Below are 141,678 nucleotides of genomic sequence, written 5' to 3'. Positions count from 1 at the left end.
GCTGTGTCCAACGCGTGCGCCCTGGGTAAACTACAGGCTTGTGGTTGCGACGCCTCCAGGCGTGGGGACGAAGAAGCCTTCCGTCGGAAGCTGCACCGCCTGCAGCTGGACGCGCTGCAGCGCGGTAAGGGCCTGAGCCACGGGGTCCCAGAACACCCTGCTCTGCCTCCTGCCAGCCCTGGCCTGCAGGACTCCTGGGAGTGGGGTGGCTGCAGTCCGGATGTGGGCTTCGGAGAACGCTTTTCCAAGGACTTTCTGGACTCCCGGGAGCCTCACAGAGATATCCATGCACGCATGAGACTCCACAACAACCGTGTCGGCAGGCAGGTGAGATTCACAGTCATGTTCCCACTGCTAAGCAGGCTCCGCCTACGCTGGGGTAGTTCCCCCTTCCAGGAATCACACTACTTCCCCAGTTCAGTAACCACACAGCCCTCTCTTAATTCAGCCAGCAAAATGCCATGGGGACCCCTTCTACTGTGCGCTGGAGCATCGCAGGGGGCCTAGCGGTGCAGAACAACTTGCTCCTCCCATTTTCTCTGCTGACCAACAGAGGCGGGAGTAGGCAGGCATTCAGGACCGGGACTGCCACAGCCTCCTCCCCTGTAGAAGCAAAACGTTGAAGATCACCAATCATGTACCCCAGCTCTAAATGTCTCACAGCTCTTGAGCTGTGTCTTGAGCTTTCTGTTCAGTCTGCCAGCAGGGGACTCTTGCCGACTGAGGACTTCTATGACGGGCTTCCACCTTCTTTCTCCTTTTTCTGGAGTGCTCACACTACCTTACAGTTCCTTCGTGTAAAAGTGACACCACCGATAATAACACACACACAGAAGGGAGGAAAAGCATAATAGATTGAATTGATCAAACCTTATTTATGCGTTAGGAATTTGTCCTGAGCTATCAGCCTGCCTACTACTTATCCATGAAGTCAACATTCTTAATGACTGTGTGCTCAGGTATGGAAACCGAGGCACAGAATGACTGAGAGACTTGCCTGAGGTGGGACGTGGTAGTGTTGTGGGCTCCATCCCCAGTCAATCTCCTATCTCCATAGTACTTTTCCCTTCCTGGCAGTTCCATCCCCTTCCTCCTCTCTACCCTTCTGCTCAGCCCTGGCTTCCTCTCCCTATACTCTTTTTCCCTTGGCCTCTGAGCCCCTTCCAGTTCCTTTCACTCCCTCCAGTTGATTCAGCCATTTCCATCTTGGCTTCGGGTGAAGGTGAACTGAGACATGCTTACCCTCAGGTCCCGTGCAGCTCCCACCCAGCCTTACCCTGTGCGTGGGGCCCCTTTCCCAAGCTCCTGACACCACCCCAGCCCAGACCAACAGAGCCTCCTCCTTGTCCTTGTTAAAGTGGTTAATTAATGGCTGCAGCCTGTGGGAAGCAGATGTTCTGGAGCTGTTGGCCTAGGGAAGCTTGGGGGTGGGGTGGGGTGTGTGTGTGTGGGGGGGGGTTCCCACGTGGTGCTGACACCACAGGCTACACTTGTGGGCTATGCAGCCTTCAATACCCAAAGCAATAGGCTCCCTCACTTATGGCCTTCATGAGCAGTTGTGAAGACCTCAGATCCTTCATTGCATTGTTTAAAAGTCCTTGCAATGGGGGTTGTGGGGAATATGGGCAACTTCCAGTGGGGGGTGTCTATAAGGGTTACACTAAGGGGTACTTTGGGAGGAGATGGTAGAACAAGTTGAACCCTGAGTGAGTGGCAAGTGGGCTTCCCTTCGAGACCTGGGAATTAGTCTGCTCCCACAGGGCTGACAACTTGACAATTGCCAGTTGTCTGGGATCTGTTCTGCGGTCAGGGAATGCTTTGGCACCTGCTGTCTCTCAGTGTGAAGAGAGTTGGAAGTTGGAATAATGGCAGGAGAATGTCTCCTTAGCTGCCTCTCCTCCCCTCACCTGGTTCTCTGCAAAGAGCTGCGGGGTACAGCTGGGGGCTGGGTGGCAGTGGGAGGGGGCCTTTCCTGGAGCGAGGCCAAAGGCTTTGGGGTTGGGAGGTAGGTGAGCAGGGAAAGGAGAGGGGATTTCCCTGAAGATTTAGGATCCCCAGGGCTCAGGAAGCAAGAACCCCCAGGCCCAAAGGCCCCCTTTCAGTTGCTAGAAAGGCTGGCGAGGAAGGAAGGAGCTCGAAGAAGGGAATTCCCCCAGAGCCTAGCCAGATGGGAGGTGGGTGGGAGGGGTGCAGGAGAGCCTGAGGAAGTTCTGAGCTCCAGATTCAGACCTCAGTATTTGCTTCTGTAAAATGGGAGCCGGTTTCCAGCCCCTGTGGCCGGGGGAGGGTTGGGACACTGGAAGCCAGCTAGTCTTTTTTTTTTTTTTTTTTGGTTTTTCGAGACAGGGTTTCTCTGTGGTTTTGGAGCCTGTCCTGGAACTAGCTCTTGTAGACCAGGCTGGTCTCGAACTCACAGAGATCTGCCTGCCTCTGCCTCCCAAGTGCTGGGATTAAAGGCCACCACCGCCCGGCAAGCCAGCTAGTCTTATCCCTCTCGGTGCCTCTCTCTGTAGGCGGTGATGGAGAATATGCGGCGAAAGTGCAAGTGCCATGGCACCTCAGGCAGCTGCCAGCTAAAGACGTGCTGGCAGGTGACGCCTGAGTTTCGAGCAGTGGGGGCGCTGCTGCGCAATCGCTTCCACCGCGCCACGCTCATCCGGCCGCACAACCGCAACGGTGGCCAGCTGGAGGCCGGCCCCGCGGGGGCACCCTCGCCAGCTCCCGGCACTTCAGGGCTGCGCCGAAGAGCCAGCCATTCCGACCTGGTCTACTTTGAGAAATCGCCCGACTTCTGCGAGCGCGAGCCGCGTCTGGACTCGGCGGGCACTGTGGGCCGCCTGTGCAATAAGAGCAGTTCGGGGCCGGACGGCTGCGGCAGCATGTGCTGTGGCCGCGGCCACAACATCCTGCGCCAGACGCGCAGTGAGCGCTGCCACTGCCGTTTCCACTGGTGCTGTTTCGTGGTCTGCGAAGAATGCCGAATCACCGAATGGGTCAGCGTCTGCAAGTGAGCCGACGCAGGCTCCTCTGGGTCTCAGGAAAAGTTCTCCACCTGGTGCCTGGATTCTGTTGCTAGCGATCTGGGCCAGGCAGCAGCATCCTTGGCTCCTGAGAGAGGTGGTTGGCTCTTTCTGCTCTCAGGATCTGCAATCACCAAACGGTCCGGACCTGACTGACACCCACTCTGTGGGTTCCCCTCTTTTGGCTCCTAGCTCTGACAGCTGGGGGTGATGTTGGAGACTGCTCCACACCCTAGGATTTGTCACCAAAGCAGCCCAGCCTGACAGACCCATCTCCTGTCATCTTTTCTCCCCTTCTCCACTGAAGCTGATGCGCACCGGGCAGGGGGAGAAAACTAAAATGAAGAAACACGCAAAATCAGGCTGAAGTGATTCTATAAAGGCCCCAGACACCCTCCTGTGAAGGCTTCTGCCCCTATCATTCATTTAACAGATATTTATTTTGCACTCTTTGTGGCACTCTCTGGGGAAAGAGAAGCCTTCTGGAGTTTACAGGCTTACTAAGGGAGGTGGACAATAAACCAGTAAACACACAAACAAGGTTATTTCAAGCAGTGTTATGGGCTATGGGGGAAATTAAGCATGGCACTGGGTATACGCTGATTTGTGGGGAATGGGGCCCTTTCCGCCAAAACTAGGGAGATTTCTGAGTTGTGATATATACAAGCTGAGACCTGCAAGGTGAGAAAGAGTCAGTCGTACAGAGACTGGGAAGGGTTTTGCAGATGGGGACAGGGACCCAAAGCTCTGAGGGGAGAGAGACCTCCACCTGTTGGAGGAGCGGTGGAGCAGCCTCTGTTTGGAGAATAGAAATCAGGAGTAATGGGAGAGACTGGAGATTGGGGCAGCTGGGCAGGAACTGGGCTTTATTTAAGAAGAATCTGCAGAGAAGAAGCAAGAAGTCTTAAGCAGTTGTACTTTGATTCTCTTATGAGGATCTGGCTGAAATGGAGACAATCTGATAGCCAGAAAGCTGGTTATGGGTTACGGGGGACTAATACCTAGCTGGAGCCTGGACTGGATGACAGCAGTCAGGGTGTAGAAGGAATGGGATCCAGGAATCCAGAGCCCTCCGTGCCAGAACTCTAACCGCCCACTTTGTACCCAAGCCCTTTGCCACAAGCCAGGACGAGTGGCTGTGCCCAGCAGCACCCGGCAGCAGAGACAGGCGGCACTCTGGGAAGAGTAATCCTGGGCAAGACCCAGCTCAGCCCAGCCTAGTGCCCCAGGGTGCAGGTGGGGCCAGGAGGTGCGGCTGGGAATAGGGTGGTGGGGGAGGGTGACAAACTCGTCGTCTAGGACCGGGCTCTGTAGTCCAGGCAGGAAAGCTGGGGGAGGGTAGGCAGCCTTCCTGAGCCCCCCATAGTGCCACAGCTCAAGGGGTCATGTAACGGAGGTTAAAACTCCTCCTTGATTTTATGCTTCCGCCAAGACACTCCTGAGCTGGAATTTGGGTTCATGCTTGTATTCACTTAGGCTCAAGTCTGAAGACTTTCTGGAACAGACCCTAAGGAAAAGGCAGAGCACAGTTTATCTACCGTATCTAGGCCCACTATTAAATTAGTGACCTTGCTGGGTACCCCCATTTATCATCCAATGGCGTCCATATTGACAAACCAAGCGGGGGGAGGGGGGAAAGTCCTGTTCAAAAGGCCAGTTTACACAGACCCCCCCCCCAATTTTCCTTGTCCTTATCCCTTGAGGGGGGTGACTCTGGAACATTCTTCTTTTGGCCCTCCAGTTGGGAGACTGGACCCACTAGGTAGCCCCTGGCTCCCTGACCTCTAACTGCAGCATTTCAGCAGTTCCTAGGCATGCCTACGGACATCAGGACCTCCCAAGTGCCCAGTTCTGCTGCCTCGGTGAAGAAGGGGGGGATTATCAACCCATCCCCCCAAAAAACAGCCCCACAGGCTGGTGGGTGAGAGTGTCTCTGGGGGAGGAGGGGTAGGCAGGAGCAGGCAGACAGACACACCTGCCTCATTCCTTTCCTCTTGTTCATCCTGGAGAACTGTAGGGGCTGGGTTCCCCCTTCTTCCCTCCCAGCCTGAAGAAGAGACGTGTGCAGGGGAAATTGGAGGATGGAGGGATAGTCTCAGGTCCAGTAGCATCCACTACAGCATTAGTCTTGACCTCTGCCTTTCAGAGGTTGCGGAAGGAGACTGGGAGTGATCGTTACAGGATGGAGTTTGGGAATAAGGTGGAACAGCAGCATGCTGCCCGGACTAAGAGGAGGGCTGAACGGGGCAGGGGCGGGACACTGAGTTATGAGGGAGCTCCAGTGGCAGAGTCTGATGTATGCTAGTGTGACCTGTGAAGTTGGGAAGGGGACAAGGCTATTTTCTGCTAAGTTACCACTCAGTCTCACTGGTCTGGATCAGAAGCTGAGTCCTGGAACCAAGGCTGGGTCCCATAACAGCAGAGTGCCCCAAGGGACTCCATAAGGGCCCTATAGAGGTGTGTGTGTGTGTGGGTAAAGGTGATGGAGGTGGGAAGATGGGTGCTGGGCTTACATACACTGGCTGAAGGTGCTGTGGGAATGATAGCTGGTGGAAAATAAGTGGAAATGGGCTGAAATGAAGGTAAGTTTAGGCAGAAGGTGGGCTGGAGAACTTGGGACTCACCGGAGGTGACCAGGGATCATTCCAAGGAAGAAAAAACCTCCCTTGTGCCCCTACACCTTTGACCTTTGATCTGAGGAAACAATAGATCATTTCAAGGGCAGTACTAGTGGGGTCTATCATCCCCCAAAGAGGGAGGTAGGGACCTAACAGCAAATGAGTCTGGTGGACTGAAGGGGACAGTGCTGGGGTTAACGGTCAGGAAGAAACAGCTCGCTGGAGTGTGATGAGAACCCAAGCGTCTGGCTTTTCAGTTGCCCTAGGGGACCTAAAGGGGTAGGGCATTCAAAGACCAGCTTGCCAGCTGCAGAGTACCTGGGTGAGAAGCGAGGTCAAGGCCATTGTCATTCTGGAGCTCCTCCCTCTCCATTTTTTGAATTAACGCGGCCCCAGCTAGCCTCTGGCAGGGGGCCTTCCACTCTGGAGAGTGGCCAGGCCCCAGCCTCAGCACCCCCTCCTCCCTCCCCACCCCCCTCTCATGTGGTTGCCGGCAGCTGCTTGCGGTCGCCCCATCCCTTGCGCTCAAGGCACGGGGACTTTCCAACAAGGGAAAAAATGAGTTAATGAGAGTGGGAGCCGGGGGCGGGAGGGACAGGTCCCTGTAATCACAGCTCTACTGTGGGGCCTGCGTACCTCCCGGTCCTTCCCCAGCTTCCGGCTGCCAGCACCCGCCTTGGCTTTCTGTTGGGGGAGGGGGACAGGTTGGCGACACGGAGATCCCTTTTCAGGTGCCAAGCTCTCTAGGACCCTTGGGTCGCCTTTTTTTTTTTTTTTTTTTTTTGCATCCGAGGACGGAACCTGGGACACCCCAGGATCCCTCTTTGATACAACCCAGAGTCCTTTGCTGGTGAATTAGAAGAGTAAGGGGTACCGAAGAGAACCCTTTGCTGTTTCGAGACTGCGCACTTCGCAACGTCTCCGGTTGCTGGGGCAACCAGGGCAGCCGAGGTGTGTCCCCGGGCCTCGGAGGTACCCCCCCTTTCTCGCCGCCTGCGGGGCCAGGCCCCGCTGCTGTGGTGCGCGGGGGTGGGGGTGTGCCGTTACCATGGCAAGGGTGAGCTAGGAGGGCACATTCTTCCCCAGGGTGGGAGCGCCCTGGGGACACGAGAAGGGGGGTGACGGGGGCGGCAGAAAGGGGAGCAGAGGATGGTCAGAACAAGGGAGGAGTCTCGGACAAGATGAACTAGGATTTCTGAGGTTGGGGCGGGAGAGTTTGGAATCTGTCCTCTCCCCTACTCCAGCTCCTCTGAGGTGTCCCTCTCTTTCTCTTGCACACTTCTTGGGGTTCACAGCCTCTATTTCTAAGAAAGGGACTTCCAATAACCAACCAAAACCCCTTTTGGCTATTCCATGCCGGATCCGTGGAACTAAGAGTCCTGTTCCACTCCATTCCCAGTAGCGTTGAAGCCCATACTCCTAGCCACTGCCCTGAAATTAAGCCCCTCGCCCGTCCCTGTGCCACCCGCCTAGGCTTCTGCCTGACCCTGTCCGCTGCCAATAGCAGCTTTGCCCAGCAAGATGACCTAGGAGACCCAGGAGAGGCCAGGGATTTGGAACAGCAGGCAAATAAAGTCCTTGACCCCTCAGGATCCACAGTCTCTCTCTCTCTCTCTCTCTCTCTCTCTCTCTCTCTCTCTCTCTCTCTCTCTCTCTCTCTCTCTCTCTCTCTCTCTCTCTCTTCTCCACCTCCCCTCTCCCCTCCCCTCCTCTCTCTCCCTGTGTTGCAACGTCTGGGGTCCAAGGCTGTGTGTACTTAAAAAGTTCAAGGCCCTTAAGGCCTATTCTTTTTTCCACCGCAGGCTGCCGCGTGGGTCTCCTCTGGCTCCACGCCCTGACCGATGGACTCAGCTTGGTCTTGCTGAGGCAACCACAGGGCAGCCTCCAGCAAGTAACTGATGTTCTGTGGAAGTCACAAAACGGCGCCCCCTTTGGGCAAGAAGGTTCCCCTTTTCTGTCAGGGAAGAAAAGCAATCAGGGAATCTGCAGAGGATCGACATTGGAGCGTGTTGCCACCACCCTGTCCCCTGCCGTTCCTTCCTGATCTTCCCTGCGGGTCAGTCTGCAAGGGCTCGAGTAAAGCTTCGCGCCTCCCGCAGACCAGCTACTCACATCTGGCGGGCAGCTGGGAACCGCCCACCACAAACTACTGAGGACACGGCGCCCTCTGTTGGTGCTGAGTGGCGACGCACCAGGGCCTGTGCCGTGTGCCTCTGCGGCAGAGATCCAGGGTTTCGCTCCTGATCTGTGGGTCTCGGGTTCCACTCATTCCACGTCCTTTGCTTGCGTTAAAACCCTACCCTCTGGCTCGCGTAACTCCAAAGTCGTACTCTACGGGCCTTTAGCTTCCTGCTCGTCACGACTGGTTTTGCTGATCCTCTGTTCTGCGCGCACGTGTGCCTAAAACCCAGTCTAGTGACCTAGCTTCTCGGGCCTTCACAAGGTCACAAGCTCTGACTTCAGGTTCTGAGATCCATGTCCCACGATCACTCCGGGCTTAACGTAAAAGTCCTAAATCAGGAACATAGTTACATAATTAATATACATTTACTCAATGGAATTTCTTGTTGTGTCCTTTAAAATGGGGTGGTTGAAGAATATTTAGTGTCTGTCATTTAGTGATCTAGTGTTTGCTCTATGCTGGGAAAGGATACATTAACAAAAAATAGCACGGGACAAGGTTGCTCTTGTAAGAAAATCCGACAGGCATCCAAGAGCCAAATTATTTTGGATGAGGAATTATAAGTGTTTTAAAATTTGTTCACGTTTATGTGCATTTTTCATTTGTGTTAAATAAGTCTATTTTATTTGATCATATGATCATAGTAATGATTCCGTATGTTGAATGTTTTGATCCAAAAGTCAGAATCGCATTATAGTTTTCAAAAGGTGGTAAAATACTCTAGAGGTAGAGGCAGGTAGATATCTATGAGTTCGAGGCTGGCTGGTTTACATAGCTATACAGCCTAGGTCAGCCAATGCTACATAGAGAAATCTTATTTAAAAAATAAGGGAGGGGTTAAAACTTTAAAAAATGAATTATCTGTGTGTGCAGTGGCCCACAGAGTCAGAAGGGCATCAGTTCCTAGAAGCTGGAGTTACAGGCAGTTGCAACCTGCCCAGCAGGATGCTGGGACCCAAACCCAGATCCTCTGGAAGAGAAGAACTTGCTCCTAACAACTGAGATCTCCAGTCTCACATCATGTTATCAAAATATACCAGATTTTGAAAAGAGTCCTTGTAAAACTAGTAATTGGGAGACCAGGACTTCTAATAAGAACTAGTATGTCCAACTTGGTGGCGGTTGTGACACACGCCTTTCAACCCAGCAGAAGTTCAAGGCCACCCTGGTCTACAGGGTGAGTTCCAGGACAGCCAGGGCTGCTTCACAGAGAAACCCTACCTTGAAAAACAACAACCAACCAACCAACACACACACACAAACAAAAAACTATTATGATTATGTTATTGGGATTTTCTTTTAAAACTCAAAAGTTTGTGGGCCTGGAAAGGTGACTCAGTAGTTTAGAGAACACTGGCTGCTCTTGCAGAGAATCTGGGTTCAGTTCCTAGAACCCACACAACCATCTGTAACTCCCATTCCAGGGGATCTGACACTCTTTTTCAGTCTCTGTGGGTCCCAGACATGCACATGGTAAACATACACACATGCAATCAAAGTATTTGCACACATAAATTTAAAAAAAAAATCTAATTTTTGTGTGTGTTTTAGATAGGGTTTCTCTGTGTATCCCTGGCTATCCTGAGCCTCAATCTGTAGACCAGGCTGGCCTTGAACTCAAAGACCCACCTCCTCTGCCTTCCTATTTCTGGGATTAAAGGTGTGTGTCATCATCCCCAGTGAAAAAATTAAAAAGAAAAAAATTAATCCTAAGAGTGTGTAATTGGAATAGGTGTCTGATCTCAGAGAAACTGAAACCACCAAATTGTCAGAGGGGCCCTTGTGGTGATTTGAATGAAATGCTCCCCCTAGGCATAGGGAGGGGCATTATTGGAGGTGTGGCCTTGTTAGAGGAAGTGTGCCACTGAGGGTGGGCTTCGAGGTTTGGAAGTTCAAGCCAGTTCTAGTGCCTCTCTGAAGGTAGAACTCTAGCACCATGTCTGCCAGCCATGACGATAGCGGACTAAACCTCTGAACTGTAAGTCAGCCCCAATTAAATGTTTTCCATTAAGAGTTGCCGTGATCGGAGTCGGAGAGCCGGCTCAGGGATTAAGTGTACTGACTGCTCTTCCAGAGGATTTGGGTTCAATTCCCAGCATTCATATGGCAACTCACAAGTGATTGTAACTGCAGTTTTAGGGGACCTGACATCGTCACACAGACATACATGCAGGCAAAACACCAAGTAAATAATAATAAATTTAAAAAAAAAAAGAGTTGTCGTGGTCATGTTGTCTTTTTTTTAAATATTTATTTATTATGTATACAATATTCTGTCAGTGTGCATGTCTGCAGGCCAGAAGAGGGCACCAGACCTCATTCCAGATGGTTGTGAGCCACCATGTGGTTGCCGGGAATTGAACTCAGGACCTTTGGAAGAGCAGGCAATGCTCTTAACCACTGAGCCATCTCTCCAGCCCCATGTTGTCTTTTCATAGCAATCAAACCCTAGTAGTCTTTGTGTCTGTATGCACCCGGTGACATCTGTGTGCGGGATGATGGAATTGCCATTTTCCATCGCAAGACATGTATGAAGATGCTGCCACAATGACCAGTACAGACAACTGGCCAAAAGTCTAATACTTTCTTCCTGTTCTTCATCCTCCTCGGTCTCTGCGCTGATGAGCGTCAACTGTCCTCTCTTGTGACCCCAAACAATGTGTTTCGACATCATCCTACCTGGCTTTTCTCTCATTCTTCTTTCCTTCGGTGACTGCTCCTTTTTGCCTGCCTACGCTGGCCATAAACTGGGGATCGAATGCAGAACGTCTCAGATGCTGGGCGGGTGCTCTACTACTGAACTACGTGGAACCATTGGAAAGATACAGAAGCGTTAGAACGGTTGTGGAGAATGCTCTCCTCTGCTGAACCATGTGGAGAAGTTGCCCACATGCAATCCTATTATCGCTAGGGCTGTAAATATGTATATGTTATACAAACACGCCTTCTCCTTCTAACCCAATGTGATGCTCCCAATCAGGAAATTAGCATTGCTGCATCAATGCTGCCCAGCCCCCAGCCCTTATTAGACATTAAGGCCAATGCTATCTCTTTACAACAAAAGGATCTAGTCCAGAATTTTCATCACACTGACTTTTGTCTTTCTGGTGTCCTTCCACCTGACACAATTACAAAATTTTACTTTCATGACCCGGACAATTTAGAAGATTACAGACCTGTTGCATTGTAGAACATTCCTCTATGTGGATTTCTCTGTTGTTTCTTCGTGATTAGATGTGGGTTATGTGTCTTTGGCAACAATACGGCAGATGTCAAATCTTTCCCTCACTGCCCCATTATTTATTCTGATGTTTAAAATTCCCTAGATTTATTTGGTCCAGCTGCCAAGTTAATTTCTGTCTCAGTAAAATCATTGAGCACTTCCTTATTTTATGGCCTGGTATTTCCTCTGCCCCAGCCCTGACACCAGTCATCTTGATAAAATCTTTTATTTCTCTCGATAGAAGATAAAGTGTAGAAACTGATATTTGCATTCTAGATAAGCTCATTATTCTCAGGGTATCATTGCCTCCAGACATATCTGTGGACAGTGTTAGGAAAATATGTTTTAGTATACAATCAACCAGCTCTTGCCTGTTAACCTATCATCTATCCACCAACACAATGTATCAGTTATCATGGACCGACATATCAATGTAGAAAAAAATGACTTCACCTTAAATCCACTCACAAAACACAATTTGTCTTCATTTTCTCTTTTTCCCCTTTTGTGTTCCTTTCTCTCTTCTTGCCATCGCCACTTCACTCGCCTTGCAGACATTATCTTCTTCCATGCTGGACTCCAAGAGCCTCTACCATCCCATGGTCCCCGTTGCCCACAGTGCAGATACTGCACATCTCCTGGTCCCACCTCCATCATGACCAATGAATGAAATGATTCAAAAAGAAAGGGGGCCAAGGCTGAAAACAATTCCACTCCCTTTGGAGCTTTAGGGAAATTCCTTAATCCGTTTCCTTTCGTAAGTGGCGTCCATTCCTGCAGATCTTTGTATTGAAAAATCCCTGGATTCATAGAGGCCTTTGTTTTGATGACATTTCACATCAAGTTCACCACAGTTTACTGTTTCCTGGCCTGCCTCTTCTCTCTATGTCAAAAACTCCACAGAAGTCCACCCAGACTCCTTTTTGTGCTCTCTGTCTCTCTCTCTGTGTCTCTGTCTCTCTGTCTCTCTCTCTGTGTCTCTGTCTCTGTCTCTCTTTGTTTCTCTCTCTCTCTGTGTAGGTTCTGTGTTTCTAATCTGAGGAATGGAATTGAGTACATAATAGATGCTCAATAAGTATGTTTGGATAAGTGAATGAATAAATCAGCATCTGTGGAAATGACTGCTTATCTCTGTCTTTGGCCCAGCTTTCCTTCTTAACATTTCTTTCTTTCTTTCTTTCTTTCTTTCTTTCTTTCTTTCTTTCTTTCTTTCTTTCTTTCTTTCTTCCTTTCTTCTTGAAATTCTACCTCTAGCCAAATGTTTTGTGGTGGGTGTATAGCACTCCAAAGCAAACTTAATTAATGCAGATCCATTATTTAGGTATTTGTTCATCAAAGAACTGAGTCATTTCCCCCCCACTGCCCCTGGTATACAACAGACCCTTCATAACTGATGAATAAATGAACGCCCATCTCCTTCAAGCCAGTTCTCTGTCAATGGCTTATTTCTCCTTGTAACATCACCTTCCTACCCATGCAGCCTCAGCACTGCTGTCCGCCTGTACTCTCCTCCTTTTTCCTTTCCATATTTATATCAGTGGCGTCCTGCTCCCAGGGTCAAAGCTCCCCATACTCTCACACGTCACGACTGCCTCCATCTTTTCTCCCTCTTCGGGCCATGCCCATTAGAACTTTCTATTTTCCTCTTCTATAAAGTGCACGTCACTTCCTCTCATCGATGTTTTCTATAGATGTTTGTAGTAATTAGGCCTCTTTATTGCAGACAACAGAAATGGACTCTGATCACTGACAAGGAAGCAGGGTTTCCTGAATGGTATTGAGTAACTCCCCGAATTGACGGGAAGCCTCGAATCAAGTTTGGGGACTAGAGTTGTAATCCAGTTGGAAGAGTGCTTGCCCAGCACAGCTGAAGCCCCTGGCTTGATCCTTAGCACCACATAAAGCTGTGTACCGTGGTGCATGTCTGTAATGCCAGGCAGGATTTGGAAGGCAGAGGTAGGAAGATCAGAAGCTAGCCTGAGACTCCATCTTAAAAAACAAAAACAAAAACAAAAACATCAATCTTGAGAAGTAGGTAGGAGTTGGAAAATATCAGGCATCTGAAAGTTCAACCAAATCTGGTCTCAGGGGGAAAGATAGGATGGGGGCTGTAGTTGCTTTGCTCTGAGGGCTGCCCCTCATCAGCGACCACAGGGTAGGGGGCTGCAGCCACTGCACTCTGAGGGCTGCACCTCCAACAGCTCCCTCAGCCCTGACACAGGCTACTGCTACTTCTGAGGAGAATTTATGAAGTTTGATGGCTCAGTGAGTCACGTTGTGAAGACCCAGGGTGAGTGAGCTTCAAGCCAACGTATTGTCCACTGTTTGCACCTGGGCTGATTCTAGGATTTGTCCTATCTATGAGGTGGTGGGGTTAGATTCTTTTTATTTCTCACTACCCTCATGATCTGGGTAACTTTTCTGGACCTCTCTATGTGCAATAAAATCACCCATCTCCCAGAATTTTTAATAGTAATTTTTATTTTTTTTCTCTCTCTCTCTGTGTAGATCAGAAAAAAACCTCTGTGGAATTGATTTTTCCAATATTTATTTATTTATTATTTATATGCATATACAGCTTTATACCAGAAGAGGGCATCAGATCCTACCATAGATTGTTGTGAGTTTGACCATGTGGTTGCTGAGAATTGAACTCTGGACCTCTAGGAAGAACAGCCATCTCTCCAGCCCTCTTCTCTGGGCATCAAACGCAGGTGTCAGGCTTGTATTGGGCAGCAAACACATTTACCCACCGTTACATCTCACCAGTCCCTCTCCTGGAATTTTTTTTTAACTTTGACACTTTATGCAGATGGATGTTTTGCCTGCCTATGTATATGCACCACTTGAGTGCCTGATGCCAGTGTAGGCCAGAAGAGGGCACAAGATCCCCGGGGAACTGCAATTACAGACATTGTAAGCCATAGTGTGGGTGCTGGGAATTGAACCTGGGTCCTCTGCATGAGCGGTTAATGCTCTTAACTTATAAGCCACCATTCATCCTGAATCATTTCTTCCAGAATTCTTTTTATTATTTTTTTTTTATTTTTTTTCCAGAATTCTTTTTAAAAGCAAGGTCAGTATGTAGTCCAGGATGGCCACAAACTCAATCTTCCTGCCTCAGTGTTTTGAGAACTAGAATTACAGGCAGATGCTACCATATTCAGATTAAGACCGCTTTGAGGATCGGTTCTCCTGAAAGACCTTTGCTAGTCTCCTGTGGTTACATTCGAACATCCAGGTCTGTATTATGTTGGACTCCTAAAGTCTCAACGTTTATGAAGAACATGATTTAGATAAATGTTTTCATTTATGGGAGCCCTGTTTCTATCAGAGTCACATGGCTTTAATGGCATCTGTGTAATGGGAACTTCCTGACAAAGCTTTTTTGGGGGAAGGTGCGGGGTGTGTGTGTCAGGCAACATTGCCTCCTCCTGGTGGAACTTCCAGATTCTTGAGTCAAGTCCTTCAAGTGCATGGCACCAGGAATCTTTTGGATGTCCATATTTAGGGACTTGGTTAATACTAAGCAGTCTTGTACTTTGGGCTGGGAGATGTGGCAAACATCAGACTCTAGGCAGGAACTGCAGCCCCCACTGCCACTCGAGAGCTCATCAACAGGAGAATGAGACCTTGCTGGGGATGGGATGGGGCACCAAGCACCAGACAAAGCAGATGGAAGAACCTTACTTGGAATCGCATGAGACTGGGCATGGCCATGCTATCCTTAGTACATCCCCAGGGGATGAGGTGAGAAAAAGTTCTTTATAGGTTTTCTCACCTCCAGTGGAGAAAAGGACTCCGGGTAGGAGGAGGGGAGCATAGAACACAGGCCAGTCTCAGAGAGGCAGATATTGAAATGGGAAGGACCTGGCAGGACGCACAGGGAGATCTGGGCAGTTACAGGAGAGTGCACGCTAAAGGATTTCAGTTAAATCCTATCAAGGCAGGCAGAACAAATTTCTATTAGAAGGCAAGATGGTGGTGACCCTTGCAGGGGGGCGCATGACTAGAAGGGGGGCGTGACCAGGCTCTGGAAACTGGTATTGCTATCCATACTGTGTTCATTTTGAGAAAACTTAGACACCCTTAAGATTTGCATACTTTTCTGTACGTTATTATATTATGTATAATATAATATATAATTATATTATATTAATAATTAATATATATTATATATTAGTGTACGTTAGTGACTCTAATATATAATTGTTTGGGGAAAAGAAGATAGACAGCCATGTCCTTATTCAAGGCCTTTGAAGTGACACCATTTCTGAGAAGAGCTGAGTGGGTTGGAGGTGACGACCAGCTGGTGTCTGGCCTGATTTTTTTTTTTTTTTAATTTCTTCTTCCATTCATTCTCTTGTGGTTTTAGCACTTCCCACACCAAATACAACACGTTAAGGGGAGGGAAATGAGTTAGTAGCTTTAGTTGCCGTTTATTGAAAGCTTACTATGAAATAAACATGGAGTGTTCATCGAACCCAATAGTTCTATGATAAATTATTATTATTATTGCACGAATCAGCAGAAGAACACATCTCAGAAAGGTTGAGCAAAAAGCTTCTGGATTTTCATGAGTTCCTGAGGCTGTGGGGATGCAAATCTGGTCAACGGCATTCCCTAGAAATCTAAGAGGTGGAGAGACCTGTTGACCATGCCGCCATACTATAGAAATGAGGTCTTAGAGATGCCGTGGGACAGAGTTTAAATTTCGGCAGCCGTCTGCGGGCCTCGGCAGATTCCTTCACTCTTGGGAGCCTTTTAATTTGCCCAGCTGCGTAACAAGAGTAGTAAAAATAAGTAAGTAAATAAATAAATACATAAAATAAGTACATAATGTATTTCTCTAGGGGTTACTGTGGGGTCTGAATTACACCAGTATGGTGCACATAACCTCAGATCTCAGGTCACCACCTCGTCCCTCGCCTCCGAATGCGACTCTTTAGTTGCTCTCTGAAATGGACCAACGGCTCTAGTAACCTTGTTCCTGCTAATACAAAACGGCAAGGAGAGAAGCTGCGACCCCAGGATCCAGCCCAAGCAGCACAGCGGGTCGGTGACCCGGGTTGACTCCGGCGGACGAGTCGACTTGCTCTCGCGAGATCTAGCGAGAGTCCCGGCTCCCAGTGCGGAAGTGGGAGGCGGGCCCTGCGGGGCTCGCTCCTCTTGAAAGCTGGCGGGATCCGGCCGAGCACTGGGTCGCTTGGCTGGAGTGGAGGTGGGCCTGCGAAGACCTGGCGGCGTGGGGTTGGGCTCCTGCAGCTCCTGTGGGCCTCCCACCAGCGCCTTTTGCCTTGTGTAGAGCCAGGGTGGAGGAGTGGGGGGAGAGGGCAGGTGGCTGGCCTTCTGCACCCTCTGTCTCCCAGGCCGCTTCAGGGGCCGTGGAAGGAGCCTTAACTACGCTCAAACGGTCATATTTGTAGACAATAAAATGTAAGTAGTTCAGATCTATTGTGACCGCTGAATTCGGGATATGGGGACCTTGGAGTGTTCTATGGGCGATTCGGAGGAGTTTAGTGGGGTGTATTTATGTAGCTAGTATGCATGCCTGGAGGGATAGCCTCTAATCCACTCTGCTGGGAATTATAAACCCGACTTGAATATGCCTGAAGTCATTTGGACCTAGGATGCCTGGCATCTGAAGAATTGCATAATATAAAAGATTAGTTATTACACAAAGTAGTATGAATTTCTTGATATCATAACTCTTAGAGATAAGAAGCCTGAAAAAGATTTTCCACAAATCAACAACTATCCTGAAATAATAATCCAAGCTAGCAAGTTTGTAAGTCCCCACCTTTTCTTTAGTGTTCTGGTTATTATAGGAGTTGTCTGCAATTTAGGCAATTGCAGAAATAATTTGTTTAAAAATTTTTTAAAAATTCTTTGACAGCCTTATACATGTACTGGCTGGTTTTTATGTTAACTTGACACAAGCTGGAATTTTGGAGGCGGGAACCTCAAATGAGAAAATGCCTCCACCAGATTGGCTATGGTGGTGCATTTTCTTGATTGTTGATTGATGTGAGAGGGGCCAGCTCACTGTGGGCTTGGTGGCCCTCCATGCTGTGAGAAGGGCTGAACAAGCCACAGAACAAATCTAAGCAGCATCCTCTATGGCCTCTGCTTCAGTTCCTACCTCCTCGACGGTCCCTGACGATGGACTACCCCAGTGGTTCTCAGTCTTCCTAATGCTGCGACCTTTTATCACAGTTTCTCATGCTGTGGTGACTCCCAACCATAAAATTATTTTTGTTGCTACTCCATAACTGATTTTGCTACTGTTATAAATCATTAATGTAAATGCCTGCTATGCAGGGACATTTGATATCCAACCTCTATTGAATTGAAAGGGTTGTTTGACCCAAAGGTGTCACGACCCCACAGGCTGAGAGCCACTGGGCTACAAGCTGTACGAGGAAATAAACCCTTCCCCAAGATGCTTTTGTCTTGTTTTGTTTTCAATCGCAGCAATAAAAATGCTAAGACTCCTGTATCTAATGTATTCTTATCATGCACACCCCATTCCCCCCACGTATCCCCCTTCTGAAACTTTCACAAATTTCTCTCCCATTTCATATATTAAAGAAAAAGTAACCTAATAAGTTTAATTAGGGTGACCTTCATGTGCATGGCATGGGCTTTGTACTGGTTCGCGGTCAACTTGCCAGTGGCTACTACTAATCCCAAATATGCAGGGTGAAAAACCACCAACCCAAATCATATTGGCCAAATTAATTAAAGCAAGCTCCTTTTAAATTTGTATACATGGGCTGCCTTCCCCTAAGGTGGCATTCATGAGGTCAGCATTGGACATGGGGAAGATAAAGGTTTTGGGGGTTTGTTTTTAAATTTTTTATTTATTTTTTTCACATGCATTGGTGTTTTGTCTGCATGTATGTTTGTATGAGGGTGATGGCTCCCTAGAACTGGAGTCACAGGTAGCTGTGATCTGCTATGTGAGTGATGGGAATTGAACCTGGGTCCTCTGGAAGAGCAGCCAGCGTTCTTAACTACAGAACTGCCTCTCCAGCTCCAAAAATAAGGGGCTCAGGGGTAGGGGGTTCCCAAATGAGAGATTTGACAAGCAAACAGGCAGGGTTACAGGAGCAGAACATAACAAGGTAGACATAGACACCTTGAAACAAAGGCACGGTTGCTAGGTGGTCATAACAGCTTTTTGAAACAAAGACTTGATTGCCATTTCCTGGAGCAGGCGATACAGAACCATTTGTAGTTAAGGTTACAGGTGGTACAGAGCCCAGTCCTTGAGAAACAGATGTAGTCATAAGCAGGAATAGGTTCAGTTTGTCTTTACTGTGAGATGGCTTTCAAGTCTAAGATGGAGGCAGGCTGGTTCATCACAGCACTCCTCCCATGCTTTGGGTGTGACCTCCTCCCATCCCTCTCCTCCGTAGTGTGCCCTAAGCTTTGCAGGTGGAGGTGGGGCGTATGTAGCGGTCTCCTTTAGGACTGAGCACTCCACAGCCTAATCTTAGTCTCAGCTGTTTGACCAGTTACAAATCTCGGCATTAACTGCACCATGTAGAAAGAAGCTTTGTGACCAAGGCTGTAAGCAGTACTAACCTATGGTGTGCTCAACAGTTTTGGTTCAACCTGACACAAGCTAGAGCCGTCAGAGAGGAGAAACAGCCTCCAGAAGATCAGGCTACAGGCAAGCCTGTAAGGCATTTTCTTAATTACTGATTGATGGGGGAGGGCCCATCCATTGTGGGAGGACACACGTCCTAGCTGGTGGTCCTGTGTCTATAATAAAGCAGACTTAGCAAGTCATGAGGAACAAGCCAGTAAGCAGCACCCCTCCATGGCCTCTGCATCGCTCCTGCCTCTACGTTCCCGCCTTGTCCTGACTTCCGTCATGGTGTTTTATCACAAAAATGATAACCCTAACTAAGACATATGGCTATAGACAAATATTTAGAAGGTAGTTTGACAGCATGTCTATTTCACAGAACAACAACAGTAGTCCCTCCTTGGGTCTATGACTCCCTAGCCGTAGGTCGAACTAGATTTATAGTACCAAGCATAAATATCCCCCTGTGGAAGAAGCCTCACATCCAACTGAACAGTAGTTGATTATCCCATAATGTTCATGCCAGTATTTCACTAGAGGGAAATCTATAGTTATACGTAACTTTTATTAGTTTTATTATAAGTTGTTTGTATCTTGTTGATGCAGAACACATCAAATGGGGGGAACGCGAGTCAAATAATCCCAAGCTAACTCCAAATAGAGTATACTAAGGTTTTTCTTTATTAAAAAAGGAAACTCACGGAACAAGAACCGGGGGGGGGGGGTATACCCAAAGCCACGCCTCAACCTGGTTCAGCCTCTCCCCATCATCTTGTTGATGTTACTAACTGTTGGTCCTTTCACTCCACTGAGATAGACATTGTAGTTAGAAATGTGTGAGGTGCATATTTATAATGGACTTGGGAGAGAGAAGCAGGAAGTTAAAGGCCGGATACATAGTGAATTTAAGGCCACCATGGGCTACATGAAACCTGCCTTAGAAGAGGAGGAGGAGGAGGAAAGAAACACATGAATAACTTGTGGGCCGGTAGGCAAACATTATTCCAGTGCTGACGATCCCTGGTCTTTAAGCACTCAAGGTCCAGGGGCTGGACTCCAAAAAGCTCTAAGCCCTGAGAGCTAAAGGTTCTATGCTACAGAATTAGAAATTTATGGCTCCGGGCACATCCTGAGGGCTGAATGTTCTGGCTTTTAAGCCCTGACGCTTGGCAGCCATTGTAAACTGGTGACATCGGTAGCAATGAGAGTCAGTGATCGGGAGCAGCGAGCAGTCAAAGGCAGTGGCCGCTGTTCTTGAACAGGGCTCAGACGCTGCCACCCTTGGGCTCTACAGTGACAAGTGTTGGAGATCCTTGACCCTTAAAACTTGGCAGCTCCCTGGTGACCAGGGCCTGTGACTTCTTGTCCTTAAGCTCTTTGCAGCCCTCCGTACCTCTCCAACACCTGTTTCCCTCAGTTTCTGGCCTGACCACTATCTATCACTCTGACCACCTTCTCACAGCTACTGCCGCTGTTGCTGCTGTGACTGCTGGACCACTAACACCTCTCCACTTCTGTCGTCCTCTCCCTGGTACAAGCTCAGCTTATTTTGTTAACTATAGAGATCAAAGACAAGCAAGGAAAGGACACCAAAGAGAAGCTTTAGTGGGCCTCATGTTAGCATGGTGTAGAGGGGCAGCGCAGGGAGATGTCTACCTAGTGACTCACAGAGTTAGTCTAAGGGCCTGCTTATGCAGCTAGAGGTCTGGTAGGTACTTTCCTCATTGTGACTAGTATCTGATAGAAACAGAGGAGGGAGATTTGGCTCATGATTTCCAAAGGAAATCCCTTGTGTATGCACTTGTACCAGCTGTCATTCTTTCCTTACACCCCCAGGGAAATGCTCTCTTTTTGCCTGAGTGGAAATGGCTGTAGGTCACTCAGAGTTTACTAAGGCTTGGGATCGTAAAAAGTTTGGTGCAAGCTGAGGTAGTCACAGAAAGGATAGTGTCTTCTAGCGCTGAAGCTGTCCGCCTGCAGTAAGCAACACTGATTGCCATGCAGCTTCCTCAAGGTACCAGTGGAGTGTTCAACATTGCTAGCTCTGGCTTGAAGTCAGTCTGCCTGGCGGCTTGGACAGCAGTCCTTCGCCCAAGAGAGCAGAAATACCAGGAAAGGGCGTAAAACTATCAACTAGAACCTCGTATTGTCCCAATCTCCATCTTAGCTTTTTAAAAGGAAAAGTAGAATGCTTATAATAAAAGCTCATTGCCAATATTTTTAGCAGCAATTTAACATTGTCTCACCAGGGCCCTAACTGCTTAGCAGCTACCCCAGTATCCCAGCGAGAGGTGGTCCTTTCTAACCTGCCTCATTGTGATTGGTTTAAAAAATAGTGTTTATAAAGGTATCTATATATAGAAAAAACATAGCATATATAGGAATTGGCATTATGTGCAGTTTCAGGAACCATTGGGGTTGCAGAATATCCCCTGGGGCGATAACCACAAGATCTTGTGAAAGCTACAGGATAACCCATTGGGTTCTGGGTGAAGACCCAGTGAGGATGGTGGACCAGAAACCAGAGGCCTTGAACCAGACCAGAGACTCACTGCAGTAGACATTTGAGAAAAACTGATAAGAAAAGAAGCGTGTTCTACAGCACACTGAAGCCTCCATCACCACCAGGACTACAAAGAGGTGTTAGGTATGGCACACTGAAGCCTCCATCACCACCAGGACTACAGAGAGGTGTTAGGTATGGCACACTGAAGCCTCCATCACCACCAGGACTACAGAGAGGTGTTAGGTATGGCACACTGAAGCCTCCATCACCACCAGGACTACAGAGAGGTGTTAGGTATGGCACACTGAAGCCTCCATCACCACCAGGACTACAGAGAGGTGTTAGGTATGGCACACTGAAGCCTCCATCACCACCAGGACTACAGAGAGGTGTTAGGTATGGCACACTGAAGCCTCCATCACCACCAGGACTACAGAGAGGTGTTAGGTATGGCACACTGAAGCCTCCATCACCACCAGGACTACAGAGAGGTGTTAGGTATGGCACACTGAAGCCTCCATCACCACCAGGACTACAGAGAGGTGTTAGGTATGGCACACTGAAGCCTCCATCACCACCAGGACTACAGAGAGGTGTTAGGTATGGCACACTGAAGCCTCCATCACCACCAGGACTACAGAGAGGTGTTAGGTATGGCACACTGAAGCCTCCATCACCACCAGGACTACAGAGAGGTGTTAGGTATGGCACACTGAAGCCTCCATCACCACCAGGACTACAGAGAGGTGTTAGGTATGGCACACTGAAGCCTCCATCACCACCAGGACTACAGAGAGGTGTTAGGTATGGCACACTGAAGCTTCCATCACCACCAGGACTACAAAGAGGTGTTAGGTGTGGCACACTGAAGCCTCCACTGCCATCAGGACTAACCAAGGCCTGCTAGGTATGGCACATTGAAACCTCCACTACCACCAGGACTACAGAGAGGTGTTAGGTGTGGCACATTGAAGCCTCCATCACCACCAGGACTAACCAAGAGCTATTAGGGAAGCAGGAAGGAAGGAAAAGCAAAGAGATTTTGTTGTTGTTGTGTGTTTTGTTTTTGTTTTGTTTTGTATTTTGTTTTCGCTTGCTTGCTTTGATTTGTTTCCTTATGGGGGTGTGTGGCAGGGATGAGGGGAGGATGGGGACCAGGAGGTGAACTGAATTGGGGTCCATGATGTGAAACTCCCAAAGAGTCAATAAAGAATATATATATATATATATATATATATATATATATATATCACATATATTATGTGATATATTGATATATTGCTGCAGGAGCTTTCCTCTCCTTCAGCCAATAGTCGCTGAGATACCAGCCCACTGGGGCGTGGTCTTTTTCCTCTCTAAAAAGCAGCGGCAGCCCTCTGCTCCAGCGACTAGAGTCCTTTCCTGGCTGTCATGTAGGACGGTGTTCTGTAAGTTTTTTCCCCTCAAATAAATAACCCTTTGAATCCAAGCTGGTGTGGGATTGTTTCACGCTTTATCTGGCACCCATGGGCACGAACCCATGACCCTGAGATTAAGAGTCTCATGCTCTACCGACTGAGCTAGCCGGGTGGCTGGGAGCTGGGCAGGACACAGCCCGCTCCCCCTCTTACAACAATATATATCATATATGTCACTATATATATGAATATCCCCTGAGGATATTGCACTGCAGCAATAACACATTTTGATCAGTCGTGCAAGAGGAAAGATTGAATGAGCTTTCTATTTTCTCCATAGGAAACAATGTAAAATTGTGGTTGTTAAAGAGTCATTAAAGATGGGGCCTAGAAAGAGGACTCGGAGGCTAAGAGCTCTTCTTGCTCCTCTGAAGGAACTGAGTTTGGTTTCCAGCATCCACACTGGGCAACTCACATCTGCCTGCAACTTCCAGCTTCAGGGAATTCAGTGCCCTCTTCTGGCTTCCATGGGTATCTGCACACACTCACACGGGGACACACAGAAACACACACACACAAATAATAATAAATATTAAAAAAGAATCATTGAATAATGCATAGCTTAGCCAGTGGGGTGCAATTGTCCCAGGTGCTTGAAAAGCTAAGTCAGTAGGCTCACTTACTTGAGCCTTGGAGTCGGAGCCTAGCCTGAATGACGTAGCCAGATCCTGTTTTAAACAAAGATTGTGTGAATTTTTGTTATATATTAACTTTCAGGTTTTGGGATTTGGATGTAATTTTTCCCCCATTATAAGTAAACATTCACATTTATATCTGTTTTTGTATTTGTGTTTATATTCTTTTTTCTCTTATTTCCCCAAGATGGTTTCTCTGTGTAGCCCTGGCTGTCCTAGAACTTGCCATGTAGACCAGGCTGGCCTTGAACTCAGAGATCCTCCTGCCTCTGTTTCCTGAGAACTGGGGCTGCAGGTATGTGCCACCACTGCCCAGCTATATTCCATTTCTTTGGGGTTTATTGGAATTCTGAGTTCTGGTCTCAGAAAATCTAAATCTCCCCTTGCGTAGTTGCCATCTCCTGGCAATTCTGGCTAGGACAGGGCAGGCGTCTGCCTCCTCATTCCTGAGATGATGGACGCCCAGAGAAGTTACATTGCTTGCTTGTGGTTTTGCCTGTGGCTGGAAAAACCTCAGCTAGAAGCCAGTCTTTTCAGTTCTCAGGTCAAACATTTAGTCGCACGAGTGGCAAGCACCTTATTCTAGAACTTCCCGCTGTCTGCTTGTCCCATGTTGGGTTCTAGGTTGTACGGTTCCAAAGAGGCAGGGTAAGGCTACAAGGGAGCTAGCGGCGTTTCTGTCATTTGCGGCCTCCCTTTGTCCTCCTGCCTCCTCTACCGAAGGAAGGCATCTGGTGGGAGCTGAGAACGACAGTCATGGATCCTCCTCTGTTCTTGAACAGACTCTGAATGGACCGGTGAGCAGAGCCGGCTGGGCGTGAATATTCATAGGAACATGTCTTTGTTACTTTTTAAGCCAAGTATATTTTGGGGCTGTTTCCCTGGAGACACAGGGCGGAAGGAGAGGCCTTGCTGAGAGTAGTGTAGTTTTGTGGGTGACACTTGCCTCCCACCCCACTCCAGTCAGTCTCACGCTCCACCTGGACTGATTTTTCCGAGGTCACTAACTTTTCTTTGTGGCAGAGTCCAACTTTTTAAGCCCCAGTCTTTGTCTCTTTCTCCTGCTGTCAGTGTTCTTTTCAAATGTAAATCTGATCCACCTTCCCTGAAAGCCCTTCTGCGGCTCGGTGCTGTTTTCTCTGGAGACTGAACAATTGGGTGCAGACTCCCAGAGTCATCCCAGTCCACACGCTGTTCCTTCTCCGCTGAAGGATGAACCAGGCTCTTTCCTGACGTGGGGCTTTTGCACGCATTCCTTCAATCGCTATTTTGTTTGTACTCACCACTGTTTGCCAGACCTTGTTTCGGTGTTGGAGTTACAACCGCAGGCTGTTATTATAGAGCAGTCAGGACGGGTAAGATTTGGGGTGAGGACCAAGCCTGATAGCTGTTGACAGGTCCCCAGGACCCACATGGTGGAAGGAGGGAACTTAAGGGAACTCTCTCTCTCTCTCTCTCTCTCTCTCTCTCTCTCTCTCTCACACACACACACACACACACACGAATAAATACATGTGAAGTAAGAAAGAAAAATAGGCAAAATTCAAAATCCTTATCATTTTGGAACTTTTTCTTTTCGAGATAGGGTTTTTCTGTGTATATCTGACTGTCCTGGAACTCACTCTGTAGACTAGGCTGGCTTCAAACTCACACAGATCTGTCTGCTTCTCCTCTGCCTCCTGAGTGCTGGGATTAAAGGCGTGCACCACCATCATACAACTTTTTTTTTTTAAGTTTGGAATTTACTGATATTTAAATAACAACTTTATTGACATATAATTCCCATACTATAAAACTTATTTAAAGTATACATGCAGTTCAATTTAGAACATTCAATTTGGCAGCTACAATTTGAGAATGTTGTTTCCACCAGAAACTTTGTACTCATTAATAGTGTTTTATTATGGGATTGATTGATATGGGAAGGCCTAGTCATTGTGGATGGTGTCACCCCTGGACAGGTGATTCTGGGGAGCATAGAAAAGCAAACTGAGCAAGTCATGGGGAGCAAGTTAGTAAGTAGAACTCCTCCAGGGTCTCTGCTTCAGTTCCTACCTTAACTTCCCTTCCTGATGCCCTGGAATCCAGGCTTGTAAACCAAACAAACTCTTTCCTTCCCGAGTTACTTCTGGTCATGGTGCTTTATCACAGCAATAGAAAGCTTATCAGTTTGTTGACATTTCTCAAAAGAAAAAGAAACAACTTTCAGTTAATTGATTTTAACTATTATTTTAAATTTCTCCCTATTGAATTTAGAATTGCTTGAATCTGATATATCTATACTGAGGTTTGATCTTTCCTATTTTTATTTATTATTAATATTATTTATTTTCAAGACAGGGTCTTGATTTGTAGCTCTGGCTGTCCTGGAACTCACTATACAGACCAGGCCAACCTTGAGTTCACAAAGATCCACCTGCCTCAACCTCCTGAGTGCTGGGATTAAAAGCCAATGTCAACATAACTGGCACTTTTCTATGTTTAAAGCTTATTGATTTTTCCTTCTATTCCTCATTTAGTTTTCTTTTCTTTCCAATTTTACTTGTTTCTTATCTTCTGCTGGAAGCTAGTATTGATTTGACACCTTTTAAAATTTTACAGGTGCTGGAGCTGAGATGTAGCTGGCTCGGTAGAGTGATTGCCTAGCATTCACAAAGCTCTGGTATCAATTCCCAGCACCATTCAAAACCCAGCTGTGGCTCTTCCGGTCTCTTTGGCCTCGGCGGCAGAAGCAAGATGACGAAAGGAACGTCATCCTTCGGAAAGCGTCGCAACAAGACGCACGCGTTGTGCAGCCGCTGTGGCTCTAAGGTCTACCACCTTCAGAATCTACCTGTGGCAAATGCGGCTACCCGGCCAAGCGCAGGAGAAAGTATAACTGGAGTGCCAAGGCCAAGAGACGAAACACTACCGGGACTCGGCGGGTGCGGCACCTAAAAATTGTCTACCGAAGATTCAGACATGGATTCCGTGAAGGGACAACCCCTAAACCCAAGAGGGCAGCTGTTGCAGCATCCAGTTCATCGTGAGGATTTCAATCTGTCATAAAATAAATGTTCTGGTTTCCAAAATTAAAAAAAAACCAAAAACCCAGCTGTGGTAGCACAAACCTATACCAGCTCTCAGGAAACAAAAGCAACAGGATATAAAGTTCAGAGTTATCCTTGGCCACATAGTAAGTTAAAGGATAGCGTAGTCTACACGAAACCCTATCTCAAAAACAGACAAACAAATGAGCAACGACAGCAATAACGGGCTCTGCACTGTGCTTCCAGCAATGACTCACATATGTGAATGAGTCATGTTTTCTTTTATATTTTATTTATTTCTTTGTTTGCTTATTTCGAGATAGTGTCTCACTTTATAGCCCTGGCTGGCTTTATACTTCAGTTCTCCTGCCTCATACGCCTCACGAGTGCTGTGGCTGTGCTGTGTGGCAAATGCCTCGTTCATGTTTCCACTTTTACTCATCCAGAATACTTTATAATTTCCCTTCCAAGTTTTTGTTTCACTCACTAGCTAGTTATAAATACACTATTGCGCCGGGCGGTGGTGGCGCACGCCTTTAATCCCAGCACTTGGGAGGCAGAGGCAGGCGGATCTCTGTGAGTTCGAGACCAGCCTGGTCTACAAGAGCTAGTTCCAGGACAGGCTCCAAAACCACAGAGAAACCCTGTCTCGAAAAACCAAAATAAATAAATAAATAAATAAATAAATAAATAAATAAATAAATAAATAAATAAATAAATACACTATTGCTAATTAACTTGCGAATATTTGGGAGTTTTCTAGAGAACTTTTTGCTAATGGTGTCTAATGTGATTCCAGTGTGATTAGGGACGATACATTGTATGACTTGAATAATTTTAGCAATAATTTAGATTGTTTTATGCTCAAAACATGTCCCGCTTTGGTAATGAGTTCGTGTGCTCTTAGAACGTGAACGCTGCAGTTTTTGAGGGTTCTATAAATGTCAGTGAGGTCAAGTCAGCCGGTGGTGTCTCCTGCAGCTCTGAGACTTGCTGCCTGCTTGTTCAGTCCATGATCGAGAGGTGGATGCTGCAGTATCTGAATGTGGATGTGCCTATTTTTCTTGGCGGTTCCGTCACTTTTGGGATCATGCGTTCTAAAACCGGTGTTAGATGCATATATAATTGTGCCATCATGTCCATTTGGTGAGTTGGTCCCTTTATATCACTCTAAAATGATCTGTGTTGTTCTTGGTCACCTGCCCCCGCCCCCTGGCCCCACAGCAAGTCTATTTTGTTGGATATTTAATATAACCACACGTTTCCTTTTCATTTTAGCATGGCTTCCTTTTACTTTCAAACTATTTCTTTTGTCTTTTCTTTTGTATTTCTTTTCCTTAAATTGCATGTGTGTATGTGTGTGTGTGTGTGTGTGGTGTGGTGTGTACATGTGCTTGTGCCAAAGAAGAACCTTTTAGGGGGGCCAGGCCTCCTCTCTTTTCACCCCATGGATCCTGGGGATTGAACTCAGTCATTAGACTTAATGGCAAGTATCTTTAACCACTGAGTGGTCTTACTGGACCTGTTTCTTTACGTTTCAAACATATTTCTTTTAGATAACATATAGTTGAGTCTTGGATACAAACTGATAATCTCTACCATTTAATGAATTAATTACATTTAACATGATTTTGCAAAAACGGTTGGTTTGATCCATTATCGCGCTGTATTTCTATTGTCCTGTTTGGTCTCTGTCCACCTTTTTTTCTCTTTTTTTCCTTCTTTGACTTATTAGTATAATTTGGGGGAGGGGTGTTTGTTTTCTGCTTTTGACGATCATCTCATCATGTAGCATTGACTCATCTTGGCTCAAGCTCACCAGCCTTGCTCTGCCTCAGCCTCCTGGGTGCTGGGATTATTGGTGCACCACCTTGCTTCTGCACTGCTAACTTTTTCCCTGATGTGAAAAGCATGTGACAAAAGCAGCTTCAGGGCGAAGGGGCTTGTTTAAACGGCTCACAGTTCGAGGGTATGGCCTGCCGTCACCTGTCATGGCGCTGTAGTCACGGTGGCAGGAGCGTGGGACAGCAAGCTGCGCGGCATCGCAACACTCGCGGTCAGGAAGCAGAGGGCAGCGAATGCCTTGCTCTCTATCGCTTTCTAGTCTGTCCAGGACTCCAGCGCATGGTGGGTACAGCTCACATTTAGGGTAGGTTTTCCTTCCTGGGTTAACCTAATCTAGACAATCCTTCGTGGACAAGCCCAGATCTGCCCACTCCCCACCCAGAAGTAAATAAAGCACATAGCATAGTCATGTGAGAGCCCAAAGCTCGAGGCTTTCAGAAAGAAATGCTATCCTCTGACCACATCTAGCAGGCAGGAGTAATTTGCAGCTCTGTTGTAGAAGATCTTTTGGTCAGACACCCCCTTTTTTGGAGTGTATTTAAGGAGTACCTGCTGCCCCAGGCACCATTGTAGGCACTGAGGCATCACTTTTACCAGAGAAGATTCTGGGAGAAGAAATCCCACAAATATGGAAAGGAGGCAACATCTGAAAGTGTCATATTTTTGGCCTGCTGGGAAGGGAGAAGGGAGCAGGGAGCTGAGGTTCCCAGCAGGCACTACACAACTGTGCTCTTCCCACACTCTTCAGCGAGCTTCCTGTGAAGGTGACGTGCCAGGCACAGTGTGCAGAGGCACCGGCCCAAGGAGGAGGAGGCGTCTATCCTGAAGTTCACTGTGGGAGAAGCGTGTGGGTGGATGAGGCAGGGTTCTCCAGGGGAACAGAACAGGCAGAATGGATATACATTTAAAAAGTGCACTTTCTTGGAATGGTTTTCAGGATAAGGACTGAGCAGCCCAAAGTTAGCCTTCTATATCCTAGAGATCCTGGGAATGGCTATCTGCCTAGTCCATGAGCCAGAAGACACAGCAGTCCCAACCTGGTGCCGAAAGCCTGGAAGATCCCTGCTTGTTGCTGGGCTTCATGAGAAGCTGGACAATGACTTCAGTGAAGTATGGTGGCGGTGGCAGCAGACACACCACCAAGAAACCAAGGTCTGCAGGTGTCTCTGCTTTTTCTTCAGACCTCATTCTATCCAAGGCTCACCCACTGTGAGGGAGGGTCTTTCCCACTCAGTTATTTTTGGAAACACCTCCACAGGCTGGCACAGTGGTGTGTCTCCTAGTGTCATAGCCCAGCAAGCTGACGACGAAGTTTAACCGACACAGTGAGCGATGATGTTCCCAGCAACTGGAGCTATGATTGGAATTCTCCCCGGGAGTGTCATAGAACTGTTAAATGGGGGAGGAGACATCTCATTTGAGTCCCAGGGAGGGCTAGGAGACTGCAGGCGGGGATGGGGAGAGAAGACACCCAGAGAGGAATAGTCTACGGACAGGACGACCAGTGGCAGAGGTGATTAAGTTCCGAAACCGAGGCTGTACAGATAACGGCCTCTGGCAACAGAAAGGGTTGGGTAGGGTTCTAGAGGGATTCAGGACTAGGTGTAAAAGGCTCATGCTGGAACCAGTTCTTATGATCAGTTAATAGACGACTGATCTGTTTGCCTTTATTTAAAAAAAAAAAAGTATGTGTGTGTTTATATAAAAACATATATAATATATGTTTATTTTTGTAAGTTTTTATTGACGGGGGGGGTGTGCGTTTGCGTACAGTGTCATTAGCGGCCAGAAGAGCAGACATCAGATTCCTTGGAGCTGGAGTTACAGGCCGTTGCCAGCTGCCTGACACGGGCCCTCTGCAACGATGTTAGTGTGCTCTTAACCACTGTGCAGTCTCTCTGGACCTTCATCTTTGTTTCCTGATTCAGAAACCACCAAGACACCCACCACAGTTTCTCTGGTCCATTTAAAGTATCAGAGAAGAGTGAAGTACACTAGGGGACGGAGTACGAATTGATACAACCTCTACAGAAGACACATTGTGTATCACTGTGAGCCAGCAATTCCACTTCTAGAAATTTATCCGTGGTGTGTGCACTTCTGTGGAATGACTTCTATGCATCTCACCATTGTTCATCATAGAAAAATAATGGAAAATAAATGTTCATCAAGGGAGGACCAGCTTGAGTACAAAACACTACCTTTTTAAAATGGAATATTATTCAGTACAGAAAAAAATCCAAAACAAGACAAGGGCTATATAATTCTCTGTTGGGACTGGTTTTCAGGGACTGGAATGGAGCTCAGTGGCCGAGGGCTTGCTTAGCATGCCCAAAACACTGGGCTTCAGTTCCAGAACCACATAAATTGGGCATGGTGGCACACGCCTCCAATCCCAGCCTTCTGGAGGTGGAGACGTTAGGATAGAAAATTCAGGTTTATCTGAGATTATGAAGGGGTTACATAGGAAGTCTGAAGTCAGCCTGGGCTGGATATTCTGCCTTAATTTTTTTTTCTAGACTAAATTATCAATGAAGACAGTAAGAGATGGAGACTATTTTTTCCCAGATGTGTTGGTGTTCTGCCTGCATGTATGTCTGTGTTAGGGTATCAAGATCCCCTGGAACTGGAGTTACAGACAATTGTGCGCTGCTGTGTAGGTGCTGGGAATTGAACCAGATCCTCTGGAAGTGCAGACAGTGCTCTTAACCTCTGATTCATCTCTCCATCCCCAAGACTATTTTTTTTTAATGAGTATTATGGGAAACTGGGAGGCAGAGACAGAGAAATTGACCCAAAGCCTGCATATGCAGAACAGTAGCAGAAGTTTCAAGAGCTTCTTCCTTAAAAACAAGATGGAAAGAAAGAACCAATTCTTTAAAACTTGTCCTCTGACCTCTACCTGAACATCCTCCCAAATATATAAAAATAAATGCAACAGATTGAAAAAGGAAGGAAGGAAGGATGTAAGGAAGGAAGGAAGGAAGGAGAAAGGAAGAATTAAGGATAGAAAGAACTTGGTCCTGTATAGAGAGTTGAAATGTTTGATTTTAGAACCTGGGCTGCCTGATCTCCAAGACTCCTTGTGATATGTGACAAGAATCTCATTAACTCATCATCGGTCTAAGGTCTGAGGAGGTTCCTGAATTGGGTCCAGAATAATTTGGAGAATATTAAGCCTTTGTCCTGCAGAAATTCTCCTGTCTGTCCCATATGATGTCCAGTGGGCACCCCAGCTGCAAAGCATCCGGCCATGCACAGATGCAGATGTGAGATGTGCAGAGATACAATTTGGCGAGAATCAAACTGTCTGACTTCTCCTTCTCTTCCTCTTCCCCGCCCTCCCCCTCCTTTTCTTCCTGCCCCTCCTTCTCCTCTTCCTCCTTCAGTGCAAACTCATCAGAGAGCAAGCTAAAAGCCTGGCAGTTTTATCTGTAGTCACAGAGCAATAGGGCAATGCCACCATTGCTGGAACCAAGACTTGAAGTATGGAATTCACACAGTTCACTGTCCATGCACAGGAGGACTCAGATGCTCCAGACTGGCTAGAGTGACTGGGAAGCTGAGAGTTCTGAATCAAACCACATGGCCTCACCGCTTACCTTACTTACTTCTCAATTGCTGTGGCAAGACTCCATGACCAAGGTGACTTATAAAAGGAAGCATTTAATTTGGGGCTCACAGTTCCAGAAGGCCAAAGTCTATGACCACCTGGGTGAGGAGCATGACAGCAGGTAGGCAGCCATGGTCCTGGAACCGTAGCTGAGAGATTGCATCCTGAACCAGAAGTGGGAGGCAGAGAGAGCTAACTCCAAGATGGCTTGGGCTTCTGAAACCTCAATGCCTACCCTGAGTCACACACCTCCTCCAATAGGGCCACACCTCTTCATCCTTTCCAAACAGTTCCAGCAACCAAGCATTCAAATACAGGAGCCTGTGGAGGCCATCCTAATTGAAGCCATCGCACACCTCATCCACAGGGCTGAGATTACCCTGTCAAGTGTCTCCAGACAGTGTTAGGGCTCACTTCCCATTGTTCAGGAAAAGCAAATTCTTGCCGCCTGTACTCTTCTCAGTGTGGGGTGTGTGGGTAATAATAGAGAACAGTTTACTGATTTACAATCTCCAGGAGGATGAAGTTTGGTTAAGTAAGTGCTGAGTAGTTGTACAGTTACAACCGAGCTGAGTATCAGCCTTGTGATACTCATTCTACCATTGTGATAAAAACACCATGATCAAGAAAACTTGTATGAGAAAGACTGTGATTGTCCTTTTGATTCCAGAAGGAGGGAATTTATGATGATGTAGCAAAGGTATGGCAGCAGGCATCTAGGGCAGCAGCTCAAAGCTCTCATCTATGATCTACAAGCAGGCAGCAGAGAGAGTGTACCAGAGATGCAGAAGGCTTTTGAAACCTTCCCCCAGTGATGCACCTCCTCCTGCAAGGTCCTCTTTCTCCTAATCCTTCCCAAACAGTCTCAAACTGGGCATGACGTGTTTAGATATGTAGACTTGTGGGGGACATCTCAATCAATCTGCCATAGTATTACAGAGAGAAGGTGTGTACTGGATTAGAACAGTTAAGAAAACTACCTGGTGGCTGAAGAGATGGCTTAGCAGTTGAGAGCACTGGTTGCTCTTCCAGAGGACCCTGGTTCAATTCCCAGCACCCACAAGGCAATTTATAAGTGCCTGAAATTCCAGTTCCAGGGGATCAGACACCTTCACACAGACATGCACGCAAGCAAGACACAAGTGCACGTGAAATAAAAATATAAATTATTAAAAAAAAAAAAGGAGACTGCCTGTGTTAGAGTGGGGAGCAGAGAAGGCCTGTGTCAGGAAAGAAACATGAAAAGTGAGCAGGAGTGAGATAAGGTGGGAAAAAGGGCATTACAGGCAGAAGGAACCATCTGTGCAAAGGCCTTGGGGCAGAAGAGAGCATGGAACACCCAGGAACTAGGCTGCCAGGCAATGGACACTAGGCATGCACATGGCACAGTAAGTACATGCATATATGTGTACTCATACACATAAAACAAAAAGAAATAAAAAATTAAAAGCTATCATCTAAGCCCACAAAAGTTTGAGCTGATTTTATCTTATGCAACAATAGATGCTAAAATAATTGGCGTCAGTATAATTTCTCATGGGGAGATACTTAGTGCTCCTTGCTAAGCGCATTGTGACGTGTGTCTTGTGCATAAGCATGCACTTCTGTGGGTTGTAAACTTGGGCGTGGAAATGCTGGCTCACAGGCTGCGCACACGAGAGCTTTAGAGAGCGCATCGGGAGTGTCCGCAGCGCCAGCCACACCCTCACCAGCCGCACATGCGCAGTCTCACTGCTGGGTCACAGGCTGCACACGTGTAGCTTTAGAGAGCGCGTCAAGAGTGTCCACAGCGCCTCACCAACAGCACAGGCGCAGTCTCACTGCTCACGCTCTCCCTGGCACTGTTTACTTCTTTTTTAAAAAAGATTTTATTTATTATGTATACAATACAGTGTGCTGCCTCCATGTATGACTGCAGGCCAGAAGAGGGCGCCAGATCTCATTACAGATGGTTGTTAGCCACCATGTGGTTGCTGGGAATTGAACTCAGGATTTCTGGAAGAGTAGTCAGTGTCCTTAACCTCTGAGCCATCTCTCCAGCCCTGTTTACTCCATTTTTATCCTCGCCATTTTCATGGGTAACAGTGGTGCTGCATCTTGGCTTTAATTTAGATTTTTTCTCTTAATGCTTAGTGAAACTTAGTGCTTTTTCAAAAGCTTGAGAGTCATTTAGATGTCTCCATTTGTAAAGTACTGAATTTTGTCAAGTCTTTAACCTCATTGTAAAAGTCGGGTTGGGTTTTCCTGATGTTTTATTTTATTTCTTGAGACAAAGTCTCACTATATAGCTCTGGCTGTCCTGAAACACACCATGTAGACCAGGCTGACCTCAGACTCAGAGAGACTGGGCTGGAGAGATGGCTCAGTGGTTAAGAGCACTGACTGCTCTTCCAGAGTATTTGGGTTCAATTCCCTGTGGCGAACTATCGCCGCCATTACAAGATGGCGCCGAGAGCCTGATGAACAAGTGTGTTTTGGCGTGTTAGACCAACGTCTCTACCGCCTGATCTTGCTCCTGATCTGCCCAGCAACAGCTGCTTCCAATCCCATGCGGCCACGTCTCTTTCGTTCTGAACACGCCCATTCTCCCTGTATATATTCAGCCGCTTTCCGCCATTCGGGGGCCCCCTACTTCCACCAGTCAACTGTAACCGAGTGCACTTCAATAAAGCGCGATAGAGAAGGATCCTGTGTCGGTGGTCTTCAATTCATCACTGGTCGAGTCTTGGCGGGCCACAGCTGGTGCCGAAACCCGGGAACTTCGGCGGACACCGTAGGGGGCCGAAGAGGATTCAGAACTCTACACGCGAAGTGGTCGACATCGGTAAAGTATCCTCAGGTATGTCGAGCTTGCTGGTGGGGGGGGTTGAGCCTGTGTGGTTTGGCATCGCTGCGGTAGTCTTTGGGTTGATAATTTTTTTCTGCTGCCTGTGCTTGCGGTGTGATCGTCCCGGAGAGGAGTGCCTCTGCTGCGTGTCAAACTGAAAGTAAAATCCGGGGTAGACAACTCGGTATTTCAGTCCCATCGTAAGACTCTCGTAAAGAAGGAAGGTGATGGGCTCGGACAGCAGCAAGGGTCGGGCGCCTGACTTTGTCAGCCCAATACAAGCTTTATTGAAAGAACGGGGATTGAAGGTCTCTGATGGCACTATAAAAACCATATTAAAAGACATTGACCAACAGGCGCCGTGGTTCGTAGTGTCAGGGGACTTAAATATCCCTTGTTGGGAGAAACTGGGGAAGGACCTCGACAAGGCAGAGGAAAGACATCAACTTAGAGCAGGTACGATCCCGCTCTGGAAATTAATTCGTGCTTGTTTAAAAGAAGGCAAGCATATGGAGCATGTGAAAAGAGGGCGACGCGCGTTGACAGAGCATCAGGATAGCCTCTCAGAGTTAAGCTCAATGAAGGGAGATGAGGATAGCAAAAGAAATGGATCCAAACTGGGAGAGGAGAAACCCAGTAAGAAAAAAAGGGACCCCGATCATGGGATAGAGAAAAAAAGAAATCCCGATCAGGGAGCAAAAGGGGAGGAGGGTGAGAGACCTGTGCCAAGTGCACCCCTCTACCCACCCCTCGATGAATTTTTAGATGAATTTGCCACCATGAACTTACATGAGGATGAAGGACTAGAGGGAGATGAGGAACTAACTGAGTGGGAGGAGGAGGAGCTGGAGGAAGAGGCAGCTAGATATGAGGAGGGCCGATATGAACCACAGCCTAGCTATGCTCCACCGCCATACCCAGGTCGGAACAAGCGTGGTACGGCAGGGGGAGCTCATAGACTCTCTCGAAATACTCTTCGATATCTAGCTGAACTTACCCCAATCCCGTCTATGGCGTTTCCTGTTTTTGAGGATCAGGACCAGCGGAGGTATCATGAACCAATTCCATATAAACAGCTGAAAGACTTAGTCGAGGCCTCCCGGACTTGGGGACCCAATGCACAGTATACCATAACCTTATTGGACAGGATATTGAATTCAGCATTAACACCCAATGATTGGTGGGAGATAGCGTGGGCTTGCTTGACCACCGGGCAATACCTAGATTATAGATCTGTGGTGACAGAGGCAGCCCATGCGCAGGCTAGAGTCAACGCTCAAGCACAAAATACAGCGCCATGGAATGCTGACATGCTTCTGGGTCAAGGCCAATGGGCCGTGAACCAGACAGCTTATCCAGTTCAGGTTTATCAACAAATCCATGATATTTATAAAAGGGCATGGAAAATGATCCCAAAAAGAGGAGAAGTGTCAGGAAATCTGACTAAGATAATACAAGGCCCAAATGAGCCATTCTCAGATTTTGTAGCTAGAATGGTGGAAGCAGCGGGAAAAATTTTTGGTGACGCCCAGGAAGCCATGCCGCTGGTGCAGCAGTTAGTGTATGAACAATGTACAAAAGATTGCCAAAGGGCCATTACTCCCTGGAAGGGAAAAGGGCTAGATGCCTGGCTAAAGGCCTGTCGTGAGATTGGAGGCCCATTGACAAACGAAGGGCTAGCCCGTGCCATGATAGCCGCCACAAAACAAAAGAGCCGCCAGAATGGCTGTTTTGCCTGTGGTAGGCAGGGACATTTGAAACGTGATTGTCCAAACAAAGGGAGCTCAAGCAATGGCCCACTGGCGGGCAGACAACCAGGCACCTGTCCTAGGTGTAAGAAAGGGAAACACTGGGCCAATGAATGAAGGTCAAAGAAAGATATTAATGGTCAACCCATAAACAACCCATATGTTCCCAGGTCAAAAAACATGCAGAGGGGCCCTCGACCCCAGGGCCCCAAAATCTATGGGGCAATACAGGAGGGGAACATGGATCCTCCCAAATCGCCCGACGAGCCACATCAGGCTCCGCAGGGATGGACCTCCGTGCCACCTCCGGGTTGGTTTTAACTCAAAGTATGGGAGTACAAGCGATCCCCACTGACATGAAGGGACCGCTTCCAAAAGATTCAGTGGGAATTGTTATCGGTAGATCCTCTAGTACAATGAGAGGGCTGCTGGTACTCCCAGGAGTTATTGACCCAGATTATCAAGGGACCATTAAGATCATGTGTCACTCTCCTTTTGGAATTGTCTCTATAGCTCCGGGAGATCGAATAGCTCAGATGATAGTCGTGCCATCCATGCATGAGCGCTTTCCGGCCCATACCGCGGAGAGAGGAGACAGAGGGTTCGGGTCTTCCGGAGTAGATATGGCCTGCCTTTCCTTGGAGTTGAACGATCGGCCGATGTGTACATTAAAAATAGAAGGGAAGTCCTTTACAGGGCTGATAGATACAGGGGCAGATAGGAGCGTTATGAGCCGTCAGTTTTGGCCTAAGAGCTGGCCATTGCAAAAGGCTTCACAAACACTCCAAGGGCTAGGATATCAGAACACACCTGACATGAGTGCGAAGAGCTTAAAATGGAATGTGGATGGCCAAGAAGGATTTTTTTCAACCTTTCGTACTAGATCTGCCATTAAATTTGTGGGGAAGAGATGTACAAAAGCAACTAAAACTTATGTTAACCAATGAGGGAAGTTACTCAAGTACTAGCCAAGAACTTATGAGTAAGCAGGGATATATGCCCGGAGCAGGTTTAGGCTGTAATTTACAAGGTAGGCCTGAGCCTGTTATCCCAGAGGGAAAACATGATAGAAAGGGTTTGGGTTTTTCTTAGGGGCCACTGAAGATTATATAAAAATTCCATGGAAGACTGATAAGCCCGTATGGATACCCCAGTGGCCCCTCTCTCAGGAAAAACTCCATGCGGCATGGCAGTTGGTGAGAGAACAATTACAACTAGGACATATAGAGCCGTCCACGTCGCCATGGAATGCTCCCATATTTGTTATAAAGAAGAAATCAGGAAAATGGCGCTTATTGCATGATTTGAGAGCCATTAATGCACAAATGTCCTTAATGGGCCCGATTCAAAGAGGCCTTCCTGTGCTTTCAGCTTTACCTAAAGAATGGCACGTATATGCCATCGATATTGTTGATTGTTTTTTCTCCATCCCCTTGCATCCAGCTGATAAAGAGCGCTTTGCCTTTACTATTCCTTCATTAAATCATGAGGAACCCGACAAACGATACCAATGGCGGGTCCTGCCTCAGGGCATGGCAAATAGTCCTACTATGTGCCAGCTCTTTGTGGATGCGGCCCTTACCCCTGTTAGAAGGAGTTTTCCTGATGTAAGAATAATTCATTACATGGATGATATCTTACTGGCGAGCCCAGAGAAGGTTAAGTTAGATCAGGCCTTAATTGCCTTGGAGGCAGCCCTGGGAGAGAAAGGACTTTATATAGCTCCAGAAAAGGTACAAAAGACTGAAACGGTGGAATTTTTAGGATCTAAGATTGAATTACAGACAATCAGGCCACAAAAAATTAAGATAGGCACACAACACCTAAAGACCCTTAATGATTTTCAAAAGCTTTTAGGAGATATTAATTGGTTGCGCGGATATCTCCCTATGACGAGGGAAGAATTAAAACCATTATTTAGGATTTTGGAAGGTAATCCTGATCTTAATTCACCAAGGAGTTTAACGGCAGAAGGACGCGAAGCCCTCAAATTGGTTGAGGCCGCAATTCAGAAAGTACAAGTGATGCGCATTGATCCTTTGCGCCCATTAACGTTTTGTATACTTCACACTTCTGGTAGCCCCACGGGGGTGTTTTGGCAAGATGCTCCGGTATGGTGGATACATAGCCATTCTCAAGGCCAAAAAACTTTAACTTATTACCCTGAAGCTGTTGCCTCTCTGGCCTTATTGGGGCTGAAGTTTTCAATTTCTACCTTTGGGTATGCGCCAGATAAATTGATCATACCCTATACAAAAGAGCAGGTAGAGGTCCTTGCTGGTACAATAGATAGTTGGGCCATTCTTGTTACAGCTTATTCAAATTTGATAGATAATCATTATCCCCAAGACAAATTGTTACAATTTTTGTGCCATAATATTATATATTTTCCTATTATTACCTCTCAAACACCGATTTCAGGTGCACTGCATATTTTTACAGATGGATCAAAAACAGGATTAGGAGTTTATCAAGTTATGGGGAGCGAGCCAGTGCAGTTACAATTTCACCCTGGAGCCCCCCAGGTGACTGAATGTTTGGTCGTTTTGGAAGTTTTCAAGGCTTTTCATTCATGCTCATTTAATTTGTTATCAGATTCCTCCTATGTTGTTAATGCGGTTCGACACTTGGAGGCTACATCACATATTAAAGAACAAAGTATGATTGCGGCAGTCCTTTATCAAATACAACAGTGTATTTATAAAAGAGACACGCCGTTCTATATTGGTCACATAAGGGCACATTCAGGCTTGCCTGGACCACTCGCTGGCGCTAATGCCACGGTGGATGCTCTTACAAGAGAACAGCTTGGACTGCTATTATACGACCCAGTACTCCAAGCCCAATCCTTCCATCACAATTTTCATGTACCTGCCGAGACGTTACGCCTCCGCTTTAATATCACTAGGAACCAAGCCAGAGACATAGTCAAATCCTGCCAGACATGTGTGATGTTTCATCACCCGCCTCACACCGGGGTTAACCCTCGGGGATTGAAACCCCTAACCTTGTGGCAAATGGACGTAACCCACGTTCCTGAGTTTGGCAAACAGAAATGGGTGCATGTTTCTGTGGACACCTATTCAGGTGTCATTCATGCTTCCGCCTTAACGGGTGAGAAAGTGAGAAATGTAAAAACCCACTGTCTAGAGGCCTGGGCAGCTTGGGGAAAGCCTATGACCTTAAAAACAGATAATGGTCCTGCCTATGTGGCCCAGGGCTTCAGATCCTTTTGCGCTCAAATGCAAGTAGCTCATCTCACTGGGCTGCCCTACAACCCTCAAGGGCAAGGGATTGTTGAACATGCAAATCGAACCCTCAAAGAGATGCTACAAAAACAAAAGGGGGGTATTGAGGGCTCTGCCTCTCCCAAGGATCGTTTATCACTAGCCCTCTTTACCTTGAATTTTTTAATCTTGAATTTTTTAATCTTGGATAATCATGGCTGTTCACCGGCAGATAGACATGCTGGCCACATTATAACATCCACAGAATATGTAAAATGGAAAGATGTGTTAGATAACAAATGGCATGGACCGGATCCTGTAATACAGAGATCCAGGGGAGCTGTTTGTGTTTTTCCTCAGGAGCGGCCCGATCCGGTGTGGGTGCCTTCGAGGTTAACCAGAACAGTGGCAGACAAAGAAGACGCCGGACAGCCCCAGGATGACGAGCCAACTCTCGAGGAAGCACCGTCTGACCCTGAACATCATACTCGCCCTTGCTCCCCTTCTGATGACTGTTAATAGCCAAGACAATTATTTTTGGGCAGTTACCCGCACCTGGCCCATTCCCATGCCGGTTACTAATGTTTCTAGAATCTTGCCCCATTTGTATATAAAAGATTGCCTTTTTGATTTGTCCTGCCAACAAGTAGATTATAGAGAAGAAGCTTATAATGCAACCAGCTACGATTTACAGGGAACCCTTTGCCTGACTAGTAATAGTAGCGCCTCCCTTCCCTCTTGTTTGATGTTAGACTTTAAGATGTTTGCTAGTTATTTAGATCCTTTAAATGGCATTCACGAATCGTGGATGCTTGATGCCATATTTCAGACTCTTAAGCAGGCGAATGGGGGCAAGTCAAGTGGCTCAGGTGATATAAGCAACCAGACTGTTTTTAATGTTACCACCTATACGTTAAATGTTACCGCTGCCCTTCCATTTGTTGTTCAGACAGGTAATTCCAACGGGACAAAAGACAATACCCATAATTACAGCCTATCCTTACCTCGCTGTGAGCGTAGGGTAAATTTTCAATGGCCACCTGCATTTTTAAATTGTGTCCCTCGCTTTGACAAGCCCAAACCAGCTTCTCCGGGCTGGTGGCTTTGGAAAGAGCTACCAAAGTCAACGAAACAAGGATTAAAAAGGGGTCTGCTTACCTCACCTTGGATTTATTCCAATAATTATGGAGGTTTTGTGGATCTGTCACCTTTTATTTTATTTAACACTTCCAAGTGGATATTAACAAATAGTTCAGGAGTGTTAAATGGGTCCAAGTTGTTGATCCAAGAGAGTGAAGGGGTGGCTAATATTTCCAAATCAAAAAATCCAGTTTGTGTGGATGCCCCGTTTTTATGGATTTTAAGCAATCACTCTACCGACAAGCAGCTTAACTGCTCAAAGACTTCTTGTGTATTATCTCAATGCTGGTCCTTTCGGCACACAACCGGCCTGCTAGTGAAGGTGCCTACCTTTGTGTGGGTACCAGTGAAGGCAGACCCAAATGAATTTTCTGTTTTGTCCCTGATTCGGCAAAAGCGAGATTTCGGTATCACAGCAGCTATCGTAGCAGCTATTGCTGTTTCCGCAGCTGCGGCTGTTACAGCTGGGGTAGCTATGGCCAACCAGGTACATGTAGCAAATACCATTAATGAAGTAGTGCAGAAAACCTCAGAAGCCCTGATACAACAAGAAGCTATAAATAAGCATTTGGCTTCAGGAATTTTATTACTTAATAAGAGGATAGATTTAGTGGAAGAAAATTTATATAAGATGTTTGATGTTATGGCTATGAGTTGTGTTTTACGCAAAGAATACTTATGTGTTACTCCTTATTTTGCATCATTTAATGAATCAAAACGATTATCCAATTACTTGAAAGGTAATTGGAGCTTGGAGTTTGAGCAATTACAATCCAATTTAAGCTTGAAAATTTTAAGTTTAAATGCTACCAAAGCAGAAGTGATTACACTTGGAGAGTTTACGGACTGGCTGGTTACTACCTTCTCTTATATTAAAGAGTGGGCTGGGGTTGGTGTGATTGGTGTGCTGATGTGTGCAGGGTTGATGGTGGCACTGTTCTTGATTATAAAGATGATGAGAGCACGCAAAAGGGAGAAGATAGCAATTGTCCGAGCACTCACTGCACTTGAGGCTGGCACATCCCCCCAAGCTTGGCTCACTATGTTTAAAGAGACTTAAGCCGTGTCTTTGCACCCGACGGGTCCTGTTGCCCATTGCACTCGGAAGAACGGCTTGCCTTACCCGGGTGGCTTGCACCATAGAGTGCACAGGGTGAGCCACCCTGGAAATCATGGTTCCGTGCAGACGGGTTTCCTCTGACTAATTTTCCCGTCCCTGGAAAAACAGAGATTATCATTTTTGCCCAGGGGGGAACCCTCTAATTTCAGCCATGACTGGAGGTCTCTTTCTCTAATCAAACAAAAAAGGGGGAGATGTGGCGAACTATCGCTGCCATTACAAGATGGCGCCGAGAGCCTGATGAACAAGTGTGTTTTGGCGTGTTAGACCAACGTCTCTACCGCCTGATCTTGCTCCTGATCTGCCCAGCAACAGCTGCTTCCAATCCCATGCGGCCACGTCTCTTTCGTTCTGAACACGCCCATTCTCCCTGTATATATTCAGCCGCTTTCCGCCATTCGGGGGGGCCCCCTACTTCCACCAGTCAACTGTAACCGAGTGCACTTCAATAAAGCGCGATAGAGAAGGATCCTGTGTCGGTGGTCTTCAATTCATCGCTGGTCGAGTCTTGGCGGGCCACAGCTCCCAGCACCCACATGGTAGCTCACAGCTGTCTGTAACTTCAAGATCTGACACCCTCATGCAGAAATTGAGGTGAAACATTAATGTACATAAAATAAGAATAAATTAACAACAACAATAAAATCCTCACAGAGCTCCACGTGCCTCTGCCTCTCTGCCTCCTGAGTTCTGGGATTAAAGGTGTGTGCCACTGTCGCCCAACTCTTTCTGATTTATTCATTATTCTTTCTTTTCTGTTTATTTTTTCTCTTTTCTTTCTTTCTTCTTCTTTCTTCTTTCTTTTTTTTTTTTTGGTGTACGTGTGGTGGATGCACATATATGTGCTCACTTGTATCCATGCAGGTCCATGTGCACATGTGCAAGTGTGTGAAGGCCAAAAGTGATGTAGGATATCTCGTTCTGTTGTTTTTGACCTTATTTTTAAGTTTTATTTTATTTTATGTGTATGAATGTTTTGCCTGCGTGTATATGCACCATGTGTATTCCTATTCAGAAGAGGAAACTGGGCTCCCTGGAACTGGAGTTACGGATGGTTCTGAGACACCACGAGGGTGCTACGAATTGAGCCTCGGACCCCTGCGAGAGCAACAAATGCTCTAAACTGCTGAGTCATCCTGGCCCACTACCTTATTTTTTGAGGCTGTGTCTCACTCATTGAATCTGGAGCTCACTGATTGGCTAGCTTGGTTGAACAGCAAGTTCCGGGGATCCTCCGGTCTCCACCTCCCTCCCCAGTGCTAGGATTACAGATGCGACACCACACCCCATCTTTCCTTGGGTGCTGGGGATTCGAGCTCAGGTCCATAAAATAGGACTTCTGGAATGACTATCCCCCACACCCAGGCAGTGCTGAGGACTGAACCTGGGGCCTCACAGAGTGGGCAGGCACTCTTCCACCCGACTGTATCCCCAGCCCTCAGATGTGACTTGTGACCAACCCCAGGCAGTGCTGAGGACTGAACCTGGGGCCTCACAGAGTGGGCAGGCACTCTTCCATCCGACTGTATCCCCAGCCCTCAGATGTGACTTGTGACCAACCCCAGGCAGTGCTGAGGACTGAACCTGGGGCCTCACAGAGTGGGCAGGCACTCTTCCATCCGACTGTATCCCCAGCCCTCAGATGTGACTTGTGACCGCTGGAAGTTGTTACAGTGTGCGTGGTTCTACTTACAAAGCCCATAGACTTAGTGATTTTGTGCTCTGTTAAGAAGGTCTTTGTCTCTTTCAAGGCATAAGAGTATCCATCTTCTTTTGTTACTTTAGAGAACTTTTACTCAATTTTGAAGGTGGAACTCAGTGATGGAACACATTGCTTAGCAAGTGGGAGGCCCTGGATTCAGTGTTGGAGGGGGAATGTTTTACTCTATGACCCTGTGGTATGAGGTAGACAATAAATTTATAATTGCTCCAGCAACACTCATTGCGAAAACAAACGAAACTAAACACTAATCCCCAGAGCACCGGAACAGCCTATTTTTCAGGGTTTTGTTCCATATATTTATTTATCTGGGGGAGATGCTGTGGCGTGTGCACCTGTAAGTCAGAGGTCACCTTGCGGGAGTCGGTTCTCTTTATCCACTGTGTGACAAAACTCAGGTCATCAGGCGTGGCGGCAAGTGCCTTTACCAGATGAGCCGTCTCCCTGGCTCCTTGAGCCATCTGAGATAGGTCTCGCTATGCAGACTAAACTGGCTTTGAACTTACGACCATTCTGCCTCAGTCCCCCAAGTGCTGGGGATATTTGCCACAAACCAGGGGATGAACCAAACACCCACAAATTTTGGGATCATTTCTGAACTCTCTATTCTCTATTGCACTACTATCCCTTGGATATCAATATCACAATATCAATGTTTTACTGATTTATAAGTCTTGATATTTGGTAGATTAACCATTTCTGTCTCCTCCCTCCCTCCCTCCCTTCCTTCCTCCCTCCCTCTCTCCCTCCCTCCCTTTATTTTTGGGGCGCAGGGTCTTGCTCTATAACTTGGCCTGGTTTCCGTGCTGTCACGCATTGCTAAATCCAGCTTCCTGCCCTTCAATGTCATCTTTGCAGTTTGGTTCTGATTTCCAGGGAAATTTTAGAATTAGCCTATCTCACTTGAAACAGCCCCTGAGGTTTTATTCAGCATATCGTTTAATCGACTGATAAATTTGGGGAAATTAGCACTTGTGTCTAATTGTTCACTAGTGTGGTTTACTCCCCCTCTTCTACTTACACTGCTTTGATGTTTTTTTTGTTTTGTTTTGTTTTGTTTTGCTGGGGGGAGCAGCATTTCCCTATGTATAGATATATTTCTTTTTAAATCAACAATATATTTATTTAGCGTATATAAACAATTTTAAGTGATTGAGATATTTAACCATCACCCTTTCACTTCCTTGTGCGTGTGTGCATGCGTCTATAAAGCAGGTGTACCAGGTTCTCAAGATCTAGTTAGCATGCAGATTTATCTAGTAGCTCACATTTGCTAGAGAAGCACTCTAGGGTGTAGCACCGGTCTATGAAGCCCCCTTTTCTGTCTATAAACCTTAAAAAATAGATCCCATTAAGTTACTGGGGTTGACCTTGAGCTTTTGATTGTCTTGCCTTCTGCCCTAGCTCCCTGAATGTCAGACCTGGCTGGTAATGCATATTTGATGCTAATGATATCGTTAAAATGTTACAGTGTTTTATTGTAGTATTGTGTAGTATAAACACAATTTAAAAAGTATTGACCTTGTATCTAGTGATTTGCTGCATTTATTATTGATTTTTCTCCAATCTTTTTTTTTTACTTTCCTTAAACAAAATCCTGTAAACTCTGAATAATAAACACATTTTATTTTCTCTATTCCATCTCAATGTCTTTTATTTTTAGCTCTGATCTCAGCATAATGTTGATTAGAAATAACAATAGCTGCATTTTTGTCTTGGTCCTAATTATCATGGAGAAATCTAGCAAAGTTTTACTATGGTTATAATACTTAATGTGTGGACAGCTGTTCATGGTGTCTAAGCCCGAGTGTGGGCAAGGAGGGATCTGCACAGCAAGGTAGCGTGGCCTGGGCGTAGGAGCCTGCGTGGGGTGTGGAGAGCATCATCTGGACATGGTACCGTTCAGGATGCCAAGGCCTGGGAACACGGTTACCAGCGTGTACAGAGGAAGGAGCCATCTATGGCAAAAAGCATTTAACTCTTTGAGAGCACAGGAGAGCTTTCCCATCGTGCATGGCCCAGCACAGGGTGTCAGTGAGACAGGAGAGAGTGTCCTTTAGGAAGTAAGGACAGGGGCTGTGGTTGATCATGGTGGACCATGAGCTAGCCACATAGTGCACATACATGACCGCTTCCTTGAATGGAGGAGTAATTGTGTTGGGCCTACAGAGCATGCATAGAGTGCGTGGACTCAATAAACTAAAAAGTGACCATTTATCCTAGGCAGTGGTAGCACACGCCTTTAATCCCAGCACTAGGGAGGCAGAGGCAGGGATATCTCTGAATTCAAGGCCAACCTGATCTAGACAGGATAGTGTTATAATAGGAACGGCGGGTTGTGTCCCGCCACCGGCTAGCTTTACCCGAAATAATTACATGGAAACTGTATTCTTTTAAACACTGCCTGGCCCATTAGTTCCAGCCTCTTATTGGCTAGCTCTTACATTTTGATCTAACCCATTTCTAATATTCTGTGTAGCACCACGAGCTGGCTTACCAGGAAAGATCTTAACCTGCATCTGTCTGGAGTGGGAGAATCATGGCGACTGCCTGACTCAGCTTCTTTCTCCCAGTTCTGTCCTGTTTACTCCACCCACCTAAGGGTTGGCCTATCAAATAGGCCAAAGCAGTTTCTTTATTAATTAACCAATGAAAGCAACAGATTAGAAAGAGATCAGGATAGCCAGAACTACACAGAGAAATCTCAAAAAACAAAAACAAAAACAAACAAACAAACATGTTCAGTTCCAGGAGATATTACTCAGTCTCCATCCTCTTCCCATCATAAGCTCCACAAAAGATAACTAAACAGAGCAGCATGCCGTTACAGCTCCTCCCACTCTGGAGAGCTCATTCTCCCCTTTCTTTAATAAGTCTACATCTGCTCTTCTTCTTGCCCAAATTTCTTTGGTTTTTTTTTGAGACAACTCAGAAGCCACTAGTTTCAGGTGGCTTTAATGACCCATGGTTGGCACTCTAGCTCCTCAGAGTCAAACCTTCTAAGAGCTGAAAAAGGCTTTGCCATCACTTCCAAAGAATCCACAACATCAGAACCCAAGTGGAAAGGCTGGGGAAGAAGGACAGTAGGGACAACACAAGACAGGAATCGTAGAAAGGAATTGATGCCATGAGCAAACAGACTGAGGACAATGGGGGCCGGGTTCTCACTGCTGGAGAAAGAAGTCACAGCAGAGAAAAAGACAAGAGGGATAACCATAGATAGAGTCCCAGCGCTTAGTCGGAACATAAAGTTTCCAATGTGTCCAGGCAGATGTAGAGGGGTGCGTGTGTGTGTGTGTGTGTGTGTGTATGAGAGAGAGAGAGAGACAGACAGACAGACAGACAGAGACAGAGAGACACGCACACACACAGAGATACACACACACGCATGCACACAACTTCAGTATTTCATAGCTTTGCCACTGAAAGGGGTTAAAAGTGACAGCACTCCTATGGCCATGGACACATATAACAGCCAAATATTTGTTTCTAATTTTCTTCTTTTTTTTCCCCCTTCTTAGCAGAAACTAGATTTCTTCAGAGAAATGGCTGGTTTTGAATCTGAAACTGGGAAATTATAAGATAAGCCTAGAATATCTTACTGTGTCAGAATAAAAGTGTTTAAAGATTCAAAGAATTTTTATCTATTCTATCAAAGGAGCATAGGAACTAGCTCGAAGGAGCTCCCATTGGCTAAATCAGGGACAACTGAACATGGAAATAAAGATAGTAACAGACTATAACACACTGCATAAAACAAATCCATAAATTCAATGACATAAATAAATTAATTAATTCAAACATTTTATGAGGAATGGAATACAGTCTCAAAGCGTGGGGAAGAAGTATCTTTTTAACCGAGGAGCTAGCCGAGACCATGTTCATCAAACACTAAGGTTAAGATCACCAGGGGAGAGACACACAACTAAACTCAAAGGGGATTTCATCTTATTTCTCCAGACATGGAAAGGGGCATTAATGGGCAATTGGTGAAATTGGAAAAATCTAAAGGTATTTTGCAAGTTTCTGAGAAGTAATGCATCAACATTAATTTCCCGATTTTTGGTGGCTGCCCTGTGGTTAGCATGAGAAAGCCTTTGGAATATATTCAGTGTTTATGCCCCTTCTTGTTATCTACACATTAAAATGCTGACCACCAAGACAGTTGTATAAAGAGGCAGTGTCTCTGGGAAATCATAAGGTCATGAGGGTAGGGCCCTCATGAATAAGGCTAGTGCCTTTATGGAAGATATTAGAAATCACCTTCCCTTCCTCCATGTGAAGATAAGCGGAAAGATGATCACCCATGAGGAAGACATGGAGTCTGTCAGAGCCTCTGGAACCATGGGAAGCAAACCTCTGACGTGATAAACGGTCTAGTTTCTTGTATCCTGTTATAGCGCCTGGAAGGAACTAAGACAGTAAGGAAACTCAAAGGAGAGCATTTGAGGGTCACAGGGTGCCCCGTTGCCAGTTTACTCTCAACACGTCAAGTAATTAAGACATGCGCCCACATATCACAGAGACTCTTGCACAGAAATGTTTGCTGAAGCAGTAGAGACAGTAGCTAAGTCATGGAGCCCACCTAGCAGAGCAATAGACAAGGAAAACGTGGCATGCATACATAGTGGAATTTTTTCAGCCCTAAAGAAGATTAAAATTTTTGTTGTTGTTTTTTGCTTTTTTGTTTTGTTTTTTCAAGACAGGGTTTCTCTGTAGGTTTGGAGCCTGTCCTGGAACTAGTTCTTAGTAGACCAGGCTGGCCTCGAACTCACAGAGATGCACCTGTCTCTGCATCCCGAGTGCTGGGATTAAAGGCGTGCGCCACCACTGTCCAACTGTATTTGATGAGTTTTGGTACTCCAGATTCAATTAGGTCACATAATCCATTAGATACAGAGATCATTTTTCATTAGTTCTTTGAGAACTTGTATAATATTTTTGGATCATTCACTCTTCCTCAATTTCTCCTAGAGTTACCCTCCCTTCCCTATCCACCCAATTCATTTCGTCCATCCGTTTCCCATCAAGTTCATTTTGTGCTGCTCACATATTCTTGGCCGTCCCCAGCAGTGTTGTCAACTGACAGGGACTACATTTCTAAAGAAAACTGACTCTCCGTCTCCCAGCTGCTTTCAATTGCCAATAGTTCCTCTGCTAAGGGTGTCCCTTCTCCACGCTGGGATCTGACTGAGGACTGAGCTTACACGGCACTTGTGCATACTGCCACATCAGTGTGAGTTCATCTGTGTAGCTGCCCCACTGGGCTTGGGGGACACTATCTGTCATCCCCACCACCTCTGGCTCTTATTCTCTTTCTAGCCCCCTCTTCTGAAATGATCCCTGAGCCCTGGGAGGCAGGGATGAGATACAGGTGTCCCATTTAAGACTGAGCATACCCCTGTCTCTATTCTCCATACTTTGGCCAGTTATGGCTCTCTGTGTTCATCATCATCTACTGCAAAGAGAAGCCTCTCTCGGGTCTTTCTGCAAGAGCAGTAAGTGCTCTTAACCACTGAGCTATTTCTTCAGCTGCTGCCTCTGTCTTATTAGCACAAGGGTTAGTTTTAAGGAACTTGAATGTTGTACAATCTCAAGGACCTCTTTAAACAGAGTTTAGCAGGGAGTTTGGGGTAAGATAACTAAGTTAAGTATGTATAAAAGTTTTTATGGAAACCCATTATTTTGTAAATTAATTTAAATATATAATTTTTTAAAGGCGTTGAACTACCTGAATGGGTGGACAATGCTTCTTCTAGAAGACAGTGGTTATTAACTAAAAATGTCAGTGCCAGGTATGGTCTATCTTCCTACGAGATATTGATCAGAAAGGCCCCAGAGGATCCCTAAGACAACAGAGGCTATTAACACTGCTCTTGGTTGTCCACCACCACTAGATGGTACGGTCCTGTTGTTGAAGATACAACATAGTTTGGTTGCAGGGCAGAGAAATCAAGTAGAAACTGAGCTGGAAGCTTTTCACTGCTGGTTAGCTTTCACAGTGCAGGCTGCAGGGAGAAAAGAGGTCAATGGACGCATCCAGTCATAACTGACCTTCCGGGAAAGATGTGTCCATGGTGCGGTGGTGATGTGACTCTTAGGGGGGTAACAAACTGCTTTCTGATTGGATCTGAGGGCTGCTCCACAGCCAGGAATTCACCTGATAGAGCCCATGGCTGGGGAAGACATAGAGGATCTAGTGGGGGTAAACCAGTTACTATTGTTTTGCTAAACTGACATATTGTCAAACTGCCTTTAAATATTTAGAGATGGGCTGGAGAGATGGCTCAGCGGTTAAGAGCATTGCCTGCTCTTCCAAAGGTCCTGAGTTCAATTTCCAGCACCCACATGGTGGCTCACAACCATCTGTAATGAGGTCTGGTGCCCTCTTCTGGCCTGCAGGTATACACACAGACAGAATATTGTATACATAATAAATAAATAAATATTAAATAAATAAATATTTAGGGATTAGTTACCCCTCAATCTTATTCAGAGAGTTCTTTTTTCACTGGATGGCTGTCAAATAATAGACTCATAATTGGACAAAGTGCTGAGAATAAATAACCATCGTGAGCTCTGCCCTAAATGGAACATCTGTATCAACCCCACATGATTTAGGGAACGCCATGAAAAAAGATGGCAGAAAAAGAAAAAAGTAAGTGTGAGAGCCTAGGCTATGGAGGAGCACTGTGAAATGCCATCTTCTAGACATGACCCAATGGCCATCTTACCCACGAACTCACAGCAGCTGCAGGGGTCTGCACGAGAGAAAGCCAGTCATCAATTCTGGCATGGATGAGAGAGGGTACCATAGGGCCCCACCGGTCACTGAGCACTTGGTGGCTGGTGCAGGAAGAAGGAGCCACTTTCCTTCAGGAGTACGGCCACTGGTGGGTTGCCCATGCTTTTGCAGGCTGTACTAATTGGACTCAGTGAGTTATATAAAGAAGAAAAAGAGGCCATGAATGTGGGAGGGGCAGGTGTTAGGGGAGGCTGGGGAGAGTGGGAGAGAAGAGTTGGGGGGGGTGGATATAATCAAGACACATTAAATACGTGTACAAAATTGTCAAAGCATAAGTAAAAATATTTTTGGAAGAAAGATCATAAAATTGTGAGTGTAAAATTAGGCAGGAAAGTTAATATTTAGTATGAGAAAAGGAATGGTAATAAATGATAAATTTTAAAAAGTGGATATATACCACAAACATCATAAAACCAGGAAAAAATAACCTTCCAAAATTGTTTTTATTTTTTGACAATTTCATATATATATGTATATATACACACACACATATATACGCATATATGCGTGCACACACACACACATAGTATATTTTCATGATCTTCACCCCAATTTCCCTTCCAATCTCTCAGAACCCCCTCCTTTCCAGCAAGACCTCACCCATGGGTGGGTGTATTTACTGGAGCATGGGCAACTTACCAGAGGTCACACCACTGATGAAAATGACTCCCCCAATAGCTTCCAATTGCTGCGTAGGGAAGAGTGGGGCCTCAAATCTGCTCTTTACTGTCCCTTTGCCTCACCTTGGGGAAAGTCCACGCTCCAGATGTCAGCTCTAGGTTGGCTCTTGGCCTGTCTTCCGTGAAAACATACCTTCATGGGGGGAGGGCTGTCAAGGAAAAACTGCAGAGCTTTTGACGATAGGCTGGGGCTCTGAGCAGTGGCGATGATGGTGGCCGGTGTCACCAAACCTAGGAGGGGATAGATGTCCAGTTCCTAATGAGGTATCCAGAGAGGGGGTCTGCCCTGGGAAGAAGACAACACAAAACGCAGTAGCCGGAGCCTTGGCCACATGTAACTCACTGGGGTTCTGGGTCCTAGCAAAGGTTTTTATACTGCTTAAACAGAGCAGTGTAAGAGCTAAGAGTTCACAGATGTGCTCACAATTCTGAGTGGCATTGTCTACCCAATTGGTGAGTTTCAGGTTCAGTGAGAGACTCTGCCACAAACATCTTGGTAGAGGGCCAGCAAGATGGCTCAGCGGGCAAAGCTACCTGCTGGAGAGCTGGAAGATGGTCGGGTTCTGACTAGCTCGCTGTGTTCCCACAGTGTAATGGTGGTGGGGACTCTGGGCTCTCCTCTCCAGCATGAGGCTGCCCGGTCTCATCTAACTCTCTTCCCAAGTCTCAGTGTCCAAGTACCGTCACTTTGGGAATCAGGCCTTAACGTAGCAATGTTGAGGAGGGGTGTTATTCAGTTCATAGAAGGTTGATGGGGGTGGGGGTGACCAGCATTGAGTTGGTAAATTTGGGGTTGGAAAGATGGTGTAACAGTTAAGAGTGCTTCCAGAGAGCCCAAGTTCGGTTCCCAACACTCATGTCAGGTGGTTCATGACCGCCTGTAACTTCAGCTCCGGGGGATCAGATGCCGTCTTCCGGTCTCCAGGTGCCTTCACGCGTGCGGCAGACACTCGCATATACACATAAATCAAATGAAAATAGATATGAAGGTAATGACTTTTAGGGCTGTGGAGACAGTTTCTCACAGTGCTAGCCAGGCAAGTATGAGAACCAGAGTTCCGTCCCCAGAACCCATATTAAAAAGTCAGGCATGGTGGTCCCGCCCCCCCCCCCATTGTTCCTGTTTTCATTTTCACCGCTCCGTGTTTTTCTGGGGGGGCACCTGGGAGCGCTGGCATCCATTAAACCTGGGCATCTTCTAATTCGGTTTGATCTGGTTTGATTTAGATTATTACATCAGTGGAGAGGTTTGTGGGTTAGAAAACACTTAGCATATGAAGGTCCCAACGTTGTGGGGGAGCTGTTTTCCCCACTGGCCCAGGGCAACCTGTTGGAAAACGCTCTTCTCGCCCATGCTGTCCACCGACTAAGGTCGGCTTCATCTCAGTTCCCCCTTTTCAAGTACATGCCGCTAGGGCCCAGGGCCCGTTACATTTATGTTTGTCGTTTGTTAGGGCGTCTGTGGAAACCACGGTCTGTGCCAGGCCCCTGACCCCACGTGGCACAGCAGTCCTTGCTGAGGTGGGATTGCGTGGGGCTGCCCATGTATTTCTCACACCCCTCTGTTTTTGACTCAAGAGTCTGATCACGGTGGACGCATTGTGGTAGGCATTGAGTCCTAAGACTTGGCATAGATTTGTGAAAATGGGCTCTTGCAATTCAAAGACAGATCCTCTAAATGCCCTTGGACTGCCTTTTACAAAAATCCTTTTAAATTGGGACTATCTACACCTAACATAAAACAAACAAGGCTCCAAAAGGACCTGTTTTCTGGATGCTGTGCTCCCACTCCCCTCCCTGCTTCTCTAGCTGTTTGTCTGTCTCCATTCCTGGCGTTAATCTGGTGACGCTGGGACTCTCTACAATGGATACGGATTTCCCCACCCCGCCTTGTATAGGTGTTCATCCTTTGTCTGTTCCTTCTGACAGCATCTGCTAATCTGGTCCTTAATGGGACCACCTGTGTGCTTCCCTGGCTGCTACCACCTGCCTCCACCAGGTCAGCTATCACAGGTTCCTAAAAAAAAGGTTTCATTTGTCTCGTCTGTTAAAATAATGTGGCCACACTATGCTTTTATGTCTATGTGTGTGTGGGTGTTTGTTTCCATAGTATGCTTGTCTTATTTCTCTGTGTGTATGTGTGCGTGTTTTAAGACTTGTAAAACATATAACTCCAGATTACAACAGCTCTAAAAAAATACAAACACATGGGTAACCTCCATTTTGACCTCACTGCCACCTTGGGTAAGAGTACCCATGTGTGCCAGTATTCTTTGACTCATTAAAATATTCCTTTTAATCTTCTTACATTTACTACCATTGGTAAGCTGTAACTAATTGGGTAAAGTACATGTCTAAATTTAACCTATATGTCTAATTTAAATATAACTAACAGGTAATGGTACCCAATTCTCAAGCATCTTTACAGATCTGAGAGTATGGCATTTAACAAAAGAGTTTCTAACACAGAGACATGCCAGCTCCTGCAGCATCCTACAGCTCCTCCAGGAAGATGCTTGGTTACAGAAGACCTTCCACTTGCTTCTGGATATGGCAAAAACCACCCACACAGCAAAAAGTGGTCTTCCACTTCATCAACTTCCTGGACCACTACACCAGGGATGGATCGTCTTATCCTGCCAAGACAGGTAGACTAAATCTTCCCTCCACAGGAAAATCTTTGTGCTTCCTGGACTCAGCAGCTAATGACAAGTATTACTTCGAAGGCTGGTGTTCGCCAAGGACTAAGGAGAGACTTGGGGTTGCCTGCATAGCTAAAAAAGCTGGCTCATTTCTGCTCATTTATTCCTCTCAGATCTGTCTAATGACATTTGATGACTTAACTCATTACTTCATTTTTGTTAAATTTCCTGAGAAAAATACAAACAGATGTGCCTCTATCACAGGCTTCGTAGTCCAGGATTAACAGGTTTCAGGTGTATCTTCAGAGATCCAGAGTTCCCAATTCCCTCTGATTATCTTCTAAGATGTTCCTGTTCCAGCTGTCTTACAGACACCTGAAGGTTCCTGAAAAGTTCTGCTGCTTTATCAAGAAATCTGGCCTGGTAAAAACTACCAGTCTGCAGTGTAGTAGGGAGCTGCGGGCCTCTTCCCACAGCCCGGCTCATGGTTGCCTAGCTAGCTTATGCCCCAAAATAATTGTTTATGACTTGCGCCTTCACTGCAGAGCCTATTTTATTTTATTTTATTATTTTTTTAAAGATTTATTTATTATGTACACAGTGTTCAGCCTTCATGTATGCCCGAAGGCCAGAAGAGGGCACCAGATCTCATTACAGATGGTTGTGAGCCACCATGTGGTTGCTGGGAATTGAACTCAGGACCTCCGGAAGAGCAGTCAATGTTCTTAACCTCTGAACCATCTCTCCAGCCCCCTGCAGAGCCTATTTTAATCCCGCCTATTTTCAAACATATTTTACAGATCACTTCTGCTGTTTGGTCCAAGACCAACTTACAAAGGGCCCTCCAGACAACGCCAACACCTGCACCAGCTCCTGGGACTTCACCATTGGTACCAACTCTCCTGGCTCAAAAGGACACCTACCAATTAAATCTGGTTTTAAAAGGGCGTATCTGCTCTTGTGTCTCACTTATTCACCCTTGCCTCTCCTGTACAACCAGGGCACTTCTCTGTCCCATTCTTTCCGGCAGTTAATGACCCTTCCCATGGCTAGTCCCATCCACAGGGCCAATAATCACAATATGTTTTTCCCCTAGCCACCTGCCTGATGGCAGAAGTCACAAAAATAATCCCACACTAGTTCAGAATTATGACTAATAAAGGGCTGTTTATTTAGGAGAAACTTACAGATCACTGTCCTAGATCACAGTCCTCTGCATGAACAGGGAACAGGTACGGAGTCTAGCAACTGGAAGCAGCCAGAAGCAAGAGAGAGAGCACAGGCTTTACAGCTGTATTAAAGTACAAGAGACCTGGTATCTCAATTGGCTGAAGGAGCGGAAGGAGCTCCCACAGAACCTGCCTTCTCATCTCCCTCAGGAAACAACTGCCTGAGGTCCCCAGGATGACAGTAAACCAAATGCAGCTCCAGCCACACCTCTTGCTGAGCGTGAGCACACTAACTCCCAGCTCTCCCCTCTCCCACATCGCCCCATGCCCACAGGAAGTAACCAGACTTGAGCCGGCACCCCCTTTATCCAAAAAGAGTCTGGAATGTTTGGTTAAAAGCATCACCTCAGCTCCTTGGCATCCCTTTATTCAGAGAGTTTGGAATGTTTGGTTGGGGGGCTTTACCCCAGCCCCCCTCCAACATCCATTTTGACATGTTGGGTGGAAAGCTCCATTTCAAGCCCCCTCCTCTGGGAGTGGCCACAGTCCAAACTCCACCTCCAAGAAGGTCCACCAAATGGTGACCCCTTCCCAGGGATGGTCAAGTCTACTCCCACAGGCTATTTAAACTACCCCCTCCCCAGAACGAACACACGTGGTCTCCCCCTTTCCCTCTTCGGTGGTAGTTCCGGTTCTCCTTTGGTTCTCCTTTTCCCCTCTCCGTGAGACAGGGACATCCACTGGGCATTCTGACCAGCCAACCAAGCCTGAATCTCACAAAACAAGGTGGGCAGCTCCTATGAACGACACCCAAGGTTGAGTTCCCATCTAATGTGTGTGTGCACCCATGCCCACACGTGTACGTGCACACATGCGTGCACTGTGACTTTTGACCAAAACTTGAAAAAGACAGCAAGTAGACCCAAGCCCAAACTCAAAGAGTGATCCAAGGAGAAAAAACAGATAATGAAAAAATAACAGGGAGAGCAGTGTGGAAGTGGAGACCGAAGAAGCAGAGTCAAGGGAAGATTAGTGCTATTTCCAGAACCTGGAAAAGGTACAGAAGCCTCACAGGAAATAACACTGGAGGTCAGTGGTAAAGTGCTTGCCATGCAAGTGCAGGTAGCTGCTCAGATCCCAGCTCCCATTTAAAAAGGCTGAAAGTGGAAATAATACAAACCTGTAAGCTAAGTGCTGAGGGAACCACACGGAGCTAGGCAGATCCTCAGAGCTCTCTGGCCAGAAGTCTAACACCTGACATTGACTTCTGGCTTCCACAGGCACACACCCACACCCCCCCCACACACGTGAGCATGTGCGTGCGCACACACACCCTTGTACATATACTACACACATGCCCATGCATGAAAAAATTATAACAAATTGGGGGCTCAGGATATAGTTTAGTGGTAGAGCTCTTGCTTGGGATATCTACTAAGACAATATACACATACACACAGAGAGAGATACAGACAGACAGATAGACAGAGACAGGGAGAGAAAGAGAGAAAGAGCTCCTTTATACCAATAAGATTAGTTTATAAACCAATTTTAATTTACTAAATGAACATTTCTTAAAACTCAAATTGTATTGACTGAGTAGAATAATGGAAAAATTATGAACGGATACTTGTGTTAACCAAATTGCTGTTAATGCAACAAAGACTTGAGATAGTCAACTGATAAGCTATAAAATATTCATTTGCATCAGAGTTTTAAGGCCTTTATCCATGATAGGTTTGGCCTGGTTTTGGGTTGTTTGTTTTGTTTGGTGTGTGGTGACACATCATGGCTACATCAAAATCAATCACCTCACCTTATGGTGGGAAAGCAAAAGAAATGGAAAGACCAGAGTCCCTTATTGTCTTCAAGACGGTCTCCAGTTAGTGAAGATATCTCACTAGTTCCACTTTCTAACACCACTGTTCTGTGGACCAAGCCTTTAACTCATCAGATTCAGGAGAACATTTAAGATTCAATCTCACCCTGGCAGTGATGGCACACATCTTTAAACCCAGCACTTGGGAGGCAGAGGCAGGTGGATCTCTGTGAGTTCAAAGCAGCCTGGTCTACAGAGTGAGTTCCAGGACAACCAGGACTGTTACACAGAGAAACTCTGTCTCAAAAACAAAACAAAAAAACAAACAAAAATAAAAACCTCTCAACAACAAAACCAAGATTCAAACTACAACCATAACTAACTACCCATAGACTTCCAGAGATTGGATAGGAAATTATTGGCCTATGGTAGCCTAGTCCACAAGCCACATCAAAGTAAATAACTGTGGGGTGGAGTTTAAAAAATAAAACAAAAACAGAGATGGCCCATGTTGAAACTAGGTAGCTGTGTGTTGATGGAAACCCTCCGATACTCCCCAGATGCAAACCAGACGAGCAATCTTGGATGAGGACTCTGGGGTGGCTTCAAGCCCAAATCCACCCCTTATACCCTGCCCCCAGAGGCTCTGTGCTAATAGCCCTAAGGACAACAAATGGTTCTCTGTGACCACAGCCGGTGCTGGCTGGCAGGTACGTGGGATTCAGAAGTGTTATGCAGGGGAAGCATCAAATTACCTACTTGAACAGGAAGCTGACACCTCTGGCGTGCAACCTGGCAACGGTCCAGAAGGAAGATGGATTCTGTACGTGGCTTTTCTGTGCCAAAGCTTTCAGTGTGAGGAAGGGTCACTGGGACCCAATGAAGATTCCAAACAGATAGATGCTGGACAGGACCCGGAACCACTGAGATGGGCATAGGAGGTGGCAGGACTCAACCTTTGGGGTTTTGGTGGGTTTAATCTCAAGTAGATCACATGGGTTGAGAATCTGGAAGAAGTGACTTCCTGAAGGCAAATTAGGATAGGAAATGCTGATCCTGGTGGGCAGCAGGGGATAATGTACCCTCCAGAGAGACAGGCAGATACAGTCTCTCTCTTCAGTTGTTCCGTATTTGAACTAGCCTAGATAAATGATATTTCTCTAGTCTGGAAGAGGAGCTGAAAAGCCGTATTTTTGCACACCTCCCTCAGGGCGTTTTGCTGGGCAGTATCGTTAAAAACCTTAATTCAGCCAGGTGGTGGTGGTGCATGCCTTTGATCCCAGAGACAGAGTTCGAGGCCAGCCTGGTCTACAGAGTGAGTTCCAGGATAGCCAGAGCTACACAGAGGAACCCTCTTTTGAAAGCAAGCAAACAAACAAACAAGCAAATGAAAACATCCAGTTTATAAAGTTAGGTGTGCTTTCAAGCAAAGGAGGTCAGCATGAAAGATTGTCTTGAGAGCCAGAGTCATGAACTCAGTGGTAGAGTGTTTGCCTAGCATTGACAGATCCTGGAATTGATCCTCATACCTCAAAATAAAAATACATAAGTAATAAATAGTCCTTAGCAAAGTGAGGTGGCGTGTTGGCTAGCTTTATCTCAACTTCACGCAGACTTGTGTCATCTGAGAGGAGGGAACCTCAATTGAGGAAATGCCTCCATAAGATAAGGCAGTAGGTGAGCCTGCATGGCACTTTCTTAATCAGCTTTTGATGGGGGAGGGCCTGGGCCATGATGGGTGGTGCCAACCCTGGGATGGGAGTCCTGGGTTCTATAAGAAACCCAGCTGAGCAAGCCACAGGGAACAAACCAGTAAGCAGCACCCCTCCCTGGAGCAGATTGCCTCCTCCAGGTTCCTGCCTCGTTTGAGTTCCTGTCAGGATTTCCTTTGATAATGAACTGTGATGTAGAAGTGTTAGCCAGATAAATCCTTTCCTCCCAAGTTGCTTTTGGTCACAGTAATAGTAACCCTGTTATCTTGGGCTTATGATAAGACCTTATCTTGGGTGGAGGTGGGGAAAGAATTTTCCTATTTTGGAACTTGGAAGAGGAAAGTGTAAACTGACAACTTGCTTCAAAGCCCATCCTCCACTTGTCTTTAATGCTGAACAAATTAAGAGGCAAATACAAATGACTTTTATGCAGACAAGGTATTGAAGCAATTAGCAGGCCCATCAGGGCCCTCCATGTGAGTTACTCACGGATACCTTCTTCAGGGAGTAGGCTCGTTGTTACTGTGGGCAGGGGGTTGCCGAGCTCTGACTTGACTTTTAGAAATCACCATCCTGCTTGAGACTGGACGAGAAAACTGTGGGCTGAAGGGGACCCAGCACCAAGTGGGGGAACTAGACATTCTTTAAAAGTCTGCTGGAACTCCTGTATATGAGAATGTAGGGCATGCAGGAGTTAGATTAGCTATAATGTTGAGGGGAGAGGGGGATGGGCAGGATTAGTGGGTCATTAAAGCCTGGCCTCTGCAAATGATCCCAGGGTGCCGGTCATTGCACTGCTATTTACTGACATGTTTTCAGTCTCCGTGGTCCGTGTTGTACCTCTTTCGTAGCCTGGACCCTATTTGTGTGTGTGTGTGTGTGTGTGTGTGTGTGTTTATGTTACGTACCCAATACTTTATAGACTCAAGTGTTTCAAGTAGTCTGCTATCCACATGAATTTCCTAAGTTTGCAGAACATCTTGCTTCAAGCCCTTGGAAAGCAGAACAGATTCTCCAGTGCGTGTGGAGATCCTTGGAGAGGCTGTGGGATGTGGGATGTGAAGAACACCTTCTAAATAGAAGACCAGGTGAGGGTAGTGCCCTGCACAGAGCTGGTTCATAGAGCTAAAGGGCCGCAGCGGGACCAGACGAGGCTACTAGGGTCAGACAAACTGTCAACAGGCGATGACCCCACGAGTCAAATCAAACAACCTCCCAAGAAAAGTCCAAGATGTGGTGCCTGTCAGTGCGCTAGCTAAGAGGAAATTACAGCCATATAATCTGGCTTCAGAAACAAAAACCAAGAACAATAGTGCATTCCTTTCCAGCATTTTAACAGGGAAGGACCTAATAAGGGAAAAATGACAGCGAAGAAACGCGTGCTCATCGTGTGAGCCCGGCAGACTTTCTCTGGTCTGTGAAACGGAGGTCATATAACATATATAACACCTTTGAACACCAAGCACATGTAATTCACATGCATTGCAGAACTTTACAAGACAGCATGGCTGGGTGTGTGAAGCACACTTCAGACCCTGGCGTGCAGGAGGTAGAGACAGGTGGCTCTCGGTGAGTTTGAGGCCCACTTAGTCTATGCACTTACACTTAAGTTCCAGGCCAGCCCGGGCTACAAAGTAAGTCCCTGTCTAAAAAAAAAAAAAAAAAATCAAACAAAAAGCATGAAAATTTACAATAGTCCTCGATGATATTTTATAGATCTCAAAGGAATTAAGACAATTTCTGAAGGTTGCACCTCCTAAGTGGATTAGAACCACTGGATTAGAACCTAGACCCAAGACCCAAGCAAGTCTGAAACTCACACAGGAGTCTCTGTCTCCTTTAAGAGGACAAGCAATTTCTGAGCTATTTGTGAAGGAATCAGCTAGGTTTCTTCCTGGCTGATCACTGTGCTAAATGAGAAGTCTGGGCCAGTGAGTCTCGTATTCAGTATCATAGGTACACTGGACCCCAGAGGTCAGCCCATGTCAGGAGAGATTCTTGTAAACCAAGATAAGAAAGAGACCAATTTCCCTCGGGGACTGTTGTGGAGCAGAAGTGAACTTGAGAGCACCAAAAAGTCTGTGTGCTGCTCTGGGATGCATCTGGACCATTCATTCTCAAGGTCCCTCATTTCCCCCTAAGAGTCCTTAGAAGTGGGGCTTGTGCATCTCGCTGGGAGCCTCCTGGCTGAGGACACAGGGATGGGAAGGTAGGCTTCTCCAAGGGGCTGTTCTCAGTGAGTGGAACGGGGAGAAGGTAAGGGACGCTGCCCTGGATGAAGATCCAGCCGCAGAGGCAGCTTCTAGCAGGCACCTGCCTGGTTGAGATGGAAACGCTGATTCCAGCTCCAGCCCCCAGACAGGCTAAGAATATCTCAGCCGAGCAACAGCCACCACCCCCGCCCTTCTTGATCTGCTCATGCATCTGTAGTGCTATCCTGGGAGCAGCGAGGAGATTGAGTGGGGGGGATGCTTGGGGTGCAAGGCAAAGGAGAGAAGGCTAAGAAGGGGCTTGGTTGGAGGCAGGAGGTGAACTAAGAAAAATGCCTGGGTAGAGCTTTGAAGACTAGGAAGCCAAGGGAAGGTCAAGACAGGAACCAGGCAGTTGGGGTTAGCAATGGGGATGAGGATGAGAGAGGCTGGGTTAGGTAATAAGGAGGAGGACATGACTCCCTCTTCCATCATGGAAAGACCAGAGTTCATGGCAGGGCAATGGAGCTTACACTTACCTGCACCCTTTTCTGTTCCCTCTTCTCCATCCTCCCCTAGCTCAGCATTGGTCCTTTCTCTAGCCCAGAGCATCACATTCCTTTTCCATGTTCCCAATTCTATTCCCCGTTCTAAGGAACCTTTATGTGGGCTCCTTAATCAAGTCCTTCTAACACAGCCTCCTATTAAGGACAGAGGTGAGAATGGGGAGCTCCTGGCAGCTAGCCCATCTCCCCTGTCAGTTTCCTGTCCTCCCCAGGCATGTCCCCTCTCACTCTACTTTGTTATTTTAGGAGGGGTTCAACTCCCTAAGGCTTTGAGCCTTGACAACCCAGGTCTCCTGAGGTAAGCCCTTAGGAGAGGAAGGGAGGGAGGGAGGGAGAGAGGGAAGGGAGGGAGGGGAAGAAGGGAGGGAGGGAGGGAAGGAGGGAGGGAGGGAGGGAGGGAGGGAGGCTGGTTCACCTCTCAGCATGCCTCAGGACCAGGGAGCCTGTCTGGAGCTGGGGGCAGGCAGCAGGCTCCAAGTGTTTGGATGCCTAGGCTGCAGCTCCACCCTGGCTGTTTTAAGAACCTGTGCAAGCCTCTTTGTAGGAGACCTTCAAAGATGTGTGAATGCAACATGTAGGATCTGGAATCTCCAGGTTTAATGTTTACTGGGGAGACCCTGAATCTGAAGCAGCTTGGGCCTCCTTTCCTGTGCTAGCCTCCCTTCCAGGGTCTCTGGTAGAGCTCCTAGGGACAGAGGAATAATTTGCATTGCTAATAGCTCCATCTCCACTTGCCTTGTCTCCCGGCTGAACTGCAGACACACAGGCCTCACATGGATGCTGTGCACACAAAGCCTGAGCCCAGCAGACAGAAACAGATTAGGGGGAAGCTGGAGCTAGAGAGAGAAGCAGATTCTTAGGCCGAATTTGATTCGGAATCAGAGCTGTAGGATTGAAGAAGCTGTAGGAACTCTTTCTGTGCAATTCCTAAAATACTATCTTATTCTTCTAATAGTGATTTCTTATCTGATAATAAAAGTAAAACATACCAAATCCCTGAGTTTTATCATAAAGAAACAGAGGCTCAGAGAGACAGAATGACTTTCCCAAGGTCATGTAAATGGCAAGCTCTGGGCTGTACCTCCTAGCTCCTGTCCTTTAGACTAAATCCTCAGAGAGGGAGAAGGGAAGGTTACCTAAATGGATAAGGAGTTCGCATTGCATGGCTTGGAGACATTCCTAGCTCACCTGCCCAGGGAGGGGAGTGAGGGGCTTTTCTAAGGTAAATTGGTGTGGACCTTCATCCCTTCATCAGTAAGTCCTGAGCCTTGTAGCTCCTGGTCTGGTCTGGACCCGCTGCCATAGCCTTGGCATCTGAAGAGTATTAGAGCCAACCAGGGAGCCTGCTCTCAGCATGGTTCCAGAGGCCATACAGGAAATGGTCAGATGAGAAACAACATCCAGAAACTAGCACAATTAATGAATCATACACAGGCTCTAAACATAATCCAATCAGGAAAACAGTTACAGATGTGGCAAGAAAGTCCTCGACCTTCTCTAAAGCCTCCCTCCTCCATGAAGCCTTCCTGGTTCCACTATCTTTATCCCCCTGGGCCTCTACCCTGTATAATGGTCTTCCTTTTCACACCTTGGTGCTTCTAGCTTACTCTTTCAATCAGTTCAGAAAAGCTTCCTGCAGGAGGTGGGATTTGAAGAGCTTGATAGATGGCAATAGGGTATTCTGAGAGAGTGTTATGGACCATAGCACGTTCTCAGAGACCCAGGAGGATAATCAGGGCAGGAAAGAGAAGTGCCTGTAAGCCAGAAAGAGAGTTTCAGATGGGGTAAGGGATGTGAGATTCTCAGAGGCAGTGATCTGGTGCCCTGAAACAGGAAAGAGTTCTTGATTATGACAAACAGGGTAACAGAAGGTCACAGCTGGACCTGGAGTAGGGATACCAACATGGGAGATCCATGGTGCAGAGCCCCTGTCCTAAGTGGTACCACCAATAGTCCTCATGTCAGTGAGAGACTCCTGAGAGCTAGGACCCGCGTGCCGTTCAGATTCACATGCCAGGTTTTGGCCAGCACAGCTCAGTTTTGGTGGGGCCTGCCCTTAAATACCAAGTGAGCCAACTGTTCCTTGGGTGTCAGATAAAAGCTGACTCAGAAGTAAGGGGGGCCCGTTATAGGAGCCACAAAGAGGGAACTTTTTCCCATAGCTATGTAGAGAATGAGAGGTTGGGCACAAGAGAATAAAGAGCAGACTCAAGGGCACAGAAAGACCCCACTGAGAAAGAGCGCATTGGGACTGGTGAGATGGTTGAGACGGGTAAAATCACTCACAGCCCAGCCTAAGGATCTGAGTATGGTCCCCACCATCCGTACACTGGGAGGCAAAAACTTATTTCTCAAAGCTGTCTTCTGACCTCCAAACATGCTGTGGCAAGCAGGTGCACCTCCCCCACAATGAATAAGAGAAAGAGAGAGAGAGAGAGAGAGAGAGAGAGAGAGAGAGAGAGAGAGAGAACCCAAGTCTGTACGTGACCATGGTTGTAGTGAAGGGAGATTTGACCTCAGCTTCTGGGAGTGGGCGGGTGAGCAGTGGTTGTGAGATTGCAGAGAAAAGCTGAAGCCAAGGGGACTCAGCACAGCCTATCTATAAGGAAACACGGGCAGAGAGGACTGTGGGTACACACTGATCCCGACAGCAGTGAGTCTTTGTGTTGTGCTGGTCTGGTGGAAATGGAGGCAGGCCTGATGGTGCCTTAGAGAGAGACATTCAAGAACAATTCTGAGAAATCGACAGACAGGAACTACTCTGTCCATCAAACACATCCCCCATGCCAGCGTCCAAGGTACACCTAAGGAACTGGGAGACTCCTGGCATGGAATCCACAGCATGACTGGGAGAGAAGGGTCCTACAAGGTACACTGAACAGGTCCACAATAAGGGGTGCTCACAACCTGTAGGTAAGGCTGAGAGACTCCAAAGTCTAGGACAAAGGCCTATGGGCACTGCGGAGAGAATGGAAGGATCCGGAGAAATCGGCAGCACCCGGTCTAGCAGCTAGCTAGCATCTGGGAGTGGGATCAGCTGGGACCTGAGAGCACGACGCTGTTTAACGATTAAAATCCACCTCAACTTGGACCCAGGTCTTGACTGGAAGTTGAGCCAACCCTCCCGGGCCTATTACCACACAGAAGGCCCCATTTGCTGTCCTAGCCTGCGGTCATCAACTGATCCAATTTCCAGAGTTCCCTAGAGTCCAACCATCTATCACCCACCCCAGGGTGAGATCAATATGTTGGTGGGACAGCCAATCAAAAAGGAGCTGTCCAGGGGTCAGGAGCAGATGCAGGGAATCACCTACGGAAGCATTAGGGACTTATCTTGAGACTCCCTGCTCCCACCCCAGGAATCAAAGACTCCTCTTGCAAAGGAGGAAGGGTGGGGTTGCTCAAAGTCCCATCCTTTGAACAGGCATGTGCTGGGGGATGGGGAGGCGACGAAGAGGAAAGTAACTGGACGTCCAGATTGGAGACGCCAGCAGGTGCGGCTGGGGTGTCTCGACTCACAGCCATATTGCCTACTAAATAAACTCAAAAGTGAGCAAATGGAAGGCTGTTCCCATGGCTTCTGTACTGCGGCTTTCAGACCCACGGTTTTAGGACCTGGAGGAAGAGATGGAAACAGCTATTTCCATCTCACTTCAATCCCCCCCCCACCCCCGCACTGCTCAGGTCGAAAAAGAGACCCCAGAATCACACCCCCTCCCTTTCTCCTTTCCTCATTTCCCCCTTTCCCCTTTTGGGTAAAGGTAAGGGATCGAAGACTCCAGGCGGTGGGTAAGGCGGGACTTTAGATTAACATGCGGAATTCCATTGGTCAGGGAAACTGCCGATCAAAAACATCTTGAGTCAGGACTGGCTGCGTGAGGCGGGCGCGGCGTGGCGAAAGAAGGGGCCCAAGGGGTGGGGCTGACTCTGCAGCTGGCGCAGCTTCGGCTCAGAGCAGCCGCCGCGGCGCAGCAGAGCGGCTCCTTCCCCCGCCCGTCCGCGCGCCGGGGCCGGGGCTAGGCCCCCCACCGCCGGGTCCCCCGGGGCTGCAGCAGCAGCGGCGCCGCCCGCGGTTCCCGCCGGGGCCCGGGCGCCGGCCCCGCTCTGCAGGATGGGCACGGTGCTGTCGCTTTCCCCTGCTTCCTCGGCCAAGGGCCGGAGGCCGGGAGGGCTGCCGGAGGAGAAAAAGAAGGCGCCGCCCGCGGGGGACGAGGCGCTGGGGGGCTACGGTGCGCCACCGGCGGGCAAGGGCGGCAAAGGCGAGAGCCGGCTCAAACGGCCGTCCGTGCTCATCTCGGCGCTCACCTGGAAGCGCCTGGTGGCAGCCTCGGCCAAGAAGAAGAAAGGCAGCAAAAAGGTGACGCCCAAGCCAGCGTCCACCGGTCCCGACCCTTTGGTCCAGCAGCGCAACCGCGAGAACCTTCTGCGCAAGGGCCGCGACGCCCCCGACGGTGGCGGAACCGCCAAGCCCCTGGCCGTGCCGGTGCCCACGGTGCCCGCGGCCGCTGCCACCTGCGAGCCCCCGTCGGGGGGCAGCGCGGCCGCCCCGCCACCAGGTTCAGGCGGGGGAAAGCCACCGCCGCCGCCACCCCCAGCCCCGCAGGCGGCTCCGCCGGCGCCCGGAGGCTCGCCGCGGCGGGTCATCGTGCAGGCGTCCACGGGCGAGCTGCTGCGCTGCCTAGGCGATTTCGTGTGCCGACGCTGCTACCGCCTCAAGGAGCTGAGCCCCGGCGAGCTGGTGGGCTGGTTCCGCGGCGTGGACCGCTCGCTGCTGCTGCAGGGCTGGCAAGACCAGGCCTTCATTACGCCCGCCAACCTGGTGTTCGTATACCTGCTGTGCCGCGAGTCGCTGCGCGGGGACGAGCTGGCGTCGGCCGCCGAACTGCAGGCCGCCTTCCTCACCTGCCTCTACCTCGCCTACTCCTACATGGGCAACGAGATCTCTTATCCGCTCAAGCCCTTCCTCGTGGAGCCCGACAAGGAGCGCTTCTGGCAGCGCTGCCTGCGCCTCATCCAGCGGCTCAGCCCGCAGATGCTACGGCTCAACGCCGACCCCCATTTCTTCACGCAAGTCTTTCAAGACCTCAAGAACGAGGGCGAGGCCGCGGCAGGCACCGGGGGTCCACCGAGCGGAGGCGCGTCCACCACCTCCTCCTCGACCGCCAGGGACAGCTGCGCGGCCGGAGCCAAGCATTGGACTATGAACTTGGACCGCTAGGGATTCCCAGGGGCCGCGCCCGCCCCCTGCCCCAGCCCCTCACACACACCCGGAACCCCCGGGACCATCAAGCCTCCGCCGCTATTATCGCCACTCTACGCCCAGGCTGGGCCGAGGAGGAGCCACCCCTGTCCCGCAGGGGAAGGTGGAGGCTAGGACGCCAGAGGCGGTGTCTGGATTTGCTGGGTGTGGGGTGGGCGTGGGGGATGATCGCGGGAAGGGCACCCCCAACTTCGTTCACCCTTTCCGTCTGTCTGCGCCTCCATCTTTCCATTTCTGCCCTGGTCTTCCTCTCTTCCCTGCTGTGGCCATCTCGAAGTTCACCACCCTGGGTTTTGCCAGTTCCTCACCTTTCTGTGTCTTCATCCTTCCTCTGTCTGCTGCCTCCCTCTCTCTGCCTTTTCATTGGTTTCCCTGGGCTTTACCCTTCCCCACCCTACCCCGAGCCTGATGGTACCCTGTTGCCTGCCCTGCTTCTCCCACACCTGTGTTGCCGTGTACCCTTCTTGTTCTTATTCCTTCCTCCTGTCATGTGTCACCACCTTCTCCCCTGTTTGTCTTCCCTCTCTACTTGAGTCATCCTGCATCCCCTCAACCCTCCCCCCTCGAGATTCTGCACTCCTCTCCCCAGATCAAAAAGACCCTTAGTTTTTTTATTTGGATGTACTGAAGTGAGACAAGAATCTGCAGCCCCAGGTGCCCAGGCAAAGATCAGGGTGGTCCTTTCCCTCACCCCCACAGTCTCTCCCCATCTTTCCAACGTGTTGCATGCTGGGAGTTGAGGGGGGAAAGGATGCTGCCTTCACTCAGGAGGCTGAGATTTGAGGGCAAGATCTAACCTGGTAGAGTACCTCGCTTGCAGCGGTGGTGTTTTCTCTGTGGATGGGTAGAAAGAGAAAGAAACCTCTTCTTACCCTGGGGGAGGGGCGCCCTCTTCCTTATCCTTAGATTTCTTGTCATATCCCCTCCCCATACTTTAATTTATTTCGCTGTTTTAGGAGGGAGGGTGGGTGGGAGGGGGCTGGACCGGGAATTGTCCGAGGTGCTGAGCTGGGCGGGACCGGAATCCTCCTGGGAGAGTACCAGGAACTGGGTTGGGCCTGGGGCCGTGTCCAAGGTGCCAATGATGCGGGCCGACGGCGCGGGCCGCACTATCTGTCTGTCCGTTTGTCCTGGAGAGAACTATAAAGCGCTGGAAGCGCCTACAGATGGTTTTGCGCCGGCCTTTCTTTGGGTCCATGGAGGGTGGAAATAAACGGGAGTAGGGGTGAAACTCAGGGGCAGGATAAGAGCGTGAGAAATGGGGGTCTAGAGAGGAAAGTCAAGTCCCTGAGAGCTGCAACCTGCTACATGCCCCCACTGGCTTTCATTTTAGAGTAAAGCGTGATAAGCCAAGGGGTGAGGCTGAATCCACATCCCCATCTTGACCTCCATCTTGTCTGCCCTAGCTTCTTATTAATGCCCAGGCTACTTAAGGACAAATGGTAAGGACAGCAGAAGTCATTCCCCTTCTATGAGGTGACCCTTGAGACAGAAGTGGCCGGCCACGATAACTGTTTTTCTTTTTCTTTCTTCTTTTCTTCATTGTTCCCATCATACATTAGATCAGGAGTCTAGGTAGGCCTGACCTCTCTCATTTGGGAACTGGATACCACCCCTATGTAACCAGTCACTACGGAATTGCACTGAGGCTGCTTTGGACACACGCCTAGCCAGAGTAGTCTTTGGAGACACATCCCTGTTTGAGACTCAGACCTTGACCCTTGACCCCCAGAACAGTGCACGTATAGGCAGAAACAAAAGGGGAGATGAAGCTATTCCGAATGGAAAGAAGGGAGGAAATAAGCCATTTGGCTACAAATCCCTGCTTAATCTCCCCGATTGCCTTCTTAGTTACACAGCGAAGCAGCACATTCAGTGTTGCGTCCGCTTTAGGAGGACTGACTTCTGGCAGAACGTTTGCGGTTGCGAACGCGATCGTTCCTGAGGCCTCGAAGATCCAGAAAGAGTTCCGGGAGGGGCCCGGAAAGAAAAGGCCTCGGGTTCGCTGTCCATGGTGCTGAAGAATGCGTTCGTGCAGGGTGGGGGCTTGCACTATCCGCAAGAGACGGGGACTCGGCCTCAGCTAGAGCTTCTGAATAATTTAAGAGTGGGGTATAAGCTATTCTGGCGGCAAGTTACAGAAGTCTGTCCCGAGAACCCAGGGATGTTGCCTCCCCCTTGCCCTCCTCGGAGGACCGGACTTGGCTTTCACCTGGCCTGTACCCACAGCCCAAGCACCCGGCCTGGAGGCGGAAATCCTCGGTCCAGATTTGTGAATCGAGTTCTCGGGGTGGGCGCAGGGGGGGGGGGGAGGGGGGAGCTAGCGGAAGGGAAGGCGGGAGCAGACGCCTATTGGTTGGAATTTGGCGCAGTCAACGCGATGCCGTCATCTCTCCGGATTTGGGAGGAGGGAAGGAGGATCACTTGGGTCACTTCGCGGCTGTCGCTATGGTAACCAGACTGAGCGGGCGGGGCCACCTTTCCACTCTCCTACCTTTGGGTAGGGAAAGCATCATGTTTTTCCTAATTTGGAACTAATTACTGAGACTAGCTACTTGATTGGAATTTCAGAGTTAGAGTAGCTTAAACGACACGAGGAAGAGACCCGAAAGCTGATAGAGAGCCTTTAAAAACTTGCCCTTGGGAGATTTAAGATACTGCCCCGAACTCATGGACATATGAGTTCTTCTTTCTACTCGCAACGGCACGCGCGTGCGCTCACACATACACGCCCTCATGTGCCTCCTGAAACCTATGGTCTAGCACTGAAGAACTCAGATGAGAAGGAAAAAAAAAATCCGTCAGTGAGGAGTGTCAATTTGCTAGGTCCCAAAGCCAGAGATACTGCCATAATCCGATTAGAACTGGGGGTGGGGTTCTGGAAGATGATCAGCTGGACTGCAGGGAATAATGAAGCCTTCCGGGTTACATTTGCGGAGTCCTGTTTTCTCTGGGAGGAGGGCAATAAGAAGACGCGCCCACAATAGCCTCTGAGAAGCCTAAAGACAACTGTAAACGAGGGAGAAGAGCAAAGAGCCTTATCTTTCTGCCAGAGATTGAAGCTGGGCGGGGGTGGGGGGTGGGGTGGGGTGTGTGCATCCAGGTTGGTGAAGAGGGCCTAAAACTCTCTGGAGAGCTCAAAAGAGCTAGGGGTAAACTAATGGAAATGGAGACGGAAACCCAACTAGAACCATGACTCAGCACTTCCCCTTGCAAAGGACCAAGGCACAGGGCCTGGGAAGAGTGGAGGACCCTGGGAAATGAAATAGGTGGCTAACGAGAGACGCACCCCTTTGCACCAGGTATACATCAGTACACAGCCAAAGGCATATATTATTTTACTTCAAGCAGACATGAGTGCATTTATAGTGATGAAGGCTCCTTCCATTATATTATATTATATACATACGTGTGCTCTCCCCTTCCGTGCCTCCCTTGCTGAAGCGAAGGACATTCTGTCTTGAGAGTCATGCTTGCCTGTCCCCAGAATACCTTAGTACTTATTGGAAGAAGAGAAATGTAAAAATATAAATAAATAAATGTTCAGATACGGGAGGGTGGTTGTCATGGAAACCCCTTTGCCTGCCAGCCAGGGTGCCCAGCAACCAGAGCGGCTGGCAGTATCCAGGAGGCTATCTATCCTATGGCCTCTGGACACTGGTACTCTGCCTCAGGCATTCAGATGTGTACTCCTGGAAAGGCTCTGCCAGGAAGCTTCCCAAAACAATGTTCCCACCCCAGTCAGACCGACAGAATATCAGGGTGAGCTAGAAGCGACGGGTAGGGATCCTTAAAGTGGCCCCTTCTTCAAGCACCCCTTTTTAAATGGCCTTCTCTCTCCCTACTGTTTGGGGTCTTACTATGCAATAAGGACTACCCAGAAACTCTGTAGACCAGCCTAGCCCTGAACTTGAGGCACTCCTGATTGTCTTTGCCTCCTGGGTTACAGGCAGGTACCACCATACCTAGCTCTGAATTGTGTTCTTCACTCCCTTCTATGTGGTTGTCAATAACTGCTGTGAGTTCCCTCTAGAACCGTAAGCACACTTAACCACTGCCTCGTCTTTTCCACTCCCCACCCCAAGCTTGTCTCCTGAGTAGTCTGCTGCTCTTAAGATCTCTTTCTGCTTGGAGATATTGCCCATAATAATTATTGGCTCCTCTTAAAGTACCATTGCCATTTCTTCACACCTCTTAGTTAGCTGTCTGTGGTTAATGTTTTGCTTAAGTACCACAGTCTTAAAACTAGTCTTTCTATCTATTTTATGTATGGCATGGCAACCTAAAAGTCAGGAAGAGTAATGATGAAAATATAAATAGAGAAATAAATTCTCCATACAAAATAAACTTCTTGCTTGGTATTCCACCAAGGGGTGGCGGGGGCGGGGGGCGGGGAAAAGGGCAGAACAGTATGGCGGCTTACAGCTATTTGGGAGACTGAAGTTGGAAGATTTCCTGAGCCTAGAGGACCAGATCAGCCTGCATAACATAGTGAGACCCTCAACTCAAAAATAATCAAACTCATTCACATATTATCCCAGAAAAACCACACGATATCAAGGAAACCCTAAGAAGAGCAAATGAAATCAGCCATGGCACGCCTGTGATCCCAACACTTTGGAGGCTATGACAGAAACACCACCAGTTCAAGGACAGCCTGTCAAAGACCGGGAGGAATAGAGTATAGAGGGCTTACTAAAGTATACAGCACTGGCACATGAACAGATAGTACAGTAGAGGGAAAAAGATAGTCCAGAGATAAACTGTGTCATGGCGACAAGTAACATTTAGTACAGGGCGAAAGTAACATTTAGAACTTGTTGGGGAAAAGTAGGAGAGCCAGTGAATGGTTTGTTTACAACTGGGTAGTCATTAAGATGAAGGGGAGAAAGAGGTCAATCCTTTCTCATTCTTTACCCTTAAAGTACATCTGAATCTGATCAAAGAGTTAAAGGAAAAAATGCCATACAGATTTAGATAAGGAGGCAATTTAAAAATATCTAGTAATATACTAAATATCCAGATTTTACACCCAGAAGTTCCAGCCTGTAGAATTGGTGCTAGAGAAATACTTGAAGAAATGCAGAGATAAGACAGTGATTTATTATGACTTGGAAAGAGAAAAGTTGGATTTGATTTAAATATCCACCAGTACTTAGTCAGAGCTAAGTAGATTTTGAGATATCTCACTGAAGTTTACACCATTCAGTTAAAAAGAATGAGTTGGGTGGACATGGCTTACACAACTGTGATTTCTTCACTTATGAAGCTGGGACAGGAGGGTCATGAGTTTAAGGTGGACCTAGGCTGTAGCAAAACCATGTCTCAAACATCCACAAATAAATAGGACTGCAGCAATGGCTTGTGAGTTAAAAAAACCACTGGCTGCTGACCCAGAGGGCTGGGGTTGGATCCTCAGCACCCACATGGCTGCTCACAAGCCTAGTAACTCCAGTCCCAGGGGAGCTGATGCCCTCTTCTGGCTCCCAGCAGCACTGCATGCACAGTGAAGCACAGACATACAATTCAAATGATAAATGATATTAGTATTCTCTGCAGTTAGAAAACAGTAACTAATACATATTAGTAAATATTAAAATAAAAACTTGCTGTAGGCTGGGCTTGGTGACGTACGCTTTTAATGCCAGCATTCCAGAGTCAGAATGCCAACATTCAAGGCTACATAGTGAGTTCCAGGACTATGCAGTGAGATCCTATCTAAAAAACAAAAGCAAACAACAAGCTAACAGACAAACAAAACCAGATAGAGACTTAGCACTACACCTATTAGTCTCTAAATAAATGAAAGTTGATGTGTGCAGCTTTCGCCCGGCTTGGCTGTGGTAAACACCAGCTTGTAGCATCTCTTCCCATTTACTTCCTTAGGGCAATTATAAATGAGCTTTAAAAAGATTATAGTTGCTGGGAAGTGGTGGCGCACGCCTTTAATCCCACGGTTTGGGAGGCAGAGGCAGGCGGAACTCTGAGTTCAAGACCAACCTGGTCTACAGTGAGCTCCAGGACAGCCAGGATTACATAGAGAAACGCTATCTTGAAAAACCAAATAAACAAAAAAAAGTGACAGTCTTTATGTTTGTCTTCCATTGTTAGTAAGTATGTGATTAAATACATCCTTAGGATACAACTGTGGACCCATTCCTTGGTATTCAGATTTTTCTCCTATTCTTATGCTATATTTGAGCTTTTTTTTGGGGGGGATGACATGATTTCTCTGTGTAACCATGGAACTCACTCTGTAGACCAGGCTGGCATCCCAGGTGCTGAGATTAAAGGCCTGTGCCACCACTGCCCAATAGAGCATTGATTATTTTGCATTTAACTTTAAGAATTTTTTTCTGGTACATTTATATGTATTTGTTTCATTAATTCATCTATTATGCTTAATTTTTATGAAAATATTTTCTTATATGTGTATAAGTGTTTTGCCTGCAGTTATGAATAACACTAAGTGTGCTAGTGCCCACAAAGACCAGAAGAGGGCACCAAATCCCCTGAAATTGGAATTACAGACGGTTTGAAGAACCATGTGGGTACTGAGCACTGAATCCAGGTCCTCTGCAGGAGCAACAATTGCTGTCTCCTCAGTTCCTGGAATTTATTTTTTAAAGACTTATTTATTTATTTATGTATTTTATGTATATGTGTGCCCTCTCTTTGTGTACATCTGCAAGCCAGGAGAGGGCATTGGATCTCATTATAGATGGCTGTGAGCCACCAACCATGTGGTTTCTGGAAACTGAACTCAGGACCTCTGGAAGAGCAACCAGTGCTCATAACCACCATTGAGTCATCTCTCCAACCCCAGGGAGTTTATTGTTTATATGGTGGGAAATTGAAATATAACTTTTTTTCTCAAATTTGAGAGCATATTTTGTCCAATTTTGAAGTCTTTTTTTCCTTAGTAAATGCCTTTATGGTTTATTACTATAATTATTGTTACTACTGTGATTAATTTGGAACAGAGTTATCTATGCTATCCAGGCTGGCCTCCTCCTCAGTTTCCTGGATTCTGGGATTGCAGGTGATTCTGGGATTGGCCACCATGACCAACTCTTAACACTTATTAACTTCTCACACATTTCAAAACTCTGCTGTGTCCTGCTCGGCTACTGGTTGCTTCACATGTACAAAGCCCTGGATTTGACCCCAGCACTGAAAAATAAAAGGCAAGTTAGTTTTGCATTATACTTACTGTTCTTTTTACATTTGTTTGTCTGGGGGATGCGTGAGTGTCACGGTGCACATGTGGAGACCAGAAGACAACTTTGGGAAGCCATTCTCTCTTCTACCTTTTGGGTCCCAGGGATAGGACTCCGGACTCCGGTCCTCAGGCCCCGCCACTCTATCTCACTGGCTTTTATTATTCTTTTAGTAAAAGAGCCTTAAAACCAATCATGTCAAGTTCTATAAAATTCTTTTTTTTTTTTTGGTTTTTCGAGACAGGGTTTCTCTGTGGTTTTGGAGCCTGTCCTGGAACTAGCTCTTGTAGACCAGGCTGACCTCGAACTCACAGAGATCCGCCTGCCTCTGCCTCCCAAGTGCTGGGATTAAAGGCGTGTGCCACCACCGCCCGGCCTCTATAAAATTCTTGAGAGTTGCATTGGGATTTTATCGCTTTCACAGGTCAATTTGGGAAGATCTGAGAATTTTACACTATTTGTCATCCTACCCTGAAACACACACAGGTTTCCATTTCCTGTGATTTTTTTCCCTGTGCCTTGGTGAAGATTTACAGCTTCATGTAGATGTTTTCCATGCTTGTCATTAGGGGCATAATTTTTATTACCATTATAAATCTGATTCCAAGGGGCTGGAGAGATGGCTCAGTGGTTAAGAGCGCCGACTGCTTTTCCAGAGGTCCTGAGTTCAATTCCCAGCAACCACATGGTGGCTCACAACCACCTATAATGAGATCTGGTGCCCTCCTCTGGCCTACAGGCATGATACTGAATAAATAAACAAATAAATAAATAAATAAATAAATAAATAAATAAATAAATAAATATCTGATTTCTAATTCTTTTTCTTCTTCATACAAAGTTACAGGAAAAGCATAGATTTGATGATGTTGTATCTTACTGAAATTTCATTAGTTTTGTTTTCCAAATTAGTTTCTTAAAATTTCTAGGCAGACAGCCCACTGTCTACAAACAAAGTCATTTTTAATTTTATTTTATTCAGGTTTTGCAAGACAGGGTTTCACTATGTAGCCCTGCTTATCCTGGAACTTGCTCTGTAGATAGGGCTGGCTTTGAACTCACAGAGATCTGTCTGCCTCTGCCACCTGAGTAACAGGATTAAAGGTGTGCACTACCACTGTCCTGGATACAAGGGGTCATTTGGGTTTTTTTTTTTTTGAAGATTTATTTTAAGTGTGTGTGTGTGTTTGTGTGTATGTGCATGTGTGTGTAAGTACATGTGTGCACTCACTTACAAGTGACAGAGGTTTCATATTGTTTCTGGAATCTAGAATTACAGGAAGACTTGGGTACTAAAAATTAATGTTGGGTCCTCTACAAAATCAATACAGACGCAGATGAGATGGGTACACAATCCCACTCCTAGCCTTGCAGCTACTGGCAGTTGTTAGCTAGTAGGAAGGGGGAGACAATTTTCCCTAAGAGTATAGCCTCTGGTAAGTTGACTACCTTACAGCAGAAGGCCACACAGCCAAGAATATTTGGGCTGCACAAATTGGTCCTGAAGGATTTCTTTAAGAAAGGATAGGTAGGCAAGAGGGCTGGATCTGGGAGTAGTTGGGGAAGGGGTAAATGTGGCCAAAACATTTCATGAAATTTCCAAAGAACTAATAAAAAAAAAAAACCCTCAGCTACACACACAAATGATGTTTACTTCACCATGAACAAGAGCCATGCAAGCTCCTCACTGCTAAGCCGTCTCTGCAGTCTCGTCTTTTGCCCTCCTACTGCATTGACCATACAGTGCTCAGGGGTAGCCGTGAGAACAAAGTCAAAAGATGTGAAAACCTCTTTCTTTGCCCTAAACTTTTTGTTTATATTTTTTATAATGAGATATTTACTGAAAAACAAAACAAACAAACAACAAAGGACCAGGTGTGACGGCGCACGCCTTTAGTCCCAGCTCTTGGGAGGAAGAGGCAGGAGGATCTGAGTTTGAGGTCAGCCTGGTCTACAGAGTGAGTTCCAGGCAGCCAGGACTACACAGAGAAACCTTGTCTCGAAAAAATATTTATTTAATTTTATGTATATGTGTTGTTGCAGGCGCATATATGTTCACCATGTTCATGCAGAGCCTGAGGAAGCCGGAAGGAGGATTAGCTCCCCTGGAACTGGAGTCACAGCAGTGGATGCTGGAAACTGAATCAGGGTCCTTAGCAATAGCAACATGTGCTCTTAACTACTGACCTGTTGTGGGATTTCTGTTTGTTTGTTTGCTTGCTTTTTGAGACAGTCTTTCTACGTGCTCCAAGATCGCCTAGAATTTGCTTTATAGCCCAGGCTAACCTTCAACTCCTATTCTTCTGCCTCAGCCTTGTAAGTGCTGAGGTCAAAACCATGTGTCTGACACTATACTCAGCACGTTACCCATAACTTGAGCAATGTTTCGTGTCTTTCAACAGCTACCTTCTTATTTGTCTTTTAAATTTGAGTATTCAGCCGGGTGGTGGTGGTGCACGCCTTTAATCCCAGCACTCGGGAGGCAGAGGCTGGCGGATCTCTGTGAGTTCGAGGCCAGCCTGGTCTACAAGACCTAGTTCCAGGACAGGCTTCAAAGCCACAGAGAAACCCTGTCTGGAAAAACAAAAACAAAAACATAAACAAAAATAAATAAATTTGAGTATTCAGATTTGTGACCAGTACATCATCTCGGGTCACGTTTTAGAAGTTGTCCAAATGTAATCAGTGTGATCACTGAAGCGACTCATTTTGTTCTGAGCACCGGCTGAACCATACCTGACAGCATCATCCTGGAAACGCACACATTGGCGACATAAGGGGGACTGGATGGATGTCCTCGCAATTCCTTTATCTCCCAAGACATTTAAAGGCAGCAGGATGTGATGCTCAGAGCAAGATGAGAAAGAGAGGCTGAGCCTCTGTCCCTGGCTGCTGCTCCCAGACCGCAACCGACAGTTTGGATTTCAGGTTTGTTTGTTTTTAGTTTAAACCCACCATGCAGAAACCAGGCTCTCATAATTCTTGTTTCAATCAAATGCCAGTGATAGGAATATGGTTGTTGCTGAAGTGGGAACTATTGCTATAGTAATTGAGCTATTAATAAATATTGAAAGGGGCCTAAGGGACAGATACAGAGTTCAGAACGGTGCCCCCGGATGCTCTCATCAGCTCTGCTGGCCCTTGAGGCAGCGGGGACCCTGGAGACTGGGCCTCCCATGAGCTTTCCTGTGACCTGGGTAACATGTGTTTACTTCTTGCTGCCAAGCTTGAAGCCCAGTGGGACCTGCGTGTCTCTCTCTGGAATGCCAACCAGGGGACTGCTTCAGCTGCTGCTGTGTAGAGGAGGGACTCCTGTCAGGCCAGCACAGCAACGTTCCCGAGTCTAGGCCTCTGGGCAACAGGCTTGTCCTCTCCTGAGTCTCCTCACTCCAGGAATCCACTAGGTTGCTTGAGAACAAAAAGATGGAGAGCCGAGCCCCACTTCCAACTACTTTTTTAAGACAGGGTCTCATTATGTAGCCCTGGCTAGCCTGGAACTTGTTGTGTAGACCAGCCTGGTCTCAAATTCATAGATCCTACATCTCCCTCCTGAGTTCTGGGATTAAAGGAGTATGCCATGCCTGGCCCACTGACCTACTTTGTGAGCAGGGGTGAAAAGATGCAAATTTGAGACCCTAAAGGCTGCATCCACCCCTGTGTACTATTGCTTAAATGATTGTGCTATAAGGAGTGGTAGGGATAATCTGAGATTTGCAGGAAATCTTGGCTCTACTATTTTCTTGCTTTGGGACCCTGGGGTTCCCCACACCTACACTGTCAGTCATCTATGGAAAAGATGCATCATTCAGTATTGAGAGGGGGTGTCCAAGGATGGCCTTCCTTCCATAACAAAGCATATAGATACTTGAGTCTCATGTAGAATGCTGTGGTGTGTGCACAGAAGCTGTGCACATTCCCTCATAGACTTTAGATTACCTCTAGATTGCTTACAGTGCCTAATACAGCGTAAATACTGTGTAAGAAGCTGCGGTACATAATTTTGGAGGGAATACTGACAAGGAAAAAGTTTGCATGTTCAGCGCAGATGTTATTTTCCCCAGTTTTGTGTGTAAGTGGTGTTCACATGTGTACACGTGTGTGCAGGTGTGTATGCTTGCCCATACAGGTGCATGTGGAGGCCAGAGGTTGACACTGGGTTATCTTCCTGCCAGCCATCCTTTCTCTCTCTTTCTCTTTCTCTCTCTCTCTCTCTCTCTCTCTCTCTCTCTCTCTCTCTCTCTCTCTCTGTTCTCCTCCTCCTCCTCCTCCTCCTCCTCCTCCTCCTTCTTTTTCTTCTTCTAAGACAGTTTCTACCACTAAACCTGGAACTTCTTGGTATTTGGGCTAGACTGGCCGTCCAGCAAGCCTCCATCCAGGACCCACTGGTCTCCCTGTCCGACCAGGGTTGTAGGTGTGTGCCATGCTTGCTTTGTTTTGTTTTTGCATGGATGCTGGTGGTCAAACTCAGGTCCTCTTGCTTATGCAGCAAGTACTTTACCCACTGAGTCACCTCCCCACCCCCTCAAATATTTCTGATCCCTGATTAGTAGAATCTGCAGGTGTAGACCCTATGGGCTATATCATATCCAAAAGGCTGCTGTGGGCTGGGGCGATGCCTTAGTGAATGAAGTGTTTGTTGTATGGGTGTTCAAACCTAAGGTCAGACTCTCAGAGCCCAGGAAAAGCTGAACATGGTAGTGTGTGTGTTTATAGCCCCAGTGCTCCTGCTGTGAGATGGAAAGTGGGAACATGATAATCTCTAGAAGCTTGAGGGCTAGCTAACTGGGAGAACATAAGAGTGGACTAGAAACTCTGTCAGATGCTGCAGAGATGGCTTGGTGGTTGAGAATGCTTGTTGCCCTTGCGGAGAACCTGGGTTCAGTTCCCAGCTTCCACACAGTGCTTCATAACTATTTGTAAACCCAGTTCCAGGGGATCTGATGCCCTCCTCAGATCTCCATGGGCACTAGGGACATACATGGTGCTCATACATACATGAAAGTAAATCACTCATACACATAAATAGAATAGATACATATTTAAAAACAAAGGAGAAAGGCCCATGTCAAATACCATAGAAGGTAACAACTGATATCACCACATGCAGCAGGATGCGTATGTGACTGTGCTCACACACATAGACTCACATATGAACACATGCACACATACACAAGCTAAGTAAGATGCAATACAACAAAATAAAGATGCGCTGTTGCAAATGTAATTTGAAATCATGTGGATGGATTGCTTTATGTGTTGTAAGTCACATAGGGTGGTCTAGACCCAGAATCGAAAATGTGGTCATTGAACAGAGGGAATACATAGGACAGACCCTGGGACTATGTCAACACAGAAAACCACAGGGAAATAGTGGGTGACTGGGGAAATAACCACAGAGAATGAGGACGCATCTCAGACCTTACCATCCAAGCCTGAGACCCTTGTACACTCTCTCCAATTCTCTCTCCATCCCACACCAGCCAGATCACTCCATGCTGCAGTATGAAAAAAAAAAAGGTAATACTGCCTAGAGTCTCCTTGACAATCACTGCTGTGTTGCTAAGCAACTTGGCATCCTGATCCAGAAAGAGGAACCTGGTGCTCTAGACCTGGCCTTCCAGCCTCTTTTAGCTACTTCCTCCGCCTCTAGCCTCAAGACAGCAGAGGGTGCTGGAGAGGTGACTCAACCTTTAAAGAGCACTGGTTGTTCTCCAAGAGGACTGGAGTTCAATCCCCAGCCTCCATGATAGCAACTGTTTGTGACCCAGTAGGCATTGAGTGCACAAGCGGTGTGTAGACATGCATGCAGACAAAGCACCCAGACACATAGAATAAAAATAAACATTTAAGAAACAGTGGAGAGAGAGAGAGAGAGAGAGAGAGAGAGAGAGAGAGAGAGAGAGAGAGAGAGAGAGGGCACTTCTCTGATTCATGGGGACACTAGGATGCAGAATTAGAGGACCAGACAGTAGGGAATGGCCCAACTTTCAGAGCTGGTCTCTACTCTGCATTGATTGGAAAATTCATGGAGCGGTACTCTTAACTAAACTGTTCAGGCACAGGTTGTTCTCACTATCCAGGAATACCTCTATTTTATAACGAGGTCAGTCAGGCTCAGAAAAATAAGCAGCCTTAACTCCCCAAAGAACAGGTGTGGAGGTTTGGAGTGGCACTCACCTAGGCTACTTCTACTAGACCATACCATCACAGAGAAACACAACGGTCACAAGATTTTAAAAATGCCTCCCCTGTTTACCATTCGTCCTGAACTTTTGGTGAACGCTGGCATTAGGAACCTGTTCAGGGTTCCACTGGGGATGGGCTGGTGGGCATTTTGGCCTTGTTGCTTCCTGGATTTCTCAGAAGCTCTGAGTCTTCACTTCACTATGAATGTGGTGATAACCAAGGGGCCAGGAATGGAGTAAACACTGGGCTATGGTAACTGAATCTCATCCCCACCACTGGGAGGCTCTGAGATTCCGAGCGAGTTCTCTCTCATTCTGCCTTGGTTTTCTTTGTCTACAGACTAAGACCAGTGCTAGAATCAGCCCTAGAGCATTCTGATGGCGAAGAGAAAGAAACATCTTTAAAAGATGCCTGGGACACAGGTTTCCAGTGCCGGCCTTATTCTTACTTCGAGGAGGTCTTAAAGGTATGAAGCACCTTTCCTTAGGGAGGAGAGCCCTTCCCAGTGTGAGACTGACCTCAGATGCTGCTGACCTTGGATGCTACACTGCCCTTTCTTATCCTGAGACAAGTTACCAGGTCTACACTGCTTTAGGGAAGTAAGTGTGGCCACTCGAGTTTCCTCCCAGGACATCTGGCTGAGACTAGAAGGGGGAGACAAGCATTAGCTTTAATTACAGTCTTATTTACTTATCTTGTGTGCATGTACATATGTGAGTGACATATGCTTGCCATCGTGTGTGTGTGATGGTGAGAATACAAGGCGAGACAGTCAGTTCCCTCCTTCCACCATGTGGCTCTCAGGGATTGAATTCAGGTCAGGCTTGGTGACAGGTGCCATCTCACTGACCCTTGTGTTGTTACTATTTTGTTGGGGGAGGATGCCCGTTCGGGTCCCAGCTACCCAGACCCAAAATAACCATGCAGAAACTATATTATTTGCAATACTATTTGGCCTATCCGCTTATGCATATCTCTAGCTCACTCTTATAGCTTAAGTCAACTCATTTCTATTATTTTATATTTTACCACGAGGCTCATGGCCTACTGGCAAGGTTCCGGTGCATCTGTCCCAAGAGGTGGCTACATGGTATCTTGTGACTCTGCCTTCTTTCTCCCAGCATTCAGTTTAGTGCCCCCTCCCTAGCTCTACTCTGCCCTATCACAGGCCAAGGCAGCTTCTTTATTTATTAACCAACAAAAGCAACACATGCACAGAAGGACTTCCCATATCAATATTTGTTTGTTTAAATAATGGAGAACATTAATAGACATGCTGGGGTACTTACATGGTCATTTAATCTTTATAGTAACCTATGAGGTAAGTACTGTTGTCTTCATACCCACTTTACAGATGAGGTCACTGAGGCACACAGGCATGCGTTGCTGGAAGTCAAAACTGTGAGAGAACCAGCACTCAAGCTAAGCAGGTCTAGCGCATAGCCCTTGCTCTCTGCTGCACTTACACCACTCTTTACAAGAATAGCAAGACAGGAAAAGAGGAAATGGAAAACCAGCTCTAGCCAGAGAAAATGTGCATCAAGAGAGAAGGTCACAATCAATAAAGCATTGAGCCGCTTTCTGCTAAATATGAGATGCACCGTCCTAGGATAGAGGAAAGTCAAGGAGAAGTCACGTTGACCAAAACAAAACACGCCATCATCAGGGCTGGAGAGATGGCTCAGTGGTTAAGAGCATTGCCTGCTCTTCCAGAGGTCTTGAGTTCAATTCCCAGCAACCACATGGTGGCTCACAACCATCTGAAATGAGGTCTGGTGCCCTCTCCTGGCCTGCAGGCTTACATGTAGACAGAATATTATATACATAATAAATAAATAAATAAATACATGCCATCATAACAAAACAAACACACCATCATAATCAGAGTGAGACCCCACCTCATCCCATACCCTAGTGATCCATCGCAAGCTTAGAGGGCTGTGTGTGGAGTTGAAGACAGCGGATGGCAATGAGCCACCCAACAGCTGGCTATTCTTCCCTACAGATCAGAAGCCTAAGGAGGGATGCTCAGGGGACGAGCTGCTATTGTCCTTTCTAACCAAGTGCCTTGGGCTGTGGTGGGACAGTTAGTGTACACCCGCAACAGACAGTGCAACCCACACTCACTCGGAGAAACAATCCAGACAGGACCAGCTTGAGAGGAGCTTGGAGAGCCGTGAGGAACTCGACTCTGGGGACAGAAGTCGGGCCATTCAGTTCACTCCTCCAAGCCTCTGTTTCCCCACTTGGAAACCTGAGGTGACTTGGCAAGGTGTCATCAAATCAGAGACCAGACTGCTTGTAAAATATTAGCACAAAACAGAGCCTGGTACCCAGCCAGGTTCCGCGAGGAAAGAGGAATATTTCTGTTATCAGCAGACTGCATCTTGAACAGCTCAAACAAACAAGTTAGAGAGGGTCGAATGAATCTTAAAGACACATTGGGGGAAAAACGAAACCAGACGCGCAGAAGGCTCTGAAGAACGTGCATCCCAGGAAGGAAGAATTTATTCACATCTCATCAGAAAGTGCTGTGTCAGCCAAAGTGTTCTAGGTGGCGCAGGTCCTCTATGGTCACTCAAGTCTCAACCAGCAAGGACAGAGATCTTCATGTGTGTGTGTTATCAGGGCTGTGACTCCATCTTCAAAAGCACACAGGGCATTAGAGAAGATACGAGTCACGAAAGCAAGGCCTTGTAGGGTGTCCAGGATTAAGGGAGAAGTCATCAGAGGAAGGAGCATTGGTCTGGCAGGGGAACCAGATAGCACAGGCCCCAGAGAAGCCCCTGGGCTTTGGCCAGGTCATTTAACAAAGTGGGGCTTGGTTTATTATTGTTCTCCTGGATCAGGAAGTTGGATGTGGTTTAGGGTATATCTTCTTGGGACTGAAAATGAGGTAGAGAACTTGCCTAGCATTCTAGAAGCCCTGGATTCAACTTCCAGTACCACAAGACAGCGTCTTCCTTGGGGCTTGAGTAGAATAGTGGCCCCAAGACTCGGCTGTATCACAGCAGCAAGCGAGCAGCTGGAACTGAGACAAACTAGTTATAGGAACAGAAAAGAATAGAGTTAGGTGGGCATAAGAATGGGATTTCAGGCCAGGCGGTGGTGACCTTTAATCCTAAGACTCAGAAGGCCAAGGCTGGTGAATCTCTGTGAGTTCGAGGCCAGCCTGGTCTACAGAGTAAGTTCCAAGATGGCCAGGATGTTACACAGAGAAACTCTGTCTCTAAAAACAAACAAACAAAAAAAAAAAAAAAAGAAAAAGAAAGAAAAGAAAAAGAAAAAAGGAAGAATGGGATTTCATAAGTATGATCAACTAACTGAACATCTCCAGCTCTTCCACAGTGACTGAAATCCCTTCTCATCTGTTTATAGGACCTCACGAAGCTCAAGGTTAGGGAGTCGCCCAGCCCACCCATCTCCACTTTCAACTTCCCAAGAAGACCCGACATGTGCCACGCCTGAAATTCTTAGCCCAAAGAACCATCCGGTTTACTTCAGCTTCTGAGCCCGTGCCCAGCACACGCCCAGCACACGCTCACCACACACCCGGCACACTCTCAGCACACACCCAGCACACGCCCAGCACACACCTAGCACATCTAGCACATGCCTAACACATGCTCAGCACACACCTAGCACACACTCAGCACACGCTCAGCACACGCCCAGCACACGCTCAGCACACGCCCAGCACACGCCCAGTACATGCCCAGCACACTCTCAGCACACGCCCAGCACACGCTCACCACACGCCCAGCACACGCCAAGTACATGCCCAGCACACTCTCAGCACACGCCCAGCACACGCTCAGCACACGCCCAGCACACGCCCAGTACATGCCCAGCACACTCTCAGCACACGCCCAGCACACGCTCACCACACGCCCAGCACACGCCCAGTACATGCCCAGCACACTCTCAGCACACACCCAGCACACGCCCAGTACATGCCCAGCACACGCTCACCACACACCCAGCACACGCCCAGTACACGCCCAGCACACTCTCAGCACACGCCCAGCACACGCTCACCACACACCCAGCACACTCTCAGCACACACCCAGCACACGCTCACCACACACCCAGCACACGCTCACCACACACCCAGAACACTCTCAGCACACGCCCAGCACACGCTCACCACACGCCCAGCACACGCCCAGTACATGCCCAGCACACTCTCAGCACACACCCAGCACACGCCCAGTACATGCCCAGCACACGCTCACCACACACCCAGCACACGCCCAGTACACGCCCAGCACACTCTCAGCACACGCCCAGCACACGCTCACCACACACCCAGCACACGCCCAGCACACGCTCGCCACACACCCAGCACACTCTCAGCACACGCCCAGCACATGCTCACCACACACCCAGCACACGCTCACCACACACCCAGCACACGCTCACCACACACCCAGCACACGCCCAGTACATGCCCAGCACACGCTCACCACACACCCAGCACACACCCAGTACACGCCCAGCACACTCTCAGCACACGCCCAGCACACGCTCACCACACACCCAGCACACTCTCAGCACACACCCAGCACACGCTCACCACACACCCAGCACACGCTCACCACACACTCAGCACACTCTCAGCACACGCCCAGCACACGCTCACCACACACCCAGCACACTCTCAGCACACGCCCAGCACACTCTCAGCACACGTCCAGCACACGCTCACCACACACCCAGCACACTCTCAGCACACGCCCAGCACATGCTCACCACACACCCAGCACACGCTCACCACACACCCAGCACACGCTCACCACACACCCAGCACACGCCCAGTACATGCCCAGCACACGCTCACCACACACCCAGCACACGCCCAGTACATGCCCAGCACACGCTCACCACACACCCAGCACACGCTCACCACACACCCAGCACACGCCCAGTACATGCCCAGTACACTCTCAGCACACACCCAGCACACGCTCACCACACACCCAGCACACGCCTAGTACACGCCCAGCACTGGCTCACCACACGCCCAGCACGGCCGTCAGTCATCCTCATGCAGGTCTTCTCCCCCAGGACTGTTTTCTGGGTAAGTGAGGACAGCTCTCACACTCTTCCCCCAGTCGAGCTCCCAGACTGTTACCGTTGTCTCTCCAAAATTTTTCCTCTTCACTCCCTTGTCTACGACACGGTGTGACTCCCTTTTGTCCTACTCCAAAAATGCTTACACTGAGCTTTTCATTCCCGGGGTGTGGTGGGGTCGCTGTTCCAGAAGGTGGGATACCTTCCTATCCTCATCAATGCCCCAATCCCAGTGTTCCTACGTTCGCCATGTTTCCTTTGACAACACTGTTTCATACACAGCCCTGCTAGCCCCGGCCTTGCCATGCTTGTATTCTCTCTCCCATTGCTTCATATAAAGCTCTAGGGACAGGACCTCTAGCCCTTGCTGGGAAATTCTTGCAGCTCAGCTATTTCAACCCTGCCTTGGTCTCCTCTGGCGGGCTTCATTCCTGCAAACGGTCCTCCACCGCCCCCGGCATGTCTTGGGCCCCTAGCAGGTCAGCCCTCCCCTGGCTCATGTACTCTCTGAATTATATGAGTCCATTCTCTTTCTCGGGAGCTCTATAGGACAGGACATGGCATGTGCCTGTGCTGGAATGGTAGTGCCAAGAGCAGAGTATCCTGAGATTTCAAATGCCATTAGGTAGGAGTTGCAGAGATGGCTCAGCAGTTAAGGGCACTTGTTGCTCTTGAAGAGGACCAGTGTTCAGTTCCCAGCACCCATATGGTAGTTCATAATCATTTGTAACTCTAGCTCTGGGGAAACCCAGCACCCTCTTCTGACTTTGGCAGGCACCAGGCACTAGTCTGGCGCACATGCACACATGGAGGCAGAGCACTTAAGCACATAAAAGAAAATGAAAGAATCTCTTTTAAAATGGCTAAGAGAACCAGGAGGTAATGGCACACATCTTTAATTCCAGCACTCGGGAGGCAGAGGCAGATGGATCTCTGTGGTCCAGCCTGGTCTACAGAGCTAGTTCTAAGTCAGCTCGGGATACGCAGAGAAACCCTGTCCTAAAAAACAAAACAAACAAACACCACAACAAAATACAAATAAAAGGGAAGAGCCTTAGACAGAGGGAGAGAGTGGCCTCTGGAGCCGGGTGGTGGTGGCCCACACCTTTAATCCCAGAACTCAGAGGCAGAGGCAGATGGCTCTCTATGAGTTCGAGGCCAGACTGATCTACAAGAGCTAGTTCCAGGACAGGCCCAAAGCTACAGAGAAACCCTGTCTCAAAAACAAAAACAAAAGCAAGCAAACAAACGAACAAACAAAAAAGAGTGGCCTATGCATGATGACACAGATGATTTCCCTTCCAGACTCACACCTTACACTTTTTATCCAACTGGTATTTAATAGAGACCTTTTGTATGTTTTTTTCAATATTATTTTATTGGGGCTGGAGAGATGGCTCAGAGGTTAAGAGCACTGGCTGCTCTTCCAGAGGTCCTGAGTTCAATTCCCAGCAACCACACGGTGGCTCACAACCATCTGTAATGAGATCTGGCGCCCTCTTCTGGCGTGCGGGCCATACATCGAGGCAGAATGTTGTATACATAATAAATAAATCTTTAAAAAGAAAAAGATTATTTTATTGTAGCCGGGCATTGGTGGCGCACGCCTTTAATCCCAGCACTCGGGAGGCAGAGGCAGGCGGATCTCTGTGAGTTTGAGACCAGCCTGGTCTACAAGAGCTAGTTCCAGGACAGGCTCCAAAACCACAGAGAAACCCTGTCTCGAAAAAAAAAAAAAAAAAAAGATTATTTTATTGTTTTGCTTATCGAGACAGGTCTTGCTTTTAGCCCAAACTGATCTCAAACTCTGCCCCCTTCTGCTTCTTAGTCCTCAGTGTTGAGCTCACAGTCACGTGCCTCCAAGCCTGACTGGATCCCCTAGGGTAAGTATGTGTTATTTGGAAATGGAGGGGGAGAGTAGTGGATAAGGACACTCCCTTCTGAAGTGGGCCTGGATGATCCATCTGGGAAGGAATGCTCACTCATGCTCACCCCACACTGCACAGGCTTCCACCTTATGGGGAAATCTCCTGCCTGCCTCCCTGCCTGCGTGCACGCATGGTTGATACAGGCCCAAAGGCATTCCCGTTCAAACAAAGAAGACCCTTTGTTCTGGAGAGATATGGCTATCCTTGTGGAAAGTAACACCTGGGCCACGGGGAAGAGAGGGCAGGGATCTTGGCTTAGAAGTCCGGTTAGGGCTATTTTCTTCTGAGGAGAACGTCTAAGGTCACTTCCCAGACAACAGGCTTGGGAAAGGAGAGAACAGAGATAAGGGTCACAAGGGCCTCTGCATAGTGAGTGGGCCCACCAGACCCATTTCCCAGACTTCCCAAGGCCGGATCCAGGATGAGGGGTCTGGGTTCCTCCTTTCCCCCCTCACGCTGAAAGCTAAAGGAAATGTGGCGGCAACCTGGTCCTCTTGTCCTCGGTAGGTGAAGCGCCTGATGGGCCACCGAATATTCCTAGACTAAGCAGTAGCCGGGCCTACTCTCTCTCGGACCAGCAGAGGGCGCGCACCACTAACGGGAAAAGAGGACTAGTCGCCAGGACAGAGTGGGGGAAATCCTTTTAAAGAGTAGAGACATCTAAGGCAGAGGGTGGGAGCCAAAGCTACTGGGAGCAGCAGGAGCTTTGTGAAGGGAAGTGAGAGAAGGTGTTAAGAGAATTAAACAAAGTAGGGAGTGGAGGCAGGGAAGGGTATTAAATGAGGGCAAAATGGAATGGCTGGTGGAAGGTTGGGAGAGAGTAGGAAGAGAATATGGGTTGCCTGTTAAAATGAGGTGAGAGCAAGAAAGATGGGTGAGATGGAGAAAGGTGGAGTGGGGTGGCCATTGGGTTAAAAGTTGGGATGGGATGGGGCGAGGGTGAGAGATGAACCAGCTCCTCCTCACCCCTGGCCACCAGCCACCGACACCCAGGCCTGCTTACTGTCACTCTCTGGCGGTCTTTTGCTCTGCCAACGCTGAACCTTTTACCTCTTTGGCCTCCCTGAAAAGGGCCCTGGTACAGCAATGAACAGAAAGGAGGCAGTGGAGAGCTTGGGAGCTTTAATGGGGCCGAAAGGGTTAGGTACACACTGGGTCATTGAGCCAGAGTGTGGGGGTGGGAGAGAAGGAAGCCAGAGTGTTGAGCTGGGGATGGGGGACCGCAGAGATGTTTACCAAGCCTTCTCAGATCCCGGGAAGAAGGACTGTGAGAAGCCTCAAGGTACTGGAGTTTGGAGCAGGTCGTCGGAGAGAGGAAAAAAAAATCGGGAAAGAAACTAGAAAAATAGGGGTCGTAGAGAGGGAGCCAGGGGTGCAGGTGAGAAGAGAAAGCGGCACCACGGGAGTTTTAGAATCTGGAGACTTAAAAGAGAAAAAATAAAGTGGGGGCAAATCGCCCTTCCTGGGGTGGAGATAATGGGGGGCTGGAAGCCTAGTGTTCTAGGAAGACCTCAGAAGCTTCCAATTTTTTCTTCCCTGGGCTAGGCGCGGCTGCTTTAATGAAATCTGTGTTGAAGGAACGTCGGGGAAAGTTTCGGGGCTTCTCCCAGGATGAGGGTGGGACTGGCCACTGGACGTCTGGGAGAGGCCCTGACTCACCAGGCCGCCCCGTCTAGTGATAATGACCCCCTAAGTGCGAGGCGGCGGCCACCGCACCGAATGGCCCGGGTGGGGGCTGCAAGCCCGGGGTGGGGTAGAGTGCGGTGGCTGCAGCGGTGGCGTTCGGGCCGGGCCAGTAGGAGAAGCCAGCGGGCGCGACGCCGGCTGAGGCTGCCATAAGGTTGAGTTTGGAGAGGCCCGGGAACGGCAGGGGGGCCAGACCGGCAGGGAGCTTGTAGAGTGCGCCGTCCTGGGCGGCGGCGGCTGCTGCTGCAGCTGCGGCGGCGGCGTGGGCGTGCGCTGGCGGTGGCTGGCAAGCCTGCGCCAGGCCCTGGAAGTCAAATCGATAGGCGTAGCGCTTTCCGTGCACCTTGCTCATGATGTTTTTATCGTAGTAGTAGCGCAGTGCGCGGCTTAGCTTGTCGTAGTTCATGTTGGGCTTGCTCTTGCGCTCGCCCCAGCGTCGGGCCACCTCGTCGGGGTCGGTGAGCTTGAACTCGCCATGACCGCCCTCCCACGCGATGCAGCCGGCGTTCGCACGGTCTGCCAGCAGCTCCAGCAGAAACTGCCATAACTGGATCTGTCCGCTGCCTGTGAGGAAAGGGAGCGGTCAGCCACGGACTGGGCAGGCTGGAACCAGGGGGAGAGAGGTGAAGCAAGAAAACAACACAAACCACTGCCAATCCCCGCTGAAGAAGACGAGGGCACTTCAGACAGCACCCCCGTGAGCAGCAGGAGGCAGCTGGTCAACCCGTGCAGACCAGCAAAGCATAATAGAAACGTCTTTCATTTCAGAAGACCTAGGGCTCATTGCTCTGTGGTTGGTTGGGTGTGGAGTAGCATTGTCTCCTCCGTGGAGAATCCGTGGTGAATCATAGCTTTAGGCTTTCTTAGGTAAGGGGCAGACATTAGACCCTGCCCGTCCCTGGGCCACTCTCCCTTATTTAGGGCTGTGACTGCACAGAAGTGCAAGACAGCCCGGTGCACCTGGACAGGTGAGATCCTGTCCGGAGACCCAGGCCCCAAAGGGCGGAGTGCCCGTACACCGACCCGTAGGAGCACCAGACAGTCCGTCCCTACCACCCAAAGGTACACAGTAAAACAGGCCTGACTTGAAGTAACACCAGAACAAACAAGAACAGAGACCCTTGGTACTGAGAAGAGAGGCTAATTCTTAGGGAGACCCCAGCCTCGTCACCTTCAGGTGCACTGACCTCAGGGATGCTGGGGAAGAAGGAAGGGGGCAGCTCCCAGGAAAGAGGTAGGATTGCAAAAGCATCGAGCAGGAATCCTGGTTGGTCTTCCTATAAATTTCAGGGTTGCTGGCAGTGACAAGGAGGATCTCCCTGAATATGCTGGTGGTGAGTGACCCAGAGCGCACACTCTCCAGCTTTGAAGCCTTAAGCGACAGAAATCTTAGCAAACGGTCCCCAATCCTTTTTAGAGAATAAACAGATTTGCCTCAGGTGGAGCCTGGTGGGTCTCTCCTCCTTCCGTGTCACTCAGTGGAAACACCCCCCCCAAAAAAGGTCTTTCTTCCAGAGTTTCAACCCCAGTTCCTCTAGACCAGACTGGTGAAGAGCTGGTTGGTTTTCCGGGAGGTCAGGGTTTGGTTTTAGAGCAGAAGTACGGAAAGCTTTGACCTGAATGGTGCACCCAGCACCAAGTGGGAACAACAGAGACTTGGGCCCCCATCCGTGCTGGGTGTTACTTCCCTGTCCTTCAGGAAAAGAAAAGCAGTTGCCCCTCTCATCTTTTGTGGCTTCTTGTGAGATTAAGTCACTGGCTGGGGCAGGAGCTACAGGAAAGAGTTGAAACGCCAGCCATCAGCAGGATGATTGACTGACAGGCCTGTTGTCTGTCACAGCGAACCTGAGTAGCAAACACAACGCCAAGGCTGGCTTGGCTAGCAGAGTCAGTAAGTTCGGCAGGGATAGCAGGAAGTGCCTGCTAGCGGTTTAGGCCTCTGCTAGCCTAGGATGGCTTAGAAAGTAGTTATTGACCCCACCCCCATCCCCGACAGGAAGTATTCAGATTTTACTCCAAAGAGAGCCCTCCCCCAAAAGATGCTAAGCACCACAGCCGCCTCTTGAAAGCTTGGAAAACCATCCACCCTTGACCAAAAAGGATCTGGGAGGCAAGATCCCCTTCCTTCGTCTGACCAGTCCCGTAAACCTAGAGCAAGGACTCAAAAAATGCACGAGTCAAAGGCCAAATCAGTGTTTTCCCAGGGCCTCTGCACAAGCTACTCACGGCTTTATAATTTTCCATAACGTGGAAACCTCTCTGATCTTCTGTCTAGTGGCAGGGGTACCCGTCCTATTGGGTTCATAACCCTGCCCCCCATCTACTATGGTGTCTCCATCAGCCCAGTGTATCATTCAGCTCACCTTTCTGCACCGCGGGGCTCAGTGGCCCCCAGCTCGGGCTCTTCCCTTCCTTAAAAAGACCATCTCCGACGGGATCTGCGGCGCAGAAGAAAACAGTCAAGCAGACCTAGGCGGAAGTTGCGGATTTGACCGAAAGGGCCCCGGGCTGCAGTGTTCTGGGGTCCGGGCCACCCAGCTCCTCCTCCCCAAGCTAGGCTGCGACGCGTGCGGCGCAGAGCCCCTCCATAGCGCCCAAGTCAGGAAACGCGTCCAGGAAAAAGGAAATCCGCTTTCCGAAGGGGCCGGCTGGAGCGTTATAAAACCCAGAGGGGATCGCGCCAGCCGAGTCTGAGCTAGCAGAGCCCCTCGTAAAGAGGAAGGGGGCGCTTGGAAGGCTGGGCCGGCGTGAACGCTCGGAGGACGAAGGTGAGGACCCTTGTGCGCGCAGAGGCGACGCCCAGCGGATAACAGCTTTCGGGGAAAGCTGGAGCCCGGAGACCACCACGCCAAAGACCCCTGCTTTCAGCCTCCTAGGATACGGAATCTGCGAGTCCTATCTAGACCCACAATGGAACCCCGGAGCTCGCTGTCTACCTTGAATGCCCCAATCGGCAACCATCAGTCCTTTTCACACACCCACAAAGCGACTCTCTGGAATCATTTCCTTCCTTTGATCCATCGAACTTGGCCCTTGCCCCAACCTAGACTTCCCGCCCAGGGTCTTGGTGCCTCCAGCCCCCGGCTGGTCCCTGGTACCTGGCAGGTACATGTTGATCAGCAGGGGCTGGGAGGCGCCGCTCTGTCTCATCGCTGCCGGGGACTGGGCGGTGGGAGATGGGGGGGACCGGTACGGGGGGGGGCACGTCAGCTTTGCGCTTGGGGTGCCGATCCCCGCCCGAGGCGACTGTGGGTGACAGGAAAGAGTAGACGCCAGCGGGTCCGGCAAGGCCTGGCGGGAGCGGGCAGCCAGGGTGTGGCGAGGAGGGAGGGGGTCCTGGAGCGATGCTCCTAGCTACAGGGCGGCTTGCAGCCCTCCGGCCCCGCACGGGCAGGGGCCGCAATTTCCGTTTTAATTAAAGTGCGGCCGCCTCGGCCCCCCAGACCCCGCCCCCGCCCCTCTTATCTTCCCATCGCAATAAAGTCTCCAACGCGCAGCGCCTCAGCCAAGCGCACCCGGCAGCCCCCTGCGCTCCGCAGCCCGGGAGACACGCGGGGGATGGGCCCCCAGTTCAGCGCTCAGACAGGGGGGCCTGGAGCGCACTTCTTTTCTGTTACCCAGACTCTTCGGGCGGGAATGCTGGCCCCAATTCGGACCATAGCCTCAGGCCCCCTTCCCAGAGCCTTCTTTCCAACCTCTCCCTCCCCTCCCTCACAGCTTACTCTCCACCTCCTTTCTCCTCCCCCCCCCCCACCCGGGTCCCCGTCTCCAGGCTGCGTTATCTGCATCTTCACTTTTAAATTTCCGCTTCCCTCCCTCTCGCCTGTCGCTGCGCTCCCGGCCTGCTGCCGTGGCTCCCTTTATCTTTGCCCACCCCCGTGCCTTCTCCCTCCTTTCTCCTACTCTCTGTTGGTCCCTGGAGACCCGATCTCCTTCTCGGTCTCCCCTACGCTTTCATTGGTTTCCTGTCTTCGCCTGGCCCCACGCCTCAGGCAGGACACTGGGGCATCTCCCCTAGCAACTTCTGAGTTGGTCGTTTCCTTATTTGCCTCACCTCCTTCTTAGGTCTCCTTGCAGCCTTGTAAATGTTGTTTTTCTCCTCTTTTCTCCTTTCTTCCTCCCCTTTTCATCTCTTCAGTTCCCGTACATGGGTTGCCTGTTGGAGCCTCTCTGTCTAGCCCGAGACAGAATAGATGTAAGCTGATTTTTCTCCTGTAGAGTCCTATTCCTCTTCCCAGTTCTCACTACAACTACTATTTCTCTGCCTCCCGTTCCCACTCTCACAAACACTCCCATTTTGGTTATGGATGAACCACGCTGCAGGTTACAGGGATCCCAATAGGCCCTGTACATGTGCCTTTCCTAATGTGGCTTCCAGGTTGAGCACGATGTCTGTGAGACTTCCTAGTTCTGAGACTGAAGTTGGTACCCTGGGTCAGCAATGCTTTTTCTACAACCCTGTGACACATGGGTATGTGATACTTGACACATATGGCAGGGGGTAGCTGCTGTCAGAATTGCTATTTTCTGTGTCCTCCTCTCTCTTGCTTAAACACAGGAGATAGGAGAGCTGGAAATGGGCAGGCCTCCTGCGAGGTTCTTGTTCCCAGGGTGCCTGTATGAAGGATGCTGCAAAAATCCTACTTGGGTTCTGCAGGGACCCTGTCCACCCTCACTTGCTTGCTGTCAATCACGGGAGAGTTCATCTTTGCTAGGCAAAGGTACACAGGTGAGGACAATGGAAGATGGGACAGTCAACAGAATCCTATGGAGACAGGGATGGAGACTTCAGGTTGCAGACATGGGATCTAATCAAGCAAAGGCAGAGATTGAGATGTTTTGGGGAAACAAGCTTAGGACACCGAAGGAAAGGGCCTTAAGGGACTGCCATTAAGGTACTGCCAAGATCTCAGTCCTCCTCCTGTGCCCTCTTATGGCTCCTTCCAACAGCTACTGACAGAAGACAATAGCAAGAAGGTAAGAACAGGAAGAGCTGGAGGGCATGGAGGTTTACCCACTTAGGACTATCAGCAGGAGGCTGAGGCAGAAGGGAGAACTGTGGGTGTGTGCCCTACACAACAGCTGTATGCCGGACAAGTGTCAACAGCTCAGACTTTGTGCCCAGTCTGAAGAGAACTCAGGTGCTGAAGGGGTGAGATTCCTTGGTCGCTTCCCCTCCATTGTCTCCCTGCCAAGCTGTGTATCATGGTTCCTTCTGACTCTACAGACCACCAGCCTGTCCAGAATGGGAGAACCAGAGACTAAAACCCTCAGTTGTGATGACTTCAACCTCTCCTTACAAGCTTCCAGGGGCTGATAGATGTGGGAAACAGAATGCGATCCAGAAAAACCTAAAAAGATCCATGCCGGCAAAAGATGGATCAAACAAACCCAAGGGCAGCAGCAACCTATCCAGGGTCCCTCTGCCAGGTCCTAGAGGTGACCACAGATGCTCCTAGAAGGGGGATGTTCAATTGTTTGTCCAAGAGAAGGTACCAGGGAGCGTTCTCTCTCTTTCTCACACATTGCCTATTTCTGGAAACAGGTAGTGAGAAGATGGGACCTAAAGCCAAGATGTCCTGAGACTTGAATTCAGCTCTGGTTCAGAAATCTTGCCTATATTCCAATTGTGTGATGCCGAGGAAGTATTGTACTTAGTCTTATTGTCTTAAAACTGATGATGTAAGCATCATCTGCATATTGTGAGCTTCTCATAAGACAGCACATGGTAAGTACGTAAGGGCAAGGACCAAGTTGTATGCATTTAGTTTTGTTAATACTACTGTCCTACAAAGAGATGGCCAGCCAGGAACCCACATGTTTTAGGCTCTGTTGAAACTTGAGGTTTTAGCCAGAGTTCAACTTAGCATTAATTAATCCTGAATTTGGCACCTGGGACCCTGTTTTCAAACCCTGGCTTAGTCACCGATTGGGCGTGTGCTCTCTTTAACCCCAGTTTCTTTGTTAATGAGATAGATGAAGAATGGAGGATGTTTGGAGGATCAAATGCAACAGGAGCCATGAACTCTAGAGCCCATTCAGAACTGAAGCAGAATTCACACCTACTGAGAGCTCGGACCCTTGGTTCTGAGACCCGTGACAGGGCAGGTGGAGGGTTCCTACATCCACTGCTTCAATGCTTTTTCACAGCCCAACACATATCCTTAGGGGCTGTTATTAAATCCTCACAACCACCCCTGGACACACACGGAGCATGAATAACTTCCATTTTGGGGTAGATAACAAAGTTTAATATCATGGGAGGTACAAGTGATTGCTGCTATAGTCTTGGGCCTGGGTTCAGAGTGATAAAGTATCCTCTGTAGAAGGGCATAGTGGACAGGGGGCTTCCCATGAATGCTTCTCCTGGGAGCAAAAGAAAGGTGACTCTTGAAAGACACTGGCAGGTTCCTCTGGCTGTCTGGAGACCAGGGTTGAAGATGCAGACTGAAGATGGCCTGGAGTGTGTGTGTGTGTGGGGGGGGTACAGGATCAAGAAGAGCTTTTGTATATGGTCCAGGATATTTTGTCCTGCATCGTGGTTGCTGACCCAAGAAGTGTGTGGTGGTCGAAATTCGGTTTTGGACCCTAATTCATGATGGGATTGTTGATCCATCTAGAGAATGGCCAAGGCACCATCTGGGCTTGCAATGCTTTGACCTACACGGGTGCGTGACCCCGCCCCAAGTCAAGCTCTGGAGCTGGCTGCATCTGATTGGATCCCACAACTCTTGTTGACTTGTTTTCCCAAGCTTCCCCAGAGCATACCCATGCTCCTCGCAGTTAGGTCATACTTGATAGGTAAAGGTTCTGGAGCCTTATTGGAAGAAACAATCTTCAAAAAGATAAGAATGGAGATTACCTGCCTGCTGGGCAGTGGTGGCACACACTTTTAATCTGAGAGACAGAGGCCCATAGGATGTCTGAGATCAAGGCAACCTGCAGAGTGTACTATAGAAAGAGTTCCAGGATAGTCAAGGCTACACAAATGAATCTTGTCGAAAAAGAAGAAGGAGAAGGAGGAGGAGGAGGAGGAGGAGGAGGAGGAGGAGGAGGAGAGATTACTTCTTATTTACACAAATGTATAAAGTCCTAGGTTCCATCACACACACAGAGAGAGAGAGAGAGAGAGAGAGAGAGAGAGAGAAACAGAAAGAGAGAGCAAGAAGAAAAGAGGCAAGAGGGGAGGTAGAGTCAAGAGCTTTTATTAGAATCTTCGGGGTGATGTTGACTGAGTGTAGAGCCTAGTGCTGGACTCTTCGAATGGACTGCAGCTGTCCAGTATGGGCCTGTGTGCCAAAGTCGCTGTAGGTACGGAACTCCCCACTGTGCCGGTCCCGCTCTAAGACATACTGGTAGCCTCGGTAACCTGGGTACTGGTAGGCCACCCACCTACGAGAGCGAAGAGAATGGTAGTGAGTAGGTTCTGCATTGCTCTCACCTGGGTGGTCCCCTCAGTAGTCCCAGCTGCCAACAGCCAGCTTCAAAGCCACAGTTCAGCCCTGCTTTTTGCTCTGGGTCTTCTTGTGATCTGTTTTAGCCTGTCTCCTACACCCACCCTTCATTTCCTCTTTACCCAAGTTTTCAACCCCCCACATTCCCACACACTCCCCCGGATCCTGGTCTGTATTGCCTTTTCCTACTCTTTCCCTTCCTCTCCCCCTCCCCCAGTCTCTGTTGGCCTCTAGCGTCCTCCATCATCTCCCCATCTTCTCCTTTGTTCTCATGGACTGCCCACTCTTCCTGCCTCCCCTGTTGCAGCCCCAGGACTCACGCTCCAGAGCTGACTTTGATGGAACCCACATCTTTGCTGGTCCAGCCCATGGAAGGCAGTGATGGGTAGTCATCACTGAGTTCAAACTTGCAACCCTGGAAGTTTTCCCCTTCAAACAGTGTCACGCGGCTGTCACCGTGGTTCTGAGGCACAGAAATAGGGGGTGGGGGTTACAGAGATGTCAGGCCCTGTTCATAGGTAGGATTTTAACCCTAGTCACCCAGTTCCTGCTCGGCACATATCATGCAGCCTCTTAGACATTTCAGGAGTTCACCCCATCAGCTCCTAGTGGGTCTGGCCAGCTGGGATGCTCAGGGGCTCCACCTGGGCCCTACCAAGACTTCGGGTTATGTGCCAAGACCAGACAATTCCCAGAGATTCTTTGAGCTCAATGCTAGAGATTTCTGTGACAGGACCCTTTCCTGTTGTCATCTCTTTGTTATATTTGTGGTGACAGGGATCAAATTTGTGGTCTCCCTTCAAATTTGTGATCCTTCTGCTTCAGCCTCCAAAGTAGCTGGAATTATAGACATGTACCACTGTCCCCCGTGTCCCTCCTTTTCAGAAGGAAATCACAGGCTCTGAGAAAAAAAAATCTGGCCTACTAACCAGGATATTTCATTAACGGTCTCACTTGTCAGCTCCCCATCACTGCCGCTCTCAGATTGGGACCCAGCTGAGGGGTCCTGGATGGAACAGTCAGAACATACAGGTGGGCATGGCGCTGTTGGTTGCATCTGGCCTAGCAACCAGGGTCTTCCTCCTACAGAGTTATTGTCCCTCACAGCCTCTTGGAACAGAGAAATAGGACTGGACTGGGTCCTCTGACCACCACCACCAGCCCCAGGACTCACCAATACCTAAGTGAGCAGGAGAGTGAGTCCTCTTTGGGACATTTGGCTCATTATTACACGCACACGCGCACATGCACACACACACACACACACACATCCAAGACTCAGAGACACCTTGACACTGGCCCTGTTCTCAGTCCGATCCCTGGACTGAATTCGAGTGTCACCGGCATGTTAACACGTTTGACCCTGTGGCGTCACATTATGCCTCCGAACCTCATTTCTAAGACTGTGTATGGGGCTAATAGTAGCCACCTCAGCCTCCCCGGACTGTGTGTGCTGACAAAGGTTCCCTTACACCTGTGGTGGATTGAAAGCCAAAGGGCCCGGGCATGCTCACAACTAGCGGCTCTTTGATGCTGTCCATGGTGCTGATCCACACCCGTGTCTCCATAATCCCAATTTTCAGACGTTTTTTGGTTCTGGAGTAATGCCACGACGACCCCCCCCCACACACACACACACATTAAGATGTTGTTCACAGATACTGTTCTGGGAAGACAGGTTTTCCAAGGCACTATGCTTTTGCTGGAGCCTGAAGGTAGGCGACAGGAGAGGAGGGGAAGTGGGCCTCGCTCACCGCACAGAGCACTGGCCTGAAAGACAGCAGTTGGTTGCTGTGGTGGCTGCTGCTGCCGCTCCAGGCGCTCCAACAAGGATAATCTCCCTTCTCTAGAATGAACTGCTGCCCCTGGAAATCAGGGTACTCGAAGGCCACCCATCTGAAAAAGGAGAAGGGGAACTGGGAGGTATCTTTGCAGTCTCCCTCTGGGTCATCATTTTCTTGCCGTGGTTAAAGAAAAAAACCCAGGGACCCAAACTCTAAACCATTTCCCAGACACACCCAGTCCCTCTGGTGAATGAAGCCCCCCAAACCGAGTGCTGTCTGGTCTTGGAAGGGCCTAGGCCTCCCATTCACGGCCCACAGGTTAGAAGGAATGTTTTGGGTTACAAAGATCACCAGACCAAGGACTATCTGCAGGGATTTATGTGCCTTCCTAGGGATGCAACTGAGTCTTCGGCCTGCAAAGGAACCTCAGCTCTCTCCAGGCCCCCAAGCTGCTCCTTGGATACTAAGATGGGGGCCAGCAGAAAGGATCTGTCTGCACAAGGCTACCTGACTTCGCACAAAGAAAACCGCTGGGGTTTCAGGGTGGGCCCCATAGATCGTTTCTTGTCTTTGTCTTGGGGAGGGTTGTGAGTTTTAGAGAGAACAAAGGTTTGTCTTGTTGATGAGTCTGTCTATGGGCATAGTGGAGTGTAGGTTGCAGTCCCAGGCTCTGACTTTGGCTGGGGTGGGAATGAGAGAAGCCGAACACACCCTAAGTTAGCTCAACAGATGCAGCAGGATCACTCACGCGCCGTTTTCCACCTTGACCGAGCGCACCCTGCGCAGGGCTCCTCGCTCACAGACGTTCGCACAGTCGCTCAGCAGACGGCAGCGACGACCCTGGAAGTCCTCCTCATCCCAGAGCGTGAGACAGGCGGGCACGGCGCCCGGCACAGGGGCGCTGCTCATGCCGCTGCTGTTTAGGAAGGGCAGGATCCCCGGCTAAGCTCTCAGGAGTCCTGTACTTAGCCTAAGCCGCCCGTCCTCAATAGGCAGTGCTGGTCCCTGGGACTGGATCCCTCCTGGCTCTAGAAACAAGCTGCCCCGGGGCAGGGCTTTTCCCTCATTTCTCCCTCCCTTTCCCCAGCACCAGGTACTCACCGGAGGGTTGAGTACCGCAGGCACGGAAAATGGAGAGGTTGCGCGCGAGCCTGATGTGGGCCGCTTTATACCTCCGTCTGGCTGCCTCTCCCTGGGGGATCCGGGCGCGGTGGGCAAGCTGAGTCAGCTGGCCGGCTTTGGTCAGCTCTGGTCTGCATAGGCAGCGGAGCCACCGATCTGGTCCCAGCCCGCGTGAATGACAACGGAAAGTGCTGAGACGCGCATCGCGTGTCCGCAGGAATCCAGGCTGACTCTGCGCTTTCTTTCAGTGAGGCTTTAAGCCTGGCAGAGACTCCAAGCCTGGGGGCAGAACACGCACATCCTGGCACAGACCCTCAGGCATGAAGGCTAAGCCTAGGGTTTAGCCTTTCCTAAGACCACGTGAGCCTGGCACAGCACTGTTCTTCCCAATGTTAAAATTCCCTAAGTGAAGATTTCTGTTTTGGGCGTCGCTAGGCCGGAGAGAAGACCCTTCTCTAGCGTCAAGCCCCCAAGCCTCCTTTCTCTGGGAGATCTGTCCATTTCTGTCCTTTTCTTCTGGAGCAGGGCTTACCAACTGGTCTTCTCCCAGCCCGAGGTCGAGACCAGGCCTCGCCGCCAGGCGGCACTAAACTCAGAAAAGAATCCGGGAACGCTTAGGTTTGCCTGGGATTTAGAAATGCAAGTGCCAAGGGAGGGGCTGACTGTCCTAGGTAGAAAGAGCACTTCAACCTTCCCCCAGCCCCCGTGAGAGTGCCGAGGCCGCCAGTGCCCTAGAAGCCGCTGGCTGGGAAGGTGTTGAGGGCGGAGGAAAGGAGAAAAGGCTTAGAGACCCAAGGAGGTGGCTGCAGGAAGGAAAGGGCCTCACTGTTAGCTGTCAAGGAGACAGTTGCTTTAACAAGTACTTCTTGGTGGTGAGAGGCTATCCCAGCAGGAGAGTCGGTGGTGGGGGTGAACTAATTTGTTACTGTTTGCCAAGTTCCTTCCTTGTAGACTCAACAGCAGTCTGGTGGGTTCAACTTGCACACACAAATGTGGAAATTGAAACTCAGTCTGGTGTGGAACTTTGTGCAATCTCATAATTGGCCAGTTTCAGAGTTAAAAAAAATCCAGGCTTTCTTCTCTGTTGCCTCCTACCCCAACTCCTGGAAGCTAACCTAAGGCGCCATCTTTCACCTAACCTACTAAGCCCGTTCCCTTCGCACTGCCTGGAGAGTTTTAACCACGTGCTGTTGACGTGGCTAGTTCCTCTGCCACTCTGTGGGCGATGCTAGTCACCCGCAATCTATTTTCTATCCAGCGTGTGTCCGTCTAAAGATGCCCTCCTCCGTTCACAAAGGCACCAGTGCCTCCTTCACTAGACTGTAAGCCCCACACAAATGGGGAGGAGCTATGTCTGCCTTGTTCCCAGTTGTCATCTTCCAGCCTAGCATGGTGCTGGATACAGAGCAGGAATTCAATTAAAATGGAGGGAATTAACAAGGTGACCAACTGTGGGCCAAATGTCTGTGGGGAAGGCATGTACAAGAAAGTCTCCAAGAAGGAGGGAGAACATGAACAAGGAAGTCAGGACCACGAGGGGTGCACCCACCCACTGAGACAGTGGGGCCGATCTATTGGGAGCTCACCAAGGCCAGCTGGACTGCGACTGAAAAAGCATGGGATAAAACCAGACTCTCTGAACATGGCGGACAATGAGAGCTGACGAGAGGCCAAGGACAATGGCACGGGGTTTTGATCCTACTTCATGTTCTGGCTTTGTGGGAGCCTAGACAGTTTGGATGTTCACCTTCCTAGACCTGGATGGAGAGGGAGGACCTTGGACTTTCCACAGGGCAGGGATCCCTGACTGCTCTTGGGACTGGAGAGAGAGGAGAAGAGGAGGGGGGAGGGGGAGAAGGGCAGGAGGAGGGGGAGGGAAATGGGAGGCGAGGAGGAAGCAGAAATTTTTTTTTTCAATAAAAAAAAAAGACATACAAAAAAAAAAAAAAGAAAGTCTCCAAGCTGGGTGGCGCGCGCCTTTAATCCCAGCACTTGGGAGGCAGAGGCAGGCGGATCTCTGTGAGTTCGAGACCAGCCTGGTCTACAAGAGCTAGTTCCAGGACAGGCTCCAAAACCACAGAGAAACCCTGTCTCGAAAAACCAAAAAAAAAAAAAAAAGGTCTCCAGTGGAGTGGGTGATGGTCTACCCATCCTACTAATCCCATTTCTGGAGTTCTAGGCTTCTGGGGGGTGGGCAGGCAGCACCTCCCTTTGGCCTCTCTGTAAGAAATGACTGCTGGGATTGACATACATGAACTTGAGTTGAGATTATACTCTGAGCCAAGAGAACATGGGGGTAAAATGGGACAAGTCTGACTAGGTTTGATTGAGGGTAGGGCCAAAATTACTGTTTAGCTGCTTGACTCTTCCTTAGAGTGGGCTAGACACACATAACAGGCCTGTGATTTTTTTTCCCCAGACTATGGGGAAAAGTTCAGACTCCATATAGGGCAGCAGTTACTCCTGGATGCTTACTATTTTTGCTTCTTCTCTGTTTCACAAGTCCTAGCTGCATCAAGAAGGCTGGAAAAAAAATGATAGGTAGATAATAAAAGATCTTTTTACTTCCATTGGACAATTCTAGAGGTGGCCACCAGGGGGCAGAGTCAGTCTGCACTGACAAAAAAAGCCAGGTTTTGTGTATATGTGTGTGTGTGTGTGTGTGTGTGATTGCTGTGGTGGTGACTGTAGGCTACTGTGCTGCTGTGACTGTGGGCTCGTGTGTTACCTCTGAAACTATGTTATGTTTAGCAGGAGATTGGCCTGGGTGAGGGTAGCTTCCAGTCCATGGTTAGTAGTCCTCAGGATCTGGAAAGAGACAGAGGGAAGATTAGAATTAGGGGTGGCCTGGTTTTGGGGGTAGTGATGTATATGAAAAGCCTACCCTTTCCAGTTGGAAGTTCTCCTGACAGCAGCCAGCCTCCCAACTCTGCTTACACCTGGGTTTCCTCATCAGGAAAATGCAAAGGTCTCACCACACATCCATGGCTTTTAGTTCTATCTGCAGTCAGCTAAATGGCGTGTCTGTCACCACCACACCTGCTCGCACTGCCTACAGCAACTGAGGTCCCGTGTTCCCCAAGAGAATAAGAACGGGAAGGTACCCCTAAAGGATGGAGGCCTAGAGGTTCTCAGGCATCCCCTACTCCCTGGTGCAGCAGAACCAAACTGTCTCGGTGCTGTAGACTCCTCCATTATCCTCCCTTTTCCACCAGACTGGTCCAGTTCCAGCCCCTGGTCTCTCCGTCATGCCCCCTCCTACCCCCGGCAGCTGTTCCTGTTTGCTTTCCCAGACCAGTTGAGCTTAGAGCTTCCTGAAGGATGGATGCCCAGGTGGCTTTGTTTGCCAGCTCAGTACTATCCCTTTTACCTCCTCCACATCCACAGATTTGACATTCAGGGAACAGCCAGGAAAAAAAAAACAAACACCCCAGCAACCTCAGATCTGTACCCCCAAACCACATGGAGATCTCACAAGGCAATCTCCACTCTGAGCCCACTTAGGCAATCATCTCATACAGGGACCTTCGACACACACACACTGCAGAAGTCCTAAGACCTTATCCACATCACCTCTTCTATTGTCTGCCGCAACCCATGATTTTGAGAAAATACACATTCCACGTTGACCCTCAGATCTATGATTGTTTCTGCAAGGATCTTACCCTCCACTCAAATCCTCCATCCCATGTGGGGACTTGTGGACTCTGAAGATAAATGCTCAGACCCAGTCCTGAGTTCTCACTCACACCCCCATCTCAGTAAAGGTCCAGAAAACGCTTAGGGAAGAGACACTGCCTGTGTGTAGCGTCTGAATCCATGAAGAGCCCATTTTTCAGTACTGCTGGACAGTTTAGAGGTACTGGTAGCTAATGTTCTCTCCTCAAGGTGGCCTGATTCCACCCCTTCCCCTAATTTCACAGGGAAATTATCCAGGGCCTTGGGGACTGAAAAATGCAAATTCTGTGAGTGGTGCCCTCGTGCACCCGGAGTCCCATTGCCAGCCTTTCCTTGGCAGCCTGGTTCCTCTGGTCCCCGCCCCACTTCTGGTCTGGAACAAGCAGAGGACTTCCTTCCCTGGGCTGGACAAGCCTTGTCTCCCAGGAGACAGAGATAAGTCAGTGTGAGACAAACCCAGTTCGTCAGACAGATGGGAGCCCCACCCACATTATCCCACCCTATCTTATCTGTCCTCAGTAGGACTGGAGAGCTGACCTCCACCAGAGGGGTGAGAGGCAGTTTCATCCCTACTCACCCACTTCCACACAAGGTCAGGAGACTCTTCTCGGATGGCAGGAGGCAGGGAGAGGACACACGCACACAGGTTCACAGTCAGGTGTCGGTAGAGTCATCCTCAGTGACAGGTACATGGGAACGATCCCACCAACTTGATGTATGGATTGCTCTGGCCTGTGGGGAGACAGCTGTTCTGTCAATTAGAATATCGTGTGCCAAGCATAAGGGAGGGCTGACACCAGAACGCACCTTTGTGTGCTTTGACGGGCACACATGCCCCCTGCAGTAACCCAGAGAGGCATCTTCTTCACTGTTTAGCATTGAAGGCTAGATGGGCCCTGGAGCCATGCTGCTGCCTGAGATCAAACCCTAGCTCTTCTGTTTCAAAGTCCATTTTCTCCTCTGTAAAATGGGAATCATTGTCTTGACTACTGTGGGGATTTAAATGTATGTAAAACACAGAGCCACCCTGCAGCACACACTCAACAAAAGGTGTAGTCTTGGGGTTCTCCCCACTTCCCCTGGGAAGGGGTGGGGTTGGACTGGGAGGGGTCAAGGCAGTGAGCACCTTTCCCAACCTGATCCTGGTTCCAGGGAAGCCAGCAGAACACTCCACAAGAGGCCTTTCACTTTCCATCTCCGAGGAGCCACTCTGCTCACTCATGTTTGACAGGTCAGGGAGGTGTTCCAAGTTCCCCTGTGCTGGCAAGGGAACAAGGGTGGTGAGTGGCGCTGAAGACCTGACCTCTGTTTCCTCAGGTTTCCTTGGCCAGCCCTCCCCTAGCCCCACCCCTTTACCTATAAATTAAGCTGGCTGCTGGAGGGGTCCTTTCCGCCATGCCAGCCTTGATCCTGCCATGTCTGGGGAAGGCCTTTTCTCTCCCCATCCTGCCCCAGCCTTGCCCCACCTGGCCTAGCCAAAGTGAGGGGGCGAGTCTCGTCTCCATGGGGATTAATCTCCGAGAAGGTCACCAAGGCTCCCGTGCTAACCTGGCTGGAGAGGGATTAGCACCTGGATGTGAGCCCCCTTCTCACACGGACCCTGGGCTGCGTGCACGAGCCTCGTGCCTTTCCATCTTCTGGCTTTTTAATGAGGCGGTGTTCGTTCTGCCAGTCCTGGCAGTTGCCATTTGGGACCCACCTCTGTGTCCTCCCTTGGGGTCACTTCCACAGGCCGCCCTCTCCCTTCTCCCTCCACCACACCTCTGGTTTCCTGTTTCTATTCATCCACTGGACCTCTTATCCCACTCCTCTCTGGTCTCCATCTTCTGTTCTTTCACACACACACCTCATGTGTGTATATGTGTGCGTATGTATGTGTGTGTGTGTGCGCGCATGTGTGTGCACGCCTGCACGTGTCTGGTTTCTCTTGGCCTCTGTCCCTGGTTTCCCACTAGCTAGCTCTAGCCTCCGCTGTCTGAAAGTTCTCAAGCGCCCCCTTCTCTATCTGAGCGCTCCGCTCTGCTTCTGACCTGACTTGGTTCTGAGCTACTCTGTCTTTGCCCTGTTCTCAGGCCTCTTCTTTCTCAGTCGTCCCCTTGGCCATTTCCCCTCTGCTGTTTCCCAGTCACCCCATCACCCCCTCCCCCAGGGCAGCGCTTCAACTGATCTGTCCCTTTCCTCTTCCCCCCTACCTATTCCCTCCCCCCCAGCCCGGAGTGCTGACAGGAAAGACAGGAAGCAGGCTCTGGCTTGGCTTGGAGCAGGAAGGGGGAGGGGCAGCCCGCACACCAGCTGCTGGGTACCCCCCCTTCTATCCTAGCACCTGCAGGCCTGTCAGACTCCACCTCGATCTGACAGGGAGGGACCCAGAGGAGAGGCCAGATGCCCCATGATGGCCTGGAAAAGTGAATCTTGGAAATGGGCAGGGGGTGGGGATGTGGGAAGGAAGCTTTAGCAAGGGGCAGTAATTAATGGCCATCACCAGGCCAGATCCTCAGCCCACTGCGTGGTCTCTCTTTGTCACCCTACTTCCAAGGGCTGTTTTTATATGTGGGGACCATTCTAAGGACAGACCTCTGTGTGCAGACTCAAGACCTAGAACCCCCAAGGAGTGCTAGCTCCATGCTATAATTGGGGTGGGGGAGGGTGTGTGCTATCAAAGACACAGGAAAGGTGATCCAGACTGCTGAGGGTAAATCACTCAGTACCACTGAGGCCAGGATGGGGATTACATGGGGCTATGTGGACACAGCCTGGCCTTGGGGCTAGCTTGGCCTTGGCATCCTCATCAGAGTCACTTTAAAACCATTTCTTAGGAGCAAACTCCACAGATCCTGTGGGGGCCTCTCAGGGCTAGGGAAAGGGGTAGTGGATGGGATAAGACGGCACTTCTAGGAAGTTCTGAATTATAACCCTATTTTCCCTCTTCCTGGCATCTGTGTGGGTACCACTCTCCACCATTGCTTCTTGACCCTAATAGCAAACCAGCCCGGGGCCTTTGCTGCTGTACAAGGAGCCTCTTTCTACCTTCAGCCTGCTGCTGGGTTTTGTCACCCATCCTCAGAAGCAGGAATGGAGACGCCTGAAATCACTCCTCTCTGGCCTAGCCTCTCCTCCAGGCCTTGTGTACAGCTCTCGGTTTGGGCTCCTCTGCCAGAGTGTAAGACAATCCCCTTCTTGTAGGCAATTGCAGGCATTTTAAGTAACTGAAAAGGGGGTGGCCCATCCCAGATCTGGGTGGTGGCTAATGACCCATGGCGGAACTCTGGCTGAGCTGAGCGCTACCTAAACTCAGTCTAGCCTGTCTGCCTGGGCTGCAGAGAAGACAAGATTATGGGGTTTGAGAAAGGTGGTGAGCTCCGTCCTGTGTCTGAAGACCCTGTGTTTGTTCTCCTGGGTGTCTGCTGATCTCAGGTATGATTGGACTGATAGGCAGGTGGTAGAAGTGAAATTTCGAGGTGGCAGAGGCAGCATGGAAGAGAGCTGGAGGGGTAGATTTGAGTCTGCACAGAAGCCTCGGTTCACCACACCCGGTTTTCCACAACCTCACAGCTGGGGCACAGACTCTTAGAGGGCCAGGTTAAAGGGACGCAGTAGGAGTCCAGAAACTAGGATAAAGAGGTTGGTGGAGGCCCTCAGTCTTATGAGAAACAACGCTGCCTCTTTTTTTTTTTTTTTTTTTTTTTTTTTTCAAATGAGAGAACCAAGAGGCTGGGAAAACACTTGCCCAAGGCCACAGAATTCGCCCTGCTACATCAGGGTTAGAATCCCGGTTTCCACCTTCACAAGGGGTTCTGTTCTGAACTTCAGCCCATTCCGGTCACCCCGCTGGAGCCTGCTCAGCCCGCATTACCCGGCAGCGAGCTGTCCCTGGCAGCTCAGAGTCTGCGGGCAGGGCAGGCGGAGCCTGACGGGAGCCGGATGTCCCCCGGGCACGGTGCGCTGTCTCTGCGACCCATATGGTGGCGGTGGCGGCGGCTGGCAGGTGCTTGCGTGGCGATCTGGCCGGCCCCGGGGCTGATGCTGAGAAGCCGCTCCTGCCTCACGCGAGCCGAACGAACAAAACGCTCAGGTCCGGTTTGTGCGAGGGGCTCGTCGCGGGGCCGGAGCGGAGGACCCGGGGCCTGGCGGCGGTCCTCGGCGACGTCTCGTCGGTGATCTTCCTCGAGCGCAGTGCCACCGCTCCGCTAGCCGCCCTCTCTCACCTGCGCACCGCTGTGGCTGACACGTCGGCTGCAGCGGCGGACGCCACAGGTGCACACCTGGCTCGCCCCTCCCTCCCGGGCCACCTTCCACAGCTTTTCTGCCCCTCCGCCCAAACCAGCCAAGCTTGGCTTCGTCCCCAGCCCACGCCCCGGAGCTTGTGCCCTAGCCAGGGTTCAGAGCACTCTTATACTGCCAGGTCAGTCCCCGCCCCTACACACACACACACACACACACGCACGCACGCACGCACGCACGCACGCACACCTGTCCGGGGCGCCCGTTTGCTCGGGGCAAATATTGACTCATGGAGGCGGAGCGTGCCCCCCTCCCCGCCCCCGCCCAGGCTCAGGGACCAAGCTTCTGCAGAGAGGCCTTGGCCGCGACAGCAGCACCGCCGGGCGCGCGGGGGGGGGGAGGTGCAAGGGAGGGTGCCGGGGACTTGAGTGCCTCTGGAACAACACCAGATGTCACTTTTCCACCCACCTGGCTCTGAGCTCAGGGAGGAGCAGAGGACAGAGGCTGCCCGGCGGAGCTTAGGTGGAAAAAAAGAAAAAAAAAAAAAGAAAAAAAGAGGCGGACGTCCTAGTGAAGGCAGAACATCTCTGGGTCTGAGGACTGGCAGTGGAGGTCACTGAGTGGCGTCTCTAGTTCCTTAAACCGTGACTTCCAAAAGTGTCCAGATCCTAATTCTGGCCCACTATTTCGTACCTCAGTATCCTCCTTAACCTTTTTTTGTTTGTTTGTTTTGGTGTTGGTTTGGTCTTTAGAGACAGGGTTTCTATGTGTAGCTTTGACTGTTCTGGAACTGGCTCTATAGACCTGGCTGGCCTCGAACTCACAAGAGATCCGCCTGCCTCTGTCTCCTGAGTGCTGAGATTAAAGGCGTGCGCCGACACGGCTCGCTTTCTTAACCTCTTAGCTGAGTTAAGGTACCCAGGCTGGCCCTGGAGGTGCTGGGGAACAGATGTGGAAGGACTGACCTTCCGGCGTCCATGGCCACCTGTTTAGCCCACCAGGCCTAGCACTAGCTTCTTCCAGGATGAGCTGTAGCAAAGCCAACTGCGCCCCTCCTGAAGCGCCCTCCACTGGCCAGACTAAGTCCAACACCCCTCTGCAAGTATTGAGCCCTCTTGCCAGTCCATGGGAAACTAATCCTCAGGTTTCTAAAGGTACGCTGGGTCTCTGCCGTCCACACTGGCGGCTCTCACCTTCCACACATCTCAATAGACCTCTTTTTCCAGGCAGAGGGAAATAAAATCCAAGCAGATAAGGGGGGGCACTAAATGTTTTACTAGCAGGACAAGGGGAATTTAGGCAGGAACGTAAGAGGGGCTGGATGCTGACCCCAGCAAACAGTCGGTAGTAGGTTGCTGCATCTCAGAGCAAAGTACATCTTGTTGCATGGGCAACAGGATGTCTGGCCTGCAAAACAGAAAGTCAAGGGTAGGAATGGGGGTGGGGCTTCCAACCGCATCTGAATGCCTCTCCAGTCTTGCTCTCCTCCAAGCAATGAATATAACCCCAGGCTCCAACCTGTGCAAGCTGACTGGTGGCAGGGCGATGATGCGGGGCCTCGACGTGAGCACCACCTCTCCACGGCTCGCCTCCACCAGAATGTTCTGGATCATGTTCTCTAGTATCGCCTCCTGCAGGTTGAGGAAGGCTGGTAGCCTGGGAGGAGGAGGGTGTTGCTCTGGTTAGCAAGGTCTCAGATCTGCAAGCCTCTTCTCCACTTAGCTGTGTGCAAGTGCAGCGTGCACTGGGCTCTGCCCAGATTCCCATCGGAAGCCCTACCCCCCCAGCTCTAACACGGTGGGGCGTCCTGTTACAATGTCACAGATGCTAGATGTGGGGCCATCACAGAGACAGGTTTGGAGGACAGTAGTCATAAGAGGATGCAGAAGTGACTGTGTGTGGTCAAGGAATCCCAAAGGGACAGAATAAACTGCCCCCCCCCCCAAGCGCCAGGAGATCGTGGTATCAGGAAAAGTCAAGCTTTTTCTCTGGTCCTATCTGTCCACTGAGAGACTTTGAAGACTACCACCCGACTCCTGGAGTGCTGTGCTGGAAAACGCTATCGATTCGGTACCACACACTACATAAATCTGGGTTCTGCTCTCTTGAAAATTCCACACCCAAATTTTACACTACACCAAGAGGTTGTCGCTGGGACCCAAGTTAGAAAGAGAGTCCCATGCAGCTGAGGCCAGCCTCAGTGTAAGGCATTCCCAGATCTCGTCTGGTCCCAGCGGCTCACCTTCCAATGGCTTCTTTCTCATCGTTTTCTTGTTCCTCTTTTACCATCATTTTGAGATCCTGCTGCCATTGCCACTGCAGGGACTGCTGGGACCCAGTGGGCTGTGCAGTGGCCTTGACCTCTGACCAGGTCAGCTTTGCCCCTTTGTCTATCTCCTCTTCCATTTCCTCCTTGCTCAGTTCTTCATCTTCTCTCTCCTCCTCTTCCTCTTCTTCTGCCTCCTCCTCCTCCTCTTCCTCCTCCTCCTCTTCATCCTCTTCCTCTTCTGCATCCTTCCCTGAGCTGCATTTGTCCTCCCCCTGCTCTTTGCCTTTCCTGTTCTCATAGCAGCTGGAGGGCAGGGACAGGATTGGCATTAAGTACAAGCTGCTCTTGTGGGCCAGGAACCTGGCTGACTGCTCGTTCCAGAACTGGCAGAAGTAAGGAACTTGCTCCACCAGACTTTGATCCACAGCCTCCTGGAAAGTCTTGTCTTCCAGCAGGCCTCTGGGTAGGAAAAAAAAGAAGAAGATATGGAATATAGTGGAAGGGTTTTCAGCTAGGACAGTGTTGGTTTCGCTGCTTCCCAAGGGACAGTTCTGGCTACTGATTTTACTATCTAGTGCCAGGTCTGGAAGGAGCGCCCTTAGAACGTGGCAACCCTGAGCCCTGTAGAGTCTTGGAGGTGAACAGGATGTAGTACAGGCAGAGCCAGAAAGTCAGAAAGATACACATAAAGGGCAGAGCGCCCAAGGCCATGGGGAACTGCCTATAGATAACATCAGACCAGCCACAGAGAAGCGACCAATCAGGACTCAACCCTGAAGATCTGTCTAGCCAGTTCTATCAGAGTGGTTCTGTCCCAAGGGTCCTCCAGCAGGAATTCTCTTTTCCTCAGGAGCGGAGCACTGGAGCTTCTGAAGCTTTGTCCAATGCAGTCGGAGGGGTGGGAGGAGGAGGATGAAAGGGCACGGAGCAGGGGGTACCTGATGATGGCTGTGAGACAGTCAACCAGAAGCTGCTTCTTCTGCCTCCAGACAGGCTCCTCCTTATCAGGGGGTTCTTCCTCAAAACCTTTTGATTCTTCTCTGCTTAATTTCTTCTTTGGCAGCTCCCTGGGGTAGACCAGGATATTCTGAGTGGACTTGGAAAGCTACTAGGCTACAGTGTGTGTGTGGGGGGACAAGTCATGATGGTAGCTGCCCCAGTCATGAGGACACAAATATGGTGGGCACACACCCAGTCTTAACAAAATATTATTGCTGTACTCAGAGAGCTGCACCCAACCCTTAGGTTAGAGCAGGACCCAGAGGCTTCAAGTGGGCAAAAGGGGAGGGTGGGACACGTTGGTGGATTCCTCAGGGGCCTCTTTATTATCTCTTCAAAGGGACCTAACATCGAGGTCAGCCTGGTCTACAAAGTGAGTTCCAGGACAGCCAGGGCTGTTACACAGAGAAACTCTGTCTCAGAAAACTAAGAGAGGGAGGGAGGGAAGAAGGGAGAGAGGGAGGGAAGGAAGGAGGAAGAGAGGGACGGAGGGAGGGAGGGAGGGAGGGAGGGAGAGAGAGAGAGAGAGAGAGAGAGAGAGAGAGAGAGAGAGAGAGAGAGAGAGAGAGGAGAGAAGCAGTAATGATGATTCTCATTGCCCCAATTCTTGCTTCAGCCCTTCCTAAATGTTGAGTGTGGGCGTCTGCTGTCCTACAAATGGGGGAGAGGATTCAGACTACAGGAAGGTGGCCCACGCTTCCCCAGGAGTTCACCGGTACAGGAAGTGGCAGGGAAACTCAGAGAAGAAGTTGGCCAGGTAGTTGTCAATGGCATGGGCCCTCGCGGTGAGGCCTAGACAGAGCAGGCCTGGCACCGGTGGTTGAGGACATGGCCACGATGTCTCCTCCTTTGCCAGCTTCAGGTTCCAGCTGGCAGGTCGACTGAGAGATGGTTGGTTTGTGATGGGAGGCAGGGTCTTTAGGAAGAAGGAGGCAGAGGTGATAGGGAGCTCTACTCCCGCTGCCAAGGAGCCCCTGGCCTTGCTCCCTAGGGTGGTTTCTTGCCTACTAGTATTTCCCGCCCTCTCTTCTAGTAGGCTGACTCAGGGCTGGAGGGTATCTCTGGAGACAAGCAAGGACCTTTTCAGCTACCCCGAGAATGGCCAGGCGGGGACTTTCTGGCTCACCTTGTACTTCTTCACAGGTTCACAGGCTGTGCAAGGTGCTCTCCTCTGTAAGAGAGACCCCAGTTCAGGATCTGACAGCCCTAGCCACGCCCACTTCTGTCCCTCTGTATAGCCAGACCTTGCTTTCCTCTCGGTTTTGCCTACTTCCCCATGATACCCCTTTTCTTGAACCTTCCCTAGGTAAGTGCCGCCTAGGAACACACAAGGAAAATCTGCTTAGTCAAATGAAGAATGGAGAAGGAGATTGATTAGAGGGAGAGAAGCCGGACCTCAAGGTGCTCGTCCTTGGTGCCCTGTGTCTTTGAGACTCAGAGAGACAAGGAAACGGCCTACATCCTGAAGACGGTTGGAAAGGGGTCGCGCTTGCCTATATCATCTGTATTCAGAGGGGCCCAGGCTTCAGGGCAGCAGAACCTTCCTGAGAGTTCTGTGTGGTGGTCACAGAGGAGACTGGGGGATACAAATGTGAGTGGAGGCAGGGGGTGAAATTAGGAGGAAGCAGGATGCTTTATGTTTACTATTGGTCTCCCGGCAGAGATAGAGCAGCCTGTGTTTTGGAAACGGTCGCTGGCTACGTGCTCGACTGTAGGCACACTGTGCACGGTCATGCCTGCAGTAGCTCCACAGTGGGTACCTCACTAGCATTAGAAGATCGATTAAGACATTTGTTGTTGACTGAGTGTGGTGTCTCGTGCCTGTAACCTCAGGACTTAAGAGATTGCGACAGGAAGAGCTGAACTCCCTGTTAAAAAAAAATTAATAGCCAAATCCTCATATTTTGTACAGAAAAAAGGGGAACAAATGCTACAAAGAAGTCCCAGCACGCAGTCACTCCGCGCTAAACAGCTCAGGGCCAATCTCGCCCTGCCTGGCTTTCACCTGTGGAATATCTTGAAGAAAACCCCTAATTCATGTTATTTTCATTTTATAGTCAAGGGACTAAAAGGTGAAAGGGTCTAACCAGGGTCACCCAATTAGCAAAGGTTAAAACCAAGAATCAAACCTAAGGCTCTTTCCAGAGCCTGCCAGTGTCCCTCGTCAGAAGGTGAGCCCTGTGTCAATTCCTTTGTGTTCTCGGCACTCAGCACACAACAGACTCTCGTGAAATCCTTCTGCGTGAAGCCAGGGATTTCCAGCCAGCCTTCCTCACCCTGGGTGGCTCAGGAGAGCTGTGGAGCTGCTGTGCCGAGTCTCGCAAGTTTAGCGGGCAGACTGGCCAGTTTCCCTTGGAGGGCGGCTACCTCAGTCCATCACCTCCATCTCTTCTGGTAAAGCTGGCGGGATCGGGGAAGGTGAGGCCCACTCCGCTCTCCTCACCTTCGCTTTCATGTCTGTGATGGTGAACTCCACCTCCTGCCGAGCCTTCTCCTCATTCCACTCCTGTAAGTCCTTGTGGTACTGACGCATGAGTTCCTGCCGGTAGACCTGGGTCCAGCACAAGGCGAGAGGAGTCGAGATCTGTAGGCTCTCTGCTGGAGCTTAGCTTGGTATGCTGGCTCCTGCCTTTCTCTGAGGGTTTAGAGAACTCGGAGCCCTCTTCTATCCCATATTTGGAAGCTGTGTCTCAGCCCCCATGTGTTTCTCTGCAGCTGGTCCCTCCCTACCTTGCATATCAGGTCCATGCTGTAGAAGCTGGCATGGACTGAGGTCTTCAGGGTCACCAGGATTGGGGTGGCCTCTTCAGGACCCACCTCTCCTTCCATGGGGCTCACAGTTACCTGTTGGTTTAGGGACAGTCCTGTGGGTTTGGGAGGAAGGACGGCAGAGGATAGGACGAGGCAAGCTCTTACAAGGTGGGGTGGGATGAGACAGAATGGGACGGGATGAGATGCGGTGGAATAGGGCAGGATGGGATGGAGTAGGAGAGGAGGGATGGGATGGGGCACGGTGGACCGTGATAGGAGAGGCCGGGATGGGATGGGATGGGACAGGAAGAGGTGAGATGGGGCAGTACAGAGTGGGTCTGGAGCCTGGCCACAAGTTCTGATTGTGGGAACAAAGGGCTCTCACCTCTCCGAAGTCTAAGGACCTTGGCTGCCAGGTGAAGACAATAGTCTCACTTTTGGAGATGTTGTTGAGGAAGAGCAGGCGGCTACACTTGGTCTGCACAGGGATGTTTCCCAGGGAGATGTGAGACTGGGACAGGAAGACGTTCTGCCGGTGAAGACAGCACAGCGTCAGTCTGGGGGCATGCAGAAGAAACCGTAGAGACACTACCAGTTCCTATGCATTTCCAGCTGGGCGATTATTGTGTTAGGAGTTTCCCACATGTCTGAGCCTCACAGTGGCCCTCTGCCATAGGCACAGTTGTTTCCTGGAGTTGGGTGAGCTGTGAAGGTTCAGGGGCACAGGCAACTTCCCCAAATTCCTCGCACAGGCAGAGCTAGGATAACTCCCAAAAGCCTCGCCCTGAAGCCTGCTGTGTTCCCAGGGTTTCCAGTGTTCATCCTAAATTCGGGGTCTAATGGGGCTCTTAATGGAAAAGTGGGCAGATGTGCAGTGATTAGATGGGTGGGGCCATAGATACATGGTTGTATAGAAGGATACATAGATTTGTAAGTGGTACGAGGTTCGATGGATAGATGAAAAAGTACATATATGGGTAACTGAATAAATGGGTGACTAGATGAATGTGCCAGGCTTCCCAACAATAAGAAGCATGTGGACTAATGGTAGCGTTAGTGACCACTAATATCTTGACCAATACCTGAGCCCCAGAGAGGGACTGTTCTATATGAAGACAGTATCTAAAACAGGAAGATGTCTGCATAACGCACAATAATCTTAGCCTTACGCTTACGAACAAGGCTGGGACCAAGGGTGCTGAAGAAGGTGGAGTGTCCCACGCACACCATACTACACATCACACATACGTACTACGTCTAGTATACCAAGGGTACCAGACATCGGCTGGCAGGGTAAGACTCTTGCACAGCTGGTGCTCTCTGAAGCTAGAGCCTCACCCTCTATCCCTCCTTAACCTATCTCCTTTTCTCTCTCGCCTTCCCAGCCCTTGACGCTGGCCACCCTGGACTCTAAGACCCTCCAAGCTTCCTTCCTCCCACCTGCCCAGGAACCATCAGTCTAGAGTATATGGAGCTGTTGTCCCATGAGGAGATGTTGTGGAAAGGAGCCGTGTCACCCATGATGTAGGGGTCATATCCCACTCCTTGGAAGCGGATGACAGCTGAGTTCCATCCAAGGATGTGAATGGGTACATCCACCTGGGAAGGAACCGGTGAAATCAGCTACGGCGAGGAAGTCACAGCTCCAACACCAACCCTTGCCAGTACTACCCAGGCTCACTGTGTAGGTCTTGGCCTCGATGGGTGAGAAGATCCACAGGATCCGAGCCGTAGTGCCTGGCTGGATCTCCCCTCTGGGGTTCAGGCAGCAGAAAATAGGATGGTCAAAATTTTTTTCTTGAGCTTGTGACAGAACGCTGACCTGGACCTCGTACGTCACAGGAACCGAGCCACCGTTATATAGCTCATAAATCTGTAAGGGCAGGAATGGGAAGGTAGCCAACCAGCTCAGGACTGCAGAGCAGATAGCCTAGGACTCTGTGCACTTGGGGAGGGCAGCTTATCTGACGATAAATCTCGGAGCCCCGCCCCCAGTCATTTTCCCCTCTGACACTTGAATAGTCAGTCTGTAACATTTTAGGATATCAGCAATTCTGTTTGTAAAACAGCAACTTACTTCATTTGCCCTCAGTTTACACTTGCCGAGTTTACATAAGAGCCTAATGCAAGTGTGGGCTAGATTGAAAGCCTTAGATGGCGCGTGGGCCATGTGCGTATTTCCTCAAATCCCGACAGAAGGGACACCAGACACTATCGTGGGTGCGTGTACACATGTTTGCGTATACATGTGCAGGCCAGAGGTTACCGTATATCCTTCTCAATCACTCTCTTCCTGGAGCTAGCTTGACTGGTAGAGAATGACTTTTAAAAAAGAGCTCTGACCCCCACACACAGACCCCCACACATACAAACATGTACACACACACACACACACACACACACGTACGCACACATACCCACAAAAGAAAAAGTTAGCAACTTCTGAATTCACATTCTGACCCTCAACTCTCTGGAAAGAGGGGCCTCTAAGAGCAGTGATTTCCAAACTGTAGCTGAGACCGCTTAGCCAACAGATCTAAATGAAATGATGGGCCATAGCTAGCACTTAGAAGAGGACAGAAAGAAACACAGATGTCGTTTGTGTACTTTGTAGATAGGAGCAGATTTGCAGTAACATTGTGTATGTGAGTGGAAACGCTGGAGTGAAACACAAATGGTATAAAATATACTAGCGTGGTCCATGATCAAAGGAGTTGGAAGACCCTTTTGCTAACAGGGGAACAATACTTTTGCGTGGGAATGGAGCCTGGCAAAGGGCTTAAATACCAGAAGATTCTGGCCTTAGATCTCCCCAGTCATCCTGCGTGGGGCAGTGTCTGCCATCTTGTATGGACTGACAGACGCACAGAGAGCAATGCTTATACCTCATGGAGACAGGTTTAACATAGGCCACCGACCTGGCGAGGGGGCAGGGTGTCCCCAATGGGGACAGGGATGAACTGGTGACTGGTGGAGGTGAAGTGCACGTACTTCTGTTCCAGCCTTACTGTCACGCCTATGAAGTGTAGCTGGAAACAAAGAGCCCATGGATGGCATGCTGCCCTGCAAGAACTGGCACACCCAGCAGAGATGCAGGCCCCGGGTCCCCAGGGGCACCACTCCCTGCTCCTCTCTTGGATGCCCAAAGAGCTCCCGTAGCTGGTCCCCAACGGGACTACATATGAGATCTCACCAGGATCTCCCGTCCATGGGACACCTTGAAGAGCACAGAGAGGCGATCAGTGCCAACGAACAAGTGGCTGGAAGGAGGAGACAAGCAGACAGTGAGTTCCAGAGACCTCTTTAAGTGGAAAAACAAGTGAAGCTTTGAGCCAGACAACCACCTCTGAGCTGGAGCAGCCAGGGATGGCACAGACCTCCCCTCTGAGCTGGGAGGAGGCAGGAATGACACAGACCTCCCCTGCAGGAGATGGCTTCACAGGGGGGATTGTCTAGGCTCCCCTGGAGTCACACAGAGAAAAGTCAGAGCTAGGAATCTCCTGGAAGGAGGGACAGAGCACAGGGTGCAGGAGCACCTGTATTTGAACTCCACCATCTGCTCCTGCCCGGGGCTCAGGGTCCCAGCCTTGGGGTTGATGGAGAAGAGGCAATTATCCTCTGCACGCATTTGGTGGAGCTCAGTGCAGCTCAGCTCGGCTTGCTCCACCCACAGATCCAGGTCCAGCTGCTGGTCGCTTGGAAAGAGGAAGGCCCTGGAGAAGGCAAAGGAGAGCAGTGAAGCCATGAGACAGGCAGAGGGGCTTTCACCATATACCCCTTGTATTTTACACCCCCATTTCAGAAGTTGGTCCAGGTTCTGGTGAGTAGGTGTAGCTAGGTGGATTCTCCTTTCATAAATGTCCCCAAACTTAGGAATAGCCAACATGATGGCCAACACTTGTAACACTAGCACTTGGTGAAAGGGCAGAAGGACTCCTGAAAGTCAAGGTCAATTTAGGCTGCATGGTGAACTCCAGACTAGCCAGGGCTAAAGAATGAAATCCTGTGTGGTGGTTTGATGAAGAATGGCCCCTCATATGTTTGAATGCTTGATCCCCCTATTAGGGGAACTGTTTGGGAATGATTAAGAGGTATGGTCTTGTTGCTGGAGGTGTGGCCACGCTGGAGGAGGTGTGGCCATGTTGGAGGAGGTGTGGCCACACTGGAGGAGGTGTGGCCACGCTGTAGGAGGTGTGGCCACGCTGGAGGGATGGGCTTGGAAGGTTTCACAAACCTGCTGCCTGCAGGACATGGTGTGAGCTCTTAGTTACTTCTCCAGGACCATGCCCATCTGCTCCCTGCCATGATGGGCATGAACTAACTCTAAAACTGTATGCAAGCACCCAATTAAATGCTTAATTTTATAATACTTGTTTTGGAAATGGTATTTCATCACAATAATGGAACAGTGACTAAGACACCATCTTTAAACAAACAAAAGCTAACTAGAGACAGAACCAGACCCAAAACAAGTAAAGGAAAGTGAATACTAGGGCTCTCCTTTTGGAAACCAGGAGCCAAGGGTGTCACTTGTATATCTGAGCCACTTGGGGCGGGCCACTGACCCTTCTTCCAAAAGGTCTCAGTGATGTGGGATTCCCCTCTGCAAGCTGTGAAAATGTTTTATTATCATTGGTTAATAAAGAAGCTGCTTCGGCCTATAGCAGTGCAGAATATATAGAGAGCTATAGGGAGAGAGTTGGTGGAGTCACAGAGATGTCATGTAGCTGCCAGAGGAGAAAGACGTGGTACCAGTAAACCATGAGCCTCGTGGTAAAATATAAGATAATAGAAGTGGATTAATTTAAGACACAAGAGCTACCTAGTAATACACCTAAGTGATTGGTCAAGCAGTGCTTTAATACATACAGTTTCTGGGTGATTATTTCGGGTCTGGGCGGCTGGGAAGCGAACAAGCAGCCTGTCTACATCTCAGGAGGGGGGCGTTTGCAACTCCTCAGAATGCTGGCATTACCACCCAGGGGCCCTGAGGAGGAGGGTGTTGAGGCTTGGACACAGGCTAGAGAACAGGTCCCAGTGGGTTGGGGATCTTGAAGCACACAGTAGTGTGAGGAGAACCACCCATCCCAAGGCCTCACACTGTAGCAAAGTAGATATTGTCATGCAGCCAGCTGGAAAAGCTAGTGACAAAGGGTCCCAAGGCCACCGCTTGCTAGAACTCTCTCCGAGAAATGGAAGGGAATTGGTCCCAGGAGTAAACTGGGACAGGGCTTGAACAGAGGGTACCCAGAAATAGAAGGCAGAAGAGCTGATAAGCCTCACAGGAGTCAGGGACCTACACTCCAAACTCACAAGGGGTCTGTCCAGTTCCTCTCACTGGAAAACAAAGCATTTGGAAAACAGATGCAGGCAGTGCTGGTAAAGTTCAGAAAGAGCAGACATCCTCAAACATTGGTGGAGCGAGAGGGAAATTCTGCTAGCTTTAGGAAATAACCTGGCAACATCTACTAAGATCAAACACATGTGTGTCCTTTGATCCAGAAGTCATCCTTTCAGAGATCCACATGTATGATTAAACTGCAGACATGAAAATATACTAACTCATACTGAATATCTAAAAAGTATTTTGTGTATGGGCACATATGTCATAAATGTACATGCGTGTGAGTGCGGGAGCACACATGACACAGCATGCATTTGGTCAGAGGGCAACTCTGGGTGTCAGTCCTTGCCTCCCATCCTGTTTGAGACACGCTTTGTTTATCACTGTGGGTGTCAGATTAGCTGCCCACAAGCTCCTGGGATGACGGTTCCACCCCCACTTCCCATCCTGCCACAGACGTGTGCTCCTGTGGCTGGCCTTATGTGGATTCGGGGATTCCAAGCTCAGGACCTTGTGCAGCAAGCTTTGGACCCGCTGAGCCATCTCCGCAGTCACACACACACACACACACACACACTGAGCCATCTCCACAGTCACACACACACACACCGAGCCCCGTAGTCACACACACACACACACACACACACACTGAGCCATCTCCACAGTCACACACACACACACAAACACTGAGCCATCTCTGTAGTCACACACGCACATACACACTGAGCCCCGCAGTCACACATACACACTGAGCCATCTCCGCAGTCACACACACACACACACACACTGAGCCCCGCAGTCACACACACACACACACTGAGCCATCTCCGCAGTCACACACACACACATAAACACTGAGCCATCTCTGTAGTCACACACACACATACACACTGAGCCCCGCAGTCACACACACACACCGAGCCATCTCCGCAGTCACACATACACACTGAGCCATCTCCACAGTCACACACACACACACACACACACACACACAGCCATCTCCGCAGTCACACACACATATACATACATCCATATATGAAACTTTCTTTATGGTGGCAAAAAGGCAAAAACATTTTGGTTCCTTTTATTGGGAACAAAATCTTTCAACACAGGGGTGGCCTAACTAAGTCCCTTTATACTGCAGAATATTGAACAACTGATAAAAAGAATGTACTAGAGCTATCTGGACTCTACTGCTTCCCTTCTTTCTTCACAGCTCGCGTTCTGGAGGGCATGTGGCTGATTCAATGCTAGCTGAAATCTGTATGGTATTGTGCCTTCACTATACAAAACCCAAAAGAACCACTCTGCCAAGCGCCCACCGTCTGTGTGGGGTGCAAACACTGGGAGCGGAGTGCACCCCCAAGCCCGGGCCACCGCAGCTTCTCCCATCAGCTGTAATGGGTTGGTCTGCTTCTGTCGTTTTATATGGGAAACGTTGCCAGCGGCAGAGCGGGAGCTCTGACTCTTTCAGGATCCTCTGAGAAGTGCCTGCATCTCCTTTACACACAGTCCCTCAGCTGGACTTCTGATGAAATGATTTCACTGCCTCTCCCCTGACTTGTTTGTGTGTGTGTGTGTTTCAAGACAGGATTTTTCTGTCTTGGAACTTGCTTTGTAGACCAGGTTGACCTTGAACGCACAGAGATCCACCTGCATCTGCCTCCCGAGTGCTGGGAACAGAGGCATGTGCCACCACCGCCTGCACCCTGACTTGTTCTAAGATGCATGCTTCCTGTCACAATCTGGAGGACAGCGACACCCTACTAATCCGTCATCCCCTGGAGATCAGAGTGACAGGCCACGGAACATTAACCAGGCCATTGTTCCCCTCAGCAGCTTCCGTCTCATCGGTCCCTTAACAAGTTCAAACTCTCTGAAGGAAGATTCATGTCCTGCCCCTGCCTGTACCCCCAGCTACATTTAAGGTCCTCCTTTTCTCAATTTCTTCAACCTCCCCTTCCTCTTCCTCCTCAGCATGCTAGGGGTTGAACCCAGGGCTCTGTATAAACTAGGCAAGCACCACCCTACTGAGCTACCACACACTCAGTCCTCCTGAAAGTCTTCCTGATCTCACCACCACCCTGACAAATGTGAGTCATGACCCTGTGAGTGTCACACCTCCCTCCTTCCCAGCACACCACCCCATCCCGGAAGGCTGTCCTGCCCCCGGTTCCTGTGGCACCAAGAGGGCAGGAACTGGCCTGGTCCATATTTCTATTCTCAGAAAGCACCTGGGACAAATGTAGCCAATGAAATGAAAAGCACACTAGTGAGCAAGCGATGGTAAGCAGCGAACTTCGCATCTTTGAGGCTGTCCACTCGAATGCAAGGTGCTTTGCAACCATGTCCCAAAGTCAAGCACAGTAGAAGCGTCAGGAGGAAAAGGATTGATGGGAGAAGACAGCTTCATGGCTCTCTGATCCTCCTCCTCGACTGGGGGGGGGGTCTCCCTTCATCCTGCCGACTGCCATCTCCAGACCAACTCCACACTCTCCTCGCACCGCAGGTCTTGGGAGGAATAAAAACCTCCATCTATTCTTTATGAGCTCAGCAGAGAATGCTAGAGTTTGCAAAAATTAACTTCTAGGAAATTGAACTGAGGGGGCTGGAGAGATGACTCAGCAGTTAAGAGCACTTCCAGAGGTCCTGAGTTCCATTTCCAGCAACCACATACTGGCTCACAACCATCTGTGATGAGATCTGGTGCCCTCTTCTGGCCGGCAGGCATACATGCAGACAGAATACTGTATAAATAATAAATAAATCTTAAAAAAATAAAAGATATTGAAATGAACCACAGCACAGAAAGCACAAGAGAGTTGAGCCACCTGAGCTCCGGAAGAAGCCTGGCCGGCTTCCAGTACTTTGGAGCTCCTGCTGAGAGGATCCAGTCCAGTCAGTTCTCTACCAGGGGTCTTTCCTGCCCTGCTTGCCAACCTCCAGGACCTTCTCCACACAGAGCGTGAGCTGGGTTGCTCCTGCACATGGGTGCCCACGTCCACCAAAATATCCCAGGATACAGGCCAACGTCTTGAGTTCTACAGACGCTGGCTCTTGGCCTGCTTAGCGGTCCAATCAGCATCAATCTAAAGTTCAAGTCAGGCTATGGGCTTCCCCAACCAGGCCAGTACCCCTGTTAAACTTTCTAGTTACTCGCAATCCTGCCTTTCGCCATCAGCTGCCACCTGATGAGCCAGCCTCCCCATCTCAACACCGTGAAGGCATGGGCAGTCAGAGTTTAGGGGTAAGCGTTATCTGCCTGTCAGCACAGCCCCTTCCTTCACCCTCTGCTCAGGCCGGCAGGTTCTGACCAGATGCCCCTGTTCACATGGTCATTCACTCTCCTTCCCAGCACCTTCAGCCTGATCCAGAGAAAGACCTTTCTTTTACACTTCTTATTACTCAACCAGAACTAAAACCCTGAAAACAGACATTTACTAAGAAATCTAAGCATATCCCCGCCGGGCACGTGAACAAGCCTGGCATGGAAACAGGAAGCTAGCCGGGCATGAGTTCTGGGCTCTGATGAGAAGGCAGAAGGACAGGGCAATGGGCAAGCTTGGCAGGCTCAGGTCGTTAAGCCTGGCTTCCTGTGCCCGGCCAGGTGACTCTGTTTCGTGGCCAGCTTCCACTCTGCTCAGCCACGCCCTCTAGTGGCAGGCTCCTCTCTGGCAGCAGAGGGATCTGGCAGGCAGCCGGGTGCCCAGACAGTCCTGATTTACGAGAAGGAACTTGAAGTCTTCTTGCTGACTAACTGGTGTGGGCAGGCGCTCTGGGGTTGGCACATCTGGATTTGAACCTGGGTCTGCCTCTAGTAGCCAGGTGTCTTTGACTGAGGCCCACTGACCCTCAGTCCCTGTCTTTTGAACTGATCTGGAGCCCTCTTTCTCACAGGGTCACTGTAAAGATCCAGGATTGAAGGCTGGAAAAACACAGTGTCCAGCTTGCAGCCGTCATTCAGCTACGGATACAGCTGTGCCCAGTTTCCAGGAATTTCACACTGCCAAGAACCTAGTTGTAGCCAGTGCCATACCCCCGGGTGCGGTGGGTAATGGCAGTCTCCTCCAGCCCCCTTACCCTGTCAGTGGGGGAGCCACTGGCACACCCCAGGTTTCCCAGGAAGCCCCAGAAAGTCCGTGGCTATTTCCTGCTCCTAGTCCCTAGAGCTCTGTCCTCGGACCCTTGTAGCAGCCCCCTTCCCAGCCATACCAGTCCAGGGACACCAGTCCGCTGTTCTTCAGTACCAGGAGCACCACTGACGGTGGGGCATCTAGTGGCGCTGCTCCGAAATTGAAGTCCAGCTTCAGAGGAGTGAAGACAGGGGGCGTAGGGCTCAAGCTGTGTGCGGCGGAGAAATGGCTCAGTGCAAGGAGATGGAGACAAGCCAGGGCTCTAACTTTGGGGGTCCACCCCCAGGTACAAAGTGAGAAGTCTGGAATTCGGGTCAGTGAGGTAGCTCCTTAGTCCTCAAGTCAATCCTTGCCCTTCCAGGACCCTAGGAATAGGTAAGAGTTTGCCCCCCCAATTCCTCTTCCACCCCTCCCCCCACCACTCAGATTCCCGGGAAAGGCCTGGTGTTCGAGTGTTGTTGGTAGATGGTCCGTGAACATCTCCAATCTTTCCTGCCCGACCTCGAGCCTAGCTTACCTGTGCCGGGTAGGCACCTTGTAGGTGAGCTCTGTGAGGGTTGGGTCACGTGACAAGTAACTATTGAGTGTGTCCAGGGAGAAGAGGTGCCACAGGTGCTTCCGGGTGATGCCCTCTGCACTGCCCATGGAGCAGATGTCCAGGATGGAGAGTAAAGGGTACACAGCTACCAGGGAGACATGGCACAGCTTCTGCGTTTCACCAGCCACGCTATCTGGGGGCACAAGCGTGGGGAGAGCAGAGGGTTTAGCTTCCCTGGCCAGAAGCAGTCTTGAGCACATTTCCAATGGCAACCAGCCCTTGTCTAGATGTTCTATGTGCTGGGCACTGCCTTATCTTAACACACATCCTGCTATTTAACGTGTACCACTATTTACTTCCAAACTCACTGCAATAAAGCCTGATTCATAGATTGCAAAACTACTCTTTAAGATATACAATTCAAGGTGGTGAATTCGAGGCCAGCCTGGTCTACAAGAGCTAGTTCCAGGACAGGTTCCAAAGCTACAGAGAAACCCTGTCTCGAAAAACAAACAAACAAACAAACAAATAAAAAGATATGCAATTTAGTAGGTTTTATAGATTCACAGGCACACAGCCACCAAGTTTTAGAAAGTTTCTACTGTCCCTCTTGAAAAACTCAATACCAACTAGTCAACACTTCCCCACCTCCCCCTCCCCCACCTCCAAGCATCACTACTCTCTTCTCCGTCGGTGTATTTTATCTATTCTGGATGCTTCAAACATGGAATTATTCGGTGCTTGGTGTTTTCTAACTGGCTTTTCACTTAGCACTGTGCTTTCAACGTCAATATAGTGACGTTATTACTTCATTCTCTTTTGTGGCCTATGATCATCTCGCTTTTATTAGTGGGGAAACTGAGGCATATTTAGGTAGTACCACACTGCCAGAAAGTGTGGGAGAGTTAGAATCCCATTTCATTGAGGACATCTTCTTCTGGTGCCTGTTCCGGGAACTTCCAGCCGGCACAGGGGATGATAGCAACTCCATCTCATGGATGGGAGAGCTGAAGTTTGACTGAGGATTTATTTGCCTGTGATCTCCACAGAAGACAGCACATTTCCTAGCTCTGTGTCAGCACAGCTCCAGGGACACGTGTATAGATATCACACGGACAGACACAGTGTGCACATCAGATCCCGAAGGCACAGTCCCTCTTGCCCTCACTCGGCCATGCCTCCAACTCCATATCTCACAGTTTACCTCTTCCCTTCTCCCCTTCCTGACCCGAATCTCTACTGAGTACCCGGGTACCTCTGTGGGACAGGAGACAGTAGCTAATGGTCCAGGAATACTGGGAACGGTTCTTAGGACAGGCAGTCAGGTAGATGGTATCCTGGGAATGAGGCGGCATGGTCCCCTCCAACCGGTTCAGTTCTAGAGCTGCTGGGAGAAGGTGCGGAGGTCACCAGTGGGCAACTGGACAGAGGTGTCCCGGCCTCCCATGTTCCTCCCCAGATCCCCTCCAGGGGTCACCACACTCCCTGAGAGCAGAGTAGGCTGGGGTGAAAAGAACTATGCATCTCGATGTCATTGGCACCCACCACAGTTACACAGTAGACACGCCAGGGTTTCAGCTGTCTTGCCCGACCCACACCATATGTGGGTCATCTGTCTTAAGGACACACAGACACACAGACACACAGACACACTCCTCCCTGACCCAGCCCAGGCCTCAGTACCACAGGGGTCATTGTTGAAGTCCTTGGGCCCGTGCTGCTCCAGCACCAGGCGGTAATAGAGGGTGCAGTTGCTGTCGTTCAGGAGCACCAAAGACTTGACCTCCCGGCTGTTCACCAGTACGTTCCCAAAGTCCAGCTCCTTTGGCTTTGCCTAAGATCACAACCAGCCAACTACGGGGGGGCTCCCCAACCCCTAGCCTTCAGAGCATTCCCCAAGGAAAGACAGATCCACACCATGTACCCTGCCTTCTTAAGGCTGGGCATCTGGAACTTTCCTTCCCACCCGGGCTCTGGCTCCACCCCCACCAGGGTCTCCACTCACAGAGAGGCATCCGGTAACGCCCATGCCCACCAGCCGAATCCAGTAGTGCATGGTGGCTCGGGAATTGGTCTTTTGGGACTGTTTGGCTTCCCAGACCCACATCCCCACTCGGAACAGGTACTTGGTCTCCTCCAAAGGGCTGAAGATCCATGTCAGCGTCTGGGATCACAGAGGTGACTCACTCTTGCATGCACGTGTCCAGGACGCCCCCTCCCGGGCGGCCTTTTGGCTGCAGGAGGTCCCATTACCAAAGTTTGACACCACTTCCCACCCGCCCGTTTTTCTGAGTGCTGAGTACTTTGCACACACATTTTCTCATCTCCGAAAGTCCCTCAATCCTACATCTCCATGACAGGGAAGACTCATTTTGATAAAAACTAGAGCCTCAGAGAAGTGGAATAGCTGGACCAGGGTCAGATACCTGGTGACGGGGGCTGAGGCAGGAACTCAAGTGAGTTTCTACATCTGTGGAATCTCTTAGGCTCTCATTTCCTGTCCCTGGGTGTTTATGGGTATCAGGTATTGGTAGTTACTGCTCTGAGTCTGACCTACCTCAGGCTAGGGACAAAGTTTGTTGTTTTAGGTGCCAATTTGGGTTCCCCTTTCGTACTGATCTGGAACGTCTGGGTGTCTCCTTTCTCAGCCCTAGTTGAGAGAGCCACACATTTGGACCCTACCCAGCTGTCATACAGCTGATCCGAACCACCTGCCGGGAATCTTACTGCTCGGGTGCCATGAACGATGAAGTTTGGAATCCTGGGACCCTGACATCACTAATGCGGCATTCAGTCCCAACTCTGCACTCCTATCTGGATCTTAATTAAATACTCTTCCCCTGAGTCTCAATTTCCTGTGAGATGGGGGTGAGGAAGGTGTTATTAAAGCCTACTACACCACAGGGGAGGGGAATGACTACAGACTGCTTAGGCAGGTATACATTACAGGCCATGAGAACCACAAGAGATGGCAACGGTAAGGGTGACAGGTATCCTCTCATCTACCCTTGAGGGTCCAGGCACTCACAAGGTTCTCGTTGGGATGGATGATGCCCTTGGAGGGCTGGACCGCCAGCATCTTTTGGTGCTGCTGAGAGACTCGCCATTCGAACTCCAGGGGCAGCCGTGAGGGATTGTGAAAGGTGAAGTCGCTGGTGGAGGAACAGCCCACCCAGGTAGGCTTAAAGAAGATGCTTTTGCAGGTGTCCAGCTTCAGCTGCAGGGGCTCCTCCCTGCTCTGTATGCTCACTTCCTGAGCCAGGGGAAGGAAGGAAGTTAGGAAGGAAGGATAGTGCTATGACCTTTTGGCTTGTTTGTTTAGGCATAGCTGTGCAGATTTTCACCCTTGGATGGGGATAGACAAAGCTGCCTTCCACCTTGAAGAACCCAGAGCCAGGTGTGGTAGATCACTCCTGAAATCCCAACTCTAGGTGAGGCAGGAGGATTGCCTTGAGTCCAAGACCAGTCTGGCCTATATAGTGATATACTGTCTTTAAAATACAAATATCAAACTCTCAGGGACCAAGAGAAAATGTATTAGTTTTTCATGGGGTCGAATTGGGTCTGTTATCCAGTGCTGTTCCTGGACTGGCTGCAAACAGCACTCCACTACCTGCAGTATGAGTCTGGGGTTTCTGCAGCTTCCCCCGACCCCGCCCCATACTCCACGGCCCCAACGTACCAAGGAGCAGCAGAGTTGTCACGGATGAAGCCCAGGGCTCTCTCCCTACTATTCCTCTTTACTAGAGAAATGTTCCCCAATCACACCCACAAACTACTTTGATAGGGACCCTAAAAATATTAAGGCCTAAGGACCCAGCCTCCCCATCCCTACCTCCTACCTTGAGATACTGGGGGTAAAAGTTGAATTGCAGGTAGAAAATGTGCTGCTTCCATGAGGTGCCCTTGGGGTACGTGCTGATAAGGAAGACCTGGTGGGCCCCAGGAGCCACAAGGCCCGAGGAGGGCCTCAGGGTAATGTCTGAGCTGCTGTTGGGAGCCAGGCTGAAGGTCAACAGCATGGGGCCTTTGTTGACCAGAAGCAGACTTCTGTAGGAAGGCTCCCCAGAAGACACTGCTGGGAACATCTGGGAGTTGGGGAGAAGAGGGAAAGGGACCCTTCCTCAGGTTTCCACCCCTCGATACACATCCAGGGACACTCGGGTTTGGATGATGCTGTCTCCAAGGAAACCTAAGATCTCTGCACACAGCCCAACCAGCAAAGAATTCCTGGGAATTAAGGGAGGCTACAGCCTGCCACCAAAGAATACTCCTGTCCTCCAAGGACCTCCACACACGGGGATATAGTGGTCCCAGGTCCCAGAGAAAGTCAGGCCTGTGAGACCTGTCCTCAAGGTTAGAGGAGGAATTGCTTTTGACTGTGATTTACAGTTAAACTTTGGAGTGTTACTTTCTTCCATCCTCATTCAGAAGACTGGAGTACTCTTTCTAGATGGTTCTCACTCCGGTGTCAGAGGGGGATCAACCCCAATAGTCCCAGCTCCTAACCACTTCTTAGCCAGCTTGGATATGGCCAGAAGTAGGCTGAAAGCTAAACAGACTGCACAACACAAGGCCCATAATTCCTGGTCCAAGCTCCTATCCCTCCGTGCCAGCGAGTTCATGTGAGTCAATATGGAAGCAATGTGGGCTGCCACTAGACTGTGGGAAGGCATCAAGTCACACTGTGAGGAGCTGGCCAGGGACCAAAGGCATCGGAGAAGACACCCTTGAGCATCAAGGAGAGCTTTGTTTTGGGGAGGGGTGGCCTCGAAATGGATATTAAGGAGGCTTGGGATTGGCACGCCGAAGTGTGGCAGGTGGAGAAAGCAGGATGGCCTCATGCCATTGTTTTAAAGTGGTGCCCTTCCCAGAAACAAAATAACCAGTGAAAAATCGACATAGAGCCAGAACCTGGGAAGGGACAGCAGAACTGGGTTCTGGACACTTGGCCCCAGGCCATGCACTTTTCAGTCCTGTGTCATCCACACCTCCCAGGCAGACAATGTCCCCAAGCTCTGTCTGGGAAGCGGTCTAGCAATTCCAACTCTCAGGCTTTGGACAGGTTTACCTCGAGGGTCCCGTCTAGGGCTTGGGAGACAGCAGGTGCCCAGTGAGCAGGACAAATGAAGGAGCTGAAAAGTGTGGAGGACCAAGTGAAGGTTCCAGAAGGAGTAGAGAAGGGCTGGTGCCCAATCGCTAAACTGTTCTTATGCTGAGACCAAGGTCCAAGAGCAAGCTACTCATTGGCCTAGATCCCTCAGACGGCCAGGATGGACATTAGAAAGGGAAACAGGCTGGGGTCCCTCATCCTGCTCCCCCTGCTGTTGGGGCCGTGCTCACCTTGGGTGCATCCAGGGAATACTGGGGGATGTGGTGCTCTAAGGCAGCGTAATAGCTGTGTCCTCGAGCCCGGACCTTTAGACACCAGGATGGGGCCACTGTGCAGTCCTCCTCAATACTGCTGTAGCTCTGAAGGACCTGCAGGGGCCAGGCCATGAGGAAATTCAGAGCTCAGTCCGACTCACCTGGCCCCTCCCTGCCCTGTGCTGCAGGCATCCAGTATTGGGCACAAGAGAGGAGGGTGGAGGGGGACTGCAAGGACAGCCATGCCCCACCCCCTCTGCTGGAGCCTCTAACTGGCTCTCTGCACACTCTGTGGGAGGGAAGCAGGCTGAGATGGGAAACAGCATTCGTTCTTTAGGACGAGCCCAGAACAGCGCTGGCCAATGGGAATATAACACGAGCCACGGATTCTGGCTGAAGATGCAATTTTGAATGTTTTGGTGGCCGTGTTAAAAAAAAAATGTGAAATTGATTTCAATAATATGTTTTATTTAACTTAACAGTTCCAAACACCAATCACGTTATCATGCAATCATTATAAAAGCTTTTACTGAGGTATTTGCATATTAAATCTGTGAAATTTGGGCATATCTGATACTCATAGCACATCTCTACTTGGACCACCACATTTCAGGTGTTCACCGGTCATGTCTGACTTTCCTGTCTTACACAACAGCAGAGGTCTGGAACCTGGAACCTGAATGCTCAGCATTGGCCAGCTACAAGTTAGCATCCTACCTGGCTGCCATCCTGCTGTTAATATATGAGAATGGGAAGTTAAAGGCTCTGCTTTGAGGGTCAGGCGTACATAGTGGACCAGGCAAGCTGAGGCTGCACAGTGAGACCCTGTCTCAGGAAGGAAGGGAGGGAGGGAGGGAGGGAGGGAGGGAGGGAGGGAGGGAGGGAGGGAGGGAGGGAGAGAAGGAAGGAAGGAAGGAAGGAAGGAAGGAAGGAAGGAAGGAAGGAAGGAAGGAAGGAAGGAAGGAAGGAAGGAAAGGAAAGGGGCTGAGGGTATAGTTTAGTTGGCAGAGTGTTTGCCTATCATGCATCAAGCCTTGGGCTTGGTCTCCAGCACCAAATTGACTGAGTGTGGTATTTCATATCTGCAATTTCAGAAAATGGGAGCAGGAAGGCCAGGGGTTCAAGGTCACCCTTGGCTATACAGCAAATTCAAGGCTAGCCTGCACTAGAGAAGATCTTCTCTACAAAAACAAATCAAAGCGCCACAACCATGTTTTGAGACTGAGGCAGAAAGACTGAAATGAGTCAAAACCAGCCCTGACTACATAGTGACAGAAACCCTGTCTGTGAAAAACAGCCAAAAACACAAACTACCAACTAAAAAGGGTCATTTCCTTTGGAATACTTCCTTCAAGGACTAGAAGCCTTAAGACCCCCAGGGATTTCCTGTCTAGGTACTAACTAAGTTTTTCCAAAGTGCTTGAGCCTAGCTGAGTTCTTCCCTGGGGGGAGGGGACGGAGGAAGACACCGTAAAAGTGGGGAGTCAGGTCATGAACCCGGTAGGATCGAACCAGTAGAGGGCACTGTCCAGCCAAGGAAAAACAAGAGAAGCCTGCCTGGGGAGGATGGTATCTGCGGCCCCTGTCATCCTTGTGACTAGACTCTGCCCTTCAGGCTCCAGGGAGGGACCTCGTTCCCCCCACTTGTTCATCTGTGTGCACACACCTTATAAAGAGCAAAGGCTTCCAGCTCCACAGCGTAGAGGCAGTTGGGGGAGGCTGGCTGGAAGTGCAGGCGCAGGGCTATGGACTTGAGTGGGGGCACATCACTAGTTTCCGGGGTCACCCAGAAAGGGCAGTCAGATCTGCGAGTCCAGACCACGATGATCTTGCCCTTGGTATGGTTCCTCAGGCACAAGGGAATAGGGTTGGGGGCCTTAGGCCCAGGACAGGCACCAAAGTCCACATCAAAAGGCTCTAGACTGACAGCCGGGGGAAAGACAGTCAGGTCCCTGGTGCCGTCAAAAAAGTACTCCGTCATGGGGGGAATTTGGGGGTACTTCGGGGCTGGCAAGTCCTCCAGGTCCTGCACAGGGAGAGACTGAGACAGGGTTCAAGTATCATTCTTCTTGCTGCTGACTTCCTGCGGTTCCCTCCTTTCCAGAAAAGACCGCAGGCTCTCCCTGCCAGTCATCCGCAGCTACAGCGGTGTGGGACACAGGCCTACTCAATGTCTGCCAGGGAAGAGACCGGGGATCTGGAGCCTCCCTGGGGGCTGGAATGTCTGGCACCCCACATACCTCAGTGGGCAACATGAGGGCCCCATTCTCATCCCGTTCCAGCTTTTTCTCTTTTAGCATGGCAGCCAGGATATCAGGAGGGTAAAGCGTCAAGCCCCGAGCCAGGTGTGTTCGGTACCAGGTGAGGTGCTGAGGCCTCAGAATGGCTGGCTTGGTGTTGTCTGAGTGGCAGGTCCCAATCAGGTCCAGAAACAGTGGGTCCTATGACACCAAAGTCCACATCACATGGTGACGTTTGTCCATGTGAGACAGAACATGGGGTAGGTGGTGAGGCAAGGGGATGTGGGGGTTGGTCACAGGAAAGACAGGAGCAGAGGCTGAAGGGCGGTTGGTCAGGAGAGCATCCTGAGAGCTGCCTGCGGGTTGAGGAGACAGTGGGACTCCAGAGCAAGTCAAGAGGAGCGTCCCATCCTGGTGAAAGGATGCTTGGCTGTTGTTTGCCCTTCCCCCCACTTCCCATGGTTCCCGGGCATTCTCCCCGTGTGTCAGTGTCAATCAAGAGCTTACCAGACTAGCATTTAGCTCTGCCCATGATGGGGGGGCAAAAAACCAGGTCTGTTCTACCCTTTCACTCCAAGGCCTCCCAGAGCTCTTGCAGCATTTGTGAGATTTGGGCAGAGAACTGCCCCCGCCCCCCAGGTAGAGGGGTGCAGCCCAGAGCCCAGCTGAGGAGAAAGGGCTACAGCTCAGTCTCAGTGCTGTCACCATGTCCAGGTACTGCACATCACGTGCCCAAGGGGCTGGCTTGGGGTTCTAGCTGGAGTCTTCACCCTGCACATGCTGTGTGGGGTGGTGTCCAAAGCTACCCTTCCCAGCCTGTTGACAGCAATGGCAGCAGAAGGAGCAGAGCCCAAGGCAAACTGGGCGTTTCCACCTGGGTTAGTGAGCTTTTGTGCACCCGGGCCATGTTCTGCCTCTAAGCTCTGGCAGACAGCCTCAATGAGGAGACGGCCCTGGCAGATAGCCTTAGATGTTCTGAAAAGAGGGGGCTGCCCACCAAGCCTTGCCTTCATTTTATGGCCTCTCCGTTATCCCCATCCTGGTCCCTTCTCTGTCACTCACCTGGTGGTGGATGAGGCAGGCCACCCTACGGAAGCTGATGATCGGGTGTGTGGGCTGGTAGGCACAGTGTAGGGTCATTCGGGTCTTGCCTGCCAGGCTTCCGAAGGCGGGCCTGATGCTGAAGACGCTCTCCTGGCAGTCAATGTCAAACTGGAAGTGAGCCAAGCAGTCCGACTGGTTCTCGATCCACAGGGTCTGCTCTGAGTGCTCCCCGAGCTGGACCCAGCTGAAGTTGACGGAGTAGTGCTGCAGACGTACATCAGGACCTAGGCAGAGGAGACGGGGCCTTGTGAGAGGACCCTGTCGCCTTGTGGGGGCTGGGGTGACAGCCTCAACGGAGCTCTTGTAAGCAGTCCCACTCCTGGGATGAGGTGCTCCCCAGAGCCAGATGGCCAGGCTGGATAAGGTCAGGGCCCCTGAAAACTTCTGAGTTCCATCATCACTGTGTGGAAAGATGGCATCACCAGGTGTCCATAAAGCTTCCCCACATGGCCACCAGGGGACAGCAGACACCTAGGCAGAGGGACCAGGAAGCAAAGGTCTCTCTGGAGCAAAGAGCTCAAGGGAATGAATGACTCCCTTGACATCCCTCGTGGGAAGCTCATGCTCTGGGGGAGTACAGCCTCCTGGGATGGCCATTACCTTTACAGAGACCAATGACTTGGAGCACAGTTTGGGAGGCACAACCAGAAGGCACAATGGAGAAGTAGTCTATGGCTCTGCTGTCCGAAGTTTTGGGGTGGAAGAACACCGACAGGCATTTCTTCTCTCCTGGGGGCACGATACCTTGGCCCACAGAGCATGAGAAGGCATGGTCTTTGGTCAGTGTGCCTTCAGACATTTCAATCTTGAAGGGGGCGTTAACCTGTAGGGTCAGGGGTTGCGGGGAGAAAAGGGTCTAGTCACAAGTTTGGACAGGGCAGTCTGTACATCATACTGAGGAAGGCCACATGAGGGGTCGGGGACAACAGGTATCCAGTCTGGCCTGTGTGAGCAACAGGTAACACCAGGGCAAAGGGGCCAAGCTGTGTGTCCTATCACAAGGATGCCCAAAGTGGCGTGGGGGGGGGGGGGACGGACATCTTTTTCTTCTCCCAAAGGTAGTATGAGGGCTAGCCTTGGAACTGGGGTCAGGACACTCAGGAGTCTACAGGGCACCTGAGCCCAACCTCAGCTGACAGGAGAGAGAGGAACACTGACTGATGGCTGTTGACACACACGTGTGTGTCCTGTGTTTGTATCAATAGACACAACTGTGCAAGGCTTTGGGCTTGAGGGTAGAGAGGAGAGAGGAGAGGTTGCACGCATACCTAGGCTCGGGGTCCCTGAGTCCTGCCCATTCCCCTTGCCCACCCCTTCCCAGTGCACACCACGGATGGATTGTACAGCCTGATCTGCCGCTCCACGGTGCATCCCACGGAGACAGAACCGAAGTGCAGCACCTTCTGGAAGCCCTCGGCATCCTGGTCCTCCGACTGCTTGTGCTTTATGCTCACCAGCAGCTGTGCACATTTAGCTGGGGCAGAGATGGGGTGTCTGGAGGGGAGCCCCTCAGGGCCTCTATAGCCCCAGCTGGACCGTCCCTATAGGGCATATGTCCTGGTCCCCTGTCCACCACCGGGAGGGGCTGTCTGTGACTTGATAGAAGGCTAAGCCTAGGGCAGGTGAAGGGACAAGAGGCTAGTGGGGACTTGTGGGGGCACACTGAGGTCTAAAACCCAGTGAGGGCTGTAGGTCTCTGGGGACGGATGGGAAGGCAGGCTTACCTGCAGCCTGGATCTGTATGCTGCTCTTCTGCTTGGTGCCCTTTCCATACCAGCACAGTGCCTCGACTTCATGGATGAGAGCTATGAGGGGCTCAAAGGTCACTTTGATTCTACAACCCAGGCCTGGCTCCAATAACCCCGTGCTGGGAAGTATCTGGAATGGGTTTGGGACTTCCCAGGTGAAGAAGGTGGGCAGGTCCCTAAGGGTGAGGGGGTAGGTCAGGTCCTGGGGTTCTGCCCCCTTGGGCATACGCTTGTCTCCTCTGCTCCCTACAGCTCTCCTCCCAGAGGCTGCTGTTTCCCTGCGCCCTTCCTCCTCACCCCACATTGTTCAGACAGAACCAAGTCTCCACTGTGTCCCCAATGGCACATATGGGCAGTTGCAGAGATGTTGGGCAGACTAGCTTGTGGCAGGGCAAGGTGGCCTTCAGAGACACACAGAACACCCCTTCTTCTTTCTCAAGCCACAGCTGGTCCGTGTATTCCTTCTGCGGGGCAGAAGGCAGAGGCAGTCAGCATTGAGCGAGCGAGTGCGTGGTACCCAGGTAAAACTCGGGATCATCCATCCCACCCTCGCTAAGCCATTCCTCCAATAATCCCCAGCAAGTGGGCAGGGCTGAACTCTTGTGTTGCCTTGGCCTCTGAGAGAAAAAGCCCACTTTTGAGGGAATCAAGGAATCCCCAAAAGCCAGATACAACGGCATATCCCTGTGACTGCGGCTGTTTGGCGTGGCCACAGGAGGATCCCTTGAGCCTAGAGGCTTCAGGGTAATCTGGGCCACACAGTGAGACTTTCACTCAATGTAATGATCCTCAAAGGCAAAAGTTTCACAAAAAAATTCTGGGGAAGTTTTTGCAGGATCAAGAGGCTAAGGAATTTGGAGCTTGCTGGTGATAATTACAGGCTTTATGACCCCATACCAGTGGGGAACACCCTTCTATTGAGTGAGATCAAAATCTGATCCCCTTTAGGAGTCTTCCTAAGCTCTTTATTTTGTTTGTTTGTTTGGTTGGTTGGTTTATTTTTTTTTTTCTCTGAGACAGGATCACATTTTGACTGGCTGGAACTTGTTATGTAGACCAGGATGGCCTTACACCCAGAGAAAACCACCTGCCTCTGTTTCCCAAATGCAGGCTGTACAGGTGTGTGGGGAAATCCCTGCTGCTCCGGCAGCCCTCCCACCTGAGGTATCTGTTCTCTTGCCCCTTCCCACACTGCCCTGCTGCTCCAGCAGGTCTTACCTCTTCTAGAGGTCTGAAGATGATGGGGAGTGCGAGGGTTATGCCTGGGCTCAGGAAGATGGGCTGAGGGATGATGGTGAAGAAGAATTTGGTCTTGGGAGGCCTGCGGAGAAGAGCCAGGTGATGGGCGGGTCAGAGCAGGCCTCAGAGCCAAAGCAGGAAGATAGAGGAAGCTCAATAGGGGGCCGGATTGCAAAGGGGACCTAAACTCTTCCTCTTCCTTTTAATTTTATTTATTTATTTTTGGTTTTTCAAGATAAGGTTTCTATGTGGCTTTGGAGCCTGTCCTGCAACTCGCTCTGGAGACTCCTTTTAATTTTTGAGACAGGCTCTTGTGTAACATAGACTGGCCTCAAACTCACTACAGGGAGCCTTGAACTCCCGATCCTGCAGGTATGAGTCCCCAGAGCGGGCTCCCTCCTCCTCCTGCATCTCTGCTGAAGATGATGGCCATGGAGAGCAGTATGGATAGGCTGTCCTGACTTAGCAGGGACCCAGCAGGGTAGTACGGGAGCAGCAGACTCTCAGCGTGTGAGAAAGAACGTGATGTTGATAACGACTGCGCCTGGTCCAGTGAGTGTAGGTGGGACAAACACACCCACAGGAAAAGGCAACTTACAAAACCAACTGAGAATTATACAGTGAACTTTACGGTCAGCCCACCCTAAACCAAGGGGCAGGCATAATGTTCCTGTAAAGAAAGTACCAGAGCAGAAGGATTCATAGCAAGTCCCACCTAGCGTCAGAGGAAAGACAGTTCCAGTTTTCTGTTTGTTTGTTTCTTTTGTTTCCAATGTGTGATTGCTCGGTCTGCATAAATGCCTACATGTCAGAAGAGGGCATCAGATTCAACCATAGATGGCTGTGAGTCGCCATGTGGTTGCCGGGAATTGAACTCAGAACCTCTCAGGGCAGCCAGTGCTCTAAATGGCTAATCCATCTCTCCATCGCGACAGTTTCAGATAACAGAGAAACAGTCCCAGTGTCGTCTCCGAGACAACCGTATGTCATTATTAAAACCTGACCTAGGCAGAAAGAAGACTACAGACTAATTTCAGAAACAAAATATTAGTAAAAAAGCATAATGATATTGAAATTATCCAGAAATAATGCAGAAAGTCAGTTGACATAACTGATATATAAAAAATAGGGAAAAGACAAAACAAATGATATCCCAATTAAAAAACGTTAGGTATTGGAGAGATGGCTCCGTGGTTAAGATCACTTGCTGCTCCTTCACAGGACCCAAATTTGCTTTCCAGTACCTGCATGGCAGCTCACAACTGCATCTAGCTTCAGTTCTAGGAGAGTCAACACCCTCTTCTGGCCTCAGGGTCGCCCATACACATATGCATGTACACACATGCAGACATACACATATATGCACACAAATAAAAATAAATCTTAAAAACAACTTTTAAAAATGTTAGAAAGCCTAAGCAGCTGGTGCTTCATCTTTGTTTAGGGAGGACTGCCGCGGGTTCTAGGCCAGCCTGGTCTATGTAGGGAGTTCTTTGTCAGGCACGGATATAGAGTAAGAACCTAGCTCAAAGCAAACAAGAAATCGACAGTCTTCAAAAAACTATCAACAAACAAAAAATGAAAAGAACTTTAAGCACATCACATATAGCTGGGCACAGTGACACAAGCTTATAATCCCAGAACTTGAGAACCAGATGTAAGAGGACTCAGTACTGTAGCGTGTAATACCCCAAACTGATTTTGATAATCAGTCAAATCCCACTATCACACACAAAATATAGGTGTGTGTGTGTGTGCTGAGCTGATTTTAAGTTTAAAGAACATCCCAACAGTCAGTCTTGAGAAGGAGGAGGATTTACACAGCCAGATTTCAAGTTTACTGTAAATTCAACTAATTAATTCAGGCTGCAACAGTTAAGCCCAGGATTACACTAGTAGATCAGGCGCACAGAGCCGACCCCAGCCATACATCAACACATCAACAACCAGTATGTCAGTGGCAAGGAGGCCATTAAAGGCTTCCATAAATGGTGCTGAGAAAATCGGACACTCAGTCGAGGAAATGTATCATCGAAGCATTCACAAAAAGCAATTCCTTATAGGTAAAAGAACAATTAGAAAGTCTCTTTAGAAAAATACTCCAGGGGATTAGCTTCACGACCTGGAGGTGTATACAGAAAGACAAATCAAGGTTTCAGAAGCATCTCGTACACTCTCATTTAAAGTTCTTAGGGTAAACTAAGCTGTATAATTTAAGGGTGCCAACATGCACGGCAAATCCATTTGGAGACAGCAAGGGAATATTACAACAGGAGGCAGGATGGTTCTCTGTGGGGAGGAGGGTCCCGTAATGTGGGCCCCGCTAGGTATTGCTACTGGGCTCCTTCACACTGCATGTGTTTTGGACGTTCTTCGGAACTGGTGAGTTTTTAGAGGTTGTTTTGTTTTCTTTTTAAGGAGAACCCACTTTGGGGGCTTGAGGGCTCGGGTTCTGGGTCCCTCGTTCTGGTACCTGTACTTTATCTTCTGGATTTTCAAAGAGAGATTTTTCAGAACCAGGTTCCTCGTGGTCTCCTTGCCCAGCTCCCAGCCTTTCCACTGCAGCTCCTCAGCAACCTCGATGCCCCAGACCACCCTCTTCTTCATGTCATTTTGTTTCTTGGTGATGCATATCTTCCTGTCTGGGGGACTTGTTAGCTGTTCAGACAGCAGGAAACGGGGAAGAGGTAAAGCCAATCAGCGGGAATAGGAGGCTAAGACTCAGAAAACAGACGAAGATGCCCCATTTCCATCCCACCTTTAGCACTTAAGGGATGATGTCATCCCTTACTCTGGGGTGTGGACCAGGGAGAAAATGGAGTCCAGCATCATCACATCCAAAGTCACTGCAACTGTTTGGTCACAGAAATCCCAGCAATGAGGCCTTACCTGAGCTGCCCTGTCCAACTACTCCATCAGGTTTGCAGATGGAGGTCTTGGCTGCTGGGTTCTATCCCCTGGGCATCCTCAGGCACCTCTTCCTCAGGAGCCTTCGCTTCCTTCTCTTTCTCAACCTGCCCTGCTTCCCAGAAGCCTTCCTAGCCTGAATCGTCTACCCCAGGCATTTCCCCAGAATGCAGGACGTTCCACAGCCCCTGCACCAGACGTTCAACTGGCTAACAGAGCAGAGGAAGGAGCCAAGTGGCCTGTGACCAACTCCCACCAAGCCCTCCTAGGCCAGCCTAAGTGCAGCTTAAGACTCAGTGTGCCAGTGTTTCCCTGACTGTAACAGAAAAAAACGAACACAGCAGTTCTTCCATTGATCCCTATCACTTACTAGGGGAGGAGAGAGGGGGGCTGGACCCCTTAGGTAGTACAGTGGAGGACAGGTAAACTGGACACCTCTTCCTGTCACAGTCATTGCCATGAACACTCAACTCAATGCTTTTTTATCTTTGACCAGTTATTATTTGTTTGTTGTTGCATAACACAAGATGGGGTCATTCATTCAGTAAATATTTGTTGAGTGCCGTGTGCCAGGCACTGTGCGAGGGGCTGGGGCTAGGATGGTGAAGAAGACATACATACAAATCCCTTCTCTCTGGAGGTTACACTCTCAGTTTCAATATTTACTAAGAACATTGGATGGCCAATCTACTTTCTTTCCCTGATTGCCATGGAGGAAGGAGGCACAGATGAGGAAGAGCAATCCCTTATCAAAATCAGTTAGTGCATCAGACAGGATTCGACTGGAAATAAGGAGCTGCTCTAGTGCTCAATCAGGGGGCTCAGGCTCAGGGGACAAACTGCAGAACTGAGTTTGCTTACTGGGCAAACATGAGGAACTGGGTTCAGATCCCCAGCACGCATGTAAAAGTTGATTGCAGTGGCATGTGCCTGTAACCCTAGTACTGGGGAGAGGTGAGGGCTGGGGATTTGGAGACAGGCAGATCCCAGGCAGGGCTAGACAGTCTAGCCAAACTGACAAGCCCTAGGTTCAGTGAGAGAACCTCTCAAAATGTAAGGTGGGGAGTGAGAGGGAAAGACACTTGATAGTAACTTCTGGCTTCCACACAAGCCCACATAGACGAGTACACACACAAAACAAAAACGCGTGCACGCACTACTAATAAAATACATAGTCAGGGACAGTGAAAAAAACCTCAGGTTATCAACATCAATAAATGCTCAGCAGGATTGGAGCGAGAACTCGGAAGTTAACAGCGCTTGTGTTCTGGCAGAGGATTGGGTTAGTTCCCAGCGCCCGCCTGTACTCTCGTCTTCCCAGGGCTCCACCTTGGGAGGGTGGGTGCTGGAGCGTGTATGGGCTAGTCAGTCCCCCAGATTCTCACCCTGCCGCCCTGTCACAATGCCCCACGTGGTCTTGCCATGCTTGAGCCACCGTCCTGAGCAGAGGCTCACCTGGGTAGTGACACTGCTGCTTGCCAGGGTGCTGGCACTCAGGAATGATCCATCGTTCATAGTGTAGTCTCCGCTGTCTCTGGGCCTCATGGTGTGGCCGGAGTTTGCCCGGATGAGCATCTAGCCAAGTCAGAAATTCCCACCAATACGAGTCCAGAGCTAGGAGGGCAGCAGAGGAAGAACGTGAAGAAGAGGGTTGATGGAGGAGACTCACCGGAGTCGAGAAGGAGGAGAGGTGTGATCTTTATTCTGACCATCGCTCTCAGGTGGCACCATAAGGAAGGATGAACACAAGGTCCAGAGCTTTGCTCAGTGACCTGAAGGACCGCTCAAGAGACCACACACAAGGGTTCTGGGATAAGGTTCGTGCAGCCATGTTCTTCCGTGGCCACACGTGACATTACCCAGTGTTTTAGCTTGCCTTCTACTGCTGTGATAGACACCATGACCAAGGAGCAACTTAGAAAAGAAAGGGTTCATTTTATCTTACAACTCCCAGGAAAGTCAGGGCAGGAAGTTAAGGCAGGAATCTGGAGGCAGGAACCGAAACAGGAACAATAGAGGAACAAGAGCAAGTTTACTGGCTTGCTCTCCATGGTTTACTCACCTTGCTGGTTAGTTAGTTAGATAGTTAGTTAGTTAGTTAGTTAGTTAGTTAGTTAGTTAGTTAGCTTTTTATACACAGCCTCACTATGAAGCGCTGGCTGGCTAGGAAATTGCTATGTAGACCAGGCTGGACTTGAGCTCTCAGAGATCTGCCTGCCTCCCCAGGGATTAAAAGAGTGGGCTTCCATACTAGCAGTATATTCTTATTTTTAATATGATATTATTATTTTTTTGGCTGGGTGGTGGTGGTGCACACCCTTAATTCCAGCGCTTGAGAGGCAGAAACAGGCAGATCTCTGTGAGTCTGAGACCAGCCTGGTCTACAAAGCTAGTTCCAGGACAACCAAGGCTACACAAAGAAACCCTGTCTCAAAGAAAAAACAAACAAAAAGATTTTTATTTTTATGTATGTGTGTATGTGTGTGTGTGTGTGTGTGTGTGTGTGTGTGTGCCATGTGCATACGGGTACTGGTGGAAGTCAGGGGTGAGTATCCCATCTCCTGGATCTGGTGTTACAGGCAGTTGTGAGCCACCTAATATGTGTGTGTTGGGAACTGAACTCTTACCACTGAACCATCTCTCCAGCTCAGGATATTTTATGTTCAGTTTCTCAATTCAGACCATGTAAATTCCAAAATGTTCAATAGTTACAGTTGGCTAGTGGCTACCACACTGGACAGCAAAGCTGGAATTCTTATTTTGAACATATCTGTATATTTTACACTGTTTAGTACCCTTTTCACTTCTTTAAATAACAGTCTTAATATCTAAAATAATATCAATCTGGGGTGGCCGTCTACGGAGAGCTGATGAGTCAGGCAGTATTGATTGCAAGGGTTGCAACAGGTATTTTAATCCTAATCCTTAAAACTGTTTATGATTACATATCAACATATCACTTGCTCCCTCCCCCCTTTTTTTGAGACAAGGAGACAAGGCACTTGCTCTGTAGACCAGGCTGGCCTCAGACTCAGAGATCTGCCTGCCTCTGACTCCCAAGTGCTGGGATTAAAGGAGTGCATCACTGACTGACTGTGACTTGCCTCTTATTTAACCTAAAAATCTCTCTTTAAGCTGGTGGTTAAGTGCCTCTCGCTATAATGTATTCAGATTCAACAATCTCATGATCACCTTTGCAAGTTTACACACTTCCTGCAGACACACCAGAAAGTGTCCGTTGACTCATGTGTTCATAGAGGATTCCCCAGCAGCTGGGGGAACAATCTCTGTCCCCGCCTTCATCCCATCCATTCATTCACAGAGCATTTATGAACGCTTACTACACAGCCTGCACTCTGCTAGACATGGGACAAAGCAAGGAAGTTCCTGTCTCCACTGTAAAGTGGGTATTCATTCAGTCCGGATCCTAGAAATGCAAGCTGGGTGTGGGGAGCAGAGTTGTTACTTTTCTGTCTTCCCATTCCCTGATCTCTCAAGCATCAGGAGAGTCAATAGACAGTTCCTGCCTCAACTCTCTGAAAGTCCCTGCACAACAACACACCAATCTATGTCTGAAAGGCTAGAGAAGAGATGAACAGAAATAGGGTAGAAAAGTGGTCCAGCCCGGGCTCCGGGGAGTGAGCGCGGAGACTACTGAGGACAAACGAGGTCATTTCCAACATTTCGCAGTGAAAAGACGGTGCAGTTGTGGGGATTTTGTTGTTTTGCATTTTTGCTTTTGTTTTAAACCAAATTTCTAGTTTCAAAGTGGGTGAAAAATATTATCAGCTTCTTTTATTTTCTTAATCTCCGATCTTAAAATTTTTCAAAATGACCGGCGGAAAAACGGGGATGGAAGGGTGGGTGTTGCCAAGTATAGTTCGGGAAGAAATGGGCAAAACGAAGGAAACAAAATGTACTTAGAGGGTTTCTCCAAGTCTCCCTGATATCGCGTCTAAATAATCTCGCCCACGACGAAAAGGCTTTCTAAAGACCCGTCGAGATTTCCCGGAGAAGGGGGTCTTGGTACAGATACATTCCTTTACACTTACTTCTCTCGGCTGAGCTCCAACGTTCAGAACTCACGCTGCCGCCATGCTGACATCTCCATAGATACAGGACGCAAGGGACACAGCGTCTCCTGGTATCCCAGGGCAACGACGGCAACCCAAAAGAGTCAAGGTTCAGAGAAAGCAAACGAGCGCACCATTTTCCTTTTCATTTCTTTTCTTTATTTTCCTTCTTTTCTTTTCTTCCTACTTTTCATCTTTTTTTGTTTTCTTTTTCTTCTTTTGTATTCTCCTTCTTTTCCTTCTCCTTCTCCTTTTTCTTCTTTT

General features: G+C 49.4%; 5 protein-coding genes and 1 pseudogene across 5 annotated transcripts in view; 3 read left to right on the top strand and 3 right to left on the bottom strand.

Moving 5' to 3' along the window:
* Wnt10a (Wnt family member 10A) overlaps positions 1 to 3,509 on the top strand; it is an 11,911-nt gene extending 8,402 nt beyond the window's left edge. The window contains exons 3-4 of the mRNA XM_057762720.1: positions 1 to 327; positions 2,514 to 3,509. The exon at positions 1 to 327 is cut by the window's left edge and continues 53 nt beyond it. Coding sequence (XP_057618703.1) covers positions 1 to 327; positions 2,514 to 3,011 — 825 coding nt within the window. The 3' untranslated portion in view covers positions 3,012 to 3,509. The remainder of the gene's footprint in view (positions 328 to 2,513) is intronic.
* Positions 3,510 to 16,271: 12,762 nt separating this feature from the next.
* On the top strand, positions 16,272 to 26,691 carry LOC130869955 (60S ribosomal protein L37-like; annotated as a pseudogene).
* A 38,339-nt stretch (positions 26,692 to 65,030) lies between these two features.
* Cdk5r2 (cyclin dependent kinase 5 regulatory subunit 2) lies at positions 65,031 to 67,305 on the top strand. The gene has a single exon (XM_057762334.1). The coding sequence runs from the start codon at positions 65,201 to 65,203 to the stop codon at positions 66,305 to 66,307; it is 1,107 nt and encodes a 368-aa protein (XP_057618317.1). The 5' UTR covers positions 65,031 to 65,200; the 3' UTR covers positions 66,308 to 67,305.
* A 21,124-nt stretch (positions 67,306 to 88,429) lies between these two features.
* Positions 88,430 to 92,102, bottom strand: Fev (FEV transcription factor, ETS family member). Its single transcript, XM_057761298.1, has 4 exons — positions 92,061 to 92,102; positions 91,542 to 91,779; positions 90,807 to 90,881; positions 88,430 to 89,007 (listed from the first exon to the last, which is right to left on the bottom strand). The coding sequence occupies exons 1-4, from the start codon at positions 92,100 to 92,102 to the stop codon at positions 88,430 to 88,432; spliced, it is 933 nt and encodes a 310-aa protein (XP_057617281.1).
* Positions 92,103 to 95,687: 3,585 nt separating this feature from the next.
* Positions 95,688 to 98,590, bottom strand: Cryba2 (crystallin beta A2). Its single transcript, XM_057763283.1, has 4 exons — positions 98,430 to 98,590; positions 97,652 to 97,793; positions 96,218 to 96,360; positions 95,688 to 95,835 (listed from the first exon to the last, which is right to left on the bottom strand). Exons 1-4 carry the CDS (start codon positions 98,588 to 98,590, stop codon positions 95,688 to 95,690), a joined length of 594 nt encoding a protein of 197 aa, XP_057619266.1.
* Positions 98,591 to 107,997: 9,407 nt separating this feature from the next.
* Positions 107,998 to 141,454, bottom strand: Cfap65 (cilia and flagella associated protein 65). Its single transcript, XM_057761297.1, has 33 exons — positions 141,394 to 141,454; positions 138,797 to 138,955; positions 136,908 to 137,092; positions 134,414 to 134,516; positions 133,493 to 133,659; positions 133,172 to 133,371; positions 132,776 to 132,921; positions 132,048 to 132,270; positions 131,406 to 131,671; positions 130,344 to 130,544; positions 129,770 to 130,144; positions 128,080 to 128,217; positions 126,579 to 126,824; positions 125,765 to 125,989; positions 124,742 to 124,900; positions 124,420 to 124,570; positions 123,992 to 124,120; positions 122,716 to 122,929; positions 122,278 to 122,406; positions 116,258 to 116,434; positions 115,915 to 115,981; positions 115,640 to 115,750; positions 114,403 to 114,594; positions 114,162 to 114,320; positions 113,107 to 113,250; positions 112,701 to 112,814; positions 112,414 to 112,521; positions 111,097 to 111,141; positions 110,684 to 110,886; positions 109,910 to 110,038; positions 108,945 to 109,430; positions 108,221 to 108,358; positions 107,998 to 108,109 (listed from the first exon to the last, which is right to left on the bottom strand). The coding sequence occupies exons 2-33, from the start codon at positions 138,914 to 138,916 to the stop codon at positions 107,998 to 108,000; spliced, it is 5,562 nt and encodes a 1,853-aa protein (XP_057617280.1). The 5' UTR covers positions 138,917 to 138,955; positions 141,394 to 141,454.
* Between the last annotated feature and the right edge of the window lie 224 nt (positions 141,455 to 141,678).

This window comes from Chionomys nivalis, chromosome 2 (genome assembly GCF_950005125.1).
Source record: "Chionomys nivalis chromosome 2, mChiNiv1.1, whole genome shotgun sequence".
Taxonomy (NCBI): domain Eukaryota; kingdom Metazoa; phylum Chordata; class Mammalia; order Rodentia; family Cricetidae; genus Chionomys; species Chionomys nivalis.
This window is presented reverse-complemented; position numbering and strand designations above follow the sequence as displayed.

Excerpts from the sequence above, each read along its gene's own strand:
- Cdk5r2 (XM_057762334.1), top strand. The coding sequence starts at position 65,201 with ATGGGCACGGTGCTGTCGCTTTCCCCTGCTTCCTCGGCCAAGGGCCGG.
- Fev (XM_057761298.1), bottom strand. The coding sequence starts at position 92,102 with ATGGTCCGAATTGGGGCCAGCATTCCCGCCCGAAGAGTCTGG. Across the intron at positions 90,882-91,541 it reads GATCAACATGTACCTGCCAG|ATCCCGTCGGAGATGGTCTT; the intron begins GTACCAGGGACC and ends TCTGCGCCGCAG. Across the intron at positions 89,008-90,806 it reads GAGCCCCGCGGTGCAGAAAG|GCAGCGGACAGATCCAGTTA; the intron begins GTGAGCTGAATG and ends CTTTCCTCACAG.
- Cryba2 (XM_057763283.1), bottom strand. The coding sequence starts at position 98,590 with ATGAGCAGCGCCCCTGTGCCGGGCGCCGTGCCCGCCTGTCTCACGCTC. Across the intron at positions 97,794-98,429 it reads GTCAAGGTGGAAAACGGCGC|ATGGGTGGCCTTCGAGTACC; the intron begins GTGAGTGATCCT and ends CTCCTTTTTCAG. Across the intron at positions 96,361-97,651 it reads TCAGGCCAGTGCTCTGTGCG|AACCACGGTGACAGCCGCGT; the intron begins GTGAGCGAGGCC and ends TCTGTGCCTCAG.
- Cfap65 (XM_057761297.1), bottom strand. The coding sequence starts at position 138,916 with ATGCTCATCCGGGCAAACTCCGGCCACACCATGAGGCCCAGAGACAGC. Across the intron at positions 130,145-130,343 it reads CCCTCATGTTGCCCACTGAG|TCTCTCCCTGTGCAGGACCT; the intron begins GTATGTGGGGTG and ends ACCCTGTCTCAG. Across the intron at positions 114,595-115,639 it reads ACACCCTGCCCCCTCGCCAG|ATTTATGAGCTATATAACGG; the intron begins GTCGGTGGCCTA and ends CTGCCCTTACAG.